Source organism: Triturus cristatus, chromosome 2_1 (genome assembly GCF_964204655.1).
Source record: "Triturus cristatus chromosome 2_1, aTriCri1.1, whole genome shotgun sequence".
NCBI classification, from domain to species: Eukaryota; Metazoa; Chordata; class Amphibia; order Caudata; family Salamandridae; genus Triturus; species Triturus cristatus.
Window position 1 is genome coordinate 148,773,166 of NC_140581.1, and position 144,179 is coordinate 148,917,344.

The following is a 144,179-nucleotide window of genomic DNA, read 5'->3' on the forward strand; positions in this document are numbered from 1 at the left end:
ATTGTATTACGAGTCTATACGTTAAACCACCGAATTCCTTAGCCATATATAGGATCAAGACCTGAATTTTACTTGGAGCACCAACTTTTTCAATATTTTACTTCTTTTTTTACTCTACCCTAGAAGCATAACTATTATTCAATATTATGTAGTAATTTTCGAAGCAAAGACTTTAGTTATATTTTTAGTTTGGATTCCCCTCGTGTTACGACAGAATAGAGCAGCATCACAAGTGTTTTCACCCATAAATGTATGTTAGGTATATAAAAAGATAGTTGTGATTCTAAATTTCACGTTCTGTTCCTCAGAATGATGATAGGTGGAATGATAGAATCATAAAGCGCATATTTTTAATGGTGGAAAATCTACTAGAATGGCGAGTTTTCCACCTTTCTACATTAAGAGGTTGAAGCCAGAAAGGGGACATGTAAGTGAGGGTGAATGCCATACAAAAGGCACTGTTACCGGGATTACTATAACCTGAGTTCTAGATGCTGAGTGCACTACGGTGTCCCAGAAGGGGCTGCCTATTAGTCTTTTCTATCAACTGCATAAAAAACACACTATACTATGAAAATGAACAAACAATTCAAACAAAAAATTATCTAAAAGAATAAATTCTTTTTTTATTCCAGTCGATTCTGTTAAATAGCGATTTTTGACATGTGTGTTCCATGAGCAAGTTGATCACAATATTCGCTTATAGTTCAATTCAACCCAATGATTTCAGCTCAATTAGGACCCTTCATCAGGGGTATCTATAAACAAAAATACAAAAATGCCATGTTTTACACAAATTACAAGTGACCTAGAATGTGTACATCGCTAGCAACTTCAGCAGATGTGTGCTATCCTGCAAATATGAAGGACTCACTTGTATCAATGGTTGAAGAAAGGTGTCCATATATTTGCCTATTGGTTCATTGCTAATTTTGAGAATACCCAAAAAGGACACGGTGAGCATGGAAATCTGCAACATGCTTAAATTTTACCATGCTCTTTGATTTTGCATGCATAATTGTATGTAATGTGCAAATAAAGGGCCTGATTCTCAAACAGCAATTTGTACTACACTCAGGGCCGGACTGGCCGTAGCGGGCACCGGGCATTTCCCCGGTGGGCTGCCAGGCTTAGGGACCGGTTTTGTTACAGGGCCGTATTTGCAGCATAGCAGCAATATCGGCCGCTGTAACAAAATCGGCCGAAACCGGCCTTGGCAAACAGCTCGGCCGCACCCCAAAGGGCTGGTTTTGGTTCCCAGTCCGGCCCTGACTACACTAAATCCCTAAATGTAAATTTAGATATGCTTCTTTGTGTGGAGTCCTCTGTTCCAACTGAGGAGCCTCAGCATATAAGAGTAAGAGTAAGAGGGGTTTAGGGATGACCACTAAAGGGTTTAGGGAGGGACATCGCTCACCTACTCAAGAATATGTCAATTGCTTTACTCTGGGGGTGGAGACATGCAACGTAAACTTTTGTAGTAAGGTGATACACAGTGTTTGTGAATACCAAAAGTAGTAATCTTGCAAAAAGGTGAAAACTTACTCAAACGTGTAACTTACATTTGTGAATCAGGCCCAAGAATGGCAAAATACATTTCCATTTTTGCAATTACACTTGTTTCTGTTCCTTTTTTCTCCACTGTTAAAATATTTTTCCTGAAAGAGAAACCCTTTCTGCTACAACTCAAGTAATTTTGGTAGTGTTCCATCGCCATTCCTACTCTAGAAATGGATTAACTCCTCTCAAAGATGGGAGTTGGTCAGAAAAAAATATTTATGAATGCCCACGATTGAGCACTTCTCTTCTTAATGCACAAATTCTCTCAAATATTTTTTCTTAGTGTTACTACCACTCTGCCCTGTGTTTTGCACTTTTTATCCTTCCTCTGTGCTCCAAAAATCCACCAAGTGGTCAGAGTGGACCTTAGTTTTTTATTTATTTTTTCCTGTTTTAATACATTTGGTGAAGTGCAAGCATTAAAATCATAGCTTTACCCGAATTGGATTCACACACTGAAATGTGTTAGTTTATTCTGTTGAAAGCAACTCTATATTGATTTAATCAAAGATATATTTCAGCAAATGATGCCAATCTCTAAATTCAAATCCTAATTATAAGTTTGGTGGTTGTTCCTCAACTTCAAAGAAGAGTATTGCAGACGCTATTCATGAACTGACATGATGTGGAAGTTTTAGGGCTCATTTCTCCGCTTCACAGGTCATCGTGTGGGATTCATTTTAGGTTTGGCTACAGGCTCGCCATGCACAGGCTGGAAGATTAGGGCTTAATGGCAGGGTCTCTTTGTACAATGGACGTGATCTCTTGTTCTAAATAAATTAGGGCATACCTTATCCCACGTGTAGGTATGTTTGAAATCAGCATTGTGACAGTGGCAACTAGCGGACTTGTTAGGTAAGAGACTCAGAGCCTCGCCAGGAAATGCCGAGCATTCGCACATTGTGTCCCATCTGGTAACGGCATATCACCAACAGCTGGAGGAACACCAGCTCAGCATGGAAATTAAACCAGTGTGGTGCAAACATGTCAGAGGTGTGGAGCCGAGGCTCGAATTTTAGTTTAGTAATTGTGTTGGCAGGTTCAGACCAACACCTCTGGCAAGCAAGACTAGTTTGCACGTTCCAGCACATACCTCGTAGTGTTGTCTTGTTGGCGGCCATATTGAGTGTCGGCATTCAAGACTAGAGCGTTTTTTCCAGTGCATGCCAGTTACTTCTTGGTGGCCACATTGGGTGTTTGAAAGCACTGCACCTGACTACAAATGTGTCTACAGTTGAAGGTCATAGAGAAAGTACAGATACTTTAAGGCAATTTGCACAAATTGCAACATTTAATGCTACATCCCTTGGCCATATTCTATGTACCATGCAACTTCCATCTGGTGATTCGCAAACCGTTCACAAATACAACAAATAACTAATAGATAAAGCACAACAGGTTTGGGGATCCAGTGATATGTATACTCCTATATAAAAAATAGCAGGTGATAAAGGTTTATCTTACTGTTAAGTGATTTGAAGAGTTTATTTTCCATCGGTGATAACAGCATGGAAGGGATTACTGCTCCCATTCTGTTTTTAAATAATCCTTGTGAACCACTATTAGAATGGGCACATTGGAAGGAAGGGTTTGAAGCCTATTTGCAAACCATTGGTGGAGACATTTACAAAGATAAAAGACAAATTTGCTATTTTGAAAAATTGCTTAGAAGCAGAAAAAAAAGGCAGATGCTTAAGGATTTACAACACTAAATGAGGAAGAAGATGATGAAGAAGAGACGGATTACTACAAGACAGCAATGAAACAACTCCACATGCATTACAAGAATAGGATAAATAAAGTAGCGGCAAAGCATATCCTTCTTGGAAGGGGACATTTGTCCAATGAGTCAATGGATGCTTTTATTAATGGTTGAAGGGTGTTGGCATTCAAATGTAAATATGGAAGTTTTTATGATCAGATATTAAGGGATCAATTGGTTCACAAAAAATGTGATTCTAAGTTACAAGCAAAATTACTCTTAGTTGATGATTTTTAGAAGGCTATTGATATTGTTCATCAGTTTGAGGAGATGTTTTTATTTTTTTTATTTTATAGAGTTTTATATAGCGCGAACTTAACCCAAATCGGGTATCAAAGTGCTTTAAATAGTACCGGTTGCAGGAGAACACATTAATTTTTTTTAGGCACAGGAAGATTAAGTGATTTGGCCAGAATCGCAGGATGTTCAGCGTCATTGCTGAGAATCGAACCCAGTTTCCCAGATTCGAGGTCGACCCCCCTAGCTGTCAGGCCAACTCCTCTCCCCATGAAGGTGGGTATGAGACATTTATCTCAGAAGGGTGCTGAGATAGCACAGGAGGTCAAATTGGAAAGTGCTGTGAAAAGGAAGTTGGAAAGGGAGTTGAATAGACTGCACAAGGGGGGGTTCGAGTAAGACAGTGAATGAAAAGATTGCGTGTTTTAAGTGTAGGTTATCAGGCCATACCTCTGTGGATTTGTTTAGTCCTGCAATTGGAGGAAGACACTGTAGGGTTAAAGGTCGTTAAGCTAGAATGTGTAAAAATAAAAATGAATTCAAAGAGTCTGACTAAGTGAAGGAAAATTCATCAAATGAGATTAGAGAGGTTGAACAAGAAGACAATGACATCCGTGAGGAGTTCATTGTAGATATTTATGAAGTTATTGAGAGGAAAAGAGGTGCAACATATTGTGAGGTAGAAATTGGTGGGCAGAATAAGAGTCATGGCAGATTTGGGTGCAAGACACACCTTAATAGGTGATGCTTTTGGCTTTGTTTCCAATTTTCAGTTGTTGCCGCCTGATATAAGATTAGTGATGTATAATAACAAAGCTATAGACATATTGGAATATTTCAGTCCAAACTTTAATATAAAGGTAAAGTAATAGCTATAAAAAACTATGTAGCCAGTGATGGGTCTTGGTTGTTAGACTGGCCTCAACAGAGAGACATCATAAGCACTCTTAACCCAAACATCATGACCAGGTGTTGGGGTACAACAATTTGATTATGGAGGTGAACTTTGGACTGGGAGAAAATATTTCCAAAAGTTTCTTGGCCAGTTTGGGAATGCTAAAGAATTTTGTACATAAAATCATTTGTATGGGATCATTTGTATGGGAAGTGAACGGTAAAACGAGAATTGAACAATTTAAAAAAGGATATGGCTATTGCCCCTGCAGTTAGTCCATTTCATACAAAGGTGAAATTGAATATTGTGACGGATGCCAGTAATGGTAGCATTGGTGCTGTGCTGTTGCAATATCAAGGTGAGAGGGTGGATGGGTGGCAACAGTAGCATATGCGTCCCAACCATTGAGAGGTGCCAAAGACAAATATTGTGCATTGGAGAAGGAAACATTAGCATGTTGGTGAGGCATAGAATATTTTAGGAAATAGCTGTATGGAAATAATTTTGTTTTTAGAACGGATCATTGGACACATGTAGAGTTATTAGAGTTATTCCCTTTATAGGGTAGTGGGAAATCAACACCAAGTGTGGCTTGATAGCAATATAAATTGAAAGATTTCATTTTCATTTTGAACATGTCCCTGGTTCTAGAAATGATTTAGCAGATTGCTTGTCATGCCTGCCGGTTAGTGAAATGGAAGATGAGGGCGTTGAAGATAATGATTTAGGGAGAGTGATTTCTATCTTAGCGGTGTTGAGTGATGGCATCACAGATGCTGAATGAAAGGAGGTGTGTGAGAAGGATGAAATAACCCAGAAAGTTTTGTGTTACATCAAGTCAAAATGGCCAGAAAAGATAAAGTTGGAGGAAGGGTTGTTGTTCTATTTTCATGGTGCGGAGGAGTTGTCAGATAAGGATGGGGTTTTGATGCGAACTAGTGGTTCTGGAGGTTGTGGTAAATATTTAAATTACCTGTACTATTTTTTATGCGGTAAAGTCTAGTAAGAATAACTCAGTCAAAATAAGAGGCAGAATCCGTGGTATTAGAGGTTCTGAAAAGGACTTTATTCCTTACAAAGGAATTATGGTTCGAACCAGGCAATCATATTCCATCACCACGAAGGTTCAGGAAGGGATAGGCAATACATTATTGACAAGTAACAATATATATATGAAAAGCATTGCATTAAGACAGATGCAGGAGGCGTAACAGCTGATAATACAGATAAGAATACACATACGTAATGAAAATAGGCGTAAATACAGGCGTATACTAGAAACGTCATTTAAAATGATGTCACAAGTGGGTGGATCCATAAGAGAATCCTGCAGTGTCAGCAGAAATATTTGGCAGAGATGCGCGCACAGCCGCATGACGTGTGATTGACGTGCAACTAGAGGGTGAAGGGGAATTGACATTTAGCTCTACATGTGGAGACAGAAGTCTGGGGCGTCAGGTCAACCTAATCCCAAATTGTATCTAATATCTTTGTTTAAGGAACTGGTTTATCCAAAAGGAAAGGTCTCTCGGACGGAATCCATTCTATACTGACTGTTAGTGCATGTACAAGCGTCTATGTGTCTACATGAGATGCGAGGGGGCAGGAATCTTCCATGGTGACAGGGGCTATGAATTACTTGCATAAAGACAGCGAGGCCGAGCCCTTTGCTCGGTAGCTGGAAGGATGTTTACCTAAACTACTAGACAGGAATGCATTGGATGAGGAGCGGAGCAGATAACTTGAAGGCTGAATACAGTTTTTGGCAGGCAACAGGCCGCGTCAGGCACCGTTAGCCGCGCAGGGAGTAGGACAAAGTTCATGGATACGGATGCAGGTCCAAGCTGGAGCATTTCAGAGGCAGAAGCAGAAAAAGGCTTGATGGCAGAATTCAGGGCCTACTCGCCTGAACTGTAAAACTAGAAAAGTGAACCATATAAAGTCGGTGGCCAATCATACTTAGGAATGGAATATTCGACCCATTCATGGCGGATCTGAAAGAGGGCATGTTGACGTTGGACGCACATGTATTTGCGTCTTCATAGCTGGAACTGGAGGGAACATACATGTACTTATAGCATGTACATGGAGCCGTTGGGGTCTAAGATAGGGGACACAATTGACCATGAAAATTCATATTTCCTCATTCCCTCCTTGTCCCCTACGGACCCTCATGAAATATCCATCTTCATCAATCCATCAATCTGTTCATATAGCATCATTTGTTCTTCTTTCTTCTTCCGGGATCTTGAATGAAAATTTGAAGGCGGGATACACGATGTGGCACACAGACCACAAATCGCTGGCCCACATTGTAGACACAAGCAGCAACTGAATAGTATGAGAAAGCCAATACCTAGGAAGGATAGGATCCTCCATCCCCAGGCTGACAACACGCTCCAGAACCAACCGGACCAAGTCCAGGTGCCTGGATTCTGGTGTATCTGGCTTACGATCTTATGAAGTCGAGTTATGGCTTTATATACTGACGGCGCGTTTTCTGGTATGAAAACACAGCAACTTGATCCGATGACCCTACAAGCTCCGCCCCTATCGGCCAGAATGACGTCAAGGACAAGACGATTTTGAAGAACAACAATCCGCATCGCAGACTGCTCCTCTGTTAAGTTGCCTAAGGCGGAAGTAGTTTCATTCACTACTGCTTCAAGGGTTCTAGTTAATCTACGTATCAACTTACTATTAGTGACTGTACCTATGTAGGGAAAGAAACCTTTATTGAAATCTGTGTATTGCTCCCATGCTGTTTCGGTGTAGTCGACAATCGAGAGATCTCTCTGCTGTCTATTGTGTACTAAATGGGTATTCCTATGGTAATCAGGCGGGGCTAGGAAAACAGGTGGCAGAAGGAATGCAATGTAACAGGTACCATCCCAATCTAGGGGTAGGCGTATGTATGCGGTGTGACCACAAATGAAGTAGGAGTGACGAGAAGCTCTAAATGTAGACTTGCCTTTATCATTGAATTCTATTACAGTGGTACATTTACTATGGCCCATGTGTATTGAACCATTCTTTCTTACACATAATTCGCCTCTAATTGGAAATACTGACATAGCGGGCAAGATTGGTGTTGCTTCGGATTCAACATTCAGGATCATGAGATTAAGCGTAAAGTTACCTAATCCATATACTTCATTTTCTAGATCAGTTCCTGTTCTTTTGGGAAGTCCCTCCTTGTTAGGGTAGCAGACTTTAAGTAAAACTAGGTTCAGGTTTCCCCAAACCCAGTTGTCTTGATAAACTACTGAATTTGAATCTAGGGAATTAATCAAACTAAACCATGCTCCACAGGAGCCATTGTGTGTGAATGGATACGGAAAGAGGGGCAGAACTCCCTTGTATTTCTGATAGGGAGGGAGTCGGCCACATATCCAACAATTTGTAGCATTGCTGGTCTGATGAGAATGATGTAACATACTAATGAATGTGTTGTTGCGCAGCGCAAATCTATAGGACAACTCATGCGGGGGTAATTCGCTAAAAGAATGTTCGGCAGTAGCATTGGAAGCACGCTTGGAAATAGGGTAATACATGTGTAATAATATACTGGCAATGATAATCAGAAGACTTAGAAAAAACATAATTAACAATGTCACTATGCAGTGACTACGAAGTGATTTACAGCACGCATGTTTCTTGAGCTGTTTCTGTCTATTTCTCTCTCTATTTCGGTCTAGAGGATACATGTCAGAGACAAATTCAACCGATTCACCTTGGAGAGGACTTAAACAATCAAATTGTCTGACTTGCTAGACCTTAGTTTCAGTTTATAGTTTTCCTTTTCTGGCTTGTCAACCAGGGGGAGTTTTGAGTCAGTCTGTGAGGGAATGCAGGGCTGAAAATTCAAGTCGGATGATAGTCCATGAAACTTTTTGATATGGCTCGAGTGCAACCACCCTTTACGTCCCTCAATCTTCACAGCTGTCCTTGTGGTCAATAAGACGAGTTTAGGCGACTGCCAGCGAGGCTCCAGCGGGTTCCTTCTGTCGAAGTTCCTTACAAGTACAATATCTCCCGGAACCACGTCATGGGGCTTCACCTCAGTGTTATCGGGAAAAGCTGCAGCTACCTGTGAACGACAAGATTGTAGTGCAGACATCAAGGAAGCCAGGTAATCTGTCAGCATATTACAATCAACATCAGTTATTTTACGAGGTATAGGCGTCCCCCACATATTTGGTGGTCTACCGAAGATCACCTCATACGGGGATAGCCCTGTTCGAGAGTGTGCTACCATTCTCATGTAAAAGAGCGCAACCGGTAAAGCTACAATCCAGTCGACACCTTTTTCTCTACATACTTTGGACAGTCTAATTTTCAGAGTTTGATTATGTCGCTCCACGAGACCTGCTGCCTCGGGATGTCGGACACAGTGGAATTTCCATTGATAGCCTAACAGAAGTGAAACATGTTTCATTAGCTCGGATGAGAACGGCTGGCCATTATCTGAGTACACGATACGGGACAAACCATACCGTGGGAAGAATTCTCGAACTAACTGTTTGGCAGTAGTCGGGGCAGTGTAATCTGAGACGGGATACGCCTCTGTCCACCGGGAAAGAGCGCATACAACTACGAGGACATATTTGAATCCTCGACAACGTTCCATCTGGATATAATCCATCTGGAGGACTTCAAAAGGGTGATCGGGGGGTTGAAATCCACCCTGTTCTACAGGTACGCCTTTTCCTGGATTAAACTGACAACAAATCATACAGGTACGTACTTTCTGTTTAGCTGCTGCTCGCAAGTGTTTATTGAACCAAATGTGTTGAATACTGTCTAGCATAGCTTTCTCTCCTAGGTGCGCTGGACTATGTATTGTGTTAATGATGACTTGAACCATTGAGTCGGGGAGAAACCATATAGATTTTCCCTTCGTCATCCATCCTTGATCTGTTTGGATCCCTCCTAATTCAGTCCATCTCTTTATTTCTTCTGGTGTAGCGTGTGTCTGTATGTCACTTACATCAAGGGCGGGATCCTTAACTGTCATGCAGTGTGTTGGTGTCGGAACTATTGTCTTTGTCGTGTCAGTTGGACGAGTCTGATTCTGAGCAGTCTGTTTAGCTGTTCTGTCAGCAAGGTCGTTACCCTGAGAAATAATGTCAGTCACTTTTGTATGGGCTTTACACTTCATAATCGATATTGTAGTCGGCAGATGTATTGCATCTAACAGAGCTTGAATAAGGGGACCGTGCTGGATGTGGGCACCGTGAGAAGTTAAATAACCTCTCTCTCGCCAAAGCACGCCGAAGTCATGGACGACTCCGAATGCATAACGTGAATCTGTGTATATGTTGACTTTCTTATTTTTGGCTTGAATACAGGCTTGTGTCAGAGCGATGAGCTCTGCTGCTTGAGCTGACAAGGTATCTATACAATTTGTTTCAATAACTTCAGTGTCTGTTGTGACTGCATAAGCGGCCACTAACTCTCCTGTACTTGTTCTCATGCATGAACCATCTACATACAATGTCAGGTCTGGATCTGATAGTGGAATATCTGTCAAGTCTTGTCTGGGTTTCGTTGTAATAGTAATAACTTCAATACAATCATGTGCCAATGGGTCTGTTCCACTTAATGGCAAAAGTGTGGCAGGATTTAATGTACTACAACGTCTGATTTCTATGTGTGGCTGGAACAATGTCAATTCATAACCCGTCAGTCTTGCTATAGTCAAGTGTTGTGTTTGGGTCCGGTTCAAGAGAACCTCTACTGCGTGTGGTACTTGTACTGTTAATTGATGTCCTAACACTATGGCATCGCTTTGTCTGATTGCTAAAGCTGTTGCTGCGACTGATTTCAGGCACGCAGGAAGAGCCTGGGCTACGGGATCTAATGTACTGGAAAAATAAGCACATGGCTTATGTGATCCTGCTTGTTCCTGCGTGAGTACTGACAAAGCAGTACCTTCACGTTCTGTAACAAAAAGTGTAAAACGTTTACTGTAACATGGTGTCGCTAAGACAGGTGCTTGGCATAAAGCTTTCTTTAAGTCTTCAAAAGCTTGTGTATGTTCTGGAGTCCAAGGGAGGACAGTCGATGTCGCTGCCTCCTGTGTTGTCAACTGAATGAGTGGTTTTGCTAAAAATGCATATTGGGGGATCCACTGCCTGCAGTACGAAGTGAGGCCTATGAAGGCCCGTACCTCCTTTTGTGTCTTGGGTGGTGGCATGTTTACAATTAACTGGATGCGATCAGGTGTGAGCTGTCTCCCCCATTTGGACAGCAAGTGCCCTAGGTACACAACTTGCTGGGCACAAAATTGCAGCTTTGAAGGGGACACCTTGTGCCCCTTGTCGGCTAAGAAATGTAAAACCGTCAGTGATGCTTTTTCACATTCGGGTTCGCTTCGGGCGGTGATCAGCAGATCATCGACATACTGAAGCAGTGCAGTGTTAACAGGCATGTGGATACTGTCAAGTTGTCTTTTCAGTGCTTGGCTGTAGATGCTAGGACTTTCTGTAAATCCTTGAGGTGCGCGTGCGAATTTAAAACTTCGTCCATTTAAACTGAATCCGAACAAATATTGGCTTTCCGGATCGATTGGGACGCTGAAGAAGGCGTTCTTGAGGTCAATTACAGTAAAGAACGTTGCCTCTGAATCAATAGCTGTCAGCAATGACGAGATATCTGGGACCACGGGATATTGTGGTACAATGCATTTATTCAATTCTCGCAGATCGATAACTAATCGATATACTGGGGGTGCTTTTGGGTCGGTTCTTTTAAGAATCGGAATAATCGGAGAATTACATACATTGGAGTCGGTTTCTACAACCACTCCTTGTGAGATGAGCTCGTCAATGATTTGCAGTAAAGCCACTACAGCATCTGGAGGTAATTTGTATTGTCGCATTCGTGGTAATACCACTCCTGCTTTGAGTGTGACTCGATATGGTGTAATGTGCATACAACCTACATCAGTGGGGCCTTGTGCCCATAAGTGTGCAGGTAGATTCTGTAACCGGTGATCCATGTCTCTAGACACGTAGTGACCTTTAAAGTCACGCAAAAATAGTCGTACTCCGTCCGGAGAACAACATATTATAGCTCCTAGAGCTTTCAATGTTTTTATGCCTAACAAGTTTTCTGGGCATGATTTCGTAAGCAATAGATCTGTAGTCCGTGTCAATGGACCAACTGTAAATGCAAGTGGTTGCGATACTTCGTTAATAGTAGGCTTTCCTGAAAAACCAAGGGAAATATTTTGTGAGCCTGAGAGGGGTGCCCCTGGGACTTCGTCGTGACTTATAGTTGTTCTGCTTGCCCCTGTATCAAGTAGAAATTTTCTGTCTTTCCCTAATACTTGACTCTGCACATAGGGACCCTCTTGATCTACAGGAACCTCAATAAGGGGTAAGCCAACTTCCCTCTCTAGGCTATTTCATGTGTATCGCTGATACTCTGGATAGTCATTTTGTGCATACTGGTACATCTGTTGTGTCGTGTTCTGTGTGGCAGCAATAGGCTGTGGCTGTTGTTGTGGCACGGTCTGTTGTGCAGCTTGCATAGGCTGTATATTCTGAGGTACTTGTTGTTGGATCTGATCCTGTCTAGGCGGACGCAGTCTCTCCTTGGTTTTACCCGTAGCGATATTATGTTTCAGAACTGCACAATCGTTTATATAATGACCTGGCTGTTTACAATAGTTGCATGTCCCTTTAACGGGAACCGCTGAATTACTGGACTGTGTCGCACCCTTTTTATGACCGTCAGCTGGAACTGACTGAGCGACAAGCATTTTCATTTTCGTGTCTTTCATACGTCTTTGTTCGTGTTCTTGCTCTTCTCTAATTCTATTCTGGTGATACTGTAACATTTGTAACATTTGTGAAGGGGTGTTAGCTTGCCAAGTGCTCTCGACTTTCAATACTCTGTTTTTAACCTGCGGCAGAGAATTCTCGACTAGTTTTGTTACCAAAAGATGTGGATATGACTCACTATTTGCTTTCAGGCCGCTATTAATACCAAAACATTTTTCAAATCGGGAATAAAAATCACTGGTGTCTTCCTCGGGTTTCAGTTTACAGGCTGAGATTGCACCCCAGTCTTCCTTTTTCGTAGTTAATAAATGTGGTAGTACCTGCACTAATAATCCTGGTAATGCTGTAGTCCTTTCCCCAAGCCCTGAACCTGCAGCTCGGGCCTTTTCTTCGTTTTCTAATGCTGTCCAATCTATCTTTTGGTCTCCCACCTCCCATTCCTTTTCTTTGAGTTTCTCGTAAATACCGGCGGGTAATAGGACTTTTAATATTTTCATAATGTCAGGGTAAGTATACTCTCCCATGAGTAACATGTCTTTTATCTCACGGTGGAAACCTGCTGGGTCTTTGTCATGGCTAGGTACTACTTTCTTCATTTCTAATAATTCAATTTTAGTTATGGGCGCGTACACAAACACGCGTTTAAAATTATTGTCTTCACCTCTTATTGGGTGCACTTCGCGTAAGGGATTCTGTCTGTCTATGTGGTACGTTTTTCTGTCCAACTTGGGGGGAACTGAAACATGTTCTGGGCATACGAAGACAATGTACTGGTGTCGATATTCTAGAATTTCTTTAATTAAATCAGTACCTGAACCTCTCCATTTATTCGTGAGTAATTCTATCAGTATATCAGGTAGGGGACCAGGATCGGAGTGTTGGCTTCTATACAATATAACGAGGTGTTGTATCATGTATATACTAGCCAAACGTTGTTCGTCTGGGGCGAGATTCAGAAACGTGTGTGCTAGCGCATCATCACTAAATTTTTCAGGGCTGTCAGCCCATTGTACTGCTGACCTGGCTAATTCTTGTTCATCCATAGAATCGAGCACATGGTACCCCCTTCGTTCTCGAAGTAACTTATCGGTAGCCTGGAATAAGTGTTCAGGGGTCCTTGGATTTGTAATAACTGTTTGAAAAATTCTGTTACATTCTGGACGTATCGGACGTATTGTTTTATTAAAGGGTCTTCCTTTTCCTACATAAGCTATCGCTTGTCTAGCTGGTAATTCAAATTGTCCTGTGTTCATTTCTGACTGTTCCTCCTCCTCTTCCTCTGATTCAGTTTTGTCTGCCTCCAATCTGGCTTTATGTATTCGTTCTACTCCTTTGCGTATTTTTCGGCACATAGCTACTATACATGTCTGTTTATCATGTTTTCCCTCTGATATATTCTGACCCCATCTGGTAAGTACTTGCATTTCATCCTGATCTACCTCGGACCTATCTCTGTCTCTGATTAAGCAGTTTATAAAGAAGCGTAACAGTAGTCTCTGTATATCCACTTTCTGGTATTCCATGGCTTCGTCAATACTTTCAGGGCCTTGCCCTGTTTGGACAAAGCGATATATATTGTCTAGATGATTAACCATTCCTGGTAGTGTCGTTAAATATAGTGAAGCTCGTCGTATACGTAGTGATGATAGCAGCATTCTATCATTTTTACCGGGCACTGGATCATATCTACAATCTACAAGATGTTCCTTAAACATGTCGGACGTTGCTATTTGGGGTGTTCGTTGGTTTGCTAAATCTCTAAGAGATGATTTACTTCGTGATGGTGGCGTGGCGAAAATTGCTTTATTTGAGTTCTCCCTACTTTTCTCTTCCAGTCTGAGCGCTTTCTCTGTGCGCCTATGCGATTCTTTACGCCATAACTCAATAGCATCTTTCTGTGACTGTCTGGCTTTCTTTTTCCATAATTCTTCTTCTACTCTCATGATGCAATCTGCATCCCATGTCCCAGCTGCGGGCCACCTCTGACTTTCTGCTAGATTCTTGGTGTAGTCCACCCATAAGTCAAGATATAATACGGCATCTAGGCCATGTTTATGATACATGAAATACCCTGGGGTGTCCCTAGGTGGAATGGGAACAGCTTCTTCAAGTACTCCTTTTCTAGTTTTGATCTGTCTTAATTTTGAAAAGAACGGCATCTTTAAACCTTGCTACTTGATTCCTACTCAAACTGGACTTGAACACAATTAATACGATAAACACAATAATGAACACTCATTCATACCACAATTTTTGAACACAGTAAAACATTTAACATTTAACGAACGATGATAATTAGAAGAAAACTAGTTACTGACATAATACTAATACTAGATAATACTGAATTATATACATGAACATACTGGATATACTGCTAAACAGTACAGATACACTGCTAAAACAGTGCAGACCGGATCTGTGTACCCAAACCCGTCAGGACCGGCACAAATTAATGTGCACGTCTAACTGCCTCCCCAGCAACGGTACTCACCGGGTAGCACGGAACGGAAGGCCTCGGAACTGAACTGAACTGGACCGGACTGGACTCGACTGGACTCGACTCGACTCGGAGCTTCGGAACCTGGTGGGCCTCTGTATACCTCGGATCTTGCTCTCTCAGCTAGGCTCTGGTCGGGATACTTCGCACTTCTCACCGCCTCGTCTGGGTGTTGATCGCAGCCTCAGTCACCCCCGCTTGGCCGGAGGGAGATACAGGAAATCCTGCGGGTACGCGTTTTTGTCCGTTCAGCTGTGGCAGGGGACCGGGCCTGCAACGCACCTCCGGCGCGTGAGATGAGAAAGTGTCCCTATTCGGGCGCCAATTTATGTGGTAAATATTTAAATTACCTGTACTATTTTTTATGCGGTAAAGTCTAGTAAGAATAACTCAGTCAAAATAAGAGGCAGAATCCGTGGTATTAGAGGTTCTGAAAAGGACTTTATTCCTTACAAAGGAATTATGGTTCGAACCAGGCAATCATATTCCATCACCACGAAGGTTCAGGAAGGGATAGGCAATACATTATTGACAAGTAACAATATATATATGAAAAGCATTGCATTAAGACAGATGCAGGAGGCGTAACAGCTGATAATACAGATAAGAATACACATACGTAATGAAAATAGGCGTAAATACAGGCGTATACTAGAAACGTCATTTAAAATGATGTCACAAGTGGGTGGATCCATAAGAGAATCCTGCAGTGTCAGCAGAAATATTTGGCAGAGATGCGCGCGCAGCCGCATGACGTGTGATTGACGTGCAACTAGAGGGTGAAGGGGAATTGACATTTAGCTCTACATGTGGAGACAGAAGTCTGGGGGGTCAGGTCAACCTAATCCCAAATTGTATCTAATATCTTTGTTTAAGGAACTGGTTTATCCAAAAGGAAAGGTCTCTCGGACGGAATCTATTCTATACTGACTGTTAGTGCATGTACAAGCGTCTATGTGTCTACATGAGATGCGAGGGGGCAGGAATCTTCCATGGTGACAGGGGCTATGAATTACTTGCATAAAGACAGCGAGGCCGAGCCCTTTGCTCGGTAGCTGGAAGGATGTTTACCTAAACTACTAGACAGGAATGCATTGGATGAGGAGCGGAGCAGATAACTTGAAGGCTGAATACAGTTTTTGGCAGGCAACAGGCCGCGTCAGGCACTGTTAGCCGCGCAGGGAGTAGGACAAAGTTCATGGATACGGATGCAGGTCCAAGCTGGAGCATTTCAGAGGCAGAAGCAGAAAAAGGCTTGATGGCAGAATTCAGGGCCTACTCGCCTGAACTGTAAAACTAGAAAAGTGAACCATATAAAGTCGGTGGCCAATCATACTTAGGAATGGAATATTCGACCCATTCATGGCGGATCTGAAAGAGGGCATGTTGACGTTGGACGCACATGTATTTGCGTCTTCATAGCTGGAACTGGAGGGAACATACATGTACTTATAGCATGTACATGGAGCCGTTGGGGTCTAAGATAGGGGACACAATTGACCATGAAAATTCATATTTCCTCAAGGTTCTGAGGCAGACTGTATTGAATATGGCTAATGTGGGTCATCCTGGAACAAGCAGTATGAAAAGAAGAATCCAGTGTGATTTTTGGTGGCCGGGTATGGATAGGTAGGTGAAGGACAAAGTGAGGTTATGCATAGACTGTGGCAAAAGTGATACATCTCATAAAACATTGGTGTATGTTAAATTACCGATGTCCAACTCAGGAAGAGTTGGGAAATATTTGTCTTGGATCTTGTGGGTCTCATATGTCTATCCAAAAGACAAGAGTTTTGTATTGTTATGATTTATCAGATGTCACTGTAGCCTGAAGTAAAAGTGAAGAGTCAAGTCACATCAAAAATGTGTATTAACTTTATGAAAGAGGCTTTTGTGAGAATGAGTTTTTCTATAAGCATTGTTACTGATACTGGTGTGCAGCTGATATCTATTGAGATGAAGAATTTATTTTGTGATTATGGCATTAAACACATTTGCACATCGATGTATTATCCACAAAGTAATGACATTGTGGAAAGGTGAATAAAAATGTTAAAGGAAGAATTGCAGTTAGTCTTGGTTAATGGGAAATATTGTAAGCAATGTATTGAAGAAATGGTTTGGTCATATCGCAGTACTCCCAGATTGGCAGGCAAGAAATCTCCTTTTGAAAAGAAGAGGTGCAGGGCTGCAAAGTTTAATTTGAAACAAAAGTGGATGTTGGATATATTTGAGAAAATTGGTCATGGCGGTGTGAATTTGGTTTGAGTCAGGGATTTCCTGAGATTCATCAAAAGGTGAGAACCAAGAAGCATGTGGGTAAATCATCCGCAGTTGATGTGGGTGACTGGGTTAATGTGAGGAAAGGGAGATTTGTCAAAGCTGGAACTTCTAAATTGTATGAACCATTGAGAGTGGTGTGAATTGGTAAACAGGTGGTTGAATCATCTAATGGTAATGTTTGGAATTTGAGAAAGGGAGTAGTTCTCACAAAGCATCGCTGTCATGAAAATGCTTCCATGAAAGTAAATCTTGCCAAAGCTGGAGATGTCAAGTATGGAAACTAACGTCATGTATCAAACGGCAATGAAATTACCCTTCAAGGTTCAAGAATTATCAATTGTATTAATTGACTATCTGTGGTATGAATAACCTTCTATAATGTATTATCTTCCAGATGGATATGTATGCAGTATTTCCCTGGCAGTTATCTGTAAGTTAAGAAATCTATGTATAATTATAGTTGTCGTAAGTTATGGTGAGAAATCTCTTAGTATAGTTATGAGTTTAGGTGGCTTTTCCCCACATTTTTGCCTGCCTCCCTCCATTTTATTGACCTAGTTTTTGCTTGCTTTAGGACCCTGTGCACTTTATCAAAGCTAATCGTGTTAATGTGCTTGTGCTCCCATCCCTAAACAAGGTAACATTGGCTTAACCCCAATTGGCATATTCAATTTACTTATAAGTCCCTAGTCAAGAGAGATGCGTCACATTGAAAAGCCCTGCGCCACATGAAACCTGCGCCAGGTTTCATGTGGATGTTACGGCGCAGGGTGGGCATTCCCTCGCAGGTATGCCTCGTTAAGAGTCACTTTTAAATCCATGCTGCATCAAAACCCTGCAAGTGACACAGCATGTTCGGCATAGGGCGCCCCCGAGCCTTGCTGGAGCCGCGTCGCAAGCGCGACGCGACTCCAGCAATGCGCCGCCTTTACGATGGGGGATGCATCCCGCATCTGCCCATCCGTGCGCCACGGCACGCCGCATTGTAAATTATTTTTATTAAATTATGCATATTAAGTATCATTCAGGATAGATACTGGGGGGCATATTTACAAGGTCTGGCGCATCTCTGCAAATCAACAGGGATGCGCCAGAACACTTGCGACAGGCAAACCAGTGGTGGCGCACGGGTGGTTTTGCCTGTCGCAAGTGTTCTGGCGCATCCCTGTTGATTTGCAGAGATGCGCCAGACCTTGTAAATATGCCCCCCAGTATCTTTCCTGAATGATACTTAATATCAAAAATTATATATATCTAGTGATAATTCTAGACAGGGACGAAAGTCAAAACACACCACAAAAGGAATTCCGTTTTGTAGCAAAATGTATTATTTATGATAATCAATTTTGTATATGGCTGTCACATACACAAATGGGAAAACAAACAAAATAAATAGCGTGACTTAAGTGAACCAAGTGACATAAGGTGCATGCGTGCTGTGAAGATACGAATAAAATATACATATATACAGTATGGGTTAATGTAAGTCCATCCATTTTTTAGATACATGAAGTTCTGTGGACACCCTTTGGGGGTTGTTATCAAAGGAATGCTCTTCCATCTCGGACTTTCCCCCAAACTGCAGCTTTCACCTCTTGGACATGTTCTTTCTCTCCCATTACATGGTGAGTTGGCGGGGACATAAATATGAAACGTAATTCCAGCACTGGAGGGAAAAATCAATGAGCCTCCCTGTGCTGTACAGATATTATGTCTAAGGGATGCTGGAGTCTATCGAAATTAGGGTGCGCACCGGTTAACTCTGCCACATGGCGTTGGTGAAGTTCTTGCCAAACTCCGTGTTCTAAGCAGAGAGTGGAGTGGAAAAACTCAGCATACTCCACTGGCAGAGCGGAGTTTCCCACCTACCCTTAGTGAATACCTTGTATCAATACACCCTCACATGAATTCAGGTCCAGGTCAAATGTGTAAAATGCACCTTGTCCACATGCCATTTGGGGCATTGAGAGGATCTTGTGGGGTCTATTTTAGCCAAATCACTGCAAGAATTATAGTGGATAAGTTCATACCTGTGGATGGGAGAGACCAATTTTGTCTGAGTGCAACAATAGTCCCACACTCTGGGGCATATTAGCAAGGGCTGGCAATATAATTTTCGCCGCTTTAGCATCCGTTTTCGGGCGATAAGCGGCGATAATTATATCGCAATATCATCAAGGACACCCTAGCGCGTGTTTCTTTGATGTAGAATCCGTTTTTTCACAGCCTCGCCTTGCATCGCTAATGAGATGCAAAGTAGGCGTGGCTGTGAAAACAACACATGAAAATATCGTGAAGGCAGCTTCGCAATATTAACAAGGAGGTGCAGCAATAAAAAAAAATCGCGCTACCTCGGCCTTAACGCTGGAATTTAACGTCTGTTAAATTCCAGAATAAGGCATACTAATAATGGTAGGTGAATTATGCTGATATGACAACAGGGTCGTATCAGCAATGTTATCGCTGTTTTCCATGGAACATCGTTGGAAAACCAGCGATGTTCCATGGTAAACACCGCTATCGTTGAAATATTATCGCCATAGCGCTATGTATTGTTAATATAGCGTTATCATGGCGATTATTTTCAGCAATAGCCGGCGATAATATTTCTACCGCTATGTGGGGCCAGCGATAATTATCGCTGGCCCTTGTTAATATGCCCCTCTGTCGGGCAAGGGGCATCCCAAGTCACATTCCCAGGTCGCTCTGATCTTCCCATCCTGCACCGGCAGCATAGCCATGCAGGCACGATAAAGTCTAAAGACTAGTCTCCCTCCCTCTATGTCTGTTATCACCAATGTTAAAGGGAGGAGTTCCTGAGCCGTAATACAAAGTGGTACATGTATTTAGCATAGGCGAAAAGGGCATCATCAGCATGTGTGAGTACGCGTCCATCCAGGAAAAGGTCATCAAACAAAAGGAGGTTAAGTTGTAGTAGAGTAGGTTTGACCAATTTCTTCTGGATTAGAGAGAGCTATTGGTGATTAGCCACTGGAAGAGCGGACGAGTATAGGAGTATCCCCCAAGTAGCCGCCTTAGCTTTTTCCACACCCATCTGGTAGTGGCATCAATTTTAGTGCACTTTGGGAGTACGGAGTTTAATGGCACAGACCCCATCTGATCCCTCTCAGGTTTGGACTAGGGAAGACGAGCATCAGCATGGTGCCAATGATAAGCAAATTGACACTGTGCAGCCAAATAATACTGGTGGAAGTCTGGCACTCAGAACCACCCTCGGCCATAGGGAAGCATTTCTGTACTCCACTTAATCAGGGGCCAATTGCCGGCCCAAATGAACATCAAAAAGAGTCTCTTCAGGGTGGAAAAGAAGTTGTTTGAGAGAGTATATGTATATTCAAAAAGAGATATAAAAACATGGGAAGAACTACCATTTTAATGCTAGTGATACAGCCCGCTATGGAAAGAGGGAGCCAAAACTATCTGTCTGTCTGTGTGGTCAATTTATCTACGGTGGGACCATAATTCAGGGGTATCACCTGCTCCTTCTCGCGCTGCAATTTAATGCCCAGATGTCTAGCTGGTCTATTACACCTGGTCTGGAGATACTCACATGCTACCAGCAAAGTGGTGTGTGTAGGAGGGAAAATTCAGACTTGACCCAATTTGTATTAGGACCTGAGAACTCTCTGCATAGAGTGAGAAGAGCAACGGTCCAGGTTTAAAATGTATGCCGTGATGCATATGCTTCTCCTGCAAATGACGAACCAGGGGTCCATTGCTATTATGAATAGGAGCAGAGACAGCCTTGTTTAATCACCCTGGCAATGACAAAAAGTTTTAGAAGGGAGCCATTGGCCTACAGGCTGGCCACTCGTGACTATAATAGTATGTTAAGCATGATAAACCCACATAGCAGCCCTAGTTTATGGAGCATCACACACAGGAAAGACCATTCTAAAGAATCAAATGCCTTCTCTGCATCCAAGAGGGTCACTGCTGCCGGCACATTTGGGAAGATCCTATTCAGTACTGCAAAAATAGTGCGCAAATTCAATGATGTGGAGCAGTGTGGGACAAAGTCTGTATAGGGGAGATGTTTCCTCAGATAGGCTGCTTCTCACTCAGCAAGATCACAAAATTCATCCAGCCATCGGGGTGTGATGTAATTGGGGCCCATGTTCCTGTTAAGTGTCTAATCGATCAATGTCGTTCATGTCGGACTCTATGTGGGCCAAACTCTGACGCATATCCCATAGTACTCCTGCATGTTTGGAAATGCATACCCCGCGTGTATATGCCTTGAATGCATTCTATAGTGTGGCCTGCTAAGTGAAAAAAGCATGCATTGAGCTCAAAATATTCCATGATGAATTCACGAAGTTCAGATAAGAACATTTCATCATGAAGTGCGATGCATGTAAATCACCACTGGTGCTCCAGTCCCCCACACACAGCAGGCTCAGGACCAACAGCTCTGGAGAGTGATCAGATAACATACACAGAAGATGCTTCACATCCTGCAGCCATGGAGGGGCATTCGCTGATATGAACCAGTAGTCTATGCAGGTTCACACATTGTGTGGCACTTAATAGAAGGTATACCCAAGAGGACACGTGGCAACAGTGGCTTGCCACTTGCAGCCATGCCTGTGGAGTCTAGCAGTGGATTAATAATCATATTGAGGTCAATCCCAATATAATACTGTCAGCATCCATGTGTCCCATCATGGATGAAAGGTCTTGGAAGAAGCCAGGAGAGTCCACTTTGGGAGAGTAAACATTAATCAGTAGTAAGCATTGACCAGCCATGTTTCCTGCAACTATAATGTGCATCTGACTGTCTTCTATAATGCTAACAGTGGGGAAGAAAAGGATTCTCTTGTGAATGAGAGTGCATACTCACCGAAAGTATGGGCTATTGCTCAAGAAGTATCTGTGAGGGGCCCAAGAACATTAACTAAGCAGATTCCAGGTCAGGGAGTGGGAACATACAAGATACTGCTGGGCAAGAGGTGGAATTGCCTGAAAATGTTAAAAATGACATGTACAGGGTGTGCAGTACAGTGCGCAGATCAGTCAGAAGGAATGAGGTTCATGCTCATCATGGTGTTCAAATCATGGGGAGAACGGTCCAGTGCAGTGCCTCTAGGGGGCAATGTAGTGCATCCAGGGGGTGATGCCTCCATACCATATTGTTTGGAGAAGGCTATATCATCAGCCAGGGTGTCAAAAAATTAGCTTTCACATTGAGCTCAGCCAGCAGGCGAGCCAGATAAAGCATGCCAGTTTTAGCCTCTGTAAATTTGTGCCATGTCTCGTGCACCGCCATTGTGAAGTTAGGAAAGGATGAGATGGTAGAGCCGTGTATTGGAATGATCCCTTCTCATTTGTGAGGCGGAGAGCTGTATCCCGGTCCCTGTAGTAAAGTAGGTGCGGAGTGGCACCAGGAGGTGGGCCCGGGCGAAGAATTTGGTGGGTTCGCTCTACAATATAGGTAGAGGTGTAACTTTGGCAGTCGAAGATGTAAGCAAGGAGATGCTCTACAAACTGTTCTAGATGGCCCAGGCAGTGGATTCAGCTAAGCCCAAAATGCGGATGTTGTTTCAGCAGGATCTTGCTTCCAAGTCTTCACTTTTAACTGATACAGCTTTGAGGAGTTGTTCCATCCTCTCCAGCTATTAAGTAACCGTCGTCGTACTATCCTCCAGGCCTGATATGTGTTCCATCCAACCTCTTGTTCTAGGGGCCCCGTCATTCTCCCATTTGATCGAGGCTGCCTGTGAGGGATTCAAACTAAGGGTCAATAGAGCAGAAGCCCAAGCAAAGCTCCACAATGATGGCACCTGTACCCATCAATTTGTCTGGCTCTGTGTTCCCCTCTGCACTGTCCTCTACCTGCCTGAGTTTCTGAACCTCTACTCTCTTTAGACCGCTGAAAGGGGAGCTTGTGTTGGCTGGCGTATCCACGCACCATGGTTCATCAGTTCAAGTGAAAGGTGGGTGACCACATGTGGGCAATGATGTGAAGTATGCTGTGGTTGGAGGAGTCGCGGCACTGTAATTCTGGTGGGCATTCCCCACTGGCCTCCCATGCCCCTAGAACTGGAGAAAGTGCGCCAAACTGCACATTGCTAAGAAGATGGCCTCTGGGGGTTTGGAGATTGTGTCGTTTTTCCAGGGATATGATGGGTCAGAGGGCTAATGATGGATGTGATTGCCTCAAGTCACATGCTGGTCACGCAGCGAGAAGCACCGCAGTGGTGACAGGTAGGCAGGGCAATCTCCGTGGTCACAGCCAGCGACAGCATATTGAGAGCTACGAAGGGGGGAACCTAGTCACCCTGCGCTCGCCCCAACATGGCCCACCGGCATCGGCCTGGCCACAGTAGTGTAGGCTTCAGAAGTCAGTCAATCGCCCCCACCAAGCCAGTAATGGGGGCTACTTGTGCGTCTTACTGCAATCGGGCAGGCGGCAGTGAGTGGGGATGGGCCATATGCTGGGTAGCAGTGTTAGAGTGTCATGCGGTCCTCAGCTCAGCCCACTTTAAATGATTCTGGCTTGTCCTCCAGTCGGGCATATCATCAAGGCACAGCGATAAAATTATCGCCGCTTTAGCGTCTGTTTTCGGGCCAAAAGCGGAGATAATTTTATTGCGTTATCAGCAAGGTCACGCTATCGCATGAACCCTTGCCTTAGCACCCTTTCCCTCAACGCCCAGCTTTGCATCTCTAATGAGATGCAAAGTGGGCGTTCCACACAAAAATAACATGAGAAATGTTGCTAACCGACATTTCTCCTATCAACAAACCTCCCGCTAACTTGCATGGTGACAAGAAAAGTAGCGCTAACCGTGCTTGTTGCTTTCAATCTGACTTAGCCATTATATCCAATGGAAGGTGGATATAATGGTTAAGTCAGCCCTGCCCTATCAACAACGTATCGCCAATCGTTGTGCGATTATCGCGGGATTGCCAGCGATAATCACACATTTGGCAGCTAACTCTGGAATTTTTATCGCTTTGGAGATAAGCGTCGCTGATAGCGCGCTATCTCCGCGATAAAATCCAGCGATAGCCGGCGATTATTATACTAGCGCTAAGCGCGCTTACCGATAATTATCGCCGGTTGTTGTTGATATGTCCCGGTGTGTCTAGGCCCAGACAACAGGTCCGTGATGTCCCATGGTGCCGCGCTTCTCAAGCTCCTCCCAGATCGAGCTGAGCTGACAATTCCAGAAGTCCTTCTCAGGTGCAGGAGCTGTGTGGGTGACCCAGTGAGGCTTCATACCCTCAGGCTCACCTGCAGCCCCTGTCGATGCGGCACTTCAGGACTGCCACCAACCTGTTTAGGATATCTGTGTCGCTGGTCGATAAGCACCCTAAATTGGCGTCAGTGCAAGTATTAGAATTGGGGGTCTCTAGTTGGCATTGGTACACACCCTGTCAAAGTAGGGCCCCTTCTTTCTAGCCAGGATGAGTAAAGTACACACCTAAGTTTGCCTGTGCTCACCCTCTGCTTGCTTGGCACAGTGCAATCAGAATAAACTACAGAGGCAATGTGTTAAGCATTTGTATATAACCCACAGTAGCACAGTGAAAGCACCACACCAGTTTAGAAAAATAAAGTATCTTTATCTAAATCATACAAGACCAAAAAAACAGAAATCCAACATACAATTCTTAAAATATGACTTTTAAAAGGTAAAAATAGTTCTCTCCATAGAAATCTATGGACGAGTGAATTTTGCACAAAGTACAACAAATGCGTCCAAAATACGGGATGAAAACAGGCGCAGGGAAAGTGATGCACTGGCTCCAGAAGAGATGATGCGTTGGACGCTTACTATCATGCAGAAAAAGTGATGTGTTCAGGACACGCTAGAACTCCTCTCCGCTAATAAAGGTTGCAGAGTTTTCGTAACTACACATTTCATTGAAAACACAGAATTCATGCAAGACTTCCCACTCTGCTACACAGTGGAGTTACTTATTATACCCACAATCCTTTGGTAAATCAACTTTACCTTTACATGCTAAAAAAACATATAACCAATTCACAAAAGTGAACTTTGAAAAATACCCGGCAATGAGAGAGGTAATGATTTTGGGGTCACCCTTTACCTAGGGGGAGGGCAAGAAGATGGATTGAACACAAAGAGCATATCAAGCTGAACGATTCGGTAGTGGTCCCATCCTCCTAGGACCACCCCAACCAATGTTATGGGCAAAAATACAATGCCAACCAAAGGCCCAGCAAATCATTATGGTATGAGATTCTAGAGTTTGGTGAATATTATAGTATTAGCTCTCAGCTGAGCCCGAGAGCCTGTCCCTTGAGGAATGTTTTGATATTGGATACTATAATATTCACTGCACTCTAGAATATTGTCCCATAATGCTTTGCAGGGCCTTTGGTTGGGATTGTATTTTTTGCCCATTACTGTGCTTGGGGTGGTCCTAGGAGGATGGGACCACCACAAATCGTTCAGCATGATGTGCTCTTTGTGTTCAAGGCATTTGCTTGGTTCTCTCCCTAGGTTAGTGAGGACACCAAAATCATCACCTCTCTCACTGCTTGCTGTATTTTTATTTTCACTTTTGTGAGATGATTATATGCATTTTAGCATGTAAGGATAGAGTTACTTGTGTTTTTTACCAAGGCTATGTGAGGTTTCTGTTTTAATCATTGTGGTGAGACAAAACGGAGTTGTAGAGTGTTCCGCAGAATTCCTTGTAGTGGTACTCTGCCAACTGCGCCCACCCTTAAAACACAGTACGCTCTGTACTTCAGCTCACAAAGTGTTCTCTCGAAGGGCCAATCTACATGTAAACTCTGCGCTTAATTACGCTTAACTGCAAATATTTCATTTCATTATTTAGGATCTCTGCATTTTTGTTTTTATTATTATTATTATTATTCTGAGTTTTGTATAGCGCCTGGTTACCAGATAGGCATCCCAGCGCTTGACGGCACAAACCACTACTGCAAAAAACAGGGCCTACACGGGAAACAGAAAAGTTTTTAAAAGTTTACGAAAACGGAGAATACTAGCTTCCGCGCGCAGTTGGAGGGGCAATGAATTCCACAGGGAGGCCACATTTATAGAGAACCTTCTGCCACCAGTTCTTGCCTTTTTCACCCTGCCAACCTGAAGGAGATGTTGATGGTCAGAGCGGAGAGAGCGGGAGGCCTTGTAAGGCTGGACCATTTCCTCCAAAATGGGTGGGCCCACCCCATGCAGAACTTTGTGGGCAATGCAAAGTGATTTGAATTTCACCCGGTCCCTCACCGGGAGCCAGTGCAATGCTCTCAACGCCGGGCGAGCAGATTGGCACCTAGGGAGACCCGTCAGAAGCCTAGCAGCCGCATTCTGCACTTGCTGCAGTTTATTCAGGGTAGCTTCAGGGGCACCCAGGAAAAGCGCATTGCTGAAATCCAGCCGCGAGATGATAAGTCCCTGGATGAGAAGCCTGCGGGTGGCTACTGGGAGTAAAGGCAGAATCTTCTGGGCTGAGCGGAGCAGGCCAAAACACACGCCAGCAGTCTTTTTGGCGTGGGTTTTAAAAGAAAGGTCCTGCTCCAGCCAGACCCCCAGGCTCTTAATCTCCCGCTTGGGGGAAGGTACCGGTCCCAGACAGTCTGGCCAGCTGCTGGGGGACAGAGATGGAGAAGAGTTCCCCAGCAGCATCAATTCCGTCTTGGAGCCATTTAACTTTAGGGCAGAGCTGCACATCCAAGTGTAGATCTTTTCAAGACACGTGTGCAGCCGGTCGGGATGGTGTGCCGACTGGGAAAGGCCAACCACCAGCTGAGTATCATCAGCATAACTGATGATTTTAATACCCAGCGGCAGTACCACACTCTCCAGGGGGGCCATATAAATGTTAAATATGGTAGGGCTCAATGAGGAGCCCTGTGGCACACCACACTGGAGAGGGGATGAAGATGATTTTTCCTGGCCTTCCCATACCTCAAATGAGCGACCTTCCAAAAAGGAGGCGATCCATTTGAGGGCCAAACCCGTAATCCCCACCCCAGAGAGCCGTTGGAGAAGCACCTGATGGTCCACGGTGTCGAAAGCAGCGCTGAGATCCAGGAGGATCACTGCCACTGATCCTCCCGAGTCCAGCATGCTTCTTGCATTCTCCACGACCGCCAGCAAGGCGGTGTCAGTCCCCTGACCGGGGCGAAAACCCGTTTGGGAATCGCCGAGAAGGGAATTGATTTCCAGAAAGTCCGAAAGGCGGCTGTTCACCAGCTTCTCAGCCACCTTACTGATACCCGGCAGCAAGGAGATAGGCCGAAAGTTAGCGAGGTCAGCGGGATCAAGGTTAGGTTTTTTCAAAAGGGCCTTGACCACCGCGCCTTTCCAACTAGGGGGGACTACCCCCTGGACGAGAGACAGGTTTATCAGGTCCGTCACAGGGCCACCAATTATAGATGACACCTGTTTGAGATATTTAATCGGTACTGGGTCTTTCGGGGAGCCGCTCTTCATAGACCCCAGAACCGCCAAAACTTCCTCCTTAGTGACCGGACCAAGGGAGGCCAGTTCCACCGATTGCGACTTACGTTGGAAGGTGGAACTGTCCTCCAAGGACAAGACCTCACCTGGCCGAGGAAGGGAGGCCAGTATGTTGTCAATTTTACTTTTGAAAAACGAGGCCAGTTCTGTACATTTTTTACGAGGATCCTCGTGGCGAACCGGAGGGTCGGGGGCATTCAGTAGCTCCTTAATAACCCTGAATGACTCTTTAGAAGAGTTAGCCGCCGAGCCTATGCGCTCTTCAAAGAATCCTGATTTTGCCACCCGGATAGCAGATTTATACCTGCTTAGTGCCGCACGATATTCTTTGCGACTCAGCTCACTCCAGTCTCTCCTCCAGGACCGCTCTAGTCTCTTGCATCCCTTCCTCAGGGTTCTTAGTTCAGGTGAGTACCAGGGCGCAGAGCCCGTTCTCTTCCCCCTCGTGAGTTGTATCTTTTTAGAGCTTTTTAAAGCTTTTTAAACTCACTTGTTGTCACCTGTTGGTTTGTGCACCTTCAGTGCTCCTTCCCGGTCCACCACGGGCTCGTACTGTTTGATTGGAGGGAGTCTGCGCTTGTGGAAGTGACCCAGGAGCACTTCCGGTAGAAAACCGGAATTGAGGTTAGCAGTCTAGCTGCCCACTTCTCCACATGAAACTGATGCCTGGCTCGATGCGCAGCCTGGACGTCACCAGGAGCCAGAACCCCTGCTGGTTTTTCCTCAAATCTTGGTAATATACCTGGTGACTTTTGCTCCTGCACATGCCAGGAACTCCTAAAGATTAGACATAGCCTTCGAATGCTTGTAGACACATTCACCACATCCACTTTTTTGGAAGGCCCTTTCTCATGCAGACTCTGCAGATTCCAGAGTATGGAATAAGACCAATCCCTGACCAAGAAAATTATACTCGGCCAGAGAAATAACCTAGCTCACAGCACCAACAGAAATAAGGGCTCTTCCCAGACCCTCCATGACATCGAAGGCTGGAATTGCTTCCTGGTCAATGTCAGATCCTTGCCTAAACATGCAGTTAACATTTGGGATCTGCTTTCCTCCAAACAACCAGATATTGGGTTTCTAACCGAAACCAAGATTAAACCCAGTTCGAACCCTGCAATTGTGGTGGCACTCCCAGAAGGTTATTGTATTCAAAAACTTGATACACCGTGCAGGGTGGGTGGAGGTATAGCTATCATCTACAAAGATTATATTAAAATCTCCATCTTGGATCAACTGTGTAATGATACACTGGAAATTCTAATCTTTAGAATAGATTTACATCCGCAACACACCTGTATACTGACCCACTGGCCCACTGGCAAATTTCTCCTCTAAACTGATGGAACTCATCTCCCCTCAGGTTATCTCAACCAGAAACGCCCTGCTTCTAGGAGACTTTAATATCCACAGTGAAAATACCACCAATCAGGATGCCTCCGCATGTCTAGCAGACCTGGCCACACTTGAGCTTATCAAGATTAATTTCCAACTTCACAGCCCTAAGGATCATACTGCCCCTAATTCCCACCCTCCGAGGCAGTGCAGAAAATGGCACAAACTTAGACCTGACCAGTTCCAGGATTTATTCCCAGTATATTGGAATCCCGACTCCAATAGTGTGGAGCATCACCTGGCCCACTTCAACACTTTCATAAAAACCACAGTGGATCAATTTGCTCTCTTGAAGCAGAGTTCACACTCTACCAGGCGCCCCCAAACCATCTGGTACTCCACCCGCCTTCGGACAGAAAAAAGTCATTGCAAAAGACTTGAAACGCAATGGCGGTTCTCACATGACCCTCAGGATAAGGAAAGTTATAAAAAAGCACTGACTCAATACCATAACATTTTTAAAAATGCTCGCAAACTCCACATTATGCATCAAATTGAACAAACAGGAAACTCTTTGAGAACTCTGTACCAGATCCTAAAATCTTTCACAGACCCTAAGGCATGTAACAATGAAGAGGCCCCATCCCAAATCTTATGTGATAACATAGCAAACCACTTTACCCAGAAAATTGACACGATTTATAATAAAATCACGGCGGCCAGTTTCTCTCAGAAAGGCGCTAAGAAAGACTATCCATTGCCTATTCCAAACTTCTCAACTTTGGAGAATTTTCCATTACTTACGCCTGAAGAAGTAGAATCACTTAAAAAAAAGTTAAATCTGGGTCCCCTTCAGATGTTATCCCTGCTAGGACTACCTCCCTGCTCTCCAAGCATCTCGCCGCCCTTATCTGTATCACTCTTAACAGTTCTATGAAGGATGGCCAGCTCCCCCTTGAAAGGAAAGCAGCACAGGTCATTCCAATCCGGAAAAATCTGAAAGCTCCCACGGACGATGTTTCCAGCTATCGCCCCATATCTCTGCTCCCCCTCTAGAGCAAGCTTTTGGAAAAGCACATTAACAAATACCTCTCCGAATTTATTGAAGCCTCAAATTGTCTTGATGTCTCTCAATCAGTCTTTCGGGCAAGATTCAGTACAGAATCTGCCTTGGTAGCAGTAACTGATAACATCAGAATGTCTTTAGACAAAGGTCAAGCAGTACTTTTGGTGCTGCTTGACCTATCTGCTGCATTCAACACCATTTCTCACCGGATCCTTCTTGGTAGACTCCGAGACATCGGACTCTGAGTGAATGCACTGAAATGGTTGTCAAAATTTCTATGAGATAGAACCCAGATGATTAATCTGGGTTCCTTCCGTTCTGAGACTACAAGCGTGACCAAGGGAGTTCCTCAGGGCTCCTGTTTGAGCCCAACTTTATTCAACATTTATGTTACCCCCTTGGCGGGATTACTGAGGAATCTAGGTTTCACTCCAATTTCCTATGCTGTCGACACTCAGCTCCTACTCTCCTTGGATAACAATTTTCCCAACGCTCAGGCCACCTTTTCAGAGGGCATGAAGGTAGTTGCGGATTGGATGAGTTACATCTTTCTCCAGCTTTACGCAGGAAAATCGGAGATTATGATGTTCAGGGAAGCAATGTAAAGGTAGACCCCTAGTTGGTGGCCTGAGGAATTGGGCCCCACTCCTACTCCAAAAAAGGTGGTCAAAAACTTAGGGGCATATTCTCAAGGGACTATCGCTGAGTTAACGGCACTTTATCGCAGCGAAAGTCGTGATAAATTTATCGCTCCATTCACAAGCTGGTGCTAACAGCCCATAGCACCAGTTTACCTGCGATACCAGTCGCAAAAAACATCGCCACAGATGAACCCCGCAACTATCGCTAATGAGATGCAGAGTAGGTGTACCCATGCAAAAAGCGACAAAAATATCACTTCGCAACATTCTCAATGACCAGCCAGATCGGCAATAAGATGACAAAGCAGGCAATAAGGCACGTTAGATGCAGGAAATTAGCACCTGCTCTGACCTGATGTAAAGTCGGACGGCAGCCTGCACCACAAAAGGGAGCCCAGCCCAGACCCACACCTGAAGAACAACAGATGCCGTGGAGCCACTGAACATGCGGGCCGGACACCCACGAGGGACCCAACACCCCAGGACCACCCGTACCCCCGCTGGACACCCACCTCCCCCCCCAGACCAACCCTGAGGAAGCGCAGACAAAGACAGCGACCCTCTGAAAATGCACCAACCTCACAGACCCAACACCAGAGAATGTCATTGCCCACTACATGCTCAAAGAGACAACCCTCCTCTGCATCCTGACCACCATTGCCCACAGGCTGACGTCACCAACACAGCGGATAACCAACATCCCACCTCAGACATAGCTGCTGGCCGTGCTAAACATGTTTTCCTCTGGTGCCCTCCAACCAACATCCACCTGAGATGGAGAGTCACACAGCCAGGCCAATCCAAGTCCCTCACAACGGTCATGTATGACACCATCAGCTTGGTACACTACTATCTATACTTCACACACTGCTCAGGAACAGCCGGAGACCAAGCAAGGCGTGTATGCCACAGCTGGCTTCCCACACGTGTCAGGGGGCAATTGACTACACACATGTCCTACTAGGGGCCCCTGGCAACACTGCACACAATAAGCGCAACAGAAAGCGCTTGTATCCCACCAATGTGCAGGCAAAAGTGGACCAGCGGGGAATCTACGCCAAAGCCAACGCAAACCACCCAGGCAGTGCGCATGATTCCTACACCTTCCGACAGTCCATCATCAACCTGTGCCACCAGGATGGCACCTATGGAAATGCACTGCTTGTTGACCAATATCAAATGCACACACCACACACCTCAACTCCACAATCATGCAACATACAACACAGGAAATGCACACGTCACAAGCTCACATACAACATGCACACCCACCAGACACGACAGCACAACTCACTGTGGGAATCTGGGCCAGCCATGTACATTTGCCATCACTGGCATGGCACCTCGGCCACACAATAGCAGAATGTCGGAAGAGGTGGGGACCAGGCATGTGCAAAGGAGGCAAGTGACTGATGAATGAGACTGTACACAATGTCAAGTGTGGCGTGGATGTGCTGGACAGACTGCAGTGTGCAGACCACACACATATCCATGTCGACACACCGCTGGTGTTTGGAGTGAAGTGGACGCAACCATGTCACCCCAGCCAGTGGGGAGGATCACGGAAATGTAGCTTGTTACGTCCCCCCCCTTAAGCGTGAGCGGAGTGGGCTGGCCCGGCGTACGCCAGGCCAGCGTAGGGGTGTGAATAAAAGGCATGTAAGTCTAGGCATGGTCTTCTTCCAGAATTCCCAACGTCACTGCCAGGGCGGAGCCTCTCACCCCGCCATGAGGCGGACACCACGAGCGGTGTTGCCAGGGATCCTGTGCACCTGCCGCACCCCGGGACGCTGGTCCCTAAACCAGTACTACCCGCCCCAGCGCATCCAGGCCTCAATGACCACCTGCCGACATCGGCGTGTGTCAAAGAGGGCCCACCACATGGCAGTGGAATCTCCAAGCCCAAGGCCTGCGACCTTGGCAGCCACCTCAGACCATCACAGCCTGCGCAACACAGGGACGCAGTACTCCTTTCTCATTGAAGTACTCCACCGGCATGCAGAGCGGACAAGTAGGTCACACATTTGGAACTGAGTCTTGATTACACCATGGCAGAGCACATTAATTATGGCTGAGTGTATGCCACTATACACCCTTCGATGTGGCGCCACCAGGTCTTAGTAGTACATCACAACCGCAAGATTCTGTGGGCCCACGCGGACTACTGTTCTCGGCCTATGCTGCGCTTGAGTAGGTCACAGAATTGGAACTGAACATCGATTATTCAAAGTCAGAGTACATATCAGTGCATGCAAGGAGATGCGTAAGAGGATGACACGTTGCAGTCCGGAGGGAATAGGATCATCATTACGGAGGTGATCGTACACTACCGACAACTGCCCTGGTGTCACTAACTCTGTGCATTGCGAGCCTTCGACACGTGGCTGTCTGTGGCCCACTGTTGACCGCTGTCTCCGGCCTACACTGTGGTCAATTAGGTCACACATTTGGGACTGAGTCTTGATTTAGCAATGGCGGAGTGCATATCATTGTAGCGACATCATCGCAGACTGCATACCCTCCCAGCCCCGGTGCCACTAAGTCTGTTCCCCGACAGCCATGGACACTTTCTGGTTGTTGAACTTTGGTGGTGGCTGAGTCTATGGACTGGTGGTTGTCATCATTGTCATGTAGCTGATACCTAATTGGTGGTGAAAACAAGGTTGCAGCATTCCACTCCTCCATTTGCTGCTTCCGGATGGCATCTGTCCTCTGCATCATGCCCTGGAGGACACCCTCCACTGTTCCAGGCAGCCCTCCACCACATTCACCTCGTACATCTATGAGGACCCGCTCAGTCCGCGTGGCCCTACCTCAGTGCACCTCAAGTCACCGTCCCGTGGCAGGGTGCCTCTGCCGGCCGCTGTGCATCCGGGGCCACTAACTCTGTGCAGCTCAAGTCAGGGACCCTGTCTGAATGAATATTGGATGACCTCTGTGACGGTGGTCTTGGGGTCATCGACGCCATGTGCATGTGGCCCTGCACTGTCTGCTGCCTCCGGCGTCAACTGCGGACCACCAGGGCTCACACATCAAATCGAGTCCTGACCGGCCCAGACATCACATCACCGCAGGAGGCACACACCACCATCGCCAGGGCCAACTCCAACCACCATCTGCCAGAGTCGAAACAGGGGTACTGGCAGACTAACGGACTTGCTCAGACCTGTCGTGAATTCCATCATCTGCCTGATCCCCTGCTCAGCAATCAAGGTGCCACTGACTCAGTGCACCGCAACCAATGGACCGTTACTGATTGAGTTTTGTACTGTAGTTGCACAGCAATGTCACCTCGGGCAGTGTGGGAGACCTGGGACGTTGATGAGGAAGTTGATTCAGGTCTTACACACCACACTCCATCTGCATCAGGGATGACCCGAATGGAACACAATCCTAGACATTTTCTTCACATGAGCGCACTCATCTCTAGTGCCCCAACCTCAGTGCACTGCAACCCATGGACACCTCTGTACTTGCTCCAGCTCCCTCCATGTTGCTCAGCAGTTGACTCTGTTATGCAGGTGTTTTCAGTTTCTATTGCACTGGGGTCCACATCCAGCACAAGCGTCACTGTACATGTGGCCCTGCCAATAAAAGCGCCGGGCGCACGTGCCCGTAGCTAGTTCAACATAATATTTGGATGTGTCCCTGTGGTCTTGTTGTATGCATGAGGGCCCTGGGCCCTACGACATTACATTGTGCTGTGTTCAGCAGATGCAGACATGTCACCGCAGGCAGCGGGTTATAGCTTGGACATGTAGCTTTGTCGTCACCCACTCAATTCATAAGGGGAGTGACTGATATGTGCTTGCCCCTGGGCATGGTTCTGTACTGGGAATGTGCATCACCAAGTGTCTCTATGGCAGTGTGGGTCCCCTTTGTGGGGTGTAGGTGGTACCTGAAGGGTAATGGACACCCACGTATGTGATCTAGTTCACCTTCCATGGGTTTGGACCACACCCACACCTGTTCTGCCACCTCCTTTTGGCGTTCTGACACCTGGCATTTGGGTGCCATGTGTGGGTTGGTGAAGTGTTGCGAGCCAGCCTTGCTTGTGGGTGCTTCATGCTTTGAGGTCTGTTGCAGGGGCTGAGTTCTCCTCTAAGTAGTTTGGCTGCCCTGGTCCTGGTGGTGGGTTACGTGGATGTCCATGGGCTGTTGTAGGGCATCGGTGTTGAAGGTGTGGTAGTCATCTCCGGCATCACTGATGTGTGGTCTTTTGTGCTCTGTTGGAGGTGTTGTGTGTCCCTCTGCAATGTGAAGGGGAGATGCATGTTGACATTGTATTGACATGTATGCTGGCGCATTGTTCTTGTTTACATGCAGACTGTATGACAATGTACATTATGACTGTTTTGGAGGTGCAGGATTTAAATGCTGGACTGTGTACATTTGGAATACATGACAGATGTGAGCTTGTACGTATACATTTCCATTTCACAGTTTCCAGCTCTGTCAGATGTAGTAGCCCTGGTTCTGCGCATGTGCGGTGCCAGTTGTGTCCTCTGTTCTGCAGCGTCGGGGTTGCACATTGTACCACATTGTTGTCAATGTGGATGTGCTGTTATTGCTATGTGTATGTGCTGCAGTGTGACACGGGGATGAGGGACATGATCCTGGGTCATTGTGGGTGTGCAGTGTGCTATACTTGGTTGTGCATGTGTGCAGTTGTGCCCATCTCCCCCCGTTTCCCCAGTCCCTGGTCGTTACTCACCCTGTTGTTGTTGTGTCAGGTCCTCTCGAGGTGTTTCCATACTCCCACCTCCTTGCACCGTCTCCACACTGATGACTGGCCTCCATTTCCTCCAGCTCCTCCTGTGGCACAGGACTCCCAAAGCCTGGTTTAGGTTTTCGTGTCATGCCAGCGCCTCTTGGCCTCCTCCATTGGCCTCCTCGACACTCCGGCTGCATTCAAGGTAGTCTGATTGCGGGTCAGTTGCTGGTAGTGTTCTGTCACCTGCATGACACTGATCTTGTTTTCCTGCGGACTGCACCCTTTCTTCCTCTCCCTCTTCTCTTTGGCCTTCCCTGAGCCCGTTGTTCCTTGCTGTGGTCTGTGGGGCTTGTGGGGTTCACGTTGGCCTCTGCGCTCAGTCAGGGTGCATCCATGTTGCTACACACTTGGGATTGTTTCTGGTGTGTTTTTTTTTGTAGCTTTTACAGTGCATTTTCCCGCCAGACGCGTGGGATTTGCAGGCCTGCCGCTGGTTTTCGTGATTGACCTCATCGCAGCTTTTTATGCGTTCGTGTTTCGCATTTTTGCGGCGTGGCGTTGATTGTAAAGTGCCCATTTGACCATGACTATCGCATGCTACCGCTGTGTTGTGAATACTTGGTTAACACGGCGTAATTTTCCCGCGATGGACTGCGATGTTGAAGGTTGCGTTAAGTTAATTTTGCAATGCTTATCACACGTTCTTCAATATATCCCCCTTAGTCGTCTTTATGGACCAGAAACTAACATTGGGAGAGCATGTTACCTCCATTGCAGGGTCATGTTTTCACACTCTCAGGCTACTATGAAGAGCTTTCCCCTTTTTACCCTCTTCTACGCGGAAAATCTTGATTCAGGCACTAGTGCTAAGCCACCTAGACTACTGCAACGCCCTGCTGATTTCTGCCAATGAAGCTTCCTTAAATAAATTGCAGGTAGTCCAGAACACGGCGGCCCGCCTAGTTGCCAACGCCTCTCCCAAAACGGCCTCCATTCTCCTTCTACAACAGCTGCAGTGGCTTCTGGTGCGAAAATGGATTAAATTCAAGATCTGTTGTATGGTTCACAAATCTCTGCATGACATACCTTTCAGATAAACTTTCAAGGTACCTGCCTTCCAGGTCCCTTCGGTCAGGGTCAAAATCACTTCTCTGTACCCCGCAATTTAACAAAGCTCGTTTGGCGGCAGAGCCATTTCTCATCTTGCCCCCCCTGTACATTTACCTCAATGCCCCAACTACCTGTAATTTAGAAAATTGTTAAAAAACTCTTTGTTCTGATGTGAGTCTTCTTGGTTTATGGCAGCATTCACAGTACGGAGATACCCGTGATGGGGTGATTCAGGTGCTTTACAAGCTAATAAATATCAAATATCAAATATCCTTACTGAAGACGAGGGGATGCGTCTGTTTCTTTACTGAAAGCTCACCGTTGTCATGAAATTCATGCACAGGTGCAATGCATGAGCAAATCCGACCGCTACGGGTTGATGCGGCGGCGATCAAGATGCTGAGCCAGTTTTTGTAAAAGACACACAATTGATGGACGGAATGCAGAACAAATCAAAACATTCACCCCCAGTCAAGAGATCTGGGTTAAATCCATCATTCTTTTGCTCACCATGCCACCCCAGTTTAGACCTGGCCATATACAAATCAGTCTTGACCCTGTGGCTCATGGGAACAGTCCAGCCCGAACTGCTAAGTCAGGTCCTCTCTAGACCGGCAACAAGCATCCTAGGACCGGTTTCGGGGTTTCACCCCTCTTCAGCCAGGATAGCTTCAATCCAGTGGCACAGTGAGCCCGGGACCCACGTCTGGGCATACCCGGCGCACATAGGGCGAGGAAGCAAAAGACACACAATTGATGGATGGAATGCAGAACATATAAAAAAATTCACCCCCAGTCAAGAGATCTGGGTTAAATCCATCATTCTTTTGCTCACCATGCCAGCTCAGTTTAGAATTGGCCATATGCAAATCAGTCTTGACCCTGTGCCTCATGGGAACAGTCCAGCCTGAACTGCTAAGCCAGGTCCTCCCTGGACCAGAAACAAGCATCCAAGGACCGATTTTAGGGTTTCACCCCTCTTCAGCCAGGATAGCTTGAATCCAGTGGCACAGTGAGCCCGGAACCCACGTCTGAGCATACCCGGCGCACATAGGGCGAGGAAGCAAAAGACACACAATTGATGGACAGAATGCAGAACAAATCAAAACATTCACCCCCAATTTTTGTAGCCACTGACAGGTGATGCATCGAATCTTTTAGCTGCACAGCGGGGCCTGCATTGGAGTCAATGCACTGCATTGATTTCTGTGGCTGCTTGCGGTTGTGTGTCGACATTTTCTCCCTCACAGAGTGTAGGATTGAATAAAACATCAACAAGAAGAACAAAGTGTTGATTTTGCAGTTTCCTTAGGTCTTCACAGCGTTCTCTAGCAGGAGGAGCAACCTCCAAGGGCCCTAATCAGATGTAGGTGAAGTCTTTGTGTCCCTGAGACTTCAAAACAGGAGGCAAGCTCTACCTCAAGCCCTTAGAGATCTTTTGATGCAGGATACCACAGCAGGGCAAACATCCAGTCCTTTCCACTGCCAATAGACAGAAGCAGCACGTACAAGCCAACCCAACAAAGGGAAACACAGCAAAGAGACAGTACTCCTACTGGCAGCTCTTCAGCTCTTCTTCTTGGCAGGGTCCTCTTCGTCCAGAAGCAATCTAAAGTTCTGGGGTTTTAGGTCTAATACGTATACGCCTTCTTTCCTTTGTAGTCTTTGTTCAGAACGTTTCTCTTGCTAAGTAAAAGCAGTTCTATCCTCCCTGGTCCAGTTTTATTTCAGGAGGTGGAGACAACATTGTGCAAAGCAGCCATGGCCTATTCAGGTGTCAGTCACTACTCCTCCCACCACTGTAGCCCAGGATGTCCCATCAGCATATGCAGGGTACACCTCAGCTCCCTTTGTGTGAGTGTCTGGAGTGAATGAACAACCAACCCCCTGTCAGTCTAAAACCAGAGAGGGAAGCCCCAAGCAGGCTGAGGTGCACAGGATGGTTAAACAAGAAAATGCTCACTTTCTAAATGTGGCATTTTCAAACACACAATTCAAAAAACACCTTCACTAAAAGGTGTGTTATTGCATTTTAAGTTCAGAGAGCCTAAACTCCAAATCTCTAACTGTTCCCAATTGAAAGTTACACTTCTCTGGTAGCCTATGGGAGAGCTACTCCTTACAATAGGGAAAAACACAATACACAGTATTTCGAAACATGCAAAACACACCAGTATATGTCCTACATTTCACATACACTGCACCATGCCCATGGGTCTACCTTGGGCCTACCTGAGGGGTGACGTACATGTAAAAAAAGGGAAGGTTAGGGCCTGGCAAGTGGGTGCACCTGCCAGATCAACATGGCAGTTCAAAACTGTGCACTTAGACACTGCAGTTGCAGGTCTGAGGCACATTTGAAAGGTTGCCTGTGTGCGTTGCACAATCAGTGCTGCAGGCCCACTAGTAGCATTTGATGTATATGTCCTGGGCACACACAGTGCACTTTACTAGGGACTTACCAGTAAATCAAATACACCAATCATGGATAACCAAACATAATGACAATTTACACAGAGGGCATATGTACTTTAGCACTGATCAGCAGTGGTAAAGTGCCCAGAGTCCTAAAGCCAACAAAAACAGGTCAGAAAAAATAGGAGGAAGGAAGAAAAAATTTGGGAATAACCATCGAAAATGGGCCCAGTCCAATTGCATGCCACCACCGACAATGGAAGATATCCAATTGTCCTGATGGCCATCAATGATGATTCCTGCAAAATGGAAGCCTTGGTGCCAGATCGTCACTACCTGGCAGCCTTCTTGGATGCCGGCAAGGCCATGCCCCCCCGCCTCAAATTATATAAAGAGTTGGTCTGAATTAATAGCTATATGAATTATATTTCACAGCCCCTAAATGTGTGTATGTCCATATATGTAAATCTGCTCTCTACTCTTAATCAATGACAGAGGTTGGTAAAAACATCTCTCTAATATTCTCAAGCCCTTCTTAAGCAGAATCAGTTAAAGTATACTTTAAACCAGTACCAGGTGCACCTTAATTCCAAACCAGAACTTAAGCTGCTCATTATAGATCTCATCAATATATATATTGTCAATAATATGACAGGGACACGGAGGATTTCTCAATTGCATCTGATTGCCGTCTTCATGGACTGGCAGAGACCTAGTTCAATCACCACTTTTGAAAACCTTATTCCCCATGGATACAGTATCATCAATAAACACAGAGAACCTAAAAGAATGGGGTGATGACAGCGCTTTCAATGTATCCATAAACCGTGTGGACATTGCAGATCTGATCGAGATCTGATCTTCTCATCCCTAGAGTCGTAATCATAGGCTGTAATATCACAGTAATTGGTTCATTCACTACTTACCAATCATTTACTGACCAGTGACGTATAGCTGGATATTTCTGGATGAAATACGCAAATCGTCATTCCATGTTCAACCTTTCACACAGAAAATATTTTATCGTGACACACAGATGAACTTTGTGGAATTTTAACAAATTGCTTACAAACATACCCAGGCTGCACTTCGGTCCCTAGATCAGGTTATTCGCTTGCATCATTGAAACAGTGAAGCCCTAATGGTCAGGCAGTTCCTTAATCACACTCTACATTATCAATCACAGGTATCTCCTGTTTCTTCATGCGAAGATAGAGACAATGTCTCAATAAGGTTTATGGAAAATGAAGAGGAAAAAAAGTCCAGTACTCTTTATATCAAAGCTGAGGTAAATTTAACAGCTGTTCCACTTATGCTCTGACTTTCTTTGCAGCCTTACAAAAACCCCTCCCCTTTATAGTAATGAGGTGAGAGTACATAATTAATTGTATAAGTATTTCTCTATCTGCTCAAAAATAGAGATATACTTCGAGGGTAGCAGACATAGGTTTAGGAGGAGATTTATTAATATTTTACAAAATGTAATGCAGCAAGGCAACTTGTTGTGAGAGAGGAGAAATGTGTCACATCTAATAAAATATGGCGCAATTCTGCTCTCTCATAGCGCTGACGCACTGTGTGGTGTTTAGTGCCATTGCAGACACCCTTGTTCCATGTTGTAAGAGTGCCTTCATTACAAAAAAGATACCTTCCTGCAGAAGAGCAATCCTAAGAGGCAATTTTCTCTTTCCATGCAGAATGCATCACACAATGAAAAAAGAAGTAATGAGGAGAAAGATTTCTCCTCATTACACCTCGGTCTGTTAGGAGCACCATTTTGGTGCAAACAACGGTTTACAAATCTTTGACAATCTAGGTTTGCATCAAAATAAATGGGAGGATGCAGAGGAATGCCCATTCTCCACCCATGTGATGCATACCCAATGCAAAGTAATGCAATGCAGGGCCTTGAGTTCCATTGCATTATGTTATGTTTACTAAACTATGTAAACATACTTTGCAAGGCTCACTAAATGCCACAATGGATTTTGCCAGGAATGTGTCACAAAAGTGATGCAACCCAGGTGCAAAATATTACTAAATCTGGGCCTTAGTGTGAAACCTTAACATATACCCTTGATCTGAACAAGGTGCGTACATCTCAGAGATAATGTTTGTAATGGTCAATGTTGGTTTACTAGAAAACAAGATGAACATTTTCAAACAGAATTATGTAACTTTTTTAGAATCAACAGAGTCAGCAATTCATCAACCACCCCAAAATGGACATAGTGAATTCGAGGCTGATTATGACTTTGGCGGTGCTGCGTGGGCTCTTCACTTACACAGCACTGCCAAAGGACCAAGCGCCTTATTATGAGTTGAACTTGTGTAAGGCGGCCGGTCCTTTGACTTTCCTATGGCGGTGCCTGGAAAACAGGTATCACAATTGGGACGGCATCTGGCAGATCTCTTCCCTCTGTGGGTGTTCTGTCTTTTGTACCTTGTCTTTGTTGTGTTCTGTTCTCACGTCTTATGGTCTGTACCTCTCGTAAAAAATTGGATGTAGTCAGTCCTGGTCCCTGTGCTAGGCTCCTCTGCACAGAGGACAAAGAAGAGTACAAAAGGAAATTGAGGTCCAGGGACGGGAAGAAACAGTAGCAACCGGGGTAGAGGTCCAGGTAGTCAATCTCTCCTCTAAACCACTCACCAATGACATGATTTCCTTATTAAGCAAAGGCTTAAACTTCAATCCCCATGTATTAGGTGACCTGTGCAGATTCAAAATGGATCTGTTTAAATTTATCAGGGGACTCAAAAAACACTTTTCTGGGATCCCAACTGCCAACAATAATATCATGAACATCCACAGTGACAATCCCTCCAACTTCCAGAGTATTAAGGATATTAAGGACACACACCTACTCCTGTCACTCACGGACATGGATGATCCACCCAACAGCTTGGAACATCTTATGCACTAACTAGATATAGACACTGACCTAACCATTGCTAGTAGCCTCAAAGTCAAATCCAAATGGACTCCCACATTACCAGGTGGCAGCCCTCTAGACACCCTCTGCAACTTAGTTTTAGAGGACATAGACAGATATGAAAACAAGGCTGTCAAAACCAAACGGAGAACCAAGGACAACTTATCTAGAAGTGAGCGACTGGCCCTAAAAACATTAAGCACTGACCAGGACATTATCGTTAGAGAGGCGGACAAAGGGGGAAATGTGATAGTCATGAATAGAACGGACTACCACAATGAGATAATGACGCAACTACAAGACACCACTTGTTATGAACTACTCAAGAGAAATCCAACAGGCCCGTTGACTCTCCTAATCAATAAACACCTGACTGACTGGCACACTCTAGATCTCATAGATGATGATGAGGTCCTTTATATGAAGGTAGTGAGACCCACCTTTCCATGGATGTATACCCTCCCAAAAATACATAAACGGGCTGCATTTCCACCGGGGAGACCCATTGTGTCTGGTATAGGGGGCCTACAGAGAGACTAGCACAGTATGTTGGCTTGTTCTTAAGCCCTATGGTCAAGAACCTTCCTTCCTTCATTCAGGACACTAAATACATCTTGAGTGTCCTTGCTGATGTTTAATGGCAACCGGGCATGATCATGGCCACTTTGGATGTGGTATCACTGTACACCTCCATTAAACCTGATTTAGGTCTTAAGGCAGTCACGCATTTCTTATACAATAGGCCTGCTACCCTCTGGCAACACAGAAATATGCTCATATCCATGATGGAGATCATACTCAACAACATTTTTTTCATGTACGACAGACAATGGTACAAACAGATCAAGGGTGTAGCCATGGGCTCGAGATTTTCGCCCTCTTTTGCCAACCTGTACATGGGCCCCCTGAATCGGAATGGATTTGGGGTAGGAGAGGTACCCCATGGTTAGACTGTATCATTTACTGGGGGCATTATAACGACGATTGTCTTCTACTCTGGTCAGGCTCACAAGAAAAATTTGAGGCCGATTGTGACCACCTCAATTCCAATGACATGGATATGAGGTTCACATGTAACTCCAGCATAGCCAATGTCACATTCCTGGACCTGGAACTTTATGTGAAAGAGAACATGTTGCACAGCCGACTCTATCGCAAGGAAACCTCATGCAATGCTATCCTACATGCGGAGAGTTCCCACCCTATACATCAAATACAGGCCATTCCATACTGTGAATTTGTTAGAGCGAGGAGGAACTGCAGCGAGGACACAGAATTCCAGAACTGCATTGCTGATATGAGAAACGGGTTCTTAAGAAGGGGATACAAACCAAACACCATACATAAAGCCGCACTGAGAATTGGTAAAACAAAGAGAGACACCACACTTTGTGAAAAAAACCCAAGCCAATCACAAACCCAACCAGTAAGACTAATCACAGACTATAATGACATGAGCTTTGTGATCAGGAAAAGCCTCGATAAGCACTGGGACATTCTATTTGCTGACAAAACACTAAGGGAGGTCATTACCACTAGGCCCCAGATCACCTACAGACATGGTAAAACACTGAGAAACAGACTCAGCCCCACAGTTCCACGCACCACAATAACTTCCTCTTGGCTCACTCCACACATGAAAGGTTTCTTCAAATATGGTTGCTGTGGAGTGTGCAGATGGGCTCGAAATGGTGTCAATAATTTCACTGGTTTTAACAAACATAACTATCAAATCAATTGCAACATTAACTGTAATACCAAGTATGTTGTGTACATTCTGGAATGCACTTGCAAGAGCCAATACGTTGGGAGAACCATCAGACCCCTGAAAGAACGAATCAGTGAGCATGTCAGAGGAATGCATCATGAAGATGTCAGATAGTGCTCTATAAGCTTCCATGTATTTAGGTATGCAATGAATGGGTTTGTATGTAGCATCCTGTCCGTCGCAAGGTCCACACTTGCATATTGTTCTGCTGATAGCGCCTTGATGCCCTTGGGCTAAGTTAGAGCTCTATAAGCTTCCATGTATTTAGGTATGCAATGAATGGGTTTGTATGTAGCATCCTGTCCGTCGCAAGGTCCACACAAAAGGTTCACATTCTTTGGTATGGATGTGACCCAACCGAGCGTCAGAGGTGGAAATCGCAAACTCAGACTGAGACGCCTGGAGGCAACCTGGATCATGTGTCTCCATACCGTGAAACACGGACTAAATATTGACCATGAACTACAGTATTTCCTAGGCACCTGATGCCATACATGGCACTCTCTGAACTGTCAATCTTCTTTCTACAATGAACTATGATCCTGATACAATACACTGCGCTTTCTGGTGCTAAAGGAACTGCTAATCTTCTGTCAATGAACAATATACCACATTTTGCCTAACCACCTAATGTCCTACACTGAACCGTCAAGGAACTGTCAATCTGCTGTCCACTATGAACTAAGAACAACAGTGTGCCCAACCACCGGATGCCCCACACTGAACCCCATGCATTTATAATAATTGTCGCATTTCTGTATGCAGTATGCCATGTGATACTCTTAACCTTTTTTTAACCAAATTTCTGTTGTTTGCCAATTTACATATTTTTCTTCCTGTTACAAATGGTGTCATGTGATACTGAACCTCTCATTATTTAAAAATATTGTTGTTTGCCACTCTACAATATTCTACATACTATTATATATTTTCCCTTTTGATTGTGTAGCTTTATAACACATATTCTTGGAATACATTGACGCAATTGAACACTAATCATTCCGACTCCTTTTCCCTTTCTTTCCTCCCTAAAATTCTCCTCTATCTTCACCTCCAATCTCTCCTTTTATTTCATTATTGAGAGCTCGATGTACGTGCACACTCACTTCTGGAGGCGCCAAGCATCTCAATTGAGTTTGGCGCTCTAGTCTTTGCACTCCTTCAGGATTTTGCTGTAAGTAGAAGTTTCTTCGGCTCCTTCTACAACCGGAAAGCGAGACGGATCCTTGACCTACTCTCCTGTTACCACAGGTAAGCATGCAACTAACGCTCCACGCTATATTACTGCCTGTGACAGTTAAGTGATTCACTTGTTTTAAAACCTTGATACACTTTGCCCAACAGGACTTCGTGAAAGATGGACATACCCGGCCACTTACTGCCATTGGATCCTGAACATACGGGGGTAGTGACTCACCTGTCCTCCCCATTTAATCACCTTGGCGCTCTTTTTTACATTATCTTCCGTAGGAAACCCGTGCTAAGACCGGGCTGGAATTATCACCGGTCCAGCGGTGAGTCTACACACTTTTGTCAATCACTTTTTTACAGCTCAACTAGACTGTGCTTGTTAATTTTCATTCTTGACTCACCGGTTTGCCTTCCCCCTTATGCCGTTACTCTCATTTTCTTTCCCCAGATATCACACGTTACCATTCTTCACCGTTCAGGTAGCTTTCCTTCATGATTTACACATTTTTAATCCTTGTCTTTTGCGATACCCCGCTTGTGTTATATTTGCATTTTCTAGAGGGTAATTCTCATAGTGCCTGTGTACTCCACCTTATCTCCGCGTGCTGAAACTCTTTTTTTTTCTCCCCTTCCCCTTTTTTTCTTCTGGAGATTCTGCTATCACTTTGTTCCTGAAACTTTGGAATCCTCCCTTCCCTTTCTTATCTGGGCATTAACAAGGGACAGTTGTGGTGCCTGCAGCTGGTGCAGAATGCCGCTGCCAGGCTTGTGATGGACTTGCCTAAACACCACTCAGTCTCGGCTTCTCTTCTTTCTTTGCACTGGCTTCCTATGGATCGCAGAATTGTGTTCAAAACCCTTTGCCTCACTCACAATGCTTACTGTGGCCTGGGGTCTGACGGCATTCAAGCTTTATTTCAACACTATGCTCCCATTAGGAATCTCAGGTCAACAAGCAAACATCTCCTTACCATTCCCAGGTTTAAAAGGGTGAGATGGGGCGGGAGAGCCTTTCCAATTGCCGCAGCCAAATTGTGGAATTCCCTCCCTGAGGAAATTTCGGGACAGCAATCACACACTCTTTTTCGAAAGGTTTTAAAAACCTGGCTGTTCCCTTAGATGGTTGTCTGAGTGTGTCTTCTCCTGCTTGCATATTGTTCTGCTGATAGCGCCTTGATGCCCTTGGGCTAAGTTAGCGCTCTATAAGCTTCCATGTATTTAGGTATGCAATGAATACGTCTATGACCATCCTGTGTTTTTTATCTTTCATTTACATATCTTTAAGCTCACTTTCCCATGAGATGTCTCTCTCCTGTTTGCTGTGAAGTCACTTATTTTTCCTCTTTTTTTCATGATTCTTATAGGGTTTCCACACTAGAGAGGTGCTTTCTATTACGTCACCGCACATATGTCAACCTTTATGTTGCAATGACTGTGTGCCCATTTCCTTGTATTATACTGCACTTCTTATGTCTTTCCCAGCCCTGAAGAGTCACGGGTTAAATCCCAGGTGACGAAACACGTGTCTGCTGGTTTACTTACTTTACCTATTTCAAGAACTATATAAAAAAATTCAACATAAAGAACCTACTGGTGTCGACCTCCACAATTTTTTCACAGCAAGTACCATAACTGTGTGTTGTCACTCTGAACGCATTACTCTGAACATTACTTTGAACGTGTGCCCAGGACTTGGTTTCAATTTTCAGTGTGGGTCCGCACCCACACATTTCCAGTTTTCTTTTTTTTTCCCTGAGCTGGCAGCACCGTAACTATTCTCTTGTATCCCATACTCTACCGCAAATCAGCTTGAGCGCCATTCTTCCTGCCTTATACAAAACCCTACGCAGAACCAGTAAACAACTGAAGGAATTCTATAAGCACAATAACCCTCTCGCAAGCGGCGGTGGAGTAAGGCTCCACCAAGAAGGGTATCTAGGTGCAGGCGTGGGCGACCGATAGTTTGTGGCGCCATTGGTAAGTTTGTGATGTAAAAAAGAGCCTGCGTTAAGAAGTGTCAGATACACTATTCATATATCAACCCCTCAGCTATGACTCAATACACAGCGTTTAAAGAGCAGCAGCTAAGCAGACTCGGGGGAGGAAGAAAGCACCTTCGGCAGAGCGTCTGCATTAGAGAATCTTTACCAGCCCCAATTCCCCCCCCTCAGTAATTGCGGCCAGCTTGGAAGCCTTTGTAGTAAAGGACAGGAAGGAAAGTGATCACAGGTCATTGAGAGCGGTGTTTCAGTTGGAAGTACCGACAGCTACCATTCTCCAAGTCATTGGAGAGCCAAGAGGGGACGAAAAACATAGAGTCCTGAGGAGGATCAAATAGTCAGAAAAGATTGGCAAGAAGTTGCAAATTTGGTTGGGTCAGAAACAGGAAGGGAGCCCATCAATGCAGCTCTCACCCATAAAGGATTGGGAGAACATTGTAGAGGACATATATTCGAAGTTGGGAAACCCTCAGCCACAATGCCCCAGGTCCAAAGTTCCACTAACTGCTGGAAGCGCATGCCTAACAAAAGCCATACTTGAAAGTAAACAAGCCCTGCGTAAGGCCCTAGCAACAAAAAAAGAGGGGGCAGACCAAAGGAGGGACCATCGGTCGCAACACTGAGGGCGGCCCTAAGGAAGAAATTGTGGGAACACAAAACAGCCCGCATATAGAAGAAATGGGTCAAAGTTTTCTCTCTGTTTAAGCAAAGGAACCTATCTGGACTATGGAGACACATAAATCAGCTGAGTAGCCGAGGAGTCACGAGAGAAAATGGAGTACCAGAGCAAGACTGGCTGAACCATGTGAAGCAATTTTACTCAAACGCCCCTTTAAATAAAGGCTGCTCAGAAGAGACCATTCGCGGGGAGGGACAACACCAGGAAAAGAACATAAAGCCAGGAGAAGTGACTCCTATCCCTGGCAACTTCCCTACGGAACTGAGAGCCCAGGAAGATGAGCAGCACATGACGTTAGCCCAGATAAACCCTCAACTGGTCATCAAGACCCTCAAGAGTTTGAAGAATAACGAGGCCCCCGGGCCCAATGGGATACCTGCACCGGTTCTCAAAAGTGCCCCTGATTTTTGGACAGCAATTCTAACTGCCCTTTACAACTATACCTTCTTGACAGCCAAGACCCCCGATTTTTGGAGGGGCTCCCTATTGGTCCCTATATGTAAAAAAGTTGATCGTTTAAAGCCATCAAACTACAGGCTTATCGCCCTGCTTGATCTCGAAGCTAAGGCCTACGCTCGCCTTCTTCTGAAGGATCTGGAAATTTGGGCAGAAGAAAAAAGCATTATTCCTTTCTATCAGACAGGCTATAGGTCATAGTCATCGACCATGGACAATGTGCTGGCGCTAGCGCATTTATCAGCCCAGGCAGCAGAGAAGAAAAACCTTCCACTCTTTTGCTGCTTCATCGATTATAGCACAGCCTTCAATAAAGTTGACTGCAGAAGGCTATGTTGGAAATTAGAAAATGTGGGCATTCCATCTAAACTGAAGGCAATTAGGTCCCTAATCGAAGACACTTTGGTGCAGGTTAAAACAAGCGCTGGCACAGTGTCTCCCAAAATAGCAACGAATAATGGGCTCAAACAAGGATGCGTGCTGGCCCCCATCCTTTTTAACCTGTATACCGCAGATCTGGGGGATGCTCGGAAAAGTGCCAACTTAGTTGCCCCTAGGCTAGGAAGTGTGAGGCTGCCCGTGCTAGAATATGCTGACGACACAGCCATAATGGACCATACAAAGGGGGCACTACAAAGAGCCCTAAATGCGCTGAATCGCTTCAACAACGTCAACTGCTTGACAGTCAACCAGAGGAAGACCAATGTAATCATTTTTGGGAGTTACCATCTGAAAAGGAAAGCACAGTGGCACATGGGAGACTTGCAAATCAGCACAGTGGCTTCATACAATTACCTGGGGGTTTGACTCTCAGAACGGGCCAAGGCGAATGTCCATTTGAAACATCAGACCTCCAAGGCCAACAATGTTGCACACTTGTTAAAGCAACGGAGCCAACACCTGATAAGCCCTTCAGCCGGACCAATACTGACTGTCCTAAAAGTAAAATTGCTCCCAGCCATCAACTACGGCCACCTGGCCTTCCCTTGGTCACTGGATGCCTTCCTAAACTCAGCCCAAGTCAAAGCATATAAATCAGTGCTCCTCATCTCGAGGTCAGCCAGGAAATCAAGGCTGAGATTGGAGTTAGGTCTGGCGAGGCCAGATTTGACGTGTTAGGGGGATATCATAAAGCTACATCTAAGGATTTTAAGGGCTCCAGTCGACTCCTTAAGACATCAATTGAGATCCATTTTCGAGGGGACAGGCTCGGCCTGGCACACCAGCCTTGGTAAAGCTATCAATATACTGAAGATTGAGGAAGTGAGTCTACAGTCATCGGCAATCTCACTGAACGCTTGGAAAAAAGCGATAAATAGACAAGCGCGTGAAATATCTTTTGAGCATGACACCAAGTCTCTCTGCTCAAGCTCCCACCTAGATCCATTAAACAATTCCTACATGTTAGGAAAAGCCCAACCCTACCTAAGCGAGGCTCTCACACCACAAATCCGAAGCAAAATACTTTTTATGAGACTAATTACACTAGGGATCGCTGACTTTTAATCTGGCATGGGTCCGCAGTGGAGAAACTAAAAATTGCAGGCTGACTTACTACTTGAGGGAATCTTGGTTGCATCTCCTATGCTGCTGCCCCAACCTGTACAACGAACGTTGGCGTTTCCTGCCCCCGATCTGTATCACCAACAGAATAAAGACTTGTAGCGAAGCATCAGCCCTGTGCTTTTCCAAAACAAAAACTATGACCTTAGCAAGACTGGGGAAATTCACGCACCAGATCAGGGTCTCCCTAAAAGCCGCTAATAAGCGCAACCAAATTCTGGCAACGGGCATGGAAAATCCAGCAGAAGCAAGCAGTCTGGTCCCCGATAAGCACTGAGGAACTTGCCTCCCTTCAATAGCCCTATCAAGATTGCGCTTCTTTAAAGTTTCTAATGAGGTGTTAAGTAGAATGACTTACAGACTTATTAAATGGATTTTTTTTTATTGGGGGCTCCACAAACTCGCGCAAGTGCACATGTTTATGAGTGCAAACCTAGGCGTTAGTTGATCGAGTGGGTGCAGGGGGGTGAGGCAATTTTACCAACGAAAAACTAGAATTTCTCCATTTTGTATACTCTCTATTTTTTTAATATGTCGATTGTTTTTACTGTAATGATTTTAATTAATTGAACAGTCAATAAATTCATTCATTCATAAAAGAAAAAGAAAATAATCACAGTACAGCAATTAAACAGAGCAAGATCCTATTCAGCTCTGATGCTCAACAGGGAAAATTGAAGACAACCAAATTAGCCAAAAACTTTTTGATGGAGTACAAATATGATTTCAATAATTAACAACATTCTATAAAGTGCAGAGTGACCATTAAAAATCATCATCATCAAAAAGCTTTATTTCGACAGTTTGTCATAAAAGCACAACAATAAAACACATATCGCACAATAAATAACACATAATACACTACAATTACAAGATAAAAACTTATTAAATTCCATATACTGTCTAATATTTAAAAGTTTATAAGAAAAACACATTACTGTAACAACTGTTTCCTTGCAGTTCTTATCCTCCAAGCCCAACCCAAAAATTTGGCCATACAACAGGCAAAAAAGGGACAGGTATCTGAGCGCAATATGCGTAGAGCTTCCAAATGTGATCTTGTGCCTAAACTCCTACATAGAGGCTTCAACCATCTCGACCTGGGCGCAGAATAAGCATGGCACTCAAACAACAAATGAGCTATAGACTCCACCCTTGAGTCACAAAAAGGGCAATAAGGAATGGTTTGGAATGGAGGTTTCCAAGTAGACGTGAAGAATCCTAGAGGAAGAACACCCACCCTGAATTTAAAGTATAGTGCTCTGTCACCCGGGTTGAGGATTGAATCCAGGTAAGGTTCTCTGAAAGGGATCTCCTTAACTAGCAGAAACTGGGCGACAGATTTGCAATGATTAGGGTTACACAACCTCTCATTATCCACCCAGAGCCAATAAACCTTCTTAAGCATTTGTTTTGAGGGTGCTGTTCTGTTGACCCAAGCCTCTCCTAAACCCAGCTCATAAAGAAGTCGCTTAACCTCCCTGAGCCAGATTACCTTATACCAGCCAGATAAGGATAAGATTTCGCTGAGGGCATCTGCATAGCTACTCAATTCAGGGACATTCCATATCCTGGCCCATAATAAAAGGGGACGTAGCCTAGCTTGCTCGGAAATAGGGCGTGTGCCTGCATCTAGCAAGAGGGGAATTGTGGGGGTACTGTGGGGTAACTTCATAAGATCTTTATGGAAGTTATTTTCAAGGTGTGACAGGATGTCAACTCTTTGCGTACCCCACAGTTCCGCACCATACAATGCTGTACTCACCACCCTTGCCCTGTAGATATCAAGTAGTGCCCCAATAGGATTTAAAGCGGAGGCACGTTGTTCCTTGAGCAGGGCCCCTGAGACCCTCTTATGGGTCAAAAACACCTTTTTGTGGTGCGCCTTCCAACTCATATTAACACACAGTCGAATACCTAGGTAGTCAAATTCGTTGACTCTATCAAGAGAAACAGAGTCCAAGGTAGGAGGAACAACCGTTTTCCTGGGAGGGTTAAGAACAAGGAATTTGGTCTTGCTTATGTTTATAGACAGGCCCTTGGTATCACAAAAGGCCTTAAAGCTAGAAAGCAACTTTTGGATACCTACTGGTGACTTTGAGATTAGGAGGGTATCATCCGCAAAAAGGCGCGTAGGAACTTTCCTACCTGCCAAGGATGGTGCATCTGATGGCTGTTGAAGCAGGTGATCCACCACTTCGTTAACATAAAGAGAGAACAGAGTGGGGGCAAGCACACATCCCTGGCGGACGCCCCTATCTACGGAAATACGAGATGTCTTCTCCCCCTGGGTACCCCATCTAATCTGAGCAAAGTTGCTTTCATGGAACTTTATGAGCAAGGCCAACAAATAGGGAGGTATACCCAACCTACCTAAGACATTCCACAATTGGGCTCGAGGGACCAGGTCGAAGGCAGTTCGCAAGTCTATAAAGACTAAATACAAGCTGCCCCCACCCAGCACGACCACCTTCCAGTATATCATTAAAAGACGAAACATCTGTTCGATGGTGCCCATCCCTGATCTAAAACCTGCCTGGAAATCTGACAAAACCTGGTTTTCTTCGACCCACTGCAGGATCCTGCCTAGTATCACTTTGCCCGCAACCTTTTGTGTTGAATCAAGCAGGCTGATAGGGCGATAATTGGCTGGGTCGTCCCGACAGCCTTTTTTAAAAATAGGGACGACCTCAGCACCCCTCCATGAATCAGGGAGAGAACCTCCCAACACAGCCTCATTCAAAAGTGAGGCAATTAATCTACTCCACGGTAATGGATATTCCTTCAACAAGTCGCCCGGAATTCCATCCGGTCCAGCAGCCTTATTGGATACAATACAACTGATTGCCCTTGCAACTTCCTCAGTGCTGAAGGGGCAGGCAATGATGGGAATCTCGGCTGGTAAGCTGGCGAGAAGGCCCATGTTTAGATGGGGTTCCCCACTTTGGACAGAGTACAGTTTGGAGAAGTGGGCAAACCAGAGATCACCCGGAATGTTACAAGTAAACTGAGAATCAAGAGGTTTGTCCCTAGCTCTCAGCAGATCCCAGAACCCCTTGGAGTCCTTCCTGGCGCTTGCCTCCACTAGATCCCACCAAAAACTGTAATCATGGGCCTCCTTCGCCTCTGCCACCACTTTTTTATAGAGTTTCCTCGCCAATCTAATATTGCCTGGAACCTTACTTTTCACTGCGGAAATGAGTTCTCCCTTGGCAACCCGACATTTAGAAGAATACCACTTGTTTCTTGCCCTAGGAGCACCTTTCGCGGAAACCTTCACGCTGGATTGGGGTATAATAAACAAATCACTTAACACCACAATGGTTTCTGTGAATATTGGTAAAGCAGTTTGGCTGGTGGCACCCAGGGCATCAAGGCGCGGCCCCACCGCTACCATAGTGGTCCCTGCCTGTGCCAACCTTTCCTCATCCGCTGCTACTTTAGCCCACTTTAAACGCCTGCCACAGCACGAGGGAAGAAGCTCATGAGAGGTTTTCCACTTGTAGGGGATCTTAACAGAGTTCCCAACCTGCCAGGGCGAAATCAATGTTAGGGAGAGAGGATTGTGGTCACTATCACAAGACGGAATAACCTCCATATCATAGTGAAGTGACCACAAATTATAATTCAACACAACATAATCTATTCTGGAAGTGTGTCCCATCCTGTTAAAGGTGTGCGCACCCAAGGGATCCGATTTAGAACGACCATTAGTTGGTCTTAGGTCATGTTCCATACAGAGTGCATTGATGTCTACCGCACTCTGAGACCATTTAGGAATCGGATCTATGGTCAGGGTGGGAATACCTCTCCTAGAATCCTCATCCCAAGTGTCCAGGATATCCTCCCTAGCCAATGGCTCAAAGCAGCAATTTAGGTCGCCTGCGAGAAGAACGTAGGAATCAATACTGCAGGCGGCTAGATCGCTGCTTAATCCTGTAGAGGATAGAGTGGATAACCCGCCCCTGGCCCCCCTTAAATAAAGGTTAAAAACTTCCAGCTTCCTACCCACTGGCCATAGAATGGTTATCCACTGAAGATCGGAAGAATGCGTAGGCTTTTGGCTTACACTTAAACCTAAGGCTATATTAACCCATATAAGAAGGCCACCTGACGGGCGACCTTTACATCCATATTGATGGGAAGCTGGAACAAAGTAGGTCGTAAAGCCCACTCTATGCCTAGGTTCAAGGCACCAAGTTTCCTGCAAAAGACAGATGTTATAAGAGGCCAAAAAGGCATTCCATTCAGGAATTTCAAAATTACGGGCGAGCCCTGCCACATTCCAGCTTATGATCTTTAGCAAGGGGAAATCTGTGGTAATCTGCCTTGGAGAGTTATCTAATGTGACCAAATTGGACACAAGTCGTACCCCCCCGCAGCAGATCTATGTAGCCCAGAAAGTGGGTCAAGCTGGTGGTGATGGGGAGCCATTGCTACATCAGTCAACTTCAACTTGGTGGAACATTCTGAATTGGAGGCAAGGGAGTCATACAAGATGGGTCCAGTTGATCCGTTGCTACTTGGGAATCAAAAGTACATGACGTATTCAAACCCGCCTCTATAGGTAAAACAGAAAACATTCCCTCTAAACTTGGAGGGCTAACAACCGGAGGTTCGATCGACATAAAAGAAGATTCATTGTGCCCTAAAACCTGTGGTAAAGGAACTTGGGGAACAGGTTGGCGTGCGAGTCAATCTACCTCCTCAAGCCCCGCAAACCGATTCGAAGTGGGGAAGCCATTCCAGATTGTGGAGGGATCTTGGATTTTTTTGGGATGGCTCCTCCAGTTATGGTGGTGAACTAAGGACCAGTCTTCTTCGCGTGTATATCTAGGGCGCGGTGGGTAGAAAAAGGACAATGGCCTAGGTGTAACAAGAGAACCTTCACCAATGGGGCAGGAGCAGATATGGTGTGCCGTATGTGGGTCCTCAAAGGTCACCACTATACAGTCCCCGGGGCTAGATTTCCTTGAAGGGCCTACCCAGGGGATTCTGCGTACCATCAGGATTCTGCTTCTCTGACCGATAGGAATTGGTCTATTCGCATTAAGCCAATGAATTGTCTTATTCTTCAAAGACCAGTGGTTCTCAGGTTGGCCGTTTCCTATCTGGGGGACACCCGTCAGCACAACCACATAATCATTGGCCTCTGGAGGGAGATCAATATAACCCCCTCTAAAATTATTCTTAACAGGTGGGCTCTTAGTTGGATGTAGCACCACTTCACTAGGAGGGGGACTATGCGGTACACCTACATTGGGTTTAACTGGTGGTTGAGAGATGAAACACTTAGGAGCCTTGAGTATGGAGGTGGTGGTACTATGATCCACACCCACAGACCCCAATGTAGAAACCAATCGTGTAGTAGCAGGTACTGGAGGAGAGGCTTGCGGGACTTGAGGAATTAAAACATGGGGTGGTGGCTCAACAACAGGAGAGCCCTGGTTTTCAAGACTTCTCAGGCCGAGAGTGGCCAGAGCAATAATGCTCTTTTCCATCTCGAGCAAATTGTTCTCAATACGTGAGAGTCTGAGATCGAGAGGGGAAAGAAGTTTCTTAAGGGTTTCCCAAACTAAACCTATAAATTCCCCATCATTCCTATCCACGCTTCCTGCCTGTAAGCCCTCGACCTCTGCCTCAGTGGCCGTAGGGTCGGTCGAGAAAGCAGAAACTAACCCCTCTTTGACTCCCTCAGAATGTGGTTGTTCCCTGGGCACACACCCTCCAATAGAATTTAAGACCGGAACACTAGTCGAATTAAGGTGTTGTGCAACCGCAATTTTGGCCTTCTTACGACGGTAAGCGGACCGAGAGGTGCATTTTCTTTTAGAATGGTAATCTTTACCAATAGTGCACCTAGATGAAAACATTGCAGAGATGGGATTATTAGAAGTAACATCTTGCCTGGGAGGAATAGTGGGAGGATTCGCTATGCTATCCTGAATCAATGGCTCTAAAGTGGGAGGTAGTGGAGGAAAATCCGGAGAATGATGGACATCAACTTGGGTAACTACACAATGGGGGATTACTGAACGCACTGGGGTAACCGCAGTGGCTATATGGCCCAGGGAGGATTTTTTTGACAAATCAATTACCTGGGACAGTCTCCTAGCAGATGCCAATTCCAGGGAAACACGAGTCTGAAGTTTGGAAATTTCATGGTCTATAGCTGTGTTGGTACGAGTAATAAAATCGTCCATAGGACCATTGATTGGAGGACCGCCGTTTGCGGCCTTACTCCGTGTTAACCTGGTAGACATAGCTTAACAACCACAACAACGACAACCCCCTGACTTAACTGTGGGGATAAAAAAATAAATGGTATGACAATTAGGCTCAACACAGCACTGTTGGAATAAAGACGAAAGGGGGTAGCCCCGACCAGACCTCGCAGACCTCGAACGGCCTCAAACGGCCCGCTCTTTGCCCGGTCTTCGCCCCTGCTCTCGACCCGCACGCGTCCCGCTAACACGCGAGAGCAATAGTGTGGTAATATAGGAGAAGGGGGCGGAGATAGGGGAGGAGTCGGGAAGAGGGCCAGGTGCAGGCGATGTGCAACACGCACAGCTCCCTGGTCCTCGCAGTCCCGAGTGCGTAGGTGACAAGTTGCAGAGTCTCCCCTATGGCAAGTGGGTTCAGGCAGCGTGAAGTCCCTCAGGATGCAGCGTCCGATGTGGGAGATATGACCCAGAGTCCAACGGCCAGTTAGCAGTCCTCGAGCGGCTCCCGCGAAGCGGGGGCCGCGAGTCGTAATGAACTCTGCGGGGGAGGAGTCGGGAAGAGGGCCAGGTGCAGGCGATGTGCAACGCGCACAGCTCCCTGGTCCTCGCAGTCCCGAGTGCGTAGGTGACAAGTTGCAGAGTCTCCCCTATGGCAAGTGGGTTCAGGCAGCGTGAAGTCCCTCAGGATGCAGCGTCCGATGTGGGAGATATGTAAATAGGCTGGTGTAAAATGGAATTTGTTAAAAAAAGAAAAACAGTAAAATACCTAACTATAAAATGTGCATTGTGTCAATGTTTAATCAGCACTAATCAAACAAGGGTAATTACCCCTCTACTGTTTTCCTGGCTCTAACTGTGGCTTTAAAAAAGGAGCACACCCCAAAATAAATAGCAGATGTATTCAACAATTGCAGATGATACAAAGCCTCTCTACATCTACGGTGATCTGGTGAGTTTAAGAGAGGTTTGAGGAACAGACTGCGAGGATAACTAAAATGAAAACAGAAAAGCATATAATGCAATAGCAACTGCTCAGAAACCCTGTCGCAGGAGCAAAGCAGAGCTGTTCCCCCCTAGTGTCCATTTGTGTTCCAATACTAAAGAGCCAGCAAATCATGCTTGCTCTAAAACAGAAGAGGAGAGACCTCTCCCATTGTGTCAAATCTAGTGAAAGATAAAAGGCTGACTCACACTAGCGAGATGTCTATAATAAACCAACATTGTCCTTTCCACCATCTCAGCTTGCAACCTACTCTCCTCACAAAATTCCCGAAAGAGACTCTTTACCCGGACGTTGTTTTCTTTCTTCATACTTTTGGGTGATGTAAACAGAGGCCAACCTCAACGCCCTGAATGTTTTAAAGATATAACTCAAACACGGGATAGCACACCCTTTATCCAGACTAAGGCAACCCAAGATGGCATCCCAACATAGCTGTGTTTGCAGCTTGACCCACACGCTAACCCAAAGTAAACATGGGGCAAGTTGAACCCCGCTGCCATTTAACTTGGGCATCAGAAGTGACTTCTCTATAATGGAACCCCCTTTAGAGGAGTGCTGTATACCTTTATGATCTTTGATTTCAGATTTCATGGGTCAGCTGCCCTGAATTACAATTTCATTAAATCTATATGGAAAGTGCACTCCTCATCGTGAGTCCATAAAACATGAGTAACAGAGGCTTTATGTATTTTTGCATATACACAAAATCCTGAAGAGTAAGCATGATGTAAATTTACAAATGCACATCTTAAAATTAATTTTCATGAGGAAAGCATTTCACCCAATGAATACACTTCACACATGCTTCAGTGGAATATGGGTGTGTTTCTGAATAGTAAACTATCTACAAAATGGTTGCGAGGACCACAAGATGTACAGATGTGTTAGTATTCTCCACATTTTGCATGGCAAAAAACCCCATAAAATGCCAATCTTCCCACCCATTACATTGCATTAATGCATTTAATTTTCTTACTGTGATCTATGTGTCCCTATTCTCTGCAATTGTTAGTTTTTTCATAGAATAGGTCAAGACCTCCAACATGAAATAGCACCAATCCAAATGCTATTGATCTTGTCCCTAAAATGGATCACAGAACGATTTTGATTGATGCTATTTAATATCCTTAGCTGTAAGACAGTAGTTAGTGAAAACACCTTTTACCACCATAAGATGAAGGCATATTTCTGGAGGTTGTAATGTGTAACAAGAATGTATGTGCATATTTGGTCTGGGGAACTCTGTAGTGGTGATAAGGCTCATGTTTTTTTTTATGCTGTTGTGTTTTTGTGTTACTTATTACAGTTTAATGGTGTGTTGTACTCTGGTTATAATGTTATATTTTTTTCTGTTTTTGTTGTGCGGAACCCTGTTATGTTTTATTTGTGTCGATATGTTGCTTTGTTTATTTTTTTGTGGTATGTTCTGTTGTTCACACTAGCGATGTGATACTGGTACTTTTCCAATCTAAAGCTGAATGCCTTTAAGGTTTCCGTGACTAGAAACCTTTTACCACTGTCTAGGGCGGTAATATTGAACTGTTCCAGGTCTTCGTCTATTTAAGATGACATTTTCTCAATCCTGTGGAAGAGACAGTGGACCGAATCACCCAAATTTTTTTTGCAGGTGTTATTTATGCCCAAGGTTGGAAACTAGGGGGCATGTTAGCAAGGCTGAGCGAAAATTATGGCTAAGCGCGCTTAGCGCTGGATTTTTTATTGCCGGCTATCGCTGGTTTACATCTCGGAGATAACGCGTTATTATCAACGTTTATCTCCAAGGCGATAATAAACCAGCGATAGCGGCGATTCACCAGCAATAACGCGGGAATTCCAGCGATGAATTCCCATCTCTAAGGAAAAGGTCGCTAATAGGCAAGTGAGGATTCAGCCGTAGAATCCACATCCCATAGAAAACAATGGCTAAGTCAGGATTTTAGCAGGTGTTAAAATCCAGCGATAATCGCGGTTAGCGCGAGTTTTTTTATCGCTTCGTGAGCATTGCTAATAGGGAGAAGTTGTGTTGGCGACTTATTCCTATTCCTTTTAGTGAGGCAAAAAGTGCTCTCCTTGCTAATATGACCCTAGATGTTTTGTTACGTAGAATGTGAGCCCTTCACAAGTGCAGTCTGCAACCTTCCTTTTACTGGGAGCCAAGTACCCATTTGTAGCATCTGGCTGTCTCTGTGTAGCAAAGCAGAGCAGTCTAAGGCCTACTCATGAGAGGTGATGTGGTCTAGTACGGCAGCTCACTGATATGTAACAAGAACACTCAATAAATCATTGACCAGTCAGTGCTTTTTACTATAAAAAGGAACAGTACTTTATTACTCACACACTACTAAATACTAAGAAACGATTACAAATATCTGCAATTAGATAGATGGAAAAGCCTTTGGAGACATCCTCTAAACAGTTCACATCCCCAGCAAGCCCTAAACCCTATCCTAAATCCAAACAGATACTAGTCACAATATAAGTGGATTCTATTATCAACAAAGCAAGCCTACTGGCTTTATCAGGGTGTCAACACATTAATAAGAGCAAAAACAGACCATATAAAGATACTGCAACCCTATTGAATTCAATATGGAAGGTAGCATAATTCGTCAATAAACTTCATAAAAACATATAGCATTTTATGTGAATATCATCTGTACAAAGCATTATCAGTTCAATTAAATTGATGCAAGAGCCTTTCCTTTCCTTTTAAATGGGCTACTGCAGCTTTAAGACCAGCCAACAGGTACCCCCATGCTCCAGAGCCCATGAACAAAAGCAGAATCTTCAGGAGTGCTTCAAAAACCAAGCAAACCTTTCTCTGCGGCCTGAATGTAACCCCTAGGGAGACGTACGGCAACCAATATGGGCACTAAGGTGGGGCTGCTACACTCATGGCAGCCTCCGAAACATTTGGGAAAACTTTGGTGGTGCCCTAACCCTTTCTGGTGCACCACAAGAACCACATATGAGCATTTTGGGCCCTTGCATGGGCATTTGTGGCATAATTTGCTCTGAGGCAATATTTTGATAGCAGCTTTGCCACTTTGCAGGGAGGTGTTTTGTTTGATTTTATGAGGCCCTCATGCTGCTTGCTTTAGTTTTTTGACAGGTGCGCCAGTCCCACTTGGAACACCTACAGCCATTGTCTCTGCTGGTGGCAAGAGGGGAGCACCAATGCCTTGCAGTACCTGCCAGCTCCCTGTGAGCCTGCTACACTTTCTTGGCACACAGTGAGGGAGCGAGCTGCATCTCTTCTTCCCCTCCCATGGCTGTGGGTGGGGAAGTGTTGGCAGTGTGTTCCCACTCCCCTCAGACATGAGCTTGGGGGGGTGGGGATGCATATCGCCTTACCCCTTGACCTTCTATTCCAGGTTGATGGAGTCCTCTGGAACAATTGGAGTTACATCAGGTCGCCGGGGCCATAGATGATCTCTCAGACCGGGATCCATGCATGGGCCAGGGTTTCTAAACAATAAAGATGCACTTTCCAGGGACTTGGCCCTCCCCGGAGGCATCTTTAACAAAATGGTGAAGTGCCTTGCACTTAGTTTCCTGCCTTGTCATTCTAGGGACCAGGCTTTTTTCCGTGCCTTCTCCAGCCCCTCTTGGCTGATTTGGATGGGAGGAGGTAGTATGTTGCTTCTGGCCACCAAACTTTAAATTGTTTGGGGGAGCTTGGTTTCCTGCCCCTGATGCAGGATCTGTCCTCTTTCTTGGCTTCTTGTACCTTCCTGCACCCCTAGGCTTCCTCAGCAGCCCATCAACAGCCTGCAGTAGAATATCCTACCTGCCACACTCCACAGGCCACATGGCTTTGGCCATCTTTTAGGGCATCTCTGTGTCAATGGAGCCAGTTGCCCCTTCCTGATGGTGGTCACCTATCTGCAGGCCCTGTCCACAGAGGTTATAGGGCAAACTCATCGGCCCTTCTAAGCAGGTCCATCCCTCTACTGCCCCTCAGATAGGGGACCAGCAACACTGTCCCTGGAAAAACACTCCTAATCCATGGGTACCAGTTGGAGTCAAAGTTCTTCAGTCCATCATTGCAGTGTAGTCAAGTGGTTTCTGATTTCAGGAGAGTATTCCTCTGGCATCAACAAATCCATGTCCAGTGAGTTCTCCAGTGTCTCACTCGGGTAGGCACCACTACCTAAACCTATGGTGCAACATCTACATATCACCCCTGCCTCACCCTGCCTGCATAGCATTCAGGGACATTTAAACATTGTAGCTTAAAATGGTCTATGGAAAGACCTTTCCTGAGAGACTACGCCTGCCCCTACTGACACAGTTATCTGATCCATTCCCTTCAAAACTTTGAAGAGAATTCACTCCTCTTTTTGGCTGCAGAGATCTGACCTTCCTCCTTTGTGCAGGCCAGGTGCAGTGCGAAGGGTTAATTAACACATGCAGATTTCCTTTCTAGCCCATTACTTTCCTAGAAACTGGGCTGAGCTCTGATAAATGGCAGTATTGTGTGGGGAAGCATTGTATCCTCCTCCAGCAATGTAACTACATTGGGGGAAACCCTGAATTCTGATTATGAGCTGTGCCAGGGAAATATGATGATTCTCCAAGTGCCATAAAGAGTACAGCTATCACAAAAGTGACTTTGAATCTGCAATTGAAGTACCCATTTACCGTGACCCATCTCTCTAGCCATGCTTTAGGCAAAACTGAGCTCTGGCACAGATTTTCCCCTTACTGTGTAAATCAGTAAGGCCCACAGACTTTTCAGTAATCATTACAGATGTAGACTATGCATTCCCACTCACATTTATAAGCCTACACAAGGTCAGCACTATTTCCTGAGGGGACACTTCTGCAAAAGGCTACATGTGCACAGATACCGATCTGGTCTAGACATATCTCATACGCTCAACCCGCAAATTTGTACGCACGTGCTTTGGTGTTCATATGTAGCCAGGTCAGATCTTCTCACCTGGCTGTGCAGTAGCAGCCTTATCTTGAACAGGCAGACCCAAGTGGTTACCACTTTTTCTACAGAATTCACTGTGAGTGAGAGTCAGTTGGTGAGAATCAATTAAATTAAAACACCAAAACTGGGTAGGCAGAAAGCGAAAGATCCACAGGGAAGAAATGGGTAGAATCCATAAGCTACATCCATGGTGGTAAGAAACACAGGGGGATATTCACAAGAACGTGTGATAAGTACAGCAAGTGTAGCATAACTCAACTTCCAATATCGCAGCCCATCGCAGGAAAATAACCCCGTGTCAACGTGGAATTCACAAGGCGGTACCATGCGATAGTCCGCTGACACCGCGGACAATGTCCACTATACAACCACCACAATGGAGATAAAAACACAAACCACAACACCAAAAAACACGCGATGGCCCATAGTGCGATGAGGAAATCAGCGATAAGCAGAGCCAGGCCTGCAACAAACACCTGGCAGGCTGAAAAAAATCACCATAAAAGTAGAAAAAACACCCGCACCCAAACTAACCTACACCCAAGCACCATGGAGTCAGCCGGAGCAGGCGCAGAGGATGAGTGCAACCCCACAAGCTCCCGGGACGACAAGCCCGGGACATCGGGGACAGGGAAGGGCAAGGACAAGAAGACGATGAAGACTAAGTTCAGTCCGCAGGCGAACAGAATCATAGTCACAGAGGGGATAGAACACCATCAACAACTCTTTGTCACCTCCAAGTGGTCATTGGGCACCAAAACTGGAATATGGCGGGACATCGTAGACAAGGTGAATACCGTCGAAGAGCACAAGCGGACAATGGACGAGGTCAAGAGGTGATGGAATGACATTAAGCGGAAGACCAAAGATAAACTCTCTGCCAACCAGAAGGCAGCAATGCAGACCGGAGGTGGGAGCCCAGCGCCACAGCTGGAGCTGTATGACATGGAGGAGCTGGTGTCGACAGTCAACAGTGTGGATACTGTGGCCGGAGTCAGGGGACCCGATACTGATCGACAGGACACAACACAACCTCAACAGGGTGAGTGACCACCAGGTACTGGGGGGACGAGTGGAGATGGCCACGATGGCGCACATGCACAATCAAGCAGGGCACAGTACACACCCACAATGACACTGGCTTCTCACACAGACCCACAGACTGTCACAATGTACAATGCCATGCTGTCAGAATGTCAACCTGTACCATGCGGCTACATACATGTGGACACATTGTAATACACCATCTCCCCTTCACATTACAGGGGCATCGTCAACACCTCCTGCAGAGCAGACATAGCCACTCTTCAATGATGACGAGGAGGACAACACCTGCATCGACGCACAAACCCTCCTAGACATCATTGACCTCATACACGACTCACCTCCAGGATCAGGGCAGCCCAGCTATATCAAGGAGACCCCACCCACCACCCAAACCACCCAGCAGGAGGCACCCACAGCCCCGGCACCCTCCCAAGTCCCCCAGGAACAACAAATGGCCTTCCAACGCCGTGTGCTGGAGGGCCAGAGGGAGACGGCTGAGCATGTGCGGGTGGGGTTCGAACTCATGGCTGCCAAACTGGATGCCATTCTTGGGTGTCTATGTCTGCCCCGTGGTCTCCAACGGGCCCTGACTGACATCGCTGGAGTCATGACGTGAAGAGTAGAACAGCTGTCCGCTCAGAGTGGCTCCAGCGATACCAGCCATGAGCTGGCACTCATGAAGAGGCTCATGGAGGACATGGTGCGTATGGAGGCGGAAAAGATGGCAGCCACCACTGCACATCATCAGAATGTAGCTGGGATCTATCATGCCCTGCAGACCTCCATCATGGCGCTGCCACCACAAGGTGTGGAGCTGATGAATGCTGCTGCCCAATCCACATCCCCGCCCCCTGGTGTGTCAGTGCCTCACAGTGCGACAGACGTATCCACCTAGGCCCCTGATGTGTCAGTGGCACACAGTGCCGCAGTCGGGACTGAAACACCCACGGGGGGGCAGTGCACACATCTGGGCACAAGGACATGATGGGTTTGTGATCAGGAGGCACTAGCATTCATTTCCCCCACCTGGCCTTTTTCTGCTTGGTGCCGCACATGGCCTCATGACCTATCACTGACCCCCAATACACTGCGATGCACTCACCTTGGACAGCGACATGGACTGGCACATCCTGTTCGACGACCAATGACACGGCGGACAGACTGCGGACTGTATCCTTCCTCTTCCGCAGTACATGTCATCCCCAGGTGGACTCTGGCTGGCCCTCCTCGGTCCATATTGTGTAGTGTGCTCGGCATTGCCCTGTACCGCTCCAGCTGCAGAACTACACAGGATGTGCCATAAATAATCTTCCAGCCGCGTGGCTCTGACAGTGGTTGCACAGAGTTAGTGGCACTCGGAGCATTGCGGTCGGCACAGGTGCCCTGCCACGGGACAGTGACTTTGGGTGCAATGAGTCAGTGGCACCTTAAGCTGCTGAGCGGGTGTGCAGCCTGCGATGATGCCCCATCCCGGCGGTCCGGAGAGCTCAGGTTTTGTGTGCCCTGCTGGACCGCAGTGTAGACCAGAGCCAGCGGGCAGTGCAGGCCTACCACCACATGGCGTTGCTGCCGGGATCCCAGAGAGCGGGTGTGCAGCCTGGGATGGTGCCGGGTGCACTGGTATGTCCTCTGCCATAGAGTAATCAAGACCCAGCACCATACGTGAGACCTGGTGGCCTGCGGAGTGGCGCTGCATGGTGTGGAGGGTGCCATGTCCGCGGGCCCCGGGCTTGTGGCTTGCAGTGGCACATGGTGGGACCTCCCGTCTACGCACCGGTGGCAGAAGGTGAGCAGTGAGACCTGGGTGTGCATGGGCGGGCATGCTCTGTTGTCTTGTGCAGGTGTGTGTACTGTGCCAGTCATGTATCTGGACTTTGTTTCAGCTGATGGCTCTGACTCAGATGTGTGACCTGGTGAACTGCGATACATACCGGCACGTGGTTGGAGACACACCGGTGGCAGCAGATGAGCAGTGTGGCCTGGGTGCGCAGGGATGGCACTCTCTCTCTCTCCCCCTCTTCTCTCTCTCTCTCCCCCCTCTCTTCTTCTCTCTCTCCCCCTCTCTTCTTCTCTCTCTTCCTCTCTACTTCTCTCTCTCCCTCTCTCTCTCAACTTCTCTCTCTCTCTCCCCCTCTCTAATTCTCTCTCTCTCTCTCTCTCTCTCCATCTCTTCTTCTCTCTCTCTCTCCCCCCTCTCTTCTTCTCTTTCTCCCCCTCTCTTCCTCTCTCTCCCCTTCGCTCTCTTTCTGTCCTTTGATGTGCGCATGACACACCTTCTCATCATGATTTTTGTCTTGCAGGCTGGGACCTACGGATTATCCCGAGGGAAGCGGCCATGTGTCTTCATTTCATTTCAGTGTTCATTTTAATAAAGTTTCATTTGTTGCTTCGAAAGTGAATGTGTGCTGCTCTTTTCTGTGTCGACACATGTATGTCACCAGTTGTGATTGTGCGACGTCAGGCGGATTATTTTGTGCATGTTTGGGTGTGGCTGATGTGGCATGTCTTTGGTCGGGGGTGCCAGGGAGGAGTCTTCCTGGGGGTGGTGTCGGTGGGTGTTGTGGCCCTCTTGGGTGTCCGGGCTGCATGATGGGTGGCTTCATGGCTTCTGTTGCCCTTTGGGTGTGGCTGTAGGCTGGTCTCCCTTTTGTGGTGCAGGCTGCCGTCTGACTTTACACCAGGTCAGAGCAGGTGTAGATTTCCTGGTGCTAACGCACCTTATCATCTGTTTTGTGTTTTTATCGCAGTTCTGTCTGGTTGTTGAGAATGTTGAGGTGTGATATTGTCGCGACTTTTGGCACGGGAACGCCAACTCTGCATCTCATTAGCGATAGTTGCGCAGGTCCTCTGTAGCGATGTTTTTTGCAGCTGCTATCGCTGGTAAACTGGTAATGTGGGCCGTTAACACCAGCTTGTGAATGGGGTGATGGATTTATTGCAACTTTGGCTGCGATAAAGCGCTGTTGACTCGGCGATAATTTCTTGGGAATAAGCCCCACAGTGCTTTGTTCAAACACCTTTTACCATTGCATTATGAAAACAGGATTCCTCAGGTGGTATTGTTTGACAAGAGAGTCTGCACCTACTTCTATGTGGCACTTAGTTCTGGTGGTGATGTATTCTGTTTTTTTGTGCTGTTGTGTTTTTGTACTGCACTTTGTAAAGTCATGTTGTAGTTTGGAAGTGAGGTTGACGTATTGTGTTTTGTTTTAACTTGTATGCTATGTTGTCTGCTTTTATGTTTTCTTTGTGATGCATTGTTGCTTTTTTCTGTGATAATGTGTTATATTCAGTTGTGAAATTTAGATATGTCAGTAAATGCTGCTGCATTTACAGGCAAAAGCTGCACATGCTTTTAAAGTTTTCACGGCAACCAACCATTTATCAACGAGTAAGGTGGTAAAATAGCGCTGCTCAAGCTTCCAACTGTTTACGACACCGACAAGCCTAAAATTGTGGCAAATACCTGTTTTAAATGAGGATGTTTGTTGCTCACTTGGGTGTCAAAGCCAAGGCTCTTACATTAGAACATGTGGTGCCCACTTTATGCGGTACTGCCCTCTTCTCTGCGACACATATGGGCTGACAGCTGTCTTAAATAGCTGAGGAGCTGAAGCAGCTCGATTTTACCACCTTAGACAGTGGTAAATGGTTGTTTGTCAATGGAATATAAAGAAATGTGCTGATATTGGTTGGAACTGTAGCAGCTTTTATTGCCATTTCTGAATAATCACAGAGCACAAAAGAACTGAACACAATAACATAACACAAAGTAAAAAATGCAACACAACCAAAATATAAAAAGGCACAACTAAACAGTGCAAGCTGAATGCAGCACAACCACGACTGTTCAACACAACAATAACAAAATTCATAAATGTAGCAGGTAAACGCTAAAAACACAGAATATAACTAAGCACATCACCATCACAACAATGCAACTCAGCAAATATGCTCAAATATTCTTACACATTTCCTCCTCCACAAAGCTGCTTGCATAACACAGTGATAAAAGTATTTTACAGCAAACAGCTGCTTATTTAACACTAAGGTAATGTAGTAAGGGCAGTTAAAAATGGTTTGTAATCCATCCCCATGTCTTAAATTAGCACTTGCCATGCTCAATATAGGTGATACAGACCCTTGAGGGAATATATGAACCACTAGAGCTGGCGCTTTGGTAGACTAGGCAACTGGTATGTATTACAAACAAGTGTGTATGTAAATTATATAGGTCAACATTAGGGGTGTGCAAAATTTACTTTGCCATTTCTGCAAACCTACGTGAAATTACGCGTAAATAGGTGAAATGCGAATTTGTCCTTTTGTGCAATAATTTAGGGTGGAATGTGCCCTTGCATTTTGTGGTACAAATGTACAAAAAAAAACAAAAAAACACTGCGAACAGCCTCTCTCATTCTGTTGTTACTGTGCAATTGCAGTAAATTTGTACAGCAAATGGCACTACATTTTGGGGTCATTTTAAGAATTTTACATAACAAGGATAGCACGAAATTCGCAAAAGAATGCAAAGTACACTTGCGTAATTTACATTTCGTCCAGTCTAGTCAACATGCATTTTCCAGAAATGAGCTCCGTCTACGTGGTACGCGAGGATTTGCTTTGGAATCAGTTTTTATAAAGCGAACTTTCTTGTGAGCTCAGACATGGCTGCTGTGGGTCAAGCCTGTTAAGGGCATCAAGGGGGCGAAAATCCCCCTGACCTTCACCGCTCCCTCAATCAGTCTTCTGCCGGAGAGGCTGAGTGAAGAGTGTGTCACCCAGCCATAAAAAAGTATCTGGCAAGAAATATTAAAAATCGATCCCTGTCTGCCAGGTGCAGACAGTGTTTTTTCATGGGCGCCTCCTGACATAAATAAGGTTTTGTGGATTTCGCGCTCTTTGAGGAGTTTTAATTGGACATGCCGGTGTTTCTGGACATCACTCATACCCCTGTGCTCCCGTATGTTTTTTTTTTGCTAAGGCTCATATAGCTCGCGCTGCTCAAAATTAATCTATTTTGATTTGTATCAGACATTTTAAAGTGAGTGAATTGTGCGCGCTGCTGCTTCCCTGATGCACATTTGGACGCCTCTGCTCTGACAGGGTTGTTGACGTCAACCTGCATTATTACAAGCAAAACTTGAACTGTAAAACAGTATTTTTTGCAAGTAACTGTTCTGAGAACTGGAGTCGATGCTGAGCAACTGGAGCTCATATCAACAATGGGGCATATTTACAAGGGCTTTATCTCCGCTTTTTGGTTTACAAAGCCAAAAAAGCGGAGATAAAACCTGCGCCCTATTTATAAGAAGGTGCTAACATGCATAATCGCATGTTAGCACCCTTTTTTCCCAACGCCTCCCTTTGCATCTCCAATGAGATGCAAAGTGGGCGTTACTGGGCGTACCCCGGATGGACTACCTTGCAAATATCGCTGATGTTTACATCGCGATATTTACAAGGCAGTCCACATGATTTTAGCAGACGTAAGATTTTGGCAAAAACGGCTGTTAAACGTCTGCTAAAATCCTGACTTAGCCATCCCTAACATAGGGGGTGGATTATGCTGATACGACCCACTGGTCGCCGTTTTGCAGGGAACATCGCTGGAAAACCAGCAATGTTCCCTGCAAAAGGGCGATAACCTCGCTATCTCTGGAATTTTCATCGCCCTGGAGCAACGCGTTGTTAATAACGCGCTACCAGGGCAAGAAATTCCAGAGATAGCCTGCGATAATATTATTATCTCTAAGCACGGCCAGCGATAATTATCGCTGGCCGTTGATAATATGCCCCTCTGATAGCATAAGTGGAGAAAAACAGAATTGGGTACAGTACTGATTTATATTTTTGGGAAAACGCGCCATTCACTTTGTCTCCTGCTTTATGATTTATACTATCCTGTATGTTATATAACAATTCACTGAGATCTGTCACCGTAGAAAAGCAAGAGATCAAAGGTCAAATGAATTGATTAGGTCACAGAACACTGAAGTGACTTCCAATATCCTTGCGATGTTCCATTCACTAATTTTTGCAATAGCTTATTTTCCTGCTCATCCTTTTTCCTGCGTCACCTTTTTCCATTTAACAAGTTGCTTTTCCCTCTCATTCGTATCAAATCGTCTGTTGCTGTTTCCACCTCACATTCCTCCGTTCCAAAATAGCTTTTGTAGGTAATATTCTCATTTTTGTTCTCACCATTTTTACTCTCTCTTTCTGCCTTTTCCCCTTTTTAGGTCTCGCCTACTCAGCGCACATTCGCTGCTTAGTTAAAAAGACCTTTAGCCGTCGCTTTGGCTTCTCAGCCCAAAATATGCACGCGTTCCATTGCCTTCAATGGCAACACGTGCACATGTGACGATTCAATTGCGGGAGCGCGCGGCGCCATATGGTAGCAATTATCGCTCCTTGCGCTGCTCGCTCCCTCAAATGAAACGCTTTCACTTTTGCCGACACTTTTTCTACCGAGCCGCGACTCACCTTCTTCCGCGCACAATCCATGCCGCCTGACATCGTGATTAAAGTACGAGGGAATGCGAGAACACTTGTAAATAGAATGCGCACCCACAGTTTTCACCTTACGCCTATGGTTGCTTTATGGCACCCAGGGCTGTCTTTGATGCTTTGTTATGTGTGTCCACGTGGGCAGCGGGCACCAGCAACCATGTGAAAATTTCCCCGGCATCTAACGTGACCCCTGGTTTTACTTGAGCAGGATGCCTTACCTAGTCTCGTACTTTTTAACTGGAGGAACGGCAGGAAGGAAATGGAACCAGTGAGGTAACGCCTACCTCGTAGTTACTTAGAAACAATAGTAATCTAGCAACACAAAAATGTTTGCTATTGAAAATACTTCTAGCCTGGTGAAGAATTTATTTGGGTGAAAAACCTGTTTCTTACGTGTGTGCGCACATGCGTGAGTGCCCGCATCCTGGAGGTTCCAGTCATCCTTACAAGATTTGTAGAGAGAGTGTCATTGCGGGGTATGAAAGAGACACTTTGTATCTGCAGTGCTGTGAAATCTCAGTGAATTGACAGTTCTGCTGCTGCTCCTGCTGTGAGACTATTACAAACTAACCAGCACAGATCCACTGGACGATAGCTAGCCTGCAGTGCCTCTCCTCCCAGCAGACCTGCACTGGTACCGCACGATCATCACACCACCACCGGTGCTAGCCAGGCCTAGGCCGTGGCGCGTGAAGAGGCATAACACCCTTACAGAGAGTGACGAGTGGCCCTCGACTCTCCAATATCTCACAGGTACTCATTGGCCTTGGGCTGAAATGAACGTGGGCCTCCAGAAAGGTTGCATGAACTCTTAAGGCGCCAAGGCTTCCCCACTGCAAATGGCAGGCCCCCATTACAGGCATCCAACACTTGCAGCTTTTGATCTGCGCACTTAGGTCCACTGGGTCCGCTTAGTTAATTAGTGCCTAATATTGGTAAGGAGCTGTAAAAATCATGGCACCTGTCTCGTTTCACTTGACATTTGCTAATGTGGGCTGCAGATGCCGAAAATTCGCTTGATTGGAGATTCTTGGGGGACCCGCACATTATGACAATCAAATAAACCATTGCTTTTGGACTTTGCTGCTCTTTCGGTACACATTATGAGGTTCTCATAAAGAAATGCCATTGCACGCTCAGTGAGTTAGCAGTGCACTTGAGAAAGGGCATTAGTGGCACCGTCAGCGTTTGCGGCACGCTAAAGCATGCGATACTCTGCTACTCTGCAATGAGTGTTCGGAGTGCAGGAGAGCTGAAAGTTGGTGCCCAGGGACTTATTCGAGGGCTGAAAAGGCTTAACTTGGGTAATGCTTGATGCAGATGTGCCATGCCCCACTCCAATGTGTCCATTATCAGAAAATAGCAGGTGGTCCGGTAGCACTGTGGAGCAAGCGGTGACAGAAACATCAGAAAAACAGATGCCGCAGAAAAGAAAACAACTCTTCTCTTTCCAGAGCATCCATTTTAGATGCTTTCCTCTGCACTCATTCCTCAATACACAAATACATATTGGTCAACCCTGTCCGCTTTGCCAGTCCTTGTTTTTCTTGTCTCTCCTTGACTTTCTCCTCCACCATCCTTCCATCCCCTTTTGGCTCCCCTATTGAACTTCATTACGTGCCCTTCTGGAGATGGGCTTCTCTTCCTCCTCTACACCTTCCAACCTCTAGTTGTATCTTTTCATCCCCCCCACTAATTTCTCTCTTGATTTAGTTAGCCCCCAGTCAGCAAGGGCTTTTAGTTTCCCTTTGTAATAGGAAAGTAGGGCGCCCTCGGGGCAAAACTAGAACATAGGAAAATTAATTAAATAGCTCATGATTTGCTTTAGCTGCTTCACTAAAGGCATGTTTGGCACAACTGTGTCGAAGCACTTCTCAACAGTTCCTGCAAGATTACTCAAATATAAGCACTTTTAGATTAGCAACTTAACCCCGACACGTTCCAAGGACATATATGAATGTATGTTCTATAGAAGCAACTTATTTCTAGCTCATATACATCTGGTCATTAGGCAACCATAGAGTTAAACTACAAGAAAATAATCTGCAGATGCAGCAATTATTTTTGAACTGTTCTTGGAAATAACTGTCCAGAAAACTGCGGTCATGTTCTTTACATTTCATCTAGTTAGGTCCCTCGGGCTCTCTTGAGCCCTGTAACCTGCTATATAAAACGACTAAAAACATAAAATATATTTACAATAAACCAAAGTTCATTGTTGTAGCTCTGGGTGAAAGTGTATTTTTGCAAAACCTGCCTGGCTTTTTAGCGTTTAGCTGATTCAACAGGATACTTGCACGCAGATTCTGTTTTGAACTGAGATGTCAGGGTATATGAACAAGGCATTTCAGCTTAAAATGAGGTATAAGTTCTTGTGTCTATCGATATCATATTTCACTGTTAAAAACAGACTGCCGCTTTGTCACCATCAGGATAAAAAAATTAATGGTTTCACCTGTTCAAAAAGTGGTTACCTCATTAAGAAAGACCTATGTTAAAAATAGAGAACTTTGACATTAGCCCAATATTTATTTTTCTGTTTGCATCTATATATAGCACAGTACATTGCTTTGTTGTCTCCTTTATTTGGTTGATTAAATGGATAGGAAAGGTATGCATAGTTCTACCACTATATAGTTTGGTTGGTCATGGGGCGCCCACAACTCTTAGACTGTACTTTCTATGTGACAAATACAAACATTCAATGCATGCTTCCTCTATACCTAGACGAGTCTAGTTAATTGTAATGCTTTGTCCGAGGAGGTGTAGACGTGTGCAATAAATGTGGGCTGTAAGTCAGTGGGTAGATAGGGGAAAAACTACATATTTTGTCTTAAAAAATCAGATGGCTTGAATTACCACTACATGGAGGTAGGTATGCCTTTAGTGCTTCATCAGTTTAAAGGACAGACGCACACAGAGGTCTAAGCAGGCTGATTAGGTTGCCTCTGATGTTCAGAGTCATTTAGGGGCATATTAGCAAGGGCTGGAGATATAATTATCGCTGCTTTAGCGTCCGTTTTTGGGCGAAAAACGACGATAGTTATATCGTAATATCATCAAGGACACGCTAGCGCGTGTTTCCTTGATGTAGAGCCCGTTTTTTCACAGCCTCGCCTCGCTAATGAGATGCAAAGAAGGCATGGCTGTGAAAACAACACATGTTACTATCGTGAAGGAAGCTTCACGATATTAACAAGGAGGTGCAGCGATAAAAAAAATCCTGCTACCTCAGCCTTAACTTGACTAAGGCATACTTTTAATGGGAGATGGATTATGCTGATAGGACCACAGAGTCCTATCAGCAATGTTATCGCTGTTTTCAATGGAACATCGCTGGAAAACCAGCGATGTTCCATTGTAAACACCACTATCGCTGAAATATTATCGCAATAGCGCTATGCGTTGTAAATATAGCGTTATCATGGCGATAATATTCAGCGATAGCCAGCGATAAAATTTTATCGCAGCGATAATATTTTATCGCCGGCCGTTGATCATATGCCCCTTAGTTCTAGGTCTCCATACGATGATCTGAGTTATCGTAGAACAGTCTCATGTCAGCAGAGATCCCAGTTCACTCTTTGAGTACTCTAAATAGATCATACTCGTTTTCACCTCTAAGTATGAACAGGCAGGGGCAATTCACCCTGAGAAATATTTTGTTTCACGGTTAGCTTAACACGTGGAATGGCCTTTTCCTCATACTTCTACTTATGTCACATGAATTGACTCTGAGAAACGCAGTAGTGCTTCTCCTTCTGCTAGTTTCTGTGTGTGTCTGTAATAAAGATGTATCCAATTATTCTAGCTGTTCTTGCTGCTGCCTGTCATTGCCTACTAATTCTTCTTGTTGCTACTGCATGTTCCTGATGTTGATTACGCTCTTTCTGTTGCTTTTTCTGGGTGAGGATGTAGACCACTACACAAGTAACCGACGCAGCCAATGACATGGCTTCTACTTCCAGCATGAACACTTTACCAAAATAACAGTTAATCTAGTCAAATTACTTAATTTACTTATGCGTGAAAACTGCTCTATGTGCATTATGGTGTGAAAATGCAATTATAAGTCATGCTATGAAATGCAGTCCCAAATACATGTTCCACTTCCATCACTCCAACCCATCTCTTTTTTTCATTGATCTCGTCTCTGTTAGAACCCAGGTACTATGCTGTTCAGTATGCATCACCTAAAGTTGAGATGCTCAAACAAGAATTTATACCTTGTCTACAAATTATTTATTTGTTCCTTTGAGCTCGGCCAATGCAATATCAAATATATATATCAAATACATATTATCATATATATTTATAGCATTTGTGTTGCACTTTCCTGCCCATACAGAGTCTTGAATTTTTTTTTCTGGGTGATGGGTAGTGCAGTTGCTCAGTTTGTTGTGCTTGAAGATGGAGGAGATAGTGTTTAGTAGTGTGTTTGTATTTGGAGCTAATTTGGCTTTGTATAAGATGTTGTGGTGAACTTGTAGCTGCTGCTTATGCATGACGTGAAACAGAAGGATGTGGGTGAGGTAGAGCTATTTTTACATATGCCTACTTCACTTAATCATATTTGCTACCATTCGTACGTTGGCTTTGTGGGAATAATTATCACTGCTATTGTGTTTGGTCGGTGGGTGGGAGTCTGTAGCCTACTGTATGGAATGGTGTGCAACAATGCAGTCGACATACAGCACCCTCACGTGGAGGGGTCCACCCAGGAACAGGTATGCAGGTAGCCAGGAACTTGATAGCCATCACTCCTACACGGATCCGCGTGCTATGACTAAGGAAGCTCAATAGACAACCGCCCTGCAGTCTATTCTCATTGCAGCACATGCTCATGCTGCTAGCTGTTTATTGTACTGATTCCAGTGGTTCTCACTGTTCTTTATATTGTAACTGCTACTGGCTTTCTTACTACAGGTTGTAATTAAAACAGTTTTTGCTGCTGATTCTCTTGCAGTTGTTTTTCTTGCATCAAGTAGTTCTTGTTAAAGGTTGTCCTTGCTACTCCTTTTCTACTTTTTGTTGGTCATATTTACTTCTAGTTGCCTTTTTTGCTACGCATATATTGCGCTTCTGGGGTTGTTCTTATACCAGTTTGTTTTTATACTACTGGATGCTGTCCTGATGATTGGTCTTGCTTATCAGTATTCTTTTGCTGGTTGGGCATGCTAAATGTTTATTCATGCTGATTAATGGCTATGGTTGTTGCTTGCTGTACGTTTTGCTACTTTGGCTTTACCTGCGCTTTTTGCTGGGGCTATGCAATTTTCGCTTATTTAAATTTGCGTTTCTTCCCATGATATTACTGCTGTTTTGATTTTATAGTAAATGTATTTGTGTTTTGAGGTGCACGTCCTGCATATTGTGCTCGACATAGTTGTACGTTGTCTGTTTCTTTCTGCTGTCCTTGCTCTTGCTGTGGGCTGAATCTATGTGTGTTCTTGTTACCTTTGCTTGCTGACTGATGTCCCCACAGTGTTATTTCTGCAGGTAGTTCTATCCTTCTGCTTGTTTTCTTGCTACGGATTATGCTTGCTGTTGCTGGGTCCACTTGTTTGCGTTTGTCTTGGTGATGTTCTTGTTTTCAACTCTGGGCGTACTTGCTAGTGATTTTAGTTGTAGCTGGTTGTGGGTGCTAAATGTTGTGTTGCTGCTGCTGGTTGTGATTCTTGTTGGTTGTATTCTTGGTGCTCAATGTGGTGCTGCACAGGTTATGCTTCTTGCCTTTGGCAATTGCTGCTGTGTGTCTATTTGTTGGCTGTGCTTGCTGTTCTGTTTTCTTTACTGGCTTAAACACGTGCCTTCTTCCTTCGAGATCCCCTTTCTCTCCATGTTGTGACTTAAGCTGCTGGACTCCTAGGTGAGGTCTAAAGCTCTGTGAATCACCCTGTCCTGGGACATTCAGGAAAGGAGTGCATGTTTGCTGGCCATGAATGACAGTGGGAGGTCGGTGGAGTAGAGGGAATGAGGTCACTTCCTGCAGATGCTCCGTGTGAAGGGTTTCCCCTTTAGATTTCTGAAAACATCTGTTTGCAGCACAGCTGTGTAACACGCAAGCACGTTGGGAAGGATGCCTGCTTTTTAAACAAGCATTGGCATAGCCTTTGGGACCTTATAAGTGTTTAGCCATGCAACAGTTGATGTTGCACCAAGGATGTTGTGCTGCATAACTAAACCAAAAGTGAGACCTATTGGCTATGCCAATGCTTGTTCTCTTAGCACTTCTCAGAAACAAGCAGGTACTCTGCTGCAGAGTACCTGCACTTCTAATTTTCCATTTCAAGCACTTTAGAAGCAATTCTTCTTTTCTAAACACACATTGTGACCGAACGGTTCAACAAGCAAGCAGACACCCTCTCCTAGAAAAATGTGGCTCGAGAACTAATGATATGTCTCCACGAAAAATAACCCTCTTTTATCAAAATATGAACGCCATGGGATGAACACCTTCCATGGGACACCAGTGATCGTGCAGCTACGGCGCAGCATTGTTTTCCTCTTATCAGGGGTGATTCTGGAGAGGTGGAGGTGTGGCTCACTGGTTAGAGGCGGCAGATCCGCAAGCAGAGAATCAGCCAGGGACCAGCGTTCAATTCCCGACGCGGCAGGGTTGTGGACCAGGGTCAAAACGGACTCGATAATTCTCGCCTCGGTACCTACTCTAACCAGGAACACACTCGGCAACTCTGGGCATTAGCTTGCCTCATCTCCACAACGGCGCCCCACATTCGCCGGGGATGGCTGGTTTCACCTTGGAGATACCCAGGAGGGACCATCTCACAGGGATATCCAGGACGGGTTCCCCAGCAGTCTACAGCGCCACGACGCCTCAGGGCAGCAGTGCGCTTTACAAGACACATACATTTACATTTACATTTACATTCTCTGTACAGCCCTGTCTCCTTTTCCCATGTGTTGCTCACCCTCCTGGTGGCACCCAGACACAGAGCCTTGTGAGCTTTCTTCCTTTATGAATTCATAGGGAAGTCAAGTGTTGGTTGGTTGCCACAGCCAAGAATGTCAAGATGTCTGACGTCACTACTCTTTAGAAAATAGATCTTGTGGCTATGGAAAAAAACAGTTTTGTTTTGGTGGAATAAGTTGAATGAATTCGACCAATTAAAACATCAGTGTGCTTTGAGAGGTTCTGGAAACTTGGTGCACTTGTCGCAAGTCTGCCAAGTTTAAATTAACTTTTACCTTCATTGTGTATTTTGAGTCTGACAACTCCAAGTCTGGGCCTGCATTCCCAGAGTGAATGGCAATCATTTTTAATTTGTATCTCTGTGGAGTCTCTTTGGGGCGTTGAGGTCAGCCTGCCCAGGGACATCTTAAGGATTTGGGGGGACCTAGACCAAAAGTACTTTGGGGCCCCTGTTCGGAACATCTTTGAATTTATAATCCAGTTTCAGCTCTTTTATGCCCTCTTTGCCAGGTCCCTGACAATGGACAGGCACACTCGGCCAAATTATAAATGTGTTTACATCTAATGTTCAGGGATAGTGATGTGTGTTTTCAATGTTGTAACACAGAAGCAGCTCCCTATTAACACTGCTTATAATCTCTGTGACACCCTCCCACTTCTCATATGCGAGATCCTGCTTTGATCTAAAAGAAATTTTTTTTAATGGATGTTACATGAATCATAAATACAACGTTTCTCTGAAAAAGGTATGTAATAGACTCTCACATGTCATCCACATTACAAGTACCTCAAGGGAATAACGGTATTTAAAACAATCTGTTTAAGAATTATTCAAGGTCATCGGGGCAAGACCCTCTGCAGAACAGAGCTGACTCTAAGGGGGCCCCTGAAAGGCTGGGGCCTGGGCCAGAGCCTACTTTGCCCATGCCTTAAAATGTCTCTGATTGCCCCCTTGTGCCCTTTTCTCCCAAAGCAGGAACTGAGCATCGAATATCGAGTAATGGCACTGACATCTCAAAAACTTAACCCTTCAAAGCCTCTTCATCATCTTTTCTAATGAAAATATCTCTAAAGCTACTGAATCAATTGACACCAATCCAACCAAAGACACACCTCTGGGTAAAGTGCGGGACCTATACCAGCATTAGTGTATTTCCATCCAGTGCTTTTTGCTGTAGCAGAGTACATTTTTGGGTCCGTCCTTCATGACTTTGCTCCTGCCACACAAAGTAGTATGAAACTTGACATACAAAAACAATACCACTCAAGCCAAGTTATCCGACAACTATGTGCTGGTTAAGTAAATAAATACATTTTTTAATAGACTGCAAAGTTCAAATTTCATATTAGGACCCTTGTAGAGCTTTAATGATGCCGGCATCATCGGGTGTTTGTGTGGATCATGGGCACTGGGTGTGTCTATGAGGCTGAGTGAATATGCAGAATGTATAGAGTCAGCATTCTGGTGTTTGTGTTAGGTCAAGTTGTTTCTGGAGACATGATTATCCGGTCAAAATGTATAAGTGTTTGTGTATAAATTGGGTTACTGGTTGAGGGGGGCGACAATCCTACTTAAGCAAGAACCACAGTACTCTTCAGGGTGAACTACAAAAGTCACTAAAGTATCCTGTGCTTAACCTTCTAGCATCTTCACACAAACGCAGTCAGGCTTACCTTAGAAGCAATGTGTAAAGTACTTTTTCAGCACTCAAACAGTAATAAAGTGAAAACAAAACACAAGACAAATTGCACACCTATTTGTACAATAGGGTACATTTTAATGAACTAAATGATATCTAAATGACAAAAATCAAATCAGTAGAACAGGAAATATTACATTTCAACTTTTTAAGTCAATATAGCACCTAAAAGCACAAAGCGCCACATGTGGTCATCTGGTCGTACTAGGCCGAGGGAAGGTCACAAGTTCAGTCAAAACCGTGATGGAGTGCGGGCTGGATACTGGGATCAGATAAGTCCCATTGAAAAAAGTTACCCTCTGAAATTCCAGTGCAAAGAGCTCCATTTGCAGAGAGGAAGCCGCGAGGAGCAGGGAGAGCATCGCAGATGATTGGCTCTGGATCTTTCCATTGGTGGCCACCATGGGCTGTTGTTGCTGTAGAGCAAAGTGCAGATTTCTAGCTGCTAGTGTCACTGTTGCAAAATGAGTCAGGTTCATTTGAGCTTCTTATTGGCAGTCGTCGCGGGTGGCAAGTCTTGGTGTGAACAAGCCCGTTTGCAGTCACAAGGAGCTCAAAGCTTTTCACCTTCTATCACAAGAGAAGCTCAACTAATACCAGCCAAGGGCCCTGTACCTAAAAAGGCTCAGAGTGGGGATCAGCAACTCACAGGCAGGTACAGTTACAGAAGCAGGCATATCCAGTGCAGCTGATCAGCTGGGCAGTTGCAGGTAGGCCTCTGGAGTTTGTTGTGCCCCTATGGCTAAGAAAGTAGGTCAGCCAACTGATCCTTGGAGCCACTCAGGTAGCCTGGGAGGAAGGCAGCAGGTTCAGTTTTCCTTCTCAGAGAGCAGGGCAGTCTTCAAGCAGCAGGGCAGCCCTCTGTTGGATCAAGGCAGGTCTCAAGCAGTAGGACAGTCCTCTGGGGAACAGCGCAGTCCTCTCCTGTGATATCCACTGGTCCAGAAATGTACTGAAGTGTTGTTATGAGCATATATGTTTTAGATTTGGTGTTAGTTTGATGCCTTTTATGAGGGTGGGGGGGTATTCTAGGTTAAACCCCACATATGGTGCCAGAAAGTTCTTCGCTTCCCCTGTCAAGGCTGCAAGAAGTGTGAGGTGGTAAAAGACTGGTATTATGTTCCTTTGTGTGTGCAGGAGGCAAGTTCTGTGGAGTGTAAGTGTGACAGGAAACAGCTCTGTCCCAACCATCATGGCAGGATGGCCAGTCCTACCCACACTCAGTCCCTTTTGTCTCACTGTCTGGCAGGAATGCACAAACCCCAACAGCAGAGTTATTCACAGACTTGTGACCCAGAACACTGTCAGAAGCACACAAATGGTTAGGGTAAAAAAATTCCAACTTTCTAAAAGTGCCACTTTTTGATTTGTGACTTAAAACCCAACTTTACCATTAAATAGGACTTTAAATTAGAATTAATTTGAGGCTAAACATGAGATGCCCACCTGCTCCCAATCAAAAGTCGGAACTTATTATATGTAATAAGGTAACCCAATGTTATCCATTGGGAGAGGTAGGCCTTGTAGTAGTGAAACACAAATTTAGGAGTGTTTGACTGCCAGGATATATAAAACATAACCCCACATGTCCTGCTTTCAAAATATAATGCACCGTGATATATGGGCCCTTAAGGTCTACATTAGAGGTGGCTTATATGTATTAAAAGGGAAGGTTTAGACCTGGCAAATGCTTTATTTTATAGAGATATATAGAGAAACAGGGAGTGACCCCACTAGCCAAGAGACAGGGTACCTCAAGTAATTATCAAAGCAAACTCTTTGGGACCAAATTAAAGGATTATTTTACGCCAATCTCACTCAGAAATGTGAAATACTATCAACCATAGAGACATTCCAGTACCACACAGTAATCACAAACTTAAACCCAGAAAAAAATTGCAAAGACACATGTTCGAAAGTTACAACCATAATAGCAAAACCATTATTTAAAAAAAAAAAAATTATTAACAGGTCATCATAGTATAAAGTTCTCTTTGATCAAAATCAAATCACATGAATCAAATATTATACAGCAGAGAAAAACGAACAACATTAAAATATGAGAGAGACAACTGATATGTGAAACATTAAAAACATCATAGGCTGGTTATCCCAACGAGAATCATTCGAATTTCTAAAGGTCCCTTATTCAATAGTTAGGTAGGACCATGAAAGTCCCTTGGATATAACCCTAAAAAAACAAAGCGTCGACGCGTTTCGGTGGTGAAAAAACAGATTATACAACAACCTTCATCAGGACATGATTAATAAGAAGTCTCTCTTATTGTTGACACAATTTCATAGCACCTAAGTAAAAAAACAAATTAAAAAATCATAACCACATACTATTACATTAATCATATTTATATCTTGATCAAAAAACAACTATAGACCTAGACAGACTCTTTTTACAGTGCGTGGCCTCTAAGCAGAAAAGAAAAGCATTTGTGACTGTCTTTTACCAATTGTTATAAGGGTTCAAATGATAAACATCATAACCACATACTATGATATTAGTCATATTTATATCTTGATCAAAAAACAACTATAGACCTAGACAGGCTCATTTTACAGTGCGTAGTCTAAGCAGAAAAGACAAGCATTTGTAACTGTCTTCTGCCAATTGTTTATAAGGGTCCAAACATTGTTAAACAACACACCATTCATACATTCATTCGCTCAAGAAAAACACACTTGTTCCATCATATGACCCTTTGTTTTATCATATTAAATTAGCTTATACCTATTATTCACAGGTATATTAGATGGTATATGATGGCTTATCGTCCCTCATGCTTAGGTTTCAAAATCATAGACGGGCACATATGTGAGTTCAATTATATTAAAAAACAAATCCTTTACATATATATATATTATCTTGCACCCACCTTAGTGTGGTGTGTCTCCTACCGCTATATTATTATGATACAGCGAAATTAAAATTTATTTCTGCACTGGGAATTTGTAGTCCTGTAAGAATAAAACTGCTGATTAATTTTAAACTCAGTGATTCACAGGCTTAAATTTCCTCTTTTTTTATTTTATACAGACAGAAATTTAGGTAAAAACCTACCCATCATGGAATTGGTCAAACAAAAGACTGGAAATTCCTAAAGTCTTTATTACAATCGGGTGTTTTTATTGTACGTCAAAGGCAGAGCAACCGTACTCCCCAATGTCGTCGGTTGAATCCTTAACAGGGACCTGCATGAGGAAAATATATAAATATCTATCCCTTCGGTATTTTTAATTATTGTCAGCCCTATGACCCCTATTGTCTACAAGAATTTTCGGGCAATATGTTATGGCATACCTACCTTTAAATTGAATAATAAGTCCTTCAACCGAGACAATCTTATTGGTAGTCTTCGGTATTTTTATAGCATGCCGGGAAAATGTTCTGTTCGGTCACCCATTTGACGTTCCCTTTCTTTCAATCTGAAATAATGTGAATTACTGCTAAGCAAAATATCATGCAAACATTTTCTTTTTATTGTGACACGTGTGGCCACAAATACGTAGCTTGTCAGTTTTTCAACATATTTAGGAGCTAGTTGGTATTAAATAACCCTCACTACCTCAAGTATATCTAATGTAATAAACAATTACCTTTAGTTGTTACCCATAATGTTTTTAACTGTATATTTGCTGTGGCCTCATGGAGCCCCATAAGTAACTTATCTCTGTTTTAAATAAAACTAACAGTTTGACCCAAAGTAACAAACGCTACGCTGTTCACGAGTCCTTCCAGTCTCTCAGATTCCTTACTTGTAAAAGAGCGCTCAGACTTCACGTCTTCCACTGTTCCGTTCTACCGAAAGGTGCGATTCCCAATGCCGTATTTTTACCCGCTATAAGTACGCCCATAAATGACTCTCACCTGATGCATCCATCTTACGTCATCAGGTAGCATGAGCCACCCATCGGTAGACACTAAGGGGCATATCAACAACAACCGGCGATAATTATCTCTAAGCGCACTTAGCGCTAGGATAATTATCGCCGGCTAGCGTGAATTTTTATCGCTGAGATAGCGTGCTATTAGCAACGCTTATCTCAATAGCGATAAAAATCCTCACGCTAACAGGCTAACGTGAGATTATCGCTGGAAACCCAGCGATAATCTCACGTTACCTTGTTGATAGGGACAGGAAAACTTAGCCATGATATCCTCCTTCCATAAGATATCATGGCTAAGTCAGAAAAATACCAGACGTAAAAAAGCAGCGTTAACCGCGGTTAGCGCTGCTTTTTTACGTCTCTAACAGGGTTAGCGACATTCTTGATAATAGGAGAAATGTCGCTTAGCGACATTTCTCCTATTATTTTACTCTGGAACGCCCCCTTTGCATCTCATTAGAGATGCAAGGGGAAGCGAAGAGTAAAAGGGTGCTAACATGCAAATTTGCATGTTAGCACCCTGTTGTTGATAGGGCGCTAGTTTTATCTCTCCTTTTTTGGCTTTTAAAGCCAAAAAAGCAGAGATAAAGCCCTTGTTGATATGCCCCTAAGAAACCTATGTTAGATAAGCAGACTTGTACCGGCCAGGTCTTATTGTCTACTGATGGGTGACTCATGGAAAAACATTATGGGTAATAACTAAAGGTAATTGTTTATTACATTAGATATAATTGAGGGAGTGAGGGTTATTTAATACCTACTAGCTCCTAAATATGTTGAAAAATGGACAAGCTACATATTTGTGGCAACATGTGTCACAATAAAAAGACGATTTTTGCATTATATTTTGCTTAGCAGTAATTCATAATATATCAGATTGTAAGAAAGGGAACGTCAAATGGGTGACCGAACAGAACATTTTTCCGGCACGCTATAAAAATACCGAAGACTACCAATAAGATTGTCTCGGTTGAAGGACTTATTATTCAATTTAAAGGTAGGTATTGCATAACATATTGCCCGAAAATTCTTGTTGACAATAGGGGTCTTTGGGCTGGCAATAATTAAAAATACCGAAGGGATAGATATTTATATATTTTCCTCATGCAGGTCCCTGTTAAGGATTCCACCGACGACATTGGGGAGTACGGTTGCTCTGCCTTTGACGTACAATAAAAACACCTGATTGTAATAAAGACTTGAGGAATACTTAGTCTTTTGATTGGCCAATTCCATGATGGGTAGGTTTTTACCTAAAAGTTTCTGTCTGTATAAAATAAAAAATGAGGCAATTTAAGCCTGTGAATCACTGAGTTTAAAATTAATCAGCAGTTTTATTCTAAGAGGACTATACATTCCCAGTGCAGAAAGAAATTTTAATTTCGATGTATCATACTAATATAGTGGTAAGAGTCACACCACGCTAAGGTGGGTGCAGGATAATATATATATATATAAAGGGATTTTTTTTAAATATATATAATTGAACTCACATATGTGCCGTCTATGATAATAAAACCTAAGCATGAGGGACGATAAGCCATCATATAACATCTAACATACCGTGAATAATAGGTATAAGCTAATTTAATATGATTGAACATAAGGTCATATGATGGAACAAGTGTGTTTTTCTTGAGCGAATGAATGTATGAATGGTGTGTTGTTTAACCCTTATAAACTATCGGCAGAAGACAGTTACAAATGTTTGTCTTTTCTGCTTAAAGACCACGCACTGTAAAAGAGTCTGTCCAGGTCTATAGTTGTTTTTTGATCAAGATATAAATATGATTAATGTAATAGTATGTGGTTATGATTTTTAATTTTGGGTTTTTAACTTAGGTGCTATGAAATTGTGTCAACAATAAGAGAGACTTCTTATTAATCATGTCCTGATGAAGGTGGTTGTATAATCTGTTTTTTCACCGCGAAACGCGTCAACGCTTTGTTTTTTGTGGGCTATATCCAAGGAACTTTCATGGTCCTACCTAACTATTGAATAGTGGACCTTTAGAAATTCGAATGATTCTCGTTAGGATACCCAGCCTATGATGTTTTTAATGTTTCACATGTCAGTTGTCTCTCTCATATTTTAATGCTGTTAGTTTTATTTGCTGTATAATATATGAATTATGTGATTTGATTTTGATCAAAGAGAACTTCATACTATGATGAACTGTTAATAAAAATAAAATATTTTTTAATAATGTTTTTGCAATTATGGTTGTAACTTTCGAACGTTGGTCTTTGCAATTGTTTTCTGGGTTTAAGTTTGTGATTAATGTGTGGTACTGGAATGTCTCTATGGTTGATAGTATAAACATTTCTGAGTGAGATTGCCGTAAAATAATCCTTTAATTTGGTCCAAGAGAGTTTGCTTTGATCATCAAATGCTTTATTTTGCCAGGTCGATTTGGCAGTTCAAAACTGTGCTACAGTTTGAAATAGGAGGCCTGAGACATGTTTTAATGTCCTACTTTACTGTGTGACACAATGAGTGGTACAAGACCACAAGTAGAATTTGTTTTACTTTACTTTCCGGGCTCCTGGCACATATAGTACCACTTTAGTAGGATTTTGTAAGTAAATTAAATGTGCCTATTAGGCTTAAGTCAATTTTGCCATGTTTAATAGAGTGAGAACAGGCATTTTGGCGTTGGTTGGCTGTGGTAAAGATCAGACAGTCCCAATGTCAACAATACAACAAAAACTAATTCAGAAAATAGGGTTGGAGGCAATATTTATGGGAAGACCACACCAAGAATGTCGGGTCTAACAGTTAGGATTGTGTGTCATCTTAGGAGAGGAGTCAGAAGTGTTTGTTCTTAGTCTGAATGTACAAGTAATCATGAGTGTGTGTAGTTGTGTGAATCAGTGTGTGTAATGTGAATCCATTATATGTTATGGTATGTTAGGTGGTATCTATAGAGCACAGCTGTCGCTCCTAGGAGCATCATGGTGCTATAGATGATTGAGTTGCAGGTATAGTGCAACAGCTACTGAGAAACAGGATTGAAAGAGTTAGATCAATGCTCTGCATCGGGCATCCGAAGAGGTGAAAATCCAGGTTTTTATGGACTTCCTAAAAAGGGTTTCTGACTGGATGAGGTATGTGTTGAGCATGTATATCAGTTTCGGAACATCTAGCATCTAATGTGTGTTTTATGAGTGTGTGTCAGGAGTGTTTGTCTTTCAAGAGTAAGTAGATTCAAGAGCATGGAGTCAGGATTGGGAATCTGTATTGTATTACTGTGTGACTGGTGTGTGTATCTCATGGAGTGAGTGTTCTGGGCATCATAGATTGTTGATACACTTCATGTGCACTGGCATCTATATCAGTCTAAGTGTACACAGGGTATTGAATGTATATGCTTTATGAATGTGTTTGTCATAAAACAGGAGTATATCTTTCAAGTAAATGTACAAACATGTGTATCATGTAGTACATGTATGTTCAGTGTGTGTATCTCTTGCACGGTGAATATTGGGTATCATGGAATGTATCTATCCGTCCTGTGTCAGACTTTGGGAAAAGTGTGCATGAAGGAATTAGGTAACACATGTAAGTGTATGTGGGTGTCTCAATGCCACAATGAACACACATGTTTATGTGTATATCATTATAAATCCATAAAAAGACCATATTACCTGAGGATGATATGAGGGAGTGAGCTTTTTCAAGGAATTACCTACCAGTGCTAGTGTGTATGTCAAGATTTTGTTTTAAATTAGGTCAAACCCTCACACACCTGCCCAGGTGTCATGCTTAATCATAGGGTCATCTCATCCACCTGGCAGTTTGTTGGGGGGTACGGATGGGCTTAATGAATGGCTTAAGGAGCACTTTAAAGGTCACGAAGAGTGCACTCTTGATGAGGATGAGGATCTGTGTGAAAGATTAAAAATCACTAACAGTAAAACTAATCCTCGATCGTTTATTCCAGGCAATTCTTACTGATACTAAAACCAAAAGTACTGGACTTTAGGGGTTTTCAACATGTTTCATTCATCCATAAGCCCCTAGGGTATCTGTGACCTTCCTCAGGACTCAGATCCCGCAGCGTTGCGACTCTCATCTGCAGCAACACACAATCAACAATCTGATCATGATTTAAAATGTGGTTATCCCTGTGGATGTATCTCTTTTGTCAAAGGTGTAGTACCTGTAAAATAAAAAAGACAAGACATATATAAATATGAATCAAAAATACGCTGAAAGCTGTTGTGGTTCCTGTGATAGCCAAGAAGCTGCAGTTGTTCCTGAAATATTGTTAACATACAAAGGCTTATACCCATTAGAGCATAAAGCTTGTTGTGCAATCACTACTCTTGAACAGACAGTGGCAGCTGTTGAATGATGAATGGAGGTCAGCCATGGATACCTATCTCAAATTTCAGCAAGTGATTGAAGAAGTTTTCAGTTCTTTAGAGAAATCTCCTGCCAAGATAATGATCCACATATGCCTTTTACAAAACTATTTCCACATAATTAAATATTACAATAATTTCATGTCTTATTACACAAGCCTAACTATCTCTAAGTACATAAGGGGTTTATAGTCACCAAGAAAACATTGAAAACGTGATGGTAAGATCATGCATTCTTCAGCACAAGTTTGCAAAAATGTGGGTATGAATCTATAGCTATTGCAAGCAGATCAAAAACACTTGCCATTCAATTTCACCTGACCTGTTGTTTTTCAAAATATGGGTAGAATCATTATCCGTGTGTGCATTACACATTCTTTCATTTTCAAATCGTGCCCCTTGATATGTTATAACTGACCAGCTACTTGGAAGGGGCAAGGATGAATGGAAAAAAGTAGTAAAACCTTAGACATCATAGTTAGAAAGAACTATTTGCATGTTATAAATCAAATTAAAGAAAGTCTACAGGCTTTGCTAGTCACACCAATCTTGCAGGCTCAGAACTCAGACACCAATATTATCAATTTATGCAACTATGCATGGGAGATTTATACAGTGAAAACACAGCATGAGGCAATGAAGTGCCATACAAAGTGAAAGGTACACATTCCTGGGAATAGAAGCTTGCTGAGTTCTAGGTGTAAGGAATTATTTAGTGTATTGTGTTGTGCGTTATTAAAAAGCATTATAAACATTTTTGATAAAAAAGTCTTCTGCCAAGTCATGCAACAATAGCCACAGAAGCAATTGCTCTTTGGCACCAAGAATCCAACATTAGCAAAAATGTTCTCAAACCTAGCATGATTTATAGTTATAACTTAAACATGAACACATCCTTTCCATTAAGAACTCATTTGTACTACTGCCTCAAGTTAAGCAATTGTGTTTTACATTCAATTAACCCGGAGATTACCTCAGTTATGCCAAGAAAATGCCCTCAGTATCTCCATGACCTTATTATTCTAGGGTTGACACAGTACAAGTGTAAGAAAAAGGGGTTTTAGTTGAGGGGGGCAAGAACACACCTCAAGTAATGATCACAATCCTTGTTAGGGTAAACTTCTAAAAACACTAAATAAACCTCAGCTCAACCTGCAGGTAGCTATGGCACAGAGCAGATAGGTGGGAAGTATTTATGTAGTACTAAAGCACTAATAAATCAAAATTCAAAACAATAAAAATCCAAAACAAAGTAGAAAAATACACTAAAATCTCATAAACAAAATAACACCAAAATGACAAAAATCCAGAGACATGATTTTTTTAAATTCAAGGAAGAACTAACACTAAGAATCACAAAGTGCCAATGATAGTTAATGGTAGTGACAGAACAGAATCTAGGCACATTTTGAAGCTGAATTCAATTGAGCGTGGGTAGGATACACTAACCAGGTTCACTCTGGTCAAAGATTTTACCTTCTGACTTTAGTTCTTTAGGTCCCAGTCCACCCAAGGAGTACACTTCTAAAGCTCCCCAGCAGCTCAGGCAAAGTACTTACAGCGTCCTGTCCAAGCCCAGTTGTGACTGCCTAGCTGGACAGGTGCAGGAAAAGGCCTCTTGAAGCTTGCTATGACAAGCCCAAAATTACTATAGTAGCAATATTTTGTTGGAGGAAAATGAGAAGTCAATGCTATAGATATGCTGGCTAAAAAAATATTGCTTTTAAGTTTGTGGTTTTATCAAGGTTGGAATTTCAAGACAAAGGGAACAACTCACAAAGGTATCCTTACTTGTGAGCAAATCTACACATGTAAAGGTATTCTTACACTTCTCAGTAACTTTAGTAACTTTTTTTACTCACCATTTATGAGTGTAAAGTTACGCAAAAGGGCAGACTTACATCTCCAGAGTCCCTGAATTAGGGGGTGCCATCAATAAAAATTTCACATATACTATAAAGTTACCACCAGGAGTGACTTTGCCAGTGTACTTAATGTTCCACACATTTGATGGAGACATTCACAATTGAGTGGAGATCTCCATATGATAAAGTATATAGACATTTTTAAGGGGTAATTAAAGTTTTAAAAAGACATTTAAAATACATGTAACTTAAATGTTAATGTAAATTGCTTCTATATATGTTTTTTTAATGTATGCCTTTTAAAAATTGCAAAAAAACTGTTGACTAAAAGGTAAATAAAAAATATAATAATGTAAGTATTACATTTAAATAAAATATTACTTAGAGAGTTATTCTAAGGAATAAGTAAAATATTTATGTTTATTTATTATGTATCGAAAATGACTAAATATTATATATAAAATAATTTTAATTTAATATACGTATTTAAAAAAATTAAGTTACATTGGTTTTTCAATTAAATAAATTCATGAAATTATTTTAAAGTACTCCTCCCAAACCCCTCTGCTTTAGTCATAAGTAATTCCCTTTTTCCTGCCACTCCCCCATTCCAAACAAATTTACTACTAAAAAGTATACCTACATGTGCTGAAATATCTTCAGTAGGGCTGGCGCAGCCCACACATACAAAATTGGTGGAGAGGTGGAGGCCAAGTACTATTGTAGCACTACAGATGTACTATAAAATAAAGTTTGTGAATAGACTCCAAAAGGGTATCAGTGGTTCAAACCGAGCAAGATGCTCCTGTGATAACCAGTTTATAGGCTTTATAGTTTACCATTCTTGCCATTTCACAGTCATCATAACTGGGATTAGGTACATTTGTTCGTAAATGTATGATTAAGAACTAATTCACCATTTTACTCCTTCCGATAATTCACAAAGGGATTTCCAGAAGATGTAAATGCATTGATGAATGCCGACACCTCTACTCAAGAGAATTCCATTGAACTGCTGCATAGTGGGCATTCCAAAGTGTAGCTTGTCTTAGAGGTTTTGGAACACCCACAAATATGTACATGTGTGCGCATTCCCAAACTCCTCTTTGACCTCCTTCCACTCTAGAAATGCTCAGAGATTTACTTTGTCCAAGAGATGGTGTAACTCCCCTTCAAAAATGGAAACAAGAATGGAAAGCGAAATTGAAAACCCCAGATTTAGTGGAGGTTTATGGGCAAGGATTTTCCCCTGGGAATTTTTTTTACCTCGTGGAGAAAGAAGCGCGTGTGTTATGTTATGTTATGCTATGCTATGTTATCGGGATTTGTATAGGGCACTTATCACCTGAGGGCTATCCAGGTGCTGGAGTAGGCCAATCGGCTCCTAGTCAAATAGCCAAGTCTTCAGTTTTTTTGCAAAATTCTAAAGGGATGGGGAGGTCCTGAAGTGATGTAGAAAGTCGTTCCTGGATTTGGCGGTGATGTAGGAAAAAGAGCGCCCTGCTGCCTTGCTCCTGCAGATGTGGGGTATTTGCGCGAGGTGGAGTGAGGCTGAGCAGTTTCCTGGTCGGTTGGTGGAAGTTGAGGCGGTGGTTGAGGTCATCAGGACTGACATTGTGGAGGGCTTTGTACATGTGGGTGAGCAGCTTGAATTGGCATCGCTTCTGAATTAGCAGCCACTGTAGCTCTTGGAGGTGGGGCATGATGTGAGCATTGCAGGGAATGATGAGGATGAGACTGGCAGCAGCATTTTGGGTGATCTGGAGTCTTTCTAGGAGTTAAATTGTGATTCTGGCATAAAGTGCATTTCTGTAGACTAGTCTGCTAGTGATGAGGGCCTGGATGACTGTGTGTCTGATGTGGGTGCGGAGCCAATGGAATATTTTGCGGATTATACAGAGCATGAAAAAGCTGAAGGAGATGACGTCATCCACATGTTTGGCCATTGTGAGTTAATCATCCACAATGATGACACGGTTTTTGGTCAGTGGGGCGGGCATGGGTCCCAGGTCTGTTGACCACCAGGAGTAATCCCAAAGAGACCTCTCGATCCCAAAGATCAGGACTTCATTTTTATCTGTGTTGAGTTTGAGACAGTTCTGTTTCATCCATCTTGCTATGTTGGACATGCAGGTGTTAAAGTTGGTCCTGGTGGTGTGGTTGTTGCGATGAGGGAGAGGATGAGCTGGATGTCATCTGCATAGGATACAATGTTGGTTCCATGAGATCTTATGATGTGGGCGTGTGGTTCCATGTAGACATTGAAGAGGTTGGGGCTTAGCGATAATCCACGGAGGACTCTGCAGGTGAGGTTCTTGGGTTCGGAGGTGTGGGGAGGGAGCCTGATTTGCTGGTTTCGGTTGGAGAGGAAGGAGGTCATCGAGCTCAGGGCGTTTGCATAATAGGCTTCATATTCCCCAGCTTTTCCAACATGGATCTCTCTGCACAGTGGAAATAGTCACCTCAAATTCCCAGTATTACCCCTGGAAACATGCAACGGCTGCAGTTTTCTTAGTTTACTACAGTCAAAAATGTCTATTTGCAAACAAGTAATAAGCCTGTTACCTGCACACTGACGTTCATCAGCAGGTGCAAATGTACCGCTTTTTCCTGAATTGAGCCCATTGTATGGATACACTCTTCATATCAATGTTAGGAGTTTAGGAAATTAGCTAATTTTACAAGTTTGTTTCATGAAGTATGTGTCTTTATGAAAAGGCTTGTGTATTTTGAATATACTTCAACAGTAAATCAAATAACTTTTCTCTATAACGGTGTTCCTCGATTGGAAAATCATGGAGAGAGGAGTTGGCCTAACTGCTAGGGCGCTCGACCTCGGACCTGGGGAACTGGGTTTGAGTCTCGGTAATGACGCTGAACATCCTGTGATTCTGGGCAAATCACTTAATCTCCCCGTGCCTAAAAATAAATTAATGTGTGTCCTCATGTAACGTAACTGGTGCTATGTAAAGCGCTCTGATACCTGAATGGATTTGGGTCAAGTTAGCGCTATATAAAACTCTGCAAAAAAAGAAATGTCACATAATGTCAGGAGGCTGGTTTGAAGTGAAAATGTCTTTCCAAAAGATGTTTTCTCTTCAAACCCATTTTCTGCAGGCAAAAATTCAGATTAGGTGAAATGTCATTACCACAATACAATATTCAGGAATCCTGTAAGATTATGCCAACATGACAAAAATCACACACAGTCATGATCAATATACTGGGCATCTGATACAGATTGTCCCACATACAAATGTTGAACAGTTTTTGTGTAGTACTAGCAAACACTGACTATTTTCCCAGATGATATTAACCATCATTGTGTTATCAACCAATGAGCAGTCAGTTTTAAAAAGAAAACTGTAAGAAATTGAAGATACAAATAGTTCAAAAGGACAGCAAAAAATATAAAACATTATTCATGTTTGTTTTTTGTTTATTCAAAAGAATTGTATCATCTTTTTTTTAAATGAGGAGTTGGACTGGAACAGAGAGTGATTTTGTTTAGAATTTTTCTAAAAATACAAACATAATTAAAACACATCTTTTATGTACTCTTTTGATCCCCATTGACAATGAAATGCTCTGACATTCAGATCTAAAATGCCTCTTGATTTCCTAATAACAGCCCCACAGCTGTAAACTCAGCTATGTATCTGCTGGATATCATGTCACTTTATCTTATTTCTCCCCACAGTGGCATTCTGTTCTTTTCAGCATCATTTCTGCATCCCTTCTCACCCAATTTTATTTAATGCCCCATACTGTTGTGGGATCCGAAGCCCAACAATCACCTGCATCCAAATATTTGATCACCCCAATATTTGCCAAAATAACTTGGCTTCAGATCTCCAGTTGATCTAGCAGTTAAAGATTAGACTCCACAACAGGAAAACAAAATGTAGTGGAGTTACATTTATCAAAACATTAGATGCATGAAAGACTGAGCTTTACATTAAAAATACGTGAAAAGGAAATTTATTAAGGAATAATGGGGCATATTTACAATGGGGCGATAAAAAATTATCGCCGCTTTAGCGGCTGTTTTCGGCTGAAAAGCGGCGATAATTTTATCGCTATATTAGCAAGGTCACGCTATCACGTGAAACCTTGCTTTAGCGTGGGGATTTCTAACGCCCAGCTTTGCATCTCTAATGAGATGCAAAGTGGGCGTTCCTGACCTGACATGATAGGAGAAATGTCGCTAAGCGACATTTCTCCTATCATCAAGCCCCAAGCTATGAAGCATAGGGTCAGGAAAAGTAGTGATAACACCTGTTATCGCTACTTTCCTAACACCGGCTTCAGGACTGACTTAGCCATGATATCCTATAGAAGGAGGATATCATGGCTAAGTTTGTGAGTCCCTATCAACAAGCTAACGTGAGATTATCGCTGGGTTTCCAGCGATAATCTCACGGTAGCCAGTTAGCGTGAGGATTTTTATCGCTATTGAGAGAAGCGTTGCTAATAGCACGCTATCTCAGCGATAAAAATCCACGCTAGTCAGCGATAATTATCCTAGCGCTGAGTGCGCTTTGCGATAATTATCGCCGCTTGTTGTTGATATGCCCCAATGTTTTTAAAAATTGCTACAAAGGAAGAAAATGCATGAATTACCATAAAAGCCTATTGCGGTAGTACAGAATAAATGCAAAATCACAAAACCCTAGTTAGGCATTTTCTAGGCAAAAGTGTCAGACCCATGAAGGGCACTGACAGCATACCAGGTCACCTATGAAGAAAATGGCAAAGTAATCCCATTAAAGACAAAATCCCAGAGGTTTTATTGACAATTCACACGAGCTATTAATAGATTTGCAAATATAGCATGGTGTGATCATGGTTAGGATCACATTTGGCAAATCAGGAACAACATAATAAATAAATACGTCTCAATTATTTAGAAAAAACCCATTTCTTAAAGTAAGAGAAGTCTTCTGCATGCATTGTTAGCAACCGTACTGTTATGTTATGTTATGTTATCCGGATTTGTATAGCGCACAGCTGCCCCAGCAAAGGGGCGTCCCGGCGCTGGGGCATCTACTCTGTAGATGTATAATACAAACGAAACATTTCTTGAACAATGACTCATAGAACTAACACATCTTCAGTTGTACTTCAAGTGGAAGTTGTTGGAAAGGCTATTTTGAGTACATCATGGAAGCCTCATTCAAAATACATGTTTTCAAACAAGATATTGTAAAACACTAGTATATTGAGTTCATTCACTCGGTGCTCAACAGAGCAATGGGAGGAGATGGCTTTGCTGCTGGACACAGAGTGGGAGTTGGAATGAGCAGGAGAAGTTGAACAGTACGCAAGAAAACTGCATCCATTTTAAAATAATGGCATACTACATGAAAATGTGACACAACTATTCATAGCATTATCTAGACTTCTGAATGAGCTAGGTAACTGGTTTCGGGTGCTACTTCATCAGTTCATCGGTTACGACTCCATGCACCAATAAATCGCACTGGTGTCAGAATATACAGCCAGCAGTTCTTTTTTCTTTTTTCTTTTTTCATTCGGAACCTTTTGAAGAGGACGGGTGTCGGACTTTTATTTTCGGTCAGTTCACCCCGTTTTAACTTCATTATACCAGTGGCTATCTTTGGTAGTCCAAGATGGCCACGTTTTTGGGTTTATTCTCGCCGTCATGGTTTAGACGTCCCACAGCTGAGGCCGATTGAATGCCTTGCCCCCGAGGAGCAGGGGATATAAGGTGGATCTCTGTGTTGCTCATTTGGATACGCGCTTCCTTGGGTACCAGGTCATGGTTTGAAGATTTCCACGTTCTACAACGGGGTGAGTCAAGTTTGATTGCGGCGAGGTTAGCTTTCCGTTTAGCCTCAGGGAATCCGCTGACCAACATCTGTTGTAGGTGCGGTTTCAGCGTTTGTTGAGTTTGCCGTAAATGGTTAAAAGAATCCCATTGTCTGTGGTTCAGCCGCCAGTTTTGTTTTAATAGTATTTTTTGGGGACTAAACATAAAATAATATAGATATGCCATTAATAGGATAGAGGTAGTCATATATTTTGTATATTAATGCTGAGTTCATCGAGAACTATATACATAGGTATGCAACAACAAGAGATTTAACCCATATAATCTCTTTGTCTTATTTTCTATCCTTCACAGAAATCTTTGGAATCTCGAGAAAACTTGCACAATCGAGATCCAACTAATACATCTGTTAATGAAGTATGGATATTTAGGACGGATATGCTCTTAAAATAATAGAGTATTCCCTTACCTTAGAGACGTTTTAGAGGCGGGAATGTTCCCTGTTTTTAGTAAGTGGAACTTATATATAATGTCGTTTTGGGGCTGGCAGTTGGTCCATATGATATTTATGCTTGGACTTCCCTTACAGTTTAAACGGGTTCCGCTACCTTCATATCACGAGCGCATTTCAACACGGATACATAGGATGGCAGGTATATATAACAAGACAGATATGAGGGTAATATATCCTCCTTTAGCAGGCTAAGAGACGAAGCTATAATCATATCCAATTCTATCTTCTCAGATTAAGAGGTGTGTACCCTTATGTTCCCTATGAATCTATCGTACTCCCGTAAAGAGATACAAGGGAAGGAATCCACGAGTACCTACCGCTCGGATGTACTGGCTAGAATAGAAGATAATATCCCTCATCTAATAGAAACCTAGTTTTTCTATTTAAATAAGAAGAGCGCATGGATGATGTGTTGTGAATAGCTGTTTTAAAGATTGGCAGTACATGTATGGTTGTGGTTGATGAATCACTAGGAGTACTACACCTTTCTCTCCTCTAATGGACTCTGTTGCCCCTGTTAGACTTCTGGAACTGATATAGGGATTTTTATAAAATTGTTGACACCTATGTACGGCGAGGATTGATGTAAATCACAATTGTATATTTTAGATAGGTATATAAAATGTATGTATTTTTGGTTTTAATGTCAATTTTTATGATTTGTCTAGATTTTCTATACTGTGGGAGATCATAATTAACTGTCCTGAAGAAGGTGGTCTTTTATCTTTAGTTCTCCACCGAAACGCGTCGACGCAATCTGAAAAGGGAGACTATAGATCGGAATGACATCTGTTCTCCGGAAAATTCAAACATTAAGGGCCTCATGTAGGTAGCCAAATACCGGTCGGTAACGGCCGATTTTCGGTAAATATGCCGTTACCGACTGGTATTCAGACAAGTGAGATGTAGGAGTCCAAAAACCACCTTTCGGTAAATATGAGGTGGTAAATACCGAATCATATTTACCGAATTCTAAAATACCGAATCAGATTTACCGAATACATACTTAACGAATCGGTAAATATGAAGTGGTAAATATGAAGTGGTAAAAATTAAAATGACATGTAGGAGCACTCGGTAATTAAGAAATCCAAGAAAATCGGTAAATAAGAGTCGGTAATTAACACGGATTGAAAGCAGGTGGTAACCATCAACAGTGCATATTAGCAATCCCAAAATGCAACAGCGTGGACAACATGGCCGCTATGTATGTCATTGCAAGGCGCCTACGTCTACAGGCAGCAGGACTGAGGGTTTGGCGACGGGAGGAACGCATCTACAGACAGCGCATCACACTATTCCAGCTGACTGATGCAGAGATACATGAGAGGTACAGGCTACACCCCGAAACCATCATGGACTTAATCAGGGACCTTCACCCACTCCTAGACCAGCCAATAAGAAGGGCGCACGCCATACCCCCACATGTGCAGGTGCTCTGCAGCCTACATCTGCTGGCATCCGGCAGTTATCAGGTGGTGATAGCTGCGGTGGGTGGGGTATCCCAGAGTTGCCTGTCCCGTTTCTTCAGGAAGTTCCTGAATGCCATGATGCAGAGAATGCACCACTACATCAGCTTCCCCAACACACAGGCTGCACTGCATAAAACAAAAACAGACTTTTATCACATGGCACAGTTCCCCCATGTCATCGGCTGTATTGATGGTACACACATCCCAATCTGTCCACCAGCTGACACAGAGCACATCTACAGGAACAGGAAGTCCACCCACTCCATCAATGTGCAGGTGATCTGTGATGCAGGGAACATCATCACAGATATCGTTGCAAAGTTTCCTGGAAGCACCCACGACTCTTACATCTTCCAGAATAGTGGGATCTACACACGACTGAGTGCAGGAGAATTCGGAGAGGGATACCTGCTAGGTAAGTAACAGTGACGCCCCTTGCAACCTGCAAATCATAGTGTATAGAGGCATGTGACTGATGTCACCCTGTTACTCATCTAGGCGACAGTGCATATGCATGCCGGTCATTCGTCCTCACTCCCTACCTACACCCAGCAACCCAGAGTGAGAGACGATACAACGTGGCACACAAAACAACACGCAATGTGGTGGAGCGCACGTTTGGACTACTGAAGAGCAGGTTCCGCTGCCTCCACAAGAGCGGAGGCGCACGCCAGTACAAACCCATCACCTGCTGCAAGATTATTGCCACTTGTGCAATGCTGCACAACCTTGCCACGAAAAAAGGGACAGATGTGGAACTAACATATTTTGAGGACAACGAGGATGAGTCAGGACAGCCACAGGGCAACGCAGCTAGAGTGCCAACTGCAATAGATGGGAGAGAGAGACGGGCAGAGATCACATGCAACTATTTCTAGTAAGTAAGGGGACACAGCCAGTTGTGAGAAGTCATGACGTAGTTTAATGTGGCACCACGCCATGAACACATGAACAAGCCAATCTGGCAATATCCCATCTATACAAGAAGTAAGTCCAGGGTTACGTCACCCAATGGGAAGTGGCTAAGCAGGGCCACATCAATGTTTGCGCATACGCGCTGCAGTGGTGGATGGCACGGCCTGTGCATCCTCACTAGAGCCAACCCCAAGCCACCTGCTGCTCCTGCGTGCTTCTGGGACGGGGGGTGTGATGCTGCTCCTGCTGCTGGTGTCGATGCTCTCCGCAGCATCCCCTGCAGCAGTTGTCGACGCCTGACTAGTCAATAGCACCCCTAGTGCACTTGTCACCTGCACCATCCCCCGAGACAGGTCGCTGCAGCACTGTGTTAGGCCCTCCTGCATCGTCACAGAGCGCCGGCACAGTAGAGAAGTCGCCGTTGCCAGACGGTTGAGTGCCCTGTTGGTAGTGTCCCTTCTCTGGCGTTCCCGGCGCCGTGCTTCGATGTCAGCATCTAATTTGCTGCACAACTGCTGGATTGACTGGGACATGTCCCGAATGCCCGCAGCCATGCCGCTGATGTTATTGTCCATGGTGACTAATGTGGTTTTCATCACCCGCATGTGCCTCTGGACTGACATGACTGCCTTTGTTTGCAGGCGCTGTTGCTTCAACATTTGGCCCTCGAGACCCAAGAAGACACCATGGCCGTCAATGGGTGCTGGTGGACTCTGGACACGTGACCTGCGGCGCCCTCTTGCTCCCGTCTGTGCTGCCTGTGAGGTGTGGGGCACAGTGGCATGGCTCCCTTCCTGGAACATGGTGAGTTCGTCAGGGCCCATGTTGTCGTCTGACGAGGTGTCTAAGGCTCGTAGCCTGGCTGCTGGACGCCTCATCATTCTCACACCTGCAAGCGGAGATGTGGCCGGTGACTCAAACATGAGTGGCGATGCTGGCTCTTGGTGAGGTGATGCTGGCTCTGGGCGAGGTGATGCTGGCTCTGGCTGCGGCGATGCTGCCTGTGTTGGTGGTGTGGGTGCCAGTGGGCCTGCTCCCTGGTCTGTACTTGTGCTGGCTAGAGGTGATATTTGTGGCCGGTGTGCCGTCTCTCCTGCAGCATGCCCTGTCTTGCATGATGTCACATCTGTGGACAGAAATACAACAATGGCTCAGTGTCCCCGAAGGGCTGCATTGAAAGCGTCACAATAAATCATTTCACATTCCAAAATGTCCTCTGTCTCCTTGTGCCTCGAGTGCGTGACATGCCTTGTTGCCCTGTTACATTTACGTCATGGTTAGTGTTTCCCTGACTACATCTCCCGGAATGCATTGCCTGTCTGCACTGACACGTGTGGACTGCAGTGTGATTCTCGTTTCACAATGGGGGATGTGGGATAGGGATAGGGGGTGCTACATTGCTGTGCTTTCGTCTTACCTTGTTGTGTGGCGGCTCTGGCAGAGCTGTCGGCGTCCCCAAGACCCACGACGCTCTCTTGCTCGATTGTGGCCCCCACCAGCTCCTCCAGTTCGGTGAGGGCAGGTGCCCTGTTGGTTCCACCTCCAGTCTGGCTGGCCTCCTTCTGGATGTCGCCCATCTTCCTCTTGGTTACAATCCTCAGGTCATACCAGCGCTTCTTTAGGACCTCTATGTCCCTGTGGGTCACTCCCACTGCATTCACCTGGGCCTGGATGGCCAGCCATATGTTGCGCTTTTCTGCCTCAGGCACTTGCAGGGATTGCCTTCCGAACAGCTTCTGGTGCTGCTTCACCACCTCCTCCACCAGCACCTGGAGTTCCTTGGGGCTAAATTTCAGCTTCCTCCTCCTTTCCCCTCCGTCTCTCTGTGTTCTCTGGCTGGACATGATGTTCGTTTTCCCGCTCGCACAGGCACCGGCTCCCTGCCTCTCCTCTGCACTCCAAGACTCTCCAGAGTCGGCTAATTATGTACACCTGCCTGGGTGTGGCCACTTCCTGGTTGGGTGGGCTGTGGTTGCACGGGATTAGCTGTTTCGTCAAGTCATGTGATTTTATTTGCCGAATCCGTACATACCGATTCGGTATTTTCCGATTCGGTAAATACCACCTCGGTATTTTCCGATTCGGTAAATACCACCTCGGTATTTTCCGAATCGGTAAATACCACCTCGGTATTTACCGATTCGGTGGATTCCGAATCGTGATTACCGAATGTTACCGAATCGGTAACTGTTACCGAATTTTTACCTACATATAACTTACCGATTCTAATTTACCGATTCGGTACGGCTCGGTATTTAAGAAACGGTAAAATTTATTTACCTACATGAGGCCCTAAGTATCCATTGTAATGAGAATAGTTGATCTAGATCATTTGTCTTCCTTTTGTATTTTGATTAGAAAACATCTTTCTTACTTGTGTTCTCCCAGTGTTTATAAATGGTTTTTAGGATGAAATTGGTTTAGTGCATATTTTTATTGTATGTTTTTTTACTGTACACTCTTTTTTTTTTTTGTTAACTGTCCAACAAATACAACATTGGGCGCGGATTTTACTGTCTTGTGATTACTATAAAAACAATTTTTATCATGTCATTGTTTCTAATAAAATATAGAAATTTTTAATTACGAGTCCAGATTTGGTTAAGACAATCTTGTTGGTTCTGGTGATTGATTGTTTGGTTGTGAGTAAGAATCTGTGAGTTTACCTGGTGACGTGCCAAATAGGGGAATTCTTCTCTTGACTTTTGTCTATCGGTGCTCTACCCCTATTTGCGGCAGAGAGCCCCTCTCTTTTACGTTGTTATATCACTGCACAGCCTTTGGCTGGAGAGTCTCCTTTTGGAGTAGTTTGTCTTGAGCTCAATAGCCATGGATCACTTTAAGACGTTCGGCTTTAGTGATGATCAATACAATAAGATTGTTAGCACTAAGAATGGAAATAAAATTACAGTTTTGTCCGGGAGAGGGGAGAACTGGGGCAAACTGGTTAATCTAAAAAAGAAGTTGATCCGTACAGAAGCACATGATGATTTTCTAATAGAATATGTGAAGTCAGGCACAATCCCCATTGGCCTACAGGTTAGGAATGAACCTGGTCTATTTATAGAGAATAAAAGATTTTTGGAAGTATGGACGCAGATCTCTAATAGATGCAGTAGGGATTGGATGCTCCTCATCATTGAGACAGCTCAGGAGTTGATTATTATTGAAAAAGAATCGATAGAAAAATTAGAGCTGGAGTTGAGAAATAGCACAGGAATGGAAGATGCTAAACGTAAACTAGAGGAGATCAACAGAGATATTGAAGGATACAGAGATTATCTTATAAACAAAAAGACCAATAAACTCAAAAAAGATATTGAAAGATTCAGTGCTGAAGGAGTCTACCCTTTCCTGAATGACAAATACTATCAACAAGAACAAGGGTGGGAAAGACCATATAATAGACCCATTTACAGGAGAGGAGGTAGAAAACAGGTTACCTTTTCAGATACATCAGGGTCGAGCAGTGATGATGAGATCAGTCATAAAGAAGATAACAGCAATAGGAATAATTTTGTTGAAACAGGTCCCCAGCCTTTTTTAGATCAAAGACCCAGGCGGGGACAGAGGTTCAATTCGAACCAAGGGAGAGGACAACAATTTCGGGGCCCTCCGCCTCCGCAACAAGAATATCTGAGAACGAGAAACCAACGCTATTGGCGTCAGACGGAACACCAGTAATAAATTTATCTAACAGAAACCTCACTGAAACAGAAATTAAAGTACTCAGTAAAGGGTTTAGTTTTGTTCCATCGACAGGGATTAATAGGTATCAATTGGAGAAAGATCTACGAGCCTTTTTTAGAAAAATTAGGCTCAAGAGATTTTTTGAGGATCGCCCATTAAGGGTCAATAACAATGTCTCTGGTCTTAAACCTAGATCCTCTTTTACCCCCACCTTAGCCATGGTGAGTAAAAATCATGAGATATTTGAAAAAGCGGTAGAGAATGGGATACAATCCATTCTCTCTCAGAACCCTAGACAATTTGATTACAATATGACAAGAGAAGAAAAGCAATCCCTTAAATCTTTGAAAGATGACTTGAGTCTAACCATAAAACCTGCGGATAAAGGTGGTGGAGTAGTGGTGTTCAATACCTCTGATTATGAACGGAGGATGTTAGAGATGCTTGCTGTGAAAGAACATTACGAATCAATCTCTAGAAATCAACTTACTAAGCTTATGAGTGATTGTCACAAACTTCTGACTGAAGCAAAGGACAATCTATGGATTTGTGAAGAGGAATTTAAATTCCTGAATAATGAAGAACCTAGGATTCCAGCATTGTATGGTCTCCCCAAGATTCATAAAAATCGAGAGAATCCACCAATGAGGCCCATCGTCAGTAGCATCAACTCATTAACTGAGCCCCTCAGTAAATACGTAGACCACTTCCTTAGACCCATAGTAATGGACCTTAAATCATATGTGAGAGATTCCTCCCATATGATATCTCTTCTTGAGGGCCGTCCGTTTTGTGGGGAGACTCAATGTCTAGTTACTCTGGACATTGAGTCTCTCTACACGAACATACCTCAAAACGAAACTGTAGAGGTGGTCCGCAGAGCCATTTCTGGCATTGAACTTGAAGGAGTGGAAAAGGGTTTTATTGTAGACTGCGCCAGGATGGTACTCATGAACAATATTTTTTTGTTCAAAAATGAGCTCTTTAAACAAAAGAAAGGTACGAGCATGGGGGCGACCTGTGCGCCGAGCCTGGCCTGTCTCTATGTCGGTGAATTTGAGAACAAACATATTTTCAACGAACTTGCTCCGTTTTTTGAAAATGTAGTTGGGTGGTACCGCTACATAGATGACATCTTTTTTATCTGGGATGGTACCTTGGACCTTCTTGATGAATTTTTACTTTGGATCAACTTGGGTGATCCCAATTTAAAGTTTACATCACAGTCAAGTAAATCAAGGGTCGATTTCCTAGATATCTCTATCAAAGACGTAGATGGCAGTTTGGCGGTGGAACTCTTCACAAAACCGATGGCCAAAAATACTCTGTTGCATTATTCCAGTTTCCACCCCAAATCGCAGCGTGACAATATACCTTTCAGTCAGTTTCTCCGCTTGCGGAGGAATTGTTCTGATATCAAGGATTTCTATAGACATGCGGAGACCATGAAAAAGAAATTCAAGGAAAGAGGGTACCTGAAAAAACTAATTTCCCACTCCTTTAAACGTGCCAGATTTTATGACAGAGAGGCTATGCTTAGTAACACTGTGAAAGAGAAGAAGGAATCTGACAAAGTGGTCTTTGTGAGTAATTTCTCCCATATCAGTAATCGTATCAAAAATGTCATCAACAGCAATTGGCATATCATTAACAATGAGGAAGAACACAAATTGGAGAGACCCATCTTTGCTTTCAAAAGAAATAGGAACTTGAGAAATGAACTGGTCCATACGTATAGAGAGAATAGGGGCCAAGTACAAAGCACGCTGGACAGAGCCATTGCTTTGGGAAATGTAAAGTGTGGCACATGTAATGTCTGTTCACTATGTATTGAGTCAGATAGTTTGGAATACAATGGACATAAGGTATCCTCTAGATCCCTTAACAACTGTAGGAGTAAAAACATTGTATATTTCCTCAAATGTCCATGTGAGAGAGGTTACATAGGGGAGACTGGCAGGGAGCTTAGAATCAGACTTCAAGAACACCGCTCCGCCATCAGAACTAAGAAAGTTAATGCCCCTTTAGTTACCCATTTCATTGAAATGGGCCACAATGAGTCAGACTTAAAATGGTTTATCCTTGAGAAGATATGGATGGGGCCTCGCGGAGGGAATATGGAACAAAAAAGGAAAATCAGAGAGCAATGGTACATCTCACTCTTGAATACAGTAAGAAATGGTCTTAACTCGAGGGAGGAATGGGATCGTCTGATCAGATAACAGTTCTATCCCTCAGGAGTTTCTCCAGATTATTTCGGTTTGTTACCTGCGCTTAGAATCTGTTCTGTATATGTCCCTCCAAGAGTTTTCTCCAAGAGTTTTCTGCAAAAAGGAACTCGCTGCGCACTGTTCTCTAATACATATCTGGAATATCTTTACTCTAGTATGTTTTATCCTGGATGCTGGCACTTCGAGTATGTTGTTGCCTGATTTTGGTTTTTCGGCATTATTCACGCTGTCGAGTTAGTTTGCGTCAGCAAACAATTGGTACTTTAAACTTCTGTTGCCCTTACTCGTGCGTACAGCATTAATTAAGTAGGAAAAGTAACTGTTGGCAGTAACGATATGATATTTGTTTGCCTTTGCTAAAGTAGTGGGGGTTTTTTGATTCGGTTTTTAATTCCGTTTTTGTGACTTAGGTCCTAACATAACCTTGTCGCAATCCTGTGACAATCCTTTATTTATAGTGAGTGTGCAGACACAGGAACGATTGGACTATGTACCTCTTTTGCTCATTCAAAGATGGCCGCCTTGTTTGCCATTGGAAAACCTTAGTTTAGACTGCTTGCTGTAGGCTCATATCGACCTCGTTGTGATTTTTCACGAGGGTGTATCGCACTGGTGTCAGAATATACAGCCAGCAGTTCTTTTTTCTTTTTTCATTCGGAACCTTTTGAAGAGGACGGGTGTCGGACTTTTATTTTCGGTCAGTTCACCCCGTTTAAACTTCATTATACCAGTGGCTATCTTTTGGTAGTCCAAGATGGCCACGTTTTTGGGTTTATTCTCGCCGTCATGGTTTAGACGTCCCACAGCTGAGGCCGATTGAATGCCTTGCCCCCGAGGAGCAGGGGATATAAGGTGGATCTCTGTGTTGCTCATTTGGATACGCGCTTCCTTGGGTACCAGGTCATGGTTTGAAGATTTCCACGTTCTACAACGGGGTGAGTCAAGTTTGATTGCGGCGAGGTTAGCTTTCCGTTTAGCCTCAGGGAATCCGCTGACCAACATCTGTTGTAGGTGCGGTTTCAGCGTTTGTTGAGTTTGCCGTAAATGGTTAAAAGAATCCCATTGTCTGTGGTTCAGCCGCCAGTTTTGTTTTAATAGTATTTTTTGGGGACTAAACATAAAATAATATAGATATGCCATTAATAGGATAGAGGTAGTCATATATTTTGTATATTAATGCTGAGTTCATCGAGAACTATATACATAGGTATGCAACAACAAGAGATTTAACCCATATAATCTCTTTGTCTTATTTTCTATCCTTCACAGAAATCTTTGGAATCTCGAGAAAACTTGCACAATCGAGATCCAACTAATACATCTGTTAATGAAGTATGGATATTTAGGACGGATATGCTCTTAAAATAATAGAGTATTCCCTTACCTTAGAGACGTTTTAGAGGCGGGAATGTTCCCTGTTTTTAGTAAGTGGAACTTATATATAATGTCGTTTTGGGGCTGGCAGTTGGTCCATATGATATTTATGCTTGGACTTCCCTTACAGTTTAAACGGGTCCCGCTACCTTCATATCACGAGCGCATTTCAACACGGATACATAGGATGGCAGGTATATATAACAAGACAGATATGAGGGTATATATCCTCCTTTAGCAGGCTAAGAGACGAAGCTATAATCATATCCAATTCTATCTTCTCAGATTAAGAGGTGTGTACCCTTATGTTCCCTATGAATCTATCGTACTCCCGTAAAGAGATACAAGGGAAGGAATCCACGAGTACCTACCGCTCGGATGTACTGGCTAGAATAGAAGGTAATATCCCTCATCTAATAGAAACCTAGTTTTTCTATTTAAATAAGAAGAGCGCATGGATGATGTGTTGTGAATAGCTGTTTTAAAGATTGGCAGTACATGTATGGTTGTGGTTGATGAATCACCAGGAGTACTACACCTTTCTCTCCTCTAATGGACTCTGTTGCCCCTGTTAGACTTCTGGAACTGATATAGGGATTTTTATAAAATTGTTGACACCTATGTACGGCGAGGATTGATGTAAATCACAATTGTATATTTTAGATAGGTATATAAAATGTATGTATTTTTGGTTTTAATGTCAATTTTTATGATTTGTCTAGATTTTCTATACTGTGGGAGATCATAATTAACTGTCCTGAAGAAGGTGGTCTTTTATCTTTAGTTCTCCACCGAAACGCGTCGACGCAATCTGAAAAGGGAGACTATAGATCGGAATGACATCTGTTCTCCGGAAAATTCAAACATTAAGTATCCATTGTAATGAGAATAGTTGATCTAGATCATTTGTCTTCCTTTTGTATTTTGATTAGAAAACATCTTTCTTACTTGTGTTCTCCCAGTGTTTATAAATGGTTTTTAGGATGAAATTGGTTTAGTGCATATTTTTATTGTATGTTTTTTTACTGTACACTCTTTTTTTTTTTTTTTTTTGTTAACTGTCCAACAAATACAACATTGGGCGCGGATTTTACTGTCTTGTGATTACTATAAAAACAATTTTTATCATGTCATTGTTTCTAATAAAATATAGAAATGTTTAATTACGAGTCCAGATTTGGTTAAGACAATGGTGTTGGTTCTTGTGATTGATTGTTTGGTTGTGAGTAAGAATCTGTGAGTTTACCTGGTGATGTGCCAAATAGGGGAATTCTTCTCTTGACTTTTGACCAATAAAACTAAAACATGTCAAAAACTATTTTCTCATGATATTTGCACATTTTTTGTCACGTCTCACTAACCCCTCTTGCAGTATGAACACTGTCAAGACATCAGTGCCGGGACTTGGGTGAACTACTACTCCCAGGTACTGCCGTGTATCGCGGAGACCATGCACGCTTGTCAGCGTGCAATCAGTTCCGCCTACAAGAACATGGCGACCGCCGTGGATGCGGCCGCTAATTATCGCTCCGTAAATAATCAACTGGGCTCTGGTCTGGTAAGGGTGTTTACACACCACCCCCTGTTTTGTTCTTTGTTGGTGGGAAGTGGATTTTGGCATTTGACATGGCTAATTGTGTGCCGGTTTCAGGAATTCGAACCGTGATTTTGCGCTGCTGCGCAAACCTTGCGAGACTCCTGTTGGCGAGAGCCTCTTGTGGGAAGTTTCTTGTGGTGCTTTACCGACCCTTTCCAGTGGTGTTGTTTAGTACTGATTACACCAACTCGTATTCTCTATTTTCTCCACTACAGTTGAGATTGATGTTCTTTTATATGCTTGCTAAAAGTGGTGGAGGGAGTAAAACAATTCACGGTTATACTGTCAATTTAGTCATACTCTCAAGGACCACAGCCTCCAAATTTAAATTTTGTGAGTTTATTATAAGGCCAAAAATAATTGAATATAAACACACCTCAATATCAGAGTCAATAGATACATGAAAATCAATACAGAGCCGAGACTACGAATATAATTAATTCGGCATAAAAGGCATAAAGGGATGAACTCCAAAATCAGAATACAGCATAGAATAGAAGCTGAGTCCAATTGTCTTTTCATCTGGGAGGAAAACAAAAACAATAATCTCTTTCCTTTCCCATGGGCTGTACATTTTACAACTGCAATCTCTTTGGGTTTCTGCAAAGCCTCCAACAATTGGCGTACATATTCTCCATTATGAATTGGGGACCCTGAATATGTAAAACATCCCCTCTGTGACCACAACTGCCGAAATTATGAACCACTCCAAACCCATATTGACTGTTCACATAGATAGTCACTCAGACTCCATTCGAGATGGTAGGAACACGTATCAGAGCAATAATATTGGCCACCTGAGCTGAGTATACTCTTTTCAAACAGGCAGCTTCCACCACCCCCAAGATGGTGCACACAGCAAACGCTGCCCTCAAGCACCTTTCATTGTTTCTTAAACATGAACCATCAACAAAAAGGATCAAATCAGATTCAGGCACAGGTTCATCAACAATGTCAGGTCTGGGTTTGGTAGACAGCTCAGTAACATCTAAGCAGTCATGCTCTTCACAATCCTCTTCTCCCTCTTGTGGAACAGGTAACAATGTAGCAGGATTCAAGGTGGTACAACGTCTCAGTGTAACATTTTCAGAAGCCAATATAACCTGTTCATACTTTGTAAGTCTGTTATTCGTTAAATACTGTGTCTTGGTTCTTGTCATTGACAGTTCTACTGAATGTGACACATAAACAATAAGGGGATGACCCATCACTATGCTTTCACATCTCTCAATGCTGACACCTGTTGCCGCAATGGATTTGAGACATCAGGGCAATGCAGAAGCTACTGGATCTAATGAAGCTGAAAAGTAAGCTACTGGCCTACGGGCACCACAATGTGTCTGTACAAGGACCGCTAACGCACATCCCTCCTTCTCATAGCAAAAGAGCGAAAACGATTTGTTATAGTCTGGCATTCCCAGAGCTGGAGCGCGACGTAGGTTCTCTCTCAGCTCGTGGAAGGCTCTCAAGCAATCGTTATCCCATGGTACTGGATCACTAATGTCCTTTTGAGTCAATCTCAATAGAGGCTTTGCTTGCAGGGAAAAATTTGGGATCCACTGTCGACAATAGCCGACCATTCCCAAAAACATACGGACTTCTTTTTGTGTTTTCGGAGTTCCCATTTGCAGAATAGTCTTTATGCGATCTGCTGACACTCTTCGTTTTCCCTTCTCAATCCGGTGGCCTAGATACTGAACTTCAATCAGACAATACTGAAGTTTGTTTGGGGACACTTTGTGTCCAGTCTCTGCCAAATGATTCAACAAAGCCACAGTATCATTCCTGAAAGCATCCTCAGTTTCAGAAGCGACCATGTATTGAACTAGAACTGATGAACTGAGGCATCACCAGCCCTTCAAGATTCTTTTTCAGACTCTGACTAAAGATAGAGGGGCTTTCTGTATACCCTTGAGGGATACGACACCACATTAACACACAATCGTCCATCCTAAATGCAAATAAAAACTGGCTTTCTTCGTGCAATGGTATGGAGAAAAATGCCTGACATAAATCTATGACTGTAAACCATTCTGCCTCACATGGTATCTGAAATAATATAACAGCTGGATTCGGTACCACAGGATAACATGGGATCACGATTTCATTGATCCTGTGCAAATCCTGCACTATTCTGTACTTGCCACTAGGCTTCTGCAGTCCCATTATAGGTGAGTTGCAGGGACTACCTCTGATCTCTTTGAGAATGCCTTATGCAATCATAGACTCTATCACAGGTCTTATTCCAGCCACAGTTTCTGTAGCTTATTTATACTGCGGAGTTTGGTGAAATTCCGCATTTGGTTTGATCTGTATACTAACAGGTTCAACCCCTCGAATCAATCCTATCCCCTCACCAATGAAATCCCACACTTTCGGAGAAACTGAGTCCCTCAAGTCATGTGGTAACTCCTCTGTCGTGAGAACAACGAATATCTCTGCACACAAGTTCATATTGGCCATTTTAAAATCTGCATCATAATCGGAGGTTTGCAACTCCACACCTCTCGGAGTACAGGAGATGGTACAATTCAGCTTACACAAAAGGTCTCGCCCCAACAGACAGACTGGGCTTGAATTGCACACTGCAAATTGGTGTTAGTCTTGGAATGGTCCTATTCTCACAGGCAACTCATTTGTCAACGGGTTAGTCATTCTCTGATTGGTAACTCCCACTACTAAGAGATACATTTGGAACCACTTCCGTTCTTACTGTGGAGCGCGCAGCTCCAGTGTCTAATAAAAAGGTAACAGGATGTCTGTTCACCGCTGCATCTACAAATGGTCCACTCTGATCTACTTCTAAAGCCGCACCAAAAATTGCATTCTTCTTGCACCCCCCTCTGATACTCATGAGGATCTTGAGTTCGGTTGAATCTATCTTGGATTTCAAAATATGGCATTTGATGATACGCCTGATTATTTGTAGGTATTCTTGGAGGCTGAGGTATCTGTATTTGCGGCTCATATCCTCCCCCATACATGGACCTAGGTCTAGTCACAATGTTCAAAGTCTCGGGCATCTGTCCCTCTTCCTCATGCTGTAATTGATTTGCTGAATTTAATCGACACTCGCTCTTCCAATGCCCGATTTTGTGACAAAAATGACATGCAGTGGCCTTCTTTTGATTCGCTACCCAATCACCACCTGTACCTGTATCCATTCATTGGGTTATCATTTGTTGACCCATTCCTCTGCCACTTCCTCTACCTCGCCCCATCGCTCCTCCAACCCCTTGCATCAGATCAGGTTTTTCGGCATTCCTCAACTGCACCAACATCAACTTATCTTTCACTTTCTTTTGCGCCGATTCCACTTGGTCACTACGGTATTTTGCATACCGCAGAATTTCGTCAACTGACTTATTCTGCCAACATATCAAGTGTGTCTGTATCATCAAACTAATATCAGATTTTAATCCTAACACAAACTTTGAGACAAACTGTCCCATATCTTTCTGCTCAATTGTGTCCAATCCACTATGTTGTTTAAAAGCCACTAGCAGTCGCTCATACTAGTCATGTACCGACTCTTTAGTGTCTTGAGTAGTACGATCGATTTTAAGCCAATCAACAGTTTGAGGAGCTACCTTGGATGGTAACCAGGTAATCACTTGCTCATATTTCTTCATTACCTCGGGTGAAGGACCATGATTCACCAGAGCTCTAGCTGGTTCTGCAGCTGGCCAATCAATGGCGACTTTACATGCAGTCCACAAATCACCTGGAACCACTATATCAAACAAGGTATTCAAGTCAATCTATAACACCTTTGAAATCTTGACAAATCGGTCTAATTGTTTATACCAATCAGCAGGTTTTTCCCTCAGCCGAGGAAAATCATTAGTGATAGCTGCCAAATCACCCCTGCTCCGTGTACCCCCCATTTTGTACTTCTCTCAGAGGGAAATTTCCTTTTGTTCCCATCCCCATCCCCCTACCACCAGTACTCTAATTTGTGCTTTTAATCCTGTTGTTCGCTTCTCTTCTAATTCCTTATCTGTGTAATTCAATCTGCAAAGTCCCTGCATCATTCTTGTTTTCGTTAGGTCCACCTCGTATCTCCGTGCCAGCTGTGACAAGGCATCATGAGCTTGCTTTGCCTTTCTAGTAACATCTTTAGCTACAAATAGCAGCTCGCTTGGATCATATGTTTCAATTCTGTCCAAGGGCAGATTTCGTTCAATCACCTCATCTATATCTGCTTTTAATCTCACCACATCTAACAATGGTGCCTTCAATGCAACCTGTAAAACCTTCGGATCCCTTTCACTTCCCAATTCCTCCCTGTCACAACTTCGTGTTCTCCTTGGACCTATATTTTCCTCCATTCTCCCACCTGGGCGATTTTCTCTCTCCACACTTCGACTTCTCCAATGATTGCCTGCACACACAACTTGTGGCCCAAACAGTACCCAAGCTGCTTCACATTTCCTCTCCATTTCATCTCTCTCTATCATTGACTCCCTTACCGGTGGAACCCACATTCTGATATCTGACTTAGAATTTGCCAAAGCTCCTGTTCCCCTCCTTTCTGTCCCACGGTGCATTCTTGATGGATCAGCTGTAGCTGGCAGTGGTGTACTAGCTTCCACTGGTATCTGAGCCATGCCCGTTCCACTCATTGTAAGGCTCCCTCAAGATATAGTCTCTTCCCCTTCTCCTGGTTGCTGTTGACTTCCACCTACTCTCTCCCTGGGGTCATATATTGAAACAACCGGTCCAATAGTAACGGGTACTGAAAGAGCTTCTGGTAACCCCATGTTACACGCAATTTCATTTGGCTCATGATCTGCGTACCCTATTCCTCCGGACCCTCGTGGAATTCGTGTCCCCATTGAAATCCTCCCTCGTACTCCGGTGGTCTCGTCCTCTGAACCCATTCGTCACTCTCCTGACGTTTCCTCTATTCTCTGTGTCTGCTCCGGCTCCGACCTCGAGTCACAATGTGGAGGACTTTGTGCTAACAATCTATCAAGAAAACTGTCATCTGTATCACTTTCCTCTTCTGTCTTACTTTTTCCTCCTGACCCTCCTTCTAACAACCTGAATGGATACAATCATTCTCCCTCTACTCTCCATCTCTTCAACTGTGCATCCCATCTGGCATCCTGATATGCCTTCATTGTTTTCTTCATTCTTCCCTGTGAAACTTCTCTTCTCTTCACTATTGCTGCCCTCATCCATGCATCTAATGCCTCAAATTGTGTTGGTCTAGGCGGAGGTTTCATAGAAGACATCACTCCCCTCAGCTGATACAGCACCTCCATATGAAATGAACCATACCGAGGTAAAGCCAATTCTCCCTCCTTCTCTGTAACTTTATGGCAATTTTGAAGCCACACTATAGTATGTAGTCCTACATTAGTTGCCATATAATGTGCCGGGTTGTCCTCTGGTGGCGCTTCTTCCCCTACTCGAGTCACCACCCCTGTGTCACCGCTACACAAATCTCGTAACACTTGAAAACATCTCATCATGAAAATCAATTATTAGCAACCAAAGTTTCAATATTCGACTTCCACCAATCCCAGCGCGACGTTACATCAACCAACCAATCCCAGTGCGACACACACTGACGTCACTGCTCACTCCTCGCAGCGGCTCACCCGCCTTTACAATTTCATCTCATACACTCGCTCACTACCAGTAACTGTATATCCAAAGTTATTAAACCAAGTAACTCCTCCTAACACAGACACAATAACTGACAGTTATAGAAAACAAAAAATTTTCTGTCCACTAAAAGATCGATAGAACACTCTTACAAGAACATTCATCCACTGTGACCCCCGACCTGCGTTGATCACTCAATCGCCGTAGTCCACCCCCGGTACCTGAGGCTTTCTCCCGCGATGTACTCCTGCATTCACACAAAGTTCCCTATCACCAGTGGATCGTCGATAGCGCTTCACGACACCCACAATTTTGATCAGACAATTACAAATACAAAACTATCCCGGGATCTTGGAACACAATCACTCAACATGTATCCCAACTTGGCAAGACATCACACAATTAATCCATCACTGCAATCTAACACACCACACAGATTCATACTCACCCTACCACTGTTTCCGCCGCACCGTCAACGTCCGCTGACCTCCATCAACTTCATCATCTTCTACTCGGTCCACATCTCTATTATTCTTCCGATCCTACTCTAATTTCTCTTTTCTCCCCTCACTTTTAGAAGCAAACCATCCTGTACCATTTGATTACGCCAACTTGTATTCTCTATTTTCTCCGCTACAGTTGGGACTGATGGTCTTTTATTTGCTTGCTAAAAGTGGTGGAGGGGAGTAAAACAATTCACGGTTATACTGTCAATTTAGTCATACTCTAAAACACCCCAGACTCCGAATTTCAATTTTGTGGGTTTATTATAAGGCCAAAAATAATTTAATATAAACACAACTCAATATCAGAGTATATAGATACATGAAAATCAATACAGAGCTGTGTCTACGAAAATAATTCATTCGGCATAAAAGGCATGAAGTGATGAACTCCAAAATCAGAATACAGCATAGAATAGAAGCTGAGTCCAATTCTCTTTTCATCTGGGAGGAAAACAAAAACAAAAATCTTTTTCCTTACACTACTCTAAAGGAGGAACCTACCAATCTCTCTTTTGTCTTTTCCTGAAGGTGTCAGCACGTGTGACTTCCTAAGAAGTACTCATGTCAAATGGGTCTAATAGCTTAAAGCTATGGAGCTTGCTCTAAGATGCTCCTTCTCCGAAAGTTAGCAGAAGTATCCCAAATCTGTTCCTACACATCATACAAAAAGACCAAGTTCATCCCTAATATGTCATGTGATAAAACTTTCCATTGCAATGTTTTCGGTAGCTTTCCACAGGAGATTTAATTAATTTTTCTTCGTCTTCCAGTGGCCTTGGGTTTCAGATAGGCCAGGCACGAAAGGAGTCCTCCTTTCTCGCATTTCAGACTTCTTCAAAGACATTCCGGGTATCTCCTTAAATCTAAGAATAACGAGGCCGAATTCCTGCACCTGCAGTAGGATGAGAACACACTGTCTTCAAGCACAAAAAGGATTCATTTAATTATTTCTTGAGCAACCAAAGGGAAACAAAACTAACAGCAACAGTTGAGCGTACAATTCAGGCAACTTAAACTAAACATAATTACATTACATGAGTATAATTTCATCCTGCACATTACACATACAGGAATTATATATGTCTCTAATACATGTAAAATCCTACTTGAATGTGTACACTACAAATTCAGTGCTACTAGAACATGAATAAATGCATCTCAATAATTATGAAGCACTGCAAATGACAAAATACATGTGAGTGCGTTTCAACCATGAGTATAGTGCACCCATACCATTTAGAGTGCTGTAAGCGCTCTATCAGTACTGCTGCCCTTATGTTGGGAGTAGGTACCGTGTTTACCTTCTTGGAGTATTTACAGGATTTCCCTGCCATTTGCACTGGTTTTCCGGGACCTCCGGGAGAGTAGCCTTCGCGTTTACCCCTTCCTATTGGTGAGACCTCTTGGTTCTCATGCGGGAGCGGGACATAGGCATAAGGACATCGACTGTAAATGCTATTTATGAGTTTTAAGGATTGGCATTGAGATAATGTCTGTGGTGTTCATGTGTGCCACACAAAGGGCGTGTTGCACAAAAGGATTATGTTCAAAGACCTCAGAGGGGTGCAGGTCTCTCGACATTATTGACACTGCTAGTACAGACTCCTTGATATTATTTTCGCTGTTTAATCATGGAGGATATGGATTCAAGCGTGCTATGATTGAAATAAGCATGAACGTTTCAAACCTCTATTGCAACATTGTTTTGTTTATTTGTTGAGGGGGTAGAAGTGTTCCAGCCACCCCTGGTTTACTCTCCCCTGTGAATATTTCTGGCCTTATAATCAGGGTAGATGAGGAGAATCATTACTACCAAAAATCTAAGGCAGACTGCTCATTGAGGATAAAAATAGAGTCTGTACAGTATGTTGATTTGTTGTTTCTCTATTTAGAGCTACCAAATGCTCAGGTTTAACGAAATATCAGTTATCCAGGAGCCACGGAGGTTGTGTCCTATCTTCTATTTTCTTTACAGGTATATTCTATGAAGGTTATAGTAGTTAGCTGCTCGTTAGGCTCTTTTATTCACATGAGAGTAATTATTGTTTATTATATCTGAAGATCTGCCTCCCTGCTGTACCCATCTTTTCCTTCCCTCACCCGATCCCTTCATCAGTCTGTGCTATCATAGTTGACAGACTTTGAAGTTGTCAGGAGGTGGAACTTCTTGAGCATCGATCCGATCCCACGGATAATCAACCATGACATTTTGCATGTTTTGAAAAACACTTTAACACTGTCACTCTCTCTCTCTCTCTTACTCCCTACTACCTCTACAGTTTGTAATCTGGATTAGGGGTGGGCGGAATTTGCGAAAGTGACTTTCGCTAATTATCACGAAAATGTTAAAAATCTCCACAAACACGCGGAAATTTCGCGAAGATGCGGAAGTTTTTTCCCGCCCGTTCGCGGTATTTTCTGCGTGGTCGCGGCTCACCAACTTACCCATGCGGTTGCTCGCGGGGGCGGCCATCTTGTTTTCACTCTTCTCGCGGTGCATGATCGCGAGAAGAAGGACGTGATCGCGCGACGAATGACATTACTGCGGGAGCGAACTGTCGCGAGACAGCGCAAATGGCTACCAACAATCCAACATCTCGTGGAGAACGCGACCAGATCGGGAAAACTTGTCAGCGAACGCGGGGATTCAGGTAAGGCGATTGCGCGCGCGCGAGAATGTATTATTTTACAGCGCGAGCAAGAAACAAATTATCGCTAAGCTGCGGAATGCGGAAATTTTGACATTTTCGCGCTCTCCGAAGAACGCGAAAATGTCAAATTATCGTAATTTCCGCGAGCGGAACGGAAATTTAACCCAGGCCTAATCTGGATGTCATAATTGAGCCTTTCCTTTAATATTGTAACTACCTATTCTCTGCAGCTCTCTGTTTTGGGTCCCGCTATACCATGACAGGACAATTCACTCACTCCTTGTTAGAAATGGGTGTCTCTAGTTGGCAGAGGTAGGTACCTTAGTCCAAATAGGGACTCTTGCTTCTAGGGAGGGTAAGGGGGATACACACTTTAGATAACCCCTTATCACCCCCTGGGTAGCTTGGCATTAGCAGACAGGCCTACTCCAAAGGCAATGTGTATCGCCAAGCCACAGATTTTATCAGACCCTGAGCCTGGAGCCCTGATACGCACAGAACAGCTGTACTTTACCCTCGGCCCCTGGAGGTGGGCTGTTTAAACACGGAGCAGGTCCAGCAATGCGTGACGTCTTAGCCCGTCCTAGATCGGATGAGGCTGGACTGGGTTACGGCTCTTTGACTTTGGTTTTCGTCTGGAGGTACAGTGATCCAACGGTAAACTGTGTGCCAACTGAGTGGGAGAATCCTTTCTTTTCACTGATTTGAAATCTTTGTCAAAATTGTAAGAAATAACAAATACAATAGTTTTATGTGGCCTTGTTAAGCTTTCTGAAAGGTCGAGTATTGGACTAAGTATTTAAGGACTCTGTTAGTTCTGGTTGTTTGAGTGGAATCCGTTAAAGGTTTGTCATAATGTGGAAGAGAAAAGCATCTAGTGTCCAGCACAAAAAACAATCTAAATCGGGGGAGGGCTCACATTTTACATTATTAAATTACTTAACGGGAGCTATGGGCGCTATCGAACAGCAAATTATATCAGTGGAAGAGGCCATGAACCCAGATAAAACAGGTGCGAGTGGTGGCTCCTCATCAGATAATACCAAACAAGGGACACCGCCCTACCCACTGAGGCGCATAGTAGCACGATTAGATCATATGGCTGTATCCTGAATATTTCGAACCATTTATCTGTAAGTGACCAGGAGTGCGACAATCAGCCACCAACTAAGTGTTCTAGAAATCCCGATACCCCCCATAGCATAGTTGAGGAACCCGCGTTAAAGGCTAGGGCAATCCCCCGCAAAGGACAAAAAAAGACTACTAAGAAAGACAAGCCCCTGTCAACACATAAGTTAGGTGGCAGGGAAAAAGCTATAGCAAGCTCTAACTCGCGTACGCAGAGTGATTTCGCGAATTTAAAAACCAAATTGGATGCGCTGGATAACTATCTTAGAGAAACTCTAAATAGCCTACCCAGTAGACTAGGAGTAACGGAAGAGGCATTATCCAAATGTTTGGATAAATGTCAGCCTATTGTGCTAGAATCAGCTAATATTTGCAGTAGTGGTCCGGTTAACCCAAATGACAGCACGCGGCTACAAATTCAAACTATAAACTCTGCTACTGTCAAGCAACTGAAATCAAGGGAGGATTCACATATTAGAGATCGACAAACCACTACTAACAAAGTAGAGACTCCTTATCAGGTAATTCCCCTGGTTCTGGCGGGGTCTGCGCATATCTCAGGCGCAACTAGTAGTAATATGCCTAGACCCCCGAGTGACCTTGAGTTAGAGCCCTCTACAACATATTTAGATTTACCCCTAGCTGTCACTCCGTACACTGTGGTGCTAGCAAACGTTCCAAGATTGCGCCGCAGGGTGGTTGAGTCCTGGGAAGTTGTAAGAAATAAGTCTCTATTTTGGCTGGGTGCCAGGACAGGTCTAACTGATAGACTTTTTGGCTGAGTTTAAAATGGTTAGAAGAGTGAGTTGGATAGGGAGAGCGCGTAAGAACTTGTCTGGAGATTTCGTTGTATTACATTTTAAAACCGCGCAACTGGTACAAATGATTCTGAGTAGGGCTGGAAATTACCCTATCTCATGGCAAAATATTAACTTAGTTCCTCTAGGAAACTTTCATAAACCTACCTACTATAAGGATATTAATTCAAGCATGGAACTCCCAGCCATGACTTGTAGCCCTTGGTTTAGTGTTCCAACTTATAACCGTTTTGACATACTCCCAAACCTTGAAGAAGTTGACTGACTAAGTTCAGTAGCCACTAGCTTGGGTGAGTCTTACGATAGGTTACGGATGTCTTCAATTGATGGATTCATGGATACCCTGCCTAGCAATGAAAAACATGTTATAAGTAGTGACCCATTTCCCCAGGTAATACCATCATCAAAAACTCCTAGGGGCTGTGATTTACATTCCACATTAGAAGTATTAAAGGTAGTCAATACTAACTCCATATGCCTTAATACACAAATTGTCCACATATTACCCCCCATTTTACCTGCTGACATCATGGCACCAAATGTAGATACAGCTATTGTTACAGCTCCTAATATTATGCTGCCCCCCCCCCCATTATCCTCCATATCAAAATCAGATCCTACAGTACTTAATACTGGCAAGAATATGGAGGTAGACAAGGGAGCAAAGAGGAAAGATATGTGCCAGTTGGTGTTTTGGAATGTAGCTGGGTTAAAAAACAAGGTGATTAATCAGATTTGGATTGATTTCGTGAAGAAATTTGACATTGTTAGTCTCCAGGACACCTGGGCAGAGGACTCCATCCAGATAAATGGCTATAAAACCATTCACAGACCAGCTGTTACATCGTCCCATGGAAGAGAAATGGGGGGACTCTGTACATATATTTCAAACTTTGTGAATATTGGGAAAATTGCATTGTCTGCTGCTGATTGGTACTATCAAATTATTAGTTTTTCTGTTGACAAATCGTTTTGTATGGTGTTAGTGAATTTTTATAATAATGTCCCACAGGAGTTGATTGAGGGGACACTAAGGTCTATAAGCTGTCATCTACAAAACCTACAGGAGTTCTCAACAAAAGATCTATTTATTATTTGAGGGGGGATTTCAATTCTGCCTTATGTCAATACTTGGAGAAAGGGGTCTGTGGTATTTCATATGATAAAGATTCCAGTTTTCCCCACTTTCCGCACACAATGTATGGTGATCTGTTAAATGACATCATGTTTCTATTTGACTTAGGATTTGCCAACACTTTATGTACCCCGTCAGTCACCTTTTGTCCTACTTTTAATGGGCGGGGTACATTTTCTTCCATAGATTATATGTTAACATCGAGTAGACATTCCTCACGGGTCAAGGATTTCCTTACTCATGAGAATTCTTTGAGTGATCATTTTCTTTAAGTATGGGTGTTTTGGTGCACAGTCATGAGATGAACACGAGGGACAATTCTACCCACTCTGTAGGTAATATCACGTTGACCAGGCAAAATGGGTATGCGTTACGCTGGGCTAAATTGAACCCTCAAGAGTTCATGAGAAAGGTTGTGTTAAATTGCAATGACATGTTTTTAGCCTGTTTAGATGAAAAGAGCACACTAAGGATATTATCGAAGGTTTCTCTGCGATAACTGACAATATAAGTAAAGCCCTTTTTGTGAAAACAAATAAAAAAGCCGCCCATACACAGGGGCGGTTTGATTCTAAATGCACGAAGGCCTACACTAAGCTTAAACACACTATGCATACTGCTGTGAAAAATCAGGATGACATTAGAGAGGCAAGAAAGGAGTACAAGCGGGCATCAAAAGAAAGGAAAAAAGCTTTAAAAGAAGAAGCTTGGTGTGCTTCCCACGAAGCCACTGTAATGAGAGACTCATCTGCCTTTTGGAAAGCAGTTAATGCGCCCTTCCTGGTTGACAGAGATAATGCTACTATAGAGATAGCTATTAGTGAGCCAGAGTGGATTGAGCATTATTCGATGTTGTATAATAAACCGCTTTCTGAGGTACAAGGAGAATCCCTCATGGTGAATGAGACTGACCAATTGTTAATAGACCAACAATAATACTTACACTTTGATCTCAGCAAGGTGAATTTGGCCATAACTGCAAGTATGGGCGGAAAGGCCACAGGGCCTGATCGTATCCCTGTGGACCTCTTTAAATCTAGCATGACTTTATGGGGCCCATTTTTAACACAAGTTTTTAATGCACGCAGTACGAGTGGATTCTTGCCTACTTGGTTTGAATCAATATTGGTCACCATTTTTAAACAAACATTTGCAATGCAATCGGTCTCGCCTTTGGGACCTTATAAGTGTTTATCCATGCAGTCATAGACTGAATACAGCATTTCTAACGGACAGTGCCTACAAAATGCACCAATAAAAAGGAAGGGAACACTGCAAGATCATTTCAAGTGGCCTAAAAGACAGATGACTACCTAAGCCTTGACGGACTGAAAACGCAAACTAGAATTCCTAAGAGTGAGAGACCTTTCTGATCGTAGCAAATCCTCTCGAATGACCAGATAAATTGAATGTATACTCTTTATAGGAGCCTTTCCAAGCCGTCTAAGGTATTGGAACTACCCTCCTCCCCCTGAAAGAAAGGACAGGGGTCCTTCGCATACAGTTTCATCACAGCTGAAGTAGATCTGATAAGTTGGACATTGGGGCAAACAGCTAGCAACCTTTATGGACGTGACAATGAAGGAAAACAATTATTCACACGGAGAGAGTGCACATTTATCATCACATAGGAGGATTGTTAGTGAAGCAAAAACCACTGCTTTAACCCCTAAGGCCCAAAACCTGCTTTTAAAAAGCATTTGTGACATTCATGGCACTCCTTAGTTTGTTACATTTTATAAATACCTAGAGGCGAAACAATAAGTGAGCGCAGACCTATGCAAATAATCAGTAACATAACATAACACATGACATAACTTTAAATGGAACTGTAGTGACACGCTAGATGTATTGACTCTGTACTGTTGTTATCTGTGCTGCTTGCATTCTCATTGTTATTAAAATCTCCTTAATCAAACAGTTGACAAGAAACATTTCACACTACTTCAGAAACAAAATATGGTAATGTGACACCGGGGTAACCCGTCTAAATACCTGCTCCTCAGCTTCGAGGGTATAGCCTTTAAAGATAGGATCGCATCCCATATAACACGCCTGGTTGCATTCAAGCACAGATTAATATATTCATTATGTTTTTAACCATAAGTGCGCAAGTTTTCACCGCTTGTGTAACACCCGGGTTTGTGTTGTTTCTTAAGTGCTCCCAGCTTTAGTGAAATGGTAAAATGGAGTCAGAGAGATGACCTTACTCGCCTGCTGAGGATCACACATCTGGGGTCGGGGTGGGGAAGTATGCATTAGAAATAAAGTTAGGATACGTGTTTCTATTGGTGGAGAGCGGCCTACCCGACTCTTCCTCCAAAACAACCGAAAACATGCCAAGCCAACATTTCAATCAAAAAGCGGTGCAGCTGCACAGTAATAGAAGCGCTGTAGTCCCAGCAGCACTCCTCCAGTCAGGATGAGAGTAGCTAAGGGCAGAGTGGATACACTTGGACTGCGGTTACCTGTCCTCGTTCGTTCCTTTGTTTCTTCCCCATACTTTCGCCGCTGTTGGTGCTTTGTGCCAGTGTACAGGCTGGGTGGCTCAATTCCTTTGAAAGCACCACTGTTAAATTAAATGGGCAGCCAGGTTCGAGTCTCGATATCGGCTCAAACACATATGAATTGGTCAATTCACCTAATCGCCCTGAAAGCAATCATGTTATGCACTCCAATACCTTCAGGTCAAGTTCACGATAGAGAGGAAAGAATTTTACACACTTAATTTAAGTTATTCCTCACTGTGTTTTTGTGACGGGAATCCATGTTAGCTGACGCCACAGACAGCTGTTCAACAAGCCCAATCCTACTAATAAAAAGCCCTAATTAAGAAATTACCCCGCGTGTAACGCGAAAAAGAAACCATTACTCCAGAGCAAATAAATTCGCAATGCGAGCCGCCGATTTATATTTCTGCCTTACTAAACGCAGCATTCAACCTGCAATACACCACCGCGCCCACCGACTATTTTTACCACAATTTTTGACGTGATGCAACTGCTCCAATTCTGGACTGCGGGGGGCAGCGAGAATGCACCGGACTGATGAGGGGGAGAGAGAAGGCACCCAACTGTGAGGTGGGTGGGGGAGGTCGGGACGGGAAGCGAGCCGCCGATAAATTTCTTCCTTACTAAACACAGAATCCAGCCTGCAATACACCACCGTGCCCACCGCCCATTTTTACCACAATTCTCGACGCGATGCAAGTGCTCGCTTTAACCTGCGGGTGGGCGGGTGTTAATAAGGCACAAACAACGGAAGGGGGGCGGGAGGAAGGCTCGGACAGCGGGAGGGGTGGTACGGAAACAAAGTAGTGCCCAGCAAACACGCAGTAAAGGGGCCAATAGCCGTGAAAGGAGACATGGCCGTCATAAGGCGGGACCAACAGCCTATAAGCCAGTCAGAAGGCAGCATTTATACAGGAGAAAGCCACAAGCCAATGAAAAAATGGGCGGGGGAGTGGGCAGGGCTTCCCTCTCCTAAGGTGTATACTGCATGCCTCGCAAAGCGTGCAGTGCATGCGCTGCGCCGCTAGGCGGGACCTGAAAAGGGGACAGGGCAAATCCAGCATGTTACAGGCCAATCTCGCTGTTGGATTCTACAGTTAAAGTCATAGGGCGAGTTTTGCTAAATAGATTACAGGAATGGGCAGAAGATTAATCGATTATAAGCGATCTTTAATGTGGCGCAAGGGAATGGGCACGGTAGAACAGAGCCTTAATCTAACTATCCCGCTAGGTAAATATACTAAGGCAAAAAGGGGAAGGCTTTTCTTGACATTTTGTTGACCTAACGGCGGCGTTTGATTGTGTCATTCATGATAAGCTATGGAGGATTTGAGAGAGGATGGGAGTGGATGTTTTACTAATTTCTTTCTTGAGGCAGCTTTATTCAGGGGCAAAGGCGAGGGTCCGTTATGGGGTTAGGGGTGAGTGCACAAATCATTTTAGAGTTAGGAGAGGAGTGAGACAAGGCTGTGTCCTTGCACTGTTCCTTTTTACGCTGTTTACAAATGATTTAGGTAATATACTAGTTCAAGAGTGCAAAGACATACCGGTAGCTGGGAAACGACCCATCCCCCGCACTTCTGTACGTGGATGATGCGGTCCTTTTGGCCCACACGCCGCAGGGACTCCAAAGGGTTATCACTAGTTTTTCTAATGTTATGTCAAGTCTGGGCCTTACCATTAATCCTTCAAAGATGTCTGTAATGAACTGTGGGACAGGCTGTATTACGACTAGAGCATTTTTGATTGATGAGAACCGGATTGAATGCACAAAAACGTTTTCTTATTTAGGAATTGTATTTGACCGTACAGGGTCATGGACCCAGGCAGTCAAGGCCAGGAGGTTGCTGTTCATAAAGGCTTTGACTGCTTTATCAAATTATGGCAGAAAACTAGGTAGACGGCCCCCAGTAGAACTGCTACATATATATAAGGCAAAAAGCAAAGCAATCGCTTCCTACGGAATGGGCATATGGGGGTATGCCGTTGTGAGTTCCATACAGATCGCTGAAAATATGTTCTTTAGGTTTCTGTTGGCAGTCCCAGAGAGTACCTCCACCTATATACGCCATATGGAATTAGGCATGCCACATTTAGAGGACACTATAAAAATCCAGCCAGTCCTCCTGTGGCACAGGATCTGGACGACCGACAAAACGGTATTTAATCGTAAGATATTAACTGACAGCCTAGGTCTGGATGAGGCGAAGCAAATTAGATGGCTAGAATATGTTAAAACTTTTTTATTCACCCTAGGCCATCAGGAATATTATAATGATCCCACTACTATGTGTAAGGTATCTAGGAAAGATCTTAGAAATAGCTGCCTGAGTTTACAGGATGAAATTAGAATGAGAACTGAAATGAAAAATCAACGGTTCAAGCCCATCATCTCACCCTGATGACCTTAACAATTCAGCCATATATAAGATTGATTACAGGCAACTATGATAGATTTTTATTAATGCGCTTTTTGCCTGGGCATTTTACATAGATCATTGAGTTTCCCAGAATTCAACGATTGATCGAGAGTGTTAAGCAAATGTCCGTGCGATGATGTATCTGTACAGTCGACCCTGCATGTATTATTCTTCTGTAAATTTTCGTCTGACCCGAGAAGAAGGTGGATCATTCCTCTATTAAGATCATTTGGTCTGAGACAATGTCGCCCAGCACTTCTGGTCCTACTATCTCTAGAAACTGAATTTGTCATCGCTTCTGTGAAAAAAAGAAATTTTATGTCGAAAAACTATTATGATCTGATTTTATGACAAGTATGAATATGAGCCCGGTCTCCTTTACTTTGTAATCATGTTATGATTGTATTTTAATAATTTTTCTGGAATTTTAAATATGCAGAAATTGTAATGTGCTTTTATGGTTATTTTTTAAGTAACTGAATAAAGTGCGATTGACTTGACTTGTGTAAAGTATTTGTAATCAAAAGATACAGTAATACAGGGATAATATCACAAAAACGAACAACACACTAGTTTAGAAAAATAAAGTATCTAAACTCAACAAGACCAAAACAACAAAAATCCAACATACATGTAATAAGAATACGACTTTAAAAAGGTTTCATACAACTTGGACCATAGAAAGCTATGGATGCGTGATTTCTCTCAAAGTACCTGTAGTTGCGCCAACATTCACAAGGCCAAACAGCCGCAGAGATGAGAAGCGTCGAAATACAAAGAGATACTTCAGTTCCTGAGACCATGGGGAGGCGTGCCATAGTTCTGCTGCACGCAGGAGAAGTGATGCATCAAATCCGGTCTGTAGGGAGAAGTGATGCATCGATTCCTAGACGGTTCTGGTCCACGGGTGATGCGTTGGGTGATAACCTGGTGCATAAGTACAATGCGTGGAAATCCAGAATGCATTAGCGATCGATGCGTAGAGCGGTGCTGCATCGGTTTCTTCAGATGCGATCCCTCGATGTCTCGGTTCTTGCAGCAGTGACAGGCTCTGCCTTGGTTTTGGCAACGGCAGGGCGGTGCGTGGAGATTCTTCTTGCAAGAAAAGTGATGCTTCAATTTTCTGGAAGTTGCATTGCTTTTCCAGTTCCCAACAGCAGGAACAACTCCAGAGGTCCAACACAGTCACAGACATCTCTTGGCAGGTCAGAACTCCCAGCAAGGAAGTTCAGGGGAGCTGGGGGTGAAGTCTTTGTGTCCCTGAGACTTCAGAAAAGGAGGCAAGCTCTACACAAGTGCTTGGAGATCTTCCTGAAGCAGAGGGACACAGCACACCGCAAGTCATTGTCCTTTACTTGGCAGAAACAGCTACCGTAGGCCAACCCCAGATGGAACACAGCAAAGGGGCAGCACTTCTCCTCAGTTTCTCCAGCTCTTCTCCTTGGCAAAGACTCCTCTTGATTCCATAAGTAGCCTAAAGTTCTGGGGATTTAGGTCTAATACTTATATCCCAAAATGTCTTTGTTCTCTTTGTGCAAGGATATCTGGCCAAGTACAAACCAGTTCTGTCCACAGTGGCACAGTATGACCACAGGGGTGGAGACAGCATTGTGCAAGGGAGACATGCCCTATTCAGGTGCAAGGAAAATCTCCTCCCACTGCTCTAAATGCAGACCAGGCCTATTCAGGTGCTAGAGAAAACTCCTCCCACTACACTGAATGCAGCTCAAGTCTATTCAGTTCAGCCCTAACTCATTCAGGAAAGGCAGGACACACATCAACCCCTCCGCTCCGGTGGCTGTCTGAGAGAATGCACATCCCCAGCCCCTGTCACTCCAAAACCAGACAGTCAATACACAAACAGGCAGAGGCACACAGAATGGTTAAACAAGAAAATGCCTTTTTTCTAAAAGTGGCTTTTTCAAACACACAATTTAAAAACCATCTTGACTAAGAGATGGGTCATTTGATTCTGTGTTCAGAGAGCCCAAACTTTATTTCTTCATCTTGTCCCAATGGAACGTTATACTTGTAAGGTGTTACAAAGCATTTCACATTCTATTCTATGGGGCACGATAACTTTCCAATAGTGAAAAACAAAATTGGCAGTATTTCACTATCAGGACATGTCGCACACACCAATACATGTCATACCTTTCATATACACTGCACCAGCCATGGTCCGCGCAGGTAACAGAAGTGGGGCGATGGGCCAGGTAAGGGGGGATTTAAAGGGATGATGCAGAGGGCAAATTTATTATTTATTTAATTTTCCCTCTGCATCGTCCCTCAAAATCCCCCCTTACCTGGAACCCACCACCCCACTGATGTTACCTGCACAGACCACGACTGCACTGCTCCCTGTCCAGAGGAGTTCTGGGGCCCACCATATGGGTGCCATACATGTAAGAAAAGGGAAGGTTAGGGCCTGGCAAGTGGGTGCATTTGCAAAGTCGACATGGCAGTTAACAAACTGCACAGACACTGCAGTGGCAGGCCTGAGATACCTTTTCAGGGCTACTCATGTGGGTGGCACAATCATTGTTGCAGGCTCACTAGTGGCGTTTGATTTACAGGCCCAGGACACACACAGGGCACTTTACTAGGGGCTTACCAGTTAATCAAATATGCCAATCATTGAAACACCAATCCATAAACGCAATTTATACAGAGAGCATATGCACTTTAGCGCTGATTAGCAGTGGTAAAGTGCCTAAAGTCAGCAATAACAGGTCAGGAAAAAATAGGAGGAAGAAGCAAAACGTTTGGGGATAACCCTGTAAAAAGGGCCAAGTCCAACACTGGCCAAGTCCAACACTCCTCACTTTAGTTGTCTCCAATCTCTTGAGTCCTACCTACTTCTCCCCTTGGCAAGAATGGTCTTATTTGTCTTGTATTGATCCAGCATACTCCTCAATGAATCTGTACTTAACGCTGCTGTTCATCTCCATTTTTAACTTCTTCCCACAGCTCTAAGCTCTCCCTTCATTTCCTTACCTCGCTGGCTGAATTTCATGTGTGAGGGTAGCTTTGCTATATGTGAATCTGTGTACACGTTCATGCCTTATCATCCCTCAGCCCCATGTCTGCCTAACCATCTCTTTCCTAACTCGGCTTTAATCTGAGTATGGTGCTATCTGTATGACAGAAAAAAGACTCAGAGAGAGATAGCCAGAAGAAATTATAGTGTATCATTATGCAACCAGTAGATAGGACAATGGAGCAATTAAGTGGCAAAATGAACTCACCAGGCCAGGAGCAGGTGGTGGGCTGGAGCTGTGGGATGTCCACCGCAGACACCAGTGTATGAATATAAAAGCCCAAGATGGAAGCCAGACGGATTTGTTTTTTACCTTTATAATTAGACCCAGGTTGGCTCAGAAGAACAAGTGTACCGCATCTAAAACATCTACAAAAAACAGCTTAATTGGGAAGGAATATGAGTAAAAATACACTAAACATATACATACCCCTCAACAAAGAAAGACTATGAAAGGAGAAGAAACACTCCCTTGATGTTTGAAGCCGTGTACTATAATAGTACATTCTGAAGCAAAATAACATGATTAGCATTCAACTCTTCACAGGCAGGCCACAACATACTCACTGACTTGCCATCGAATATCACTACACAGGTGTTGCATTGCAGTCCTATATAATGTACAAAGATTTGCATATGGCTGGGTACGCACTGGGGTGACAGGGCGAGAAATAAAGCAATAGAGTTAACTCAGATCTGTGACATGGAGGGATTGCTTGATTTGTTCTGCATTCCATCGATCATCTGTTCCTTTTGGATTTGTCGTCCCAGAAACAGGTCTTGCGGTTTGCTTTGTTTTCTTTTTGACTGGAGAATTGTGCTGTGAGCCCCTCTTCTTAAGGAATGCCTCTATTACTTACCAGTAGCCCTCATTAGTATGATTCTCCTTTACTTGTCCCCACTCATATTAAATGTCTGATGCGATCTTTGAACGGTGGCTTGGCATGATCGGCTAGTGTGGACAGCCTGAGACTCTTGACGGCAGCAGGCGAGGCTTAGCAAGGGATAGAGGAAAAATTACAGGAAGCAATAGGTGGAGAGATTTTGCTGTAACCTACTGGCCCATTTTGCAGTACTCCTGAATTTGAAGAGTCTGGGCCTTATGTAGGTAAACTACATTTACCACTTCATAAATACCGAATGTTACCGATTCGTTATTTATGAATCGGTAAATGTAATGTAGGAAAAAAAATACCGAATCGGTAAGTGTCGGTATTTTAGAGTCGGTATTTACCGATTCGGTAATGGCAACCTGTATCTCATTGATTCCTATGGGCCAGGAGGCCCATAGGAATCAATGGGAAGCCAGTTACCATTACCGAATCGGTAAATACCGAATCGGTAATGGGGGGAGCTTAATCAAGGGTGGCAGGGTGTCACATTGACACCCTGTTGCACCCCTGATTTCTGCATGTGTGCACATGTGGCACACATACATGCCCTGAGGGCATGTGTGTCTGCCACATTGCACACATCTAAGGGCTAAAAAATGCATTTACTGAGTCATTTGTCATTTACCACCAACTTACAGTTGGTGGTAAATAACGACTCCCCACACCCACCACACACTCCCCCTACATCTCATTTCTGTATTCGGTATTTACCGAATCGGAAAAATTACCGATTCGGTAATTTTACCGATTCGGTAAATTACCGAATACAGAAATGAGCCCCCTACATGTCAAAAGCCTAAATACCGGTCGGTAACGGTATAATTACCGAAAATCGGCCGTTACCGACCGGTATTCGGCTACGTACATATGGCCCTAAATCAGGAATACTCCTGGTTTATTCCCAAACTTCATGGGCCTGAGTCATAAACTATACTTTGCAGTACATTTTGTAGCAATACAAGATGTCGCTTTTAACTATGCTTATTGTGTGTACGGAGTTCTCCTCCCTGACTGCAGAGACTCCGCACATGTAGGTATAGGTTTTAGTAGCAAATCAGGGGAGTGGGCGGGACAAGGGGCAGATTTACTTCTAAAGGGGATGGGATTAGGGAGGAGTAAGAGCGGTTTAGGAAGGATCATGGAGGGATCATCACAGGGCAGTCAACCACCCACTCAAGATTAATCCAATTGCTTTACTCGGAAGGTGGAGATATATAACTTACACTTTTGTAGTGAGTTTACACTTTGAGTTTGTGAATACGAGTAGTAGTAAAGGTATTCCAAAGTATACATTTACTCAAAAGTGTGGATTAAAATTGTAAATCAGACCCCAGGGCTGAGCCAGGAGTGCCGCATACTCACGCACCAATCTTTGTGAATCGGGCCCCACGTGGAGATAGATTATGCACCTATGAGAAGCTTCGGCATTGCCATCTCACCGATTTACATGCATAGCTCTGTGCAAAAGTGTAACTTGTAAAACAATTTAAATCATATACCAGCTGTAAGCCAGGCAAATGAATGCAAAAATCATGTAAAATAGCTGAATTTATATTTCCTTTATTGCATATTTTAATTTTAAAAACATGATCAGTCTTGGCATCACAAAACTTTGCTCGCCACACTGCGCGAGGTGCTTGCCCATTTTTTCCACCCAAGCGAATTGACGCCTCTTTGGATGCATGCCCGAAGTCAGTCCTGCTTGCCGGTGTCTCGTAGCCTACAATGCCTTCGGGATATGGAAATCTATTATTAGATTCTCTGCCTCTGGTTCGTTTTAAAGAGCTTCAGGAGTGAAATCTGTGCCAGCAGCCGAGGCCAGTGCCGTGCGGTGGTGCACTGTGCATCATGCTGTGGTTCAAAGCGCACCACTATGGCAGGGCATTCATTAAACATGCCAATTCATGCACGCCCTCTGCACTGCGCTGGACGGAACGAGGCGTCATTTCCAGTGAAACTTGAAACAAATGTAAGGCGCTGCGTTTTTTAAATTATTCATGGTGTATTGGAACAGTAGAGATGCAAATGTGCACACAGCTTTACAATGGCTCTGCATTCATTGCTGTAGATTGGCACTATTAGCACATTGGAACATCAGGAGATTTCCTGGAGCCAGGGGTGTAGTGGAGAGCCAATAATCACTGGCACGGGTCCATGTGTTCAACATTCCAATTTGTTGTGTGTCTCCCATTTTAATTTACAAAATCCCTTCCCTCCATGGGTGGAATGTTGCAACAACGACATCTCCTTCCTGACCCTTGTTAGAAGTCCTCGGCCGTGACTTCGGTATTTGTTCAGAGCAGAAGGCATTTAACTACTGTCATAGCCTTCAGCATCTGGCAATGAAAGGATATTATTAACATCAGTGCCCTGTGTCTGCAGTGCAAAATAATGTATGAATGTTGAACGGCTCATAAAAATGCTTGCACAAGAGGCTAGGGGTGTGATGTGGTCAGGGTGCATAAATGGTACTGATTCTTTATCTTTAATGCACAATTATGGCCTCTTGCTGAGGGCTATGCTAGTCATAGAAGACCCTCTAGCTAATTTCGAGGCTAAGGTAGCAGGCCTGTAATGAATGGGGTAGCGGGAGGCAGAAGGGCAATCATTGTATTACATTTCAGCCACCGAGGGTAGTAAGTTCTGAATGACACCGGCATTAACAGAAAGTCAAACATTGAAATGCTGTCATACCATCTATAATTGGCCATGTGCCGCTCAATTGCCTTCAACCGAGCACACAGCATTCTATTGTTTTTTTAACTTTTCTTTCTTCCTTTCTATTTTCTTCCTTTCTCTCTCTCTTTCTTTCTTCCTTTATTCTTAAACTGTGTTCTTTTTCTCTTTAAACTGTTACACCGCTGGTAGTGTCATGAATATTATGGGGCATATTCACGAGGAAGTGGGGGTGAGAAGCGTTAGTCTCCTTGGCTTAACGCCTCTCATCGCCACTTCTGAAACGCCAGCCTGCACCCTATTCTCAAGAATGTGGTGCAGCCTGGCGTTTCCCCCTGCGACGGCGCTAAGTCTCACAACGTAACGCCAACGCAGGCACCTGTCTGCGAGTAGGAAGGTTTGTTTATGTAGAGGAAGGTGTTCCTTCATGCACATAAACAAACCTAAAATGCCATTTAGTAACTTTCATTACTGTGCTGCATCATACAGCACACATGTTAGTTACAAAACAGCATTTTTTAAAAGGTTTGTTTATGTACAGGAAGGGACACCTTCCTGTACATAAACACACCATGGCATTTTGCTATTTCCATGTGTGCTGCACAAGGCAGCACACATGGAAATAGTAAAAACAAGGCGAAATTATGCATTTCTCCTCGTTTCGCCACCTTAAGACCAGGATTTTTTTGATCTTAAGTTCAGCGCTGCCACCTATTATCGCCGCCCTTGATAATAGGTGGCTGCGTCGAATTCAATGGGTGTTGCGGTGGTAAGCCCACCGCAACACCCACTGCATGCCCCCTTTCATGCTACGTTTAGTATGAAAGTGGCCCTATTCTCAAGGCAGCGTTAACCCACTTAACGTGGCTTTAAGCCACGTTAAGTGGGTTAACGCTGTCTTGAGAATAGGGCGATGGCCCTATCACCACGGTAAAGTAAACAAAAATGAAGTTCTCGTGGTGATAGGGGCTTGAGAATATGCCCAAATGTCTTTTTATTTCTTGATTTACATGCGCTATTAAATCAATCAAAAAGGAATATGTGTGATTAGTAGACTGCACATTAGTTTAGATTATTCTGCCTGCGACTTGACAACCACATTTGCTTGAATATATTTGCAGGATTTATTTTAGACACCGAGGGCCCGATTCACAGAATTAGCTTAAGACTAAATCCTAAACTTACTACTTTGTGGTATTCACAGAATGCACTTACTACTTTTGGTATTCACAGACTGCACTTACTACTTTTGGTATTCACAGAATGGATTTACGACTACTAACTTTACGTCCGCACTCGGGCCGGAAATTCCGGCCCGGAGGCGGAGCTTCCGGCCCAGAGGCGGAGCTTCCGGCCCAGAGGCGGGGCTTCTGGCCCGGATGCGGAGCTTCCGGCCTGGAGGTGGAGATTTCGGCCATGGCTAAATCTCCGCCACCGGCCGGAATCCCCACCTCCGGACCGGAAGCTCCGCCTCCGGGCTGGAAGCCCCGCCTCCGGGCCGGAAGCTCCGCCTCCGGGCCGGAATTTCTGGCCCGAGTGCGGACGTAAAGTTAGTAGTCGTAAATCCATTCTGTGAATACCAAAAGTAGTAAGTGCAGTCTGTGAATACCAAAAGTAGTAAGTGCATTCTGTGAATACCACAAAGTAGTAAGTTTAGGATTTAGTCTTAAGTTCATTCTGGGAATCGGGCCCTGACTGTTCTGTTCCATATTATTTGGCATTGATTTCTGAAGAGTTTCTGTACAGTTGATAACTACTGCTTACTGAGCTTATCAATACAGCTGGCCTCACATGATGAAAGTTGTAGGCCTTACTTTTATTTTGAACGTGTCAAAAATAAATCCTTTTTGCCATGATCACCCCCATTTTTTGATTGATACTGGTGGTAACTGACTCTGGCTGTGCCCTAGTCTCTGCTTGCGAGACCCAGAGCCAGTGCTCCGAAATAAGGTAAATGGTAATTAGGTTTAATTGCAATTGGTATTGGTAGCCTATCTGTAAGACCCTAGTGTGGGCATGTAGGTTTAGGGGCCCAGTAGATTTAATGCACTTTAGTGTGCAATATTGTGCTGCCTGCTGTCATTTTAAAGGCAGCCCTGCCTTTGAGGCTGCCTTTACATTCTCAAACTGCCTTATTTGTGTAAATAAGTCACCCCTAAAGTCTCCCCTAGTTACCCCAGTGGTATGGTGCCTTGTAACTATAAGCAGAGATATTATAAAAAATGTTTTATATGCCCTGATGTGGCAAGCACTACCAATTTTGTCCCCCCCCCCAATTGTATCACAATGGCTCTATAGGCTAACTTGGGCATACTTTATCAAAGTATAACTATTAAAACGAAGGAGCTAAAATATAATTCGAAGACTTAAAATAATAGTTAGCATAAAGCCAACAGCTTGTCATTGTTGTATGTTTAAAAACTATTACAGAAAATAAGTTATAGAACCTTCTTTTCTGTGAGTCAAAATCCAGCCTTTCAGCAGGCCTTCTCTGATTGGGCAGCCTCTGACAGGCTGAGTCAAGATGTCTTAATGCGGTGTGAAGCGGCCTTCCTTGAGATAAAAGAATTTCTGTGGAAGGAGAACAGCAAGTTTCAGAGCAGAAGGAAAGAAAGGAGTGGGTGGGTGAACTAGTCTTCAAAGAGGCAATGACAGTTTGCAGAGGACACAGCCTTACCCTCACATCCTGCACCCCCAGCTAGACATGAGCCCCAGTAATTCAATTAGTGAAAGGGCTAAAGGAGAGTCTTAGGGAATCTTAGCCACACCTCTGGGTTGGCTTAGCCAGATATAACCCTCCAGGAGAGAGTTTTCCCTTTTGGATTTTCAAAGAATAGTGCTTTCTGGGACAAGAATATGCCACACTTTGGAGGAAGAGGCCATACCTGAGGGTGGCACCTGCATCCCTTTGGTCAGGGGTGCCCCCCTGCTTGACACCCAGAAAACTGAATAAATATAGAAGAGTTACAAAGCAACTTTGACCCCTGCCTGGAACAACAAGGAGAAGAAGGACTGCCCTGCTGGAACCTTGTTCTGCAACCAAAGGATTGCACTCTGAAGGACTCCACCTGCTGCACAATCTGGAACCATAGCCCTACAAACTTTGCCTGGCTTCACAAGGAGTAAGGAGTGTACTTCCTGACAGCAACAGGTAAACAGAGCTCACCTGCACCATCTCCATTAAGAACTCCCCAGCCTGGAGTTTGTCCAGTGGGCTTTTCAAGATGTGGCCAGGCGCATTGTGGGAAACATTGTCCCAACATACCAAGGACCATCTCATGCTTCTAGATCCTTGGATTTGTGTTGTGGACACTTTGGAATTCATACAAAATGATTTTCTGGAAGGAGATCGAGAAGTTTGGAGCAGATTGGATAATTTTTGTCAAACAGCTCCATGAGGTGACCAACTTGTCAACAAGGGTCAAGCCTCCAACTTCAAATCTTGACCCATCCTGGATTTCAGGTTTGTCCTGCTTAAACCTCCGGGGCTGAAGACTTCCAGAATCTCACCGAGGCATTGTGCAGAGCCAAGCCGCCATCGTCGACTCGAAACCTGGCCTGACAAGGAGCCTCACTAGATGGTAAGAGAAAAAGCTCCAGAAAAACGACTAAGGGCCCGATTACGATGTTGTGCTGAAAGCCATCTGACAGTTGATCATAGGTTTTCCACCAACATAAATGGTTTCCCTCCAATCGGCGTATTGCAATATATGCGGTTGGAGGAAAACCCGCGGGGGGATTCCGCTCTGCTTCCGAATGGCTCACAGATCCTGTCAGGCGGTGGGCGGTATGGAAATCCCATAATGACGGCGGAGCCAGCCTCGGCTCAGCTGTTAGGATTACGATGTTGGCTTTCACCTGTGCTTTCCGCCCACCATGAAAAGGCATGTGGAAAGTGACTTTGCTGGCCCCTAGAAGGTCTCCCTTCCTCCCTGGCCCTCAGCTATGGGTACTGGGGGCATCTAAACATCCCGCACCGTGTTGCAGGCACCTCATGGTGCCTGTCACATGATAGAAGGATGTTTGTAAACATCCATTTTTCTATTGTAATTTGTGCTGTAGCCCTTTTCCGTCCGCCGCAAAAGCTGCAATTGAAAAATGAGTGTTTAAGACCACCCATTGAACGGTTTCATCAGAATACAATGGGTGGATCCACCGACGTATGGTCGGGCGGATCCATTCCGCTATGATGTCGGTCAGAGGCTCATCTAACAGACATCATAATTAGGCCCTAAGTGTGAAGATAAACATTCTGCTGCTTAGTGAATCCGGCCACAGCCCCATCGCGGTTGGCCTCAAACTTTGATTCTGACTTTGTTAAGTGCGACCAGATGTTCCAAGTTGGCGCTATTGGTATTTAAGCACTTGAAAGTTTTTAATTGTTACAAATTCATATATCTGGTTCCCTGCTTTGGATTCTTGTTGTGTTGGTGTCTATTTGGTCATAAAGATATAACCTACATTTTTAAAAATGAGTGTTGGATTTTTACTGTGTTGTGTGTTACTTATTTAACTTTTAGTGTTTTTAAATGCTTTACACACCTGTCTCCTAAGGTAAGCCTGCCTGCTCGTTGCCAGCCACCAAGGGTTGAGCAAGGGAATCATTTATTGAGACTTTGACTGACCCTTTTCTTGTGTTTGTGGCCTTATTACTAGTGGTAGGTCCCTATTTATCACTACTAATAAACAACTTTTCAACAGAACAGAAGCCTTATTGTTCTACTAAGTATGAGGATGTGAACCATCTCTGAAACTCAAAGAGGTTTTCATTTTATACAGTGCTTCAATTAGCTTAGAACTCAGAAGTAGCAGAATGGGAATATGATTGCTTTAAATGTATGACAGGAATCATTTTGGAGTTTTTCCTTTTTTCATGCTTTTGGTAAATGTTGGTTCTGCCATTTTATTTGTCTTTATAGAATTATGATTTATGATTCATATTGTGTGCCTTACAAAATGGTTTTGATTATAAAAAAACCTTTGAAACGTACCCCTCATGTCCTAGTGTTCTTGAGTGTGTTATTCATAATGAAAGAGGGTTTGTGGTTCCACTAACTATCCCTGTAATGTCTCATGGGATTGATTGTTAACTGAAACACTTCTCACTCAAATATTGCCCAGTGGGTTGCAGGGTGGTTGCAGTATAACTAGTTGTCTGCATTGTACTGGCATATTGATTGCATCCTTGGTGCAAGGGTTGATCTAGAAAACAGAACTCTGTGTTTCTAGAAAAGTCTAGAAACAAATATGAGTATTGTTAGGTTTGAAAATCCCATTCCTGCTATGCACTCGTTTCATGCTATATCAGGTTAGCAGTGTGTGGCTAAATAGACGCCATTTGTATTCACATTATGCAACCCACTGAGTTATCCCTGTAATGTGAAAGCTTTAGTTAGCAAGTGTGACTCCATTTTGCATTTGTAATCCCTATTAGGCTGCTTAGGCTGTGTCTGAACTAGGCCTCATTATTCGTATTGCTTGCCTCAGCAAAACACTGTATTTCGTTATTATTATAATTTTCTCTTCTGTTCAAGGCTGCTTCCCGACTTACTAATGAATAGGCCATTCTGCCCTCGCATACCTTCCCCAGTGTGTAGTTCTGCTCCCACGTTATGAGACTCTGAGACTCAACGCGGTAACCTTGAGTTACAGATAGCATGTATCCATCTGGCAGGTGGTAGACCATCCTTCTGTGCCTCCTTTGTTCATGTTCGGCCCAGGCCGGTAACTTTCCACTGTGGGCGCGGTTGGAATCTTCTCGAGAGGAATGATTATTCATTGCAGACTGTTGGGGGGTCAGTCCCTCGGCAGACATCTTAGGGTGCAGGTCAGATTGGACTCCTCTGCAGAGTTTCACTAATAAAAACCTGTTTGTATTCTCTACTGTCTCACCGACTCTTCATTACTTGGGAAGGCATAGCAGGGGGTTGTAAGTAACACGGGTGGCCCCTAAGGGCCACTTCCTGCAGTATGCACATCTAGGAAACTGGTGGGATTGAAAAGGCTACAGGAAAGTTAACAATGAAGCAAATACATCCATAAGTGTGATGGTTTAAGGGTGTCCTTGAAAAGGATCTTGTCATCTGAGGTGAAACAATGTACTAGTGGCAGAAATTAGGTTGTACTGTTCCCAGAAGTATTAGACAGAGCACTTTCTGTTATGGGACTAAGTAAATTGCTCAAGACTGATCATAAAGCATTTATGAACAGAGTCATAGACTATTGAGTGCTGACTAACTGGTTGGAAGATTTTGAATACAAGTCAAAGTCATTGCTTAGCCAGCTTTGAGGATAAAGGGATAATTGACTGAGCAGTGAAATAAGTAGAGGTGATCCTTGCCAGAGTGAACCACAAAAGTCACTAAATTAGCCTATGCTTTACCATCTGATAGCCTAGCACAAAAGCAGTCAGGCAGAAGAAAAATCCCACACCAATAATACATATAATAACAACAAAACAATTTGTATCCAATTAGTAGAAGCAGAGTTATGACATGTGAATGTTTAAGTGATAAATATCGCCTAAAAGATGAAAGAACTATCCATGGGTATCTGGTTGTCCAAGACTAGGGCATAGTCAAAAGTTAAGGCCAACTGCAATGGAGTGCAGTTCGGCTCTAACAGGTGAATTAGGCCCTGTCTCGGCTTACCTTTGCACTAAAAGCCGTTTTGAAAAAAAGTTCCTGAGAAGGTAAAGTTTAGCAGGACAGGCAGCCGTCAGTATCCGAGGAGGAGGAATCATCATCAGGGAGCGACTGGACGGAGTTGCGGTTAGGATTTCTACGCTCGGACTTCATCACTTTGTTGGAAGTCAAAAATGTTGCACAGAAGTATGTAGAGAGAGCTACAGCAAAGCCAGTTCTTCAGGTGATGCACCACAAGTAGATCGGCAAGAAGTAGGACCCGGGCTCCTGCCGGTTCTAAAGCCACATTTTGGTCGAAGTCCCAAGTTTCAGGTTTTGCCTGGAGTAGCACCTTTAGCACCACGTCCAGGGGCCCAGGACTGGTTGAGCATATCTTAGGGGTGTCCTGATCACGCAAGGCAGAGGCCAGGTGCAGCATTTAAGGTATCTGGAGCTTGCTAAGTCCCTGTAGCTCAATGCCATCCTCTGAAGTACAAGGCAGTCCTTCTGTGGGTCCTCTGCAGGTCAAGGAGTGCACTGAAGAGTTGGTCTGAGGGTACAATATTTATACTTGGTGCCAGTCTTTGAAGTGGGGAAAACCTCTAGGCTACCCCCATATCTTTTTCCTGGAAAATACCTTCCTTCCCTGCCCATGCTTAAGTAGTCTAGGGTGACAAAAGACTGTTGTCAAGTTCCTTTATGAGTGTGCTTGAGGCAGCACTTTAAAATGCAGGTGGGGTAGGAAATACTGCCGCCCCTTGCTTCCTGGCAGGACGGCCTATACTGTCAACACCTAGTTTCCCTTTGTCTCACTGCCTGGGAGAAATACACAAAAGCTAACTTCCTACTATTCATGGTTATGTGACCCAGGACACAGGCACGAAATGCTTATGACAATAAAATGCCAACTTTCTAAAAGTCCAAAAACCTATAGGGGTTAAGCCCAATGGCATTTTGGGAGGTATTTAGTTAATTCTGAATGCGGCGAGAGTTGAAGGAAATTATTGGATAAAGGATTGATATACTATTCAGACACTCTTTTGACGCTGGAATTGGAATAACATATGTGGTTCATAACAATGGATATTTTCATGTTTATTACTTAATTTTGTATATGATGTAAATTTTCCTAAAAATTTGTTTTTCAACAGATTAATGTATGAATTCATTTGCTGCTTTTGTCATGTTGCAAGCTGTTGCCAATAATTTTTTCACAGTGTCTAAGTCCATTTTTGTCTTTAAGTGTATGTTAATGTGAATTGTATATACGTGTAAGTTCATGTGTGCATTTGATAAGTCTGTGTTTCTTTTTCAGTCCAAAAAATTGTTTTGATCAATTTTTAAATTAATAAGAAACAGGAATGGTCTAATAAAAATTCCATTCGGACAGATAAAAGAGTTGACTGTTCGTTACTCCATGAGTAGTAGGAGTGTAGGGTAGTACGGAGCCGGATTCATTGTTTTGTGTTCTGAACTTTCTAAAAGTGGAATTTTCAGATTTGTGACTTAAAATCTGACTTCACCGTGAAAGAGGATTTAAAATTCTAATTATTTTAAGACCAAACATGATATTTCTACCTTTCCCCAATCAAAAGTTAGCACTTATTAAATGTAAGGGGTTAACCCAATGTTCTCCTATGAGAGAGGTAGGCCTTATGGTACTGAAAAATGAATCGAGGGTTTTTTCACTACCAGGACATGTAAAACTTAAAAACATATGTTCTACTTTTTAAAACCAATGCACCCTACACTGTGGGCTGTTTAAGGCCCACCTTAGGGGTGAATTGTGTGTATTAAAAAGGATGGTATAGACCTGACAAAAGGGTTATTTTACCAGGATTTGGCAGTTGACAACTACACACAGGCTGCAATGGCAGGTCTGAGATAGGTTTAAAGGGGCTACTTTAGTGGGTGGCAAAGTAAGTGCTGCAGGCCCATTAGCAGCATTTAATTTAAATACCCCGGGGGCATATAGTACTACTTTAATTTTTTGGCCCCTGAACCCCCACCCCCTTCTCCACCTCCAATCTCTGACCCGGCCCATCCCACCTCACCTCTTTGCTAAGGGTCCATACGGATCGTATTGTTAGTTCTCAGCAGCCTTGCTCAAACCCCAAATAACCTATTAACCCTTGTTCCTCCTGGAGTTTTTTTCTCACGTTCAGGTAGGAGCGAGAATACTGCTGATATCTATAAAATATATTCTGATGCCCAGGGATGGTTTATGTGCCATACAGTTGGCTCATATAATACAAGTGAACAAATTCAGACTAATTAAAGTAACATTTAATATAATGGAATGGGACTCGAAAGAAGCCAGCCAAAATTAGGATCATACCCACAACAAACAAAGAAATAGGTGTGATGTTTATATGCTGAATATAAAACCCAATAATCAGATATCTAGTATCAAAGCAACTCAGAATGAAGGAGAAAATATTAAACTTACCTTAAACACAGGAAAACATCCAACTTCTGTGCATTATACTTACTGTTGTGCCCACCTTCAGCAAACGGGAGCCAGGCTGGGCAATGGAAATCAAAAGCTAGCTAACTATCACCTGTTTACGTTGCAGCAAGTGAGGGTGCCATTCTCAACTTGAAGAAAGTTTAAGAACTACATAGAAAGAGGCGTAGTCAAGGTTTGCTATCTGTGTATGCTGTCATCGAGCCTCCTGCTGTTGAAAGCCACCACCGGGCAGGTTGCAGAATATAGCAGTATCTGCCAGGACGCAGACGTGGCAACAGCAGGAACAAGTGAGCGCAAGCAAGTGGGAGGCAGGCATGACATGAGTAGGAAAGAAGAGAGAGAAATGATGATGACATAAGAGAAGAGAGCAAGTGAGGGAGGCAGGGCTGATGGTGCAGGGAAGGAGTCTTGGATGTTGGAGAAAGCAATTGGGGACAGGATAGGAGTAAGCACCTTGCAAGATGGAGCCTCAAATCTCATACTGAGACAAGCAGCCCTTTTGAAATACTAATGGGACTAGGGCAACGTGTATGTTCCAGCGGAGGGCCAGTCATCGTCAAGTAATGAAGTGCACATGAAAGCAAATTATTAAATGGTATTTGAGGTTTCCTTTGTGTATAAAATCAATAACAGTGCACCCAAGACCTAATTTACTCTGTGATGCACACACATCATTAAAGATGGCCATCAACTCACATGACTTGCATGAACAGCTATTTACAGGAGTGTCTCCAGATATAAAACAGTCCCTCACGCTTTTCAGTGGAGGAAAAAAGACACACCCATATAGTTCAGTTTGTATACTTTATTCGGATAAACATAGTATCCATGAAAGTGCAAAACAGTAAAAACAATGTAAATAACAGGAGACGAGTAACAATAAATGTTAACAAGAATTCACAATTGCAAAACACAATGTTACAAGCTCAAGGTTGTAGGTAAAATGAAAAATTCATTATCAACAATTGTAGACAACCATTCGTAACTTAAAAACTCAGGGACTGAGCATAGTCTTGCCTGCCCTAGTAGCAATTCTCAGAAATGTGCTTAGACGAAAAGCCAGCTCTTCATCGGTCATGGCAAGTATACTTAGATAGGCAGAATCCAAGCTAATAGGCCTGCTCTTGATAAAAAAAGGGTAAAGAAGCTGTATTTCATGTAATATTTGCAAAAAGCAAAAACTGTAGGGTAGATTGGCCACTCACCCCGTCACATGGTCAGGGTACTGAATCAAGTTTCGGATGGTAGCCAAGAGGAAAGCACAATGCAAATATGACTGTCCCTGCTCTCAAGCAGAATAAAAGGCTCCTTTCCCAGTAACTCATGGGTAAAACAAGATAATTTGGTAGGGGGTGGCAGTGTCGCTCCAGAGACATATAACTAGAAATGAAGGGTTTATTCGATTCCAGCACAGTTCTTTCGGTGCTATATAACAGATAAAGGGCGCTGCTGAGATCTTTTTTGTGCAGAGTTTCGGCTTTACCAGGATTTGAAAAGATATAGCCTTTATTGATACTGCATAAACTCTTATATACTCCAGATAGCCAGGGGATATCCATCCCCTTCTCACACTTCAAACAATCAGTAATAATGTCTCTGGTAAGAGTCGCTGCCTCATTCTTCCAGACCGATAGCCAGAAAAGGGCTGGTCGAGCACGCATAAAATCAGTTATATTTAAATTTAATTCTTTGTGGCAAACATATTGTGGAGTGGAGATTGGGATACCCAACAGCCATATAGACACTAGAAGGAATGTGACGCTAAAACAGTCCTGGGGCCTAATCCAACATATGAGTGATAAAGACTGGGAGGGGTTTGGAGGAAAGGAAGATGGCTGACTGACACCGCCGCTGAGAGCCGCATCCTAGGCAGCCGCCGCATCACCGCACTACGCATCACTATGTTTTTCCGATCGAAGATAGTACATGTTTTTTTTAATCTTTGGACTAAAGTGGACCAAAACGACAAAAGAATAAAGCTATTAAAAACGCTAACGGCCGCTAAGAAAAGGGAAAGTTTTACCTCTGCCACTCACAGAGCCTGGACTCACCTGATGCTGCTCCGGGTCACTGGGAAACTGCTGCGTCTCTGGAGTTCCATCCGGCGCTCTTCTCTCGCTTGGTTTCCCCTGCCCAGCGCTTTGTGCTACAGCTTACAGCGCGGAATGGCACTGCCAAAGGCAACAGCCAAGAAGGGGGTCCGAGCTGGTGCTGGTGCTCCCGCAGCCACTATTGATCAAAAGGCACCACGAATCGCTCCACTTCCTCCAGAGTAGGACCCCCTATCCTCAAAATCTTACACTCAGGTAAAGCAAACGATGTTCTTTACCCTGGGGGGTATGCAAATTTAAGAAGGGGAGATGGTGGAGGCATAAATGGAGGAAGTCTTCAATGTTTCAAAGGAGACATTAACCACACCTTTGTGCCCTATTTCAACAATCAATGCAGAAAGCTCCCCCGGGCTCGGATCCTTCATTGCATAAGCATTTAAGCTCTGCTGGAGAGGATGAGATGTCCGTCTCCTCTGGAGTAGGGCTGATCGAATGCGCAATAACCTTGCCATCTTTAGGAGCAGTGCTAAAAAGGACACAGTTTATTGCTGGAGAACCTAGCCAATTTGACATTGCCACTGCAGTGGCCATGCAAGCAGACGACTCTCCACCATTGCCTATTCACCAAGCAGGCTCGGGGCAACATCCCAATACAGACAATGGTATCCTGCCCGATGAACAAAGCGATGATAAGAAGCTACAGCAAGATAGAGATCTTAGCACAAGAGCAGTACCTGTAGAGTCTGATGATTGCCATGATGCCTTGCGTACCGGTTGTGATCAAGCTACAGCTTCCCTAATTTCACCAACTTCTACTAGCGACAAGGCATGCAGTCGCAAAGATGAACGTTTTGACACCATAGAAACAGCTGTAAGTGATTCAATGGACTTAATTCTGGGTGATGCGTAGCTACCAGATCAGCCAAACAGTTTATCCAGCGGAAAGAAAACAGATGGCACTAAAAAGGAAGTGACACGAAAAGCGACCTCCTGGATTTTAAGACCACATCACTCAAACTGGGCATTACCAGCAGCCGATTGCATAAATGGGTCACAGCAAAAGGAGAAGTGAAAAATCTGATCTCAAGTTCTGGTTCGGGTGCTGGCCTAGCCCTGGGGCTAGGGGGACAGGCTATGGCTCTACATCTTTAAATCAAAGTATGGGTCAAGAATCAAGTTTGTCGCTGGAAACCCCGTCAACTTTAGACAGTGGCCACAGGCAATCAGTGATTTCTCCTACTCTTTTATCCTTCACAGCTCCTGCCCAGGCTGATGCCCACTGTTAGATTTTGGGGTCTCTAGTTGGCAGAGGTAGGTACCTTTGACAAATAGGGACCCTTGCGTCTAGTCAGGGTAAGGGGGTACAGTCCTAAAATAACCCCTGCTCACCCCCTTGGTAGCTTGGCTCGAGCAGACAGGCTTATCTCAGAGGCTGTGTGTAAAGCATTTGTGAACACATACAGTAATCAAGTGACAACACTACAGATGGACACCACACAAGTTTTATATCAAAAAAGCGCTTTCTTGTTGTGATGCGACAGCGGCAGTGCGGAGACACGCTTCTTGCTCGTGAGTCGTGCTTCCAGCTCCTTGCGACACGCAGTCCCTCAGAAAGCCTCACAGAACAGCAGGCACTTCCAAAGAACTCTTGGGGTGTTGGTTGGTGAAGTCTGTTGTCCTGAGACTTCAGCAGGAGGTAAGCTCTTTTCTCAAGCCCTTGGAGATCATCCACAAGTTGAATAAAGTACACAACGTTCCTTTCTCCTTTCTTTGGCAGTCAGGCAATCACTGCAGGCCAATCCCTCAAGCTTAGGGATAGTCTCTGCTAAGTCTCTCTGGTTCCTCTCCTCAGCAACGGTTTCTTCTTGTTTCCCAAAGTGATCTAAAGCTCTTGGGTTTGGGTCCCAATATTTATACTCAGGTTCTCTTTGTTCTCTGAAGGCAGAGATGCCTTTGCCTAGTCCAAACCAGTTCTGGTCAGTCCTGGAGCACTCCGTTTACATGACTCCTTTTTTCCTTTTGCAGGGCAGAGACATCAGACACACCACAGGAGGTACAGCCAGCATTGTGGAGGGAAGGCACAGCCCTATTCAGGTCCCACGTGCAACTCCTCCCACCCATCTGCATGCAGATCTCTCTATTCAGTTCTGTGCTGACTCACCCTGTCTCCTGGAATCCCCCAGCCCCTGTCACTCAAACTCCAGACACGAAATACACAACCTAGCAGAGGCAGGCTTGGATGGTTAGACAAGAAAATACCTACTTTTTAAAAGTGGTATTTTCAAACACAGAATGTTAAAACCAACTTCACTAAAAGATGTATTTTATCATTCTAAGTTCAGGCATACTAAACTCAAATTTCTACCATGTTCCCTGAGTCAGTTAGGATTATAAGGTGTAATAATCAAACTGCCCATTCTGGCCTATAGGGAACAGGTAGCCTTGCAATAGTGAAAAAGGAAAATGGCTATAATTCACTATTAGGACATGCCACACACACCAGGGCATGTCCTCCCTTATACTTACAATGCACCCTGCCCTTGGGCCTACCATAGGGGTGTCTGATATGAAGAAAAGGGAAGGTTTAGGGACTGGCAAGTGGGTGCACTTGCCCAGTCAGCATAGCAGTACCAGACCGCACACAAGCTCTGCAATGGCAAGCCTTTGACACACTTTAACAGGCTGCTTCTGTGGGTGGCACAACCAGTGCTGCAATTCCACCAGTAGCATTTGGATTACCAGCCCTGGGCACTCCTGGTGCACTGTACTAGGGTCTGACAGGTAAACCAAACCATCCAATCACGGAATCACTAATCCATACATCAATTTACCATAGGGAGCACTTGCACTGTGGCACTGGATAGCAGTGTCACAGCGCCAAAGCATCTAACACCAGCAAAAACACATGAGGCAACAGCAAAAAATGGAAGGGAGACCCACACCGAGGTGCCATGTCTAACACCCAACTAAATGTTTCAACTGCTGGCTCGTTGGAATCCTTTGCTGGGGCAATACTTCAAGCATTGCAGGCCCATAGAGAAGAAGACCAGGAATACTACTCACAGGCTAAAGCAGATAGCTCAGCAATTAAACAGGCGTTTGTTGAAGTAAACAATAAAGTGGTGGCATTAACAACAGACTTTGCAGAGCTGCAACAACGAGTAGCAGACACAGAAGATCACACAAAGAGGGCGCTAAGATCTGGGATGCACATGAAACTCAGCTTACATTCTTGCAAAGCAAAGTCAAGGATTTAGAAAACAGGCAAATACACAACAACCTTTGCCTGTTTTGAGTACCTGAAAGCGAGGAAGGCACTGGTCCCGTTGCATTTATAGTACAACTACTCCAGAGGGCATTCCCTGACCTGGATGACTGGGACTGGGACAGCCAAGTGCAACGGGCACACAGATTACCTGCTGCCCTCAACAGACAGGCAGGTTGCTTTCCTCAGCCTTTTCGCATCTATTTTGGAAACTTACAACAGGCACTTTCCATCAAGGCTCACCCTGTTGCCCTTTTCAGAGTGGGCTCATACTCTATCTTCTGTAGGTCAGATTTTTGCAAGAGCATGATGGATAGACATTGGAAAATTCACCAGATTATAGATCTTTTAAAATCTGCAAAGGCACAGGTCTTTCTACAGGAGCCGGCCTGCCTTAAAATCATCAAAAGTTGCCAAGTTCAATTGGTGCGTGTGAGAAGTTGCCCTGGTATATGCTGTCCACGTTCAGTTTGTCGAGTGAGCTATGGAGCATTGAAGTCATTGAACAAATCTTGGAAAGTAATGGTGCAGACGATTGGTGCCGACTTCTTTTGCTATACTAACTGAAGGACGCTGTAATTGAGAACAGGTCCTCTGTATTCAACGTCTTTAAGAATTCATGGTGCAACATATGTCCTGAGGATGGTCTTGTGGATTTGATTTTCCAAGCTTGAGACCGAAACGTCGAAGCAACGACACTTCTTTTGTACATACAACTATCATTGGATGTTATCAGGAATAATATTTGTATTAACTGATTGATTTCAATATATGGCCGATTGATTACATTGCCCATATGTTTGTATAAAAATGTGTCACTGACTACTGCATATATGATACGGAAGGAGACAGTAGTTATTTAGTTGCCATAAATTATATGATTTATGGACCAATACTCATTGCTCTATC